The sequence below is a fragment of the Electrona antarctica genome (assembly GCF_951216825.1).
Source record: "Electrona antarctica genome assembly, chromosome: 4".
NCBI lineage: Eukaryota > Metazoa > Chordata > Actinopteri > Myctophiformes > Myctophidae > Electrona > Electrona antarctica.
In genome coordinates this window covers 48,629,384-48,773,562 of record NC_136809.1, presented here as the reverse complement: position 1 = coordinate 48,773,562, position 144,179 = coordinate 48,629,384, and the positions used below count along the sequence as shown (strand labels likewise).

The window sequence follows — 144,179 nt, the reverse complement described above, 5'->3', positions numbered from 1 at the left end:
CGTATTTAAAGCTATGCGAGGACAGAGACTGCTCTTCTGGGAATAGTTGCTATGCTCGTCACCATGAAATTAAATCTGCAGTAAGTGTTTCAATTCATCCCCATTTACATGATGTACTGTAGGCCTAGATGATGTAGAGCAGCACAACCTTTTATCTTTTTATCTAATTGATTTTAAAAGATTTTACATCAAACTGGACAGTTAGTATGTGGTTATTATGTAATTATCAGCCTATTTCCCAGAGAGAGAAATAAATATATAGAGAGAGAGTGGATGTCAGGCCATGTCACATCACATCAGGCCCCTCTCACAGCTTTGAATGGCTATCATAGCCCTGTCACAGGGCTGTTTCACTGAAACCGTTGGTCCGTTCAAACTGCTGTTCGTCACTCACTGCAGACCTCGGGTTCAGACTTGCCACGTTTGAGACCGAACGGTTAGTGTGCACAGGAAATGTGCCACTGATCAGCCCAGCGGTTTGCAAGATTTCACACAATCGGGCATCCCAATTTTGTGAATGGTCATTAATACAGTAGACTAAACACAGTAAGAGGTTAAACAGATAATCTATCCAGATGCCTGACTTTGACATTCACAAGCAGTCGATCCCTGACCCTGACCTGGCTACTGTGGTCATGGTCCATGAAAAGAGAAATCAAATGCAATCATACACAGATCTTTTCATTTGCAGGCCCCATGATATGAACACCCAAACTCCACATCAGAAATAATAATAGACACACAACGATAACAGACGGCTTCCGTTTCTCCCTCGACTGAGGAAGAAATCAAGAGAGGATTGTTTTAATCTCTCACACACCCCTCCTCCTCCTGGCCAACATTACCTCCACACACACCCTGCTCAATAAATGACACGTCAATAGGGGGAATTTGTGGATGATTGCGTGCGTGCGTGCGTGCGTGCGTGCGTGCGTGCGTGCGTGCGTGCGTGCGTGCGTGCTGGCATTGGGTGGTGGCTGCAGGGGCACCCTTCTTATCTCATTCCGTAAGAACACTGCACTCATCACATTCACTGTTAAAGCCAGACTGCCAGTCCTTCCCACCAGCTCTCAATCACTCCATCTGGTTCCCCAGCTCTCGGGTCCCGAGTCATTGTTCCATCTGGTTCCCCAGCTCTCGGGTCCCGAGTCATTGTTCCATTTTGTTCCCCAGCTCTCAGGTCCCGAGTCATTGTTCCATCTGGTTCCCCAGCTCTCAGGTCCCGAGTCATTGTTCCATCTGGTTCCCCAGCTCTCGGGTCCCTAGTCATTGTTCCATCTGGTTCCCCAGCTCTCGGGTCCCGAGTCATTGTTCCATCTGGTTCCCCAGCTCTCAGGTCCCTAGTCATTGTTCCATCTGGTTCCCCAGCTCTCGGGTCCCGAGTCATTGCTTGCACCACACACACCACAGTGGTAGAAAAAGTACTCACGTTTTTTTACTTAAGTAAACGTAACAATACTGTATTATAGAAATACTCTGATCCCTTTTGATCGTGAAATATACAATATTGTGAAATTGTACATTTCTGAGATGTATTTCTTACCTTTTGTAAGTGAACTGCTGTGTGTTGTATCGTTGGTGTGTTGCTGTGTATGATGTGTTTTTGGAAGCAACTTGAGACACTAAATTCACGCTTTTATTTCCTCTAGATTAGATTATTGCAATGCTTTATACTCTGGCATCGACCAGTCCTTGGTCAGACGACTGCAGTTGCAAAATGCTGCCGCACGCCTCATCACAGGCACAAAAAAGCGCGACCATATCTCTCCTATCTTGGCCTCACTCCACTGGCTACCTGTCAAATATAGGATTGATTTTGATCATTGCTTTTAAATCCCTCAATGGACTGGCCCCCTCTTACTTGGCAGAACTCCTTGAAGACCATAAGCCGGTCAGAGCCCTGAGGTCAGCGCACCTCTCACTATTATTGACCCAGAACAGCCCTACTTAAAACCAGGGGAGACCGTGCTTTGGCTGTGGCTGCCCCTTGGCTCTGGAATAGCCTTCCTCTTCACATCAGATCCGTCCAGTCCATTGAGACCTTTAAGTCTCTGCTTAAGACCCATTCTTTTCGACCTGGCTTTTAATCACAGCCTAGTTTAAATTCTAACCTTTATATTTTTATTTGAACCTTAGTGTCTTATTATATCCATACCAGCTTGATATTGATGTATTGATCTTATTTGATTGTATTGCTGATGCTATATGTTTTTTGACTTGTACAGAACTTTGGTCGATGACCGTTTTTAAATGTGCTTTATAAATAAAGTTTGATTTGATTTGATTTGATTTGGGTGTAATAATAAGAATAGCCATGCTATAGGCAAGTGCTAATGGGCATACATAATAAAGTAAAGTAAAAGTCCGGAATTTAAAATTTACTTGAGTAAAAAGTACAAAAGTATTGGCATCAGAATGTACTTAAAGCACCAAAAGTAGAAAGTATTCAATATGCAGAATGTCTGTGTATGCAAATCTTTTAGTAGCACTGCCCCTTTAAGGGTAGTGCATAAAAGGGGTGACCAGGTTTGAGGCCTCTGTTTGCCCAGAAGCCTGATTTGAGTGTTTGTTTGTTGGGGACCTGCATGGAGGCATGAGGTGTTTCACAGCCTACTGGGTAAGAACACCTCAAACAAATGATGCTTTGATAATTAATTTTGATTATATGGGGTAACCAGTGGCCCTAGTGCTTAAGGCGCATACTGTACCACATATAGGCTAAAATGCAGGTTTGATTCCCGAGCAACCTTTGCTGCTTCTCTCTCTCTCTCTCTCTCTCTCTCTCTCTCTCTCTCTCTCTCTCACTCTTGTGTTAGTGTGTCGAAGTGTCCTTGAACAAGAGTCTGAACCATAGACATATAAAGGTAGACGTCTCGTCCGGCTCTGAGGCGCGTGTGTCAAAATTGTTGGCACAATTTTCCTTGCGAAGCATAGCGGAATTGAGCATCACGTGCATACTGGAAGTCCCGGAAAAGACGCGCTGTGATTGGCCAGTAGTCATGCAGTTGAGTGACAGCGAGAGACATGGAGGAGTCGCATGAGTGACGTCTCTTGGGCAGCGACGCAGCGTGCCTTCAGTGCTTCCCTATATGGCACTTCCGCTTGACTTCCTGCCTTCAATGGAGACACGTCGCTCCAATGAACTGCAGCGGCCAATGAGGCATCTGTATTTTGATATCTATGGTCTGAACCCCTGTAATTACTCCCGATGTGCAGGTTGGGGCCTTGCATGGTTTCCTCCGCCGTCAGTGTGTGAATGGGTGATGTAATGCACACATCTATGTAAAGCGCTTTCGATGAAAGTACTAAATATATGCACCATTTACCAATACAACACTATACTGCATGAGGTTGTAGATCTGCTATTTGTGCTTGGCGACTCCGTCGTCCCCTTTTGGTGTTTTAAGCATCATGTTATACTTTTAGCTATTTTTGAAAAATCTTGAAAATGTGTTGCAAATCTTTGAATATATATTCTTTCAGAGCGAGCGTTTTTAACTCAATCTTTGCTTCTGGGACAACATATGGAACAACATATTTTCAGATGGGGGGTCGGCGGCCAATTACATATATTTTTGGGGGTCCTTAACATGAAAATGTTTGAGAATAACGACTGATAAACATGGGTTTTTCAGAAAACTGTCAGGATTTAGAAGGCATTTGTAGAATCTTTTCTCAGGTCTAAACGGGTTAAGGCCCAAATAAGGCCTATGAGTCTCGCTGCCATGATCATTCACGTTCATTTATCACCCAATATGGTTGATAAATGAATAAATACAGTAAGGACACACACACACACACACACACACACACACACACACACACACACACACACACACACACACACACACACACACACACACACACACACACACACACACACACACACACACACACAGTGCTAAAGTGGCCTCTGTAGCGAGGCTTCCTCCACTTCATGTAAACACTATTGTGTGGCGGGCGATAGGGATCATGGGGTCTAATTGAGGCAATATTCGCAGTGCGTTTGGTGGAGAAAGTGACAAACAATGCGGCGAGCTGCAGCCGGGACGGCCGTACAGTACGTGCTCTCCTCCTTCTCTCTTACAACAGATGTGCTCGGTTTATTTTTGCCTGGTTGTACTACTGGACAGACACACTGGCCACGCAGCTTCAAACGCCACACAACACGACGCAGAGTCATCATTTACGATGATGATGAAGCACAAGAGGATGAATGTGCACTGTCAGAGCCTACTTTTGATGTAAACCATTTAACCCAAGAACTGCAGGCCGAGGCTGCAAAATCCTTCTAATTAAGTTGTTCTCACACCTTTTAAAAGATTTTTTTAAAACACTAGAATTGTACGTGGCCCGTCAGCCACCGGCGTACTTGGGAACGATGCAACTTGGGAACCTAATAATACCCATTGTCAACTTGTCATAGCACCCGTTTTAACTATCTGTCTGTGTCCCTTTTGTGCCCATACTGTATATGGAGATATCTGTAGTATGCAATACCTGTCATAGCACCCATTTTTACTGTCTGTGTCCCACATGGAGATCTCTGTATCTGTCTGCCTGTTTGTGAAGAGTGCAAACTGACTGTGAAAAGTGGACTGGTATAAGTAATCAATTGGCAGGTGTGTGGTTGCCATGGCAATCAATTGGCTGAGGCAGAGGCTGGAAATTGCACAGGTGAGGGGATTTAGGCTGATTAGGCCCACTGGCAGAGCCTGACCAGAGCCTTTTGTGGTGGTTCTGGAGAACTGTGGGTCCGACCGACTTTGAAGTCGGTGGGGCGAACGGTTCTCGAGTTACGTGCATCACAACCGTACACACACGCATGCAGACACACACAGAGACGTGGCGCATTTATAGTAGGATGTTCAAGCAGTCAGATGTACACGATGTGAGGCGCTGTGAGCTCGTATATCTCGGTATATCGTTTTTTTGTAATGGCCAATGCAAAAATCTAAACTGTCTGACACAGATGCTTTCCCAGTTTTAAAGGGTTAGCTCAGATTTTTGGACTTAAAGCTGTAGGAAATACTTGTAATATAGTGGTTTCAATAATTGGTTCACTAAGTCCCATGGTGGGAGTTCTGGTCTGGTTGTGGTGATTATTCAGTAGTTCCGGTCATTTGGTAGGGGGCACTGGGGGCCACTCATTGAAAATAAATGTATCCACAAAACTAACTTCCATGCTGTACTGAGGAATTTTATGTGTAGATTGAAGGAGTCAAAGAATGTATTAATCATGGCCTTAACAGGGATCACACCGAGTGATACAAGGTTCTCCTCTTGCTTTTGGAATCACTGGAGGAAATGTTCATATGTTTTTTAATTGATATGGACTGGAGTGAAAATAGCCTGATAGGCTATCTCTATGTTTTATTGGGTTATTTTTGTGTGTCTTGTTTTGTATTTTGGACCTATAGTGTCTGCAAATAAAATGTATTATATTATATTAGCGTCATCTGTATAGTTGACCTATTTCTACCATGCAACTTTCGTTCAACTTTGGTCCCTCTGTCGCATGGAACTATAACACTATGTTTTTGTGCTGCTGCTGGCGTAGTGATACTGGACACAAGAAATGTGCAAGTTCCATAGTTCCAAGTCCAAAACTCTGAACTAAACCTTTAATGGTATTTAGCTGTAGTACAGTATATGTACTGTACCTCCTCCTTTCACCATCATATGCCTCGTCATCTCCACTCAGCAGGTGTTTGTAATCAAACTTCAGCGTCAAGGCGTGGAAATGTACTTGACGTTATTGAGCAAAAACAATTAAATGTACTTGACGTTATTGAGCAAAAACAATTAAATGTACTTGACGTTATTGAGCAAAACCAATTAAATGTACTTGACGTTATTGAGCAAAACCAATTAAATGTACTTGACGTTATTGAGCAAAAACAATTGTTTATTACCCGACATACCACTTGCTGAGTCACGAGAAAGTATCAAAGGCATTAAACTCATATAACTAGGACTTTAAACATGGCCTTTTGTGTAATTATTTGACATATTTGCTGGGTTGTTTAATTTTATCTTTAACAAGGAAACCCATGCAGGCTTAATTTTTGTTGATATTTGTACATCAGCGTTCATGGTGATTACAGTGCCCTGCTCCCCCGTAGTGCATTAAGCATGTTGACGGTCACACATCACTCATTTCCCAGGATGCACCTGGCCAGGGGTAAGCAGGCGGACGCAGGGGACAGCTGTTTCCTGTGCACACTTCCTGGTTTGGCACAGGAGTGGGTTGGGGGGGGGGGGCAGCGGGAAAGATTTGGGTAGGGGGGAGCTAGGATTAGAGAGCCTGGCGAGGCCTTCGGTCCCTATCCAAACAGGATATATCTGCCACGGCCGCAGGTGTGAGAGAACCAACGCTTGTAACACCCTCACATGCGTGCATTATGACACATGGCAACACACACACCAGTGAGGAGTGACTGAGGACCACTCTCAACCCGAGGCCTATATGTTAGGCATAATTATTAAAGGTGAAAAAGTTCCCAACATTTTCAAAAACATTTACAGATGTCAAAAATAGCAATTATCGATCAGCTATTTTTGCTATTATTTGTTATACAACCACATAATCTCCCTCTTTTCTGGATGTTGCCATGTTGAGTCCTCTGCAGAAAATGGCAGGAAGTGACAGACTAGACAAACTTTCCAATGAGATTCTTGTTGGAAAAATAATGTTGGAAAGATAATTCAAGAAGACTGATGATGAATGATGATGGTAATGTAGTGTTCGTAGACCTCTCCACCGTTTGCAAACATCTACACAGGTTTCCTGTCACATTTATGTGACATCTCTTGTAATTGGAATCTCATCGGCATCATGTGAGAGCTCTTTCTCCACTTTGTCTCGTATCTCGAGTTTGGGAGAGGATGGTAGGATGCATGGAGAGAGTGATAAAGAGAAGGAAGGAGAGGAAAGGGGTAATTTCATTGTGTCCTGTCTTAGAATAGACCTTAGAGTAAAGGAATAGACTCACTCCAGATGAGAGAGAGGGAGAGAATGGCTGGTGGGATAATCCGAGTATAATGGGCTCAATCGATAGTTTCCTTGATTGCATGCTGCACACATACGGTGCATCTGAACACGGCACAGCATCATGCTTTTGTTTTAATTGACGACTTCACTTTTCAACCTACAGTATCTTCATATAATTGGTCCTCACTAATGTCCATGATAAAATAGCACCATTCTTTCTACTCTTCTGTCTCAGCAGGGCTGTGGGCGGTCTTCCAGTGACATCATCATAATAGGCAGATTTGTTGTTTTAACCAAGATTTGTTTTAAATACATTTAGGTTTTTATCATCAGCTTGGATTCCCCATCGATGATGTCACTGGAAGATGACCCAAAAAAAAAATCACGCCCGTGTGAAGTGAGGGGCTCTCTTATCATCGTACATCATCATGACGTAAAATAGACACTATGACTTAAAATTGTCCATTAATTTTCAATGGGAATTTAATGTTTGTGTAGGACAAAGTTTGGGCACATACACCAAAAGCTGGACATAGGAGGGGCTATCACCCCTCAAAAATCGTGGTATTACTATTTTATCATGAACATTAGTGGGGACCAATTATATGAAGATAGGTTGAAAAGTGGTGAAGTCGTCCTTTAAGTATCTCTCTATTAACAGTAGGTAAGCTTGTACATTTCATGGACAAAACAAACAACCCTGACCACTATTTAGGTCCCCCAAGGGGCTGTATGTGGTCCACTCCTTCCCAGCTTTGTGTGTTTGTGTGTACACCATAGAGATGATTTGTTTGGCTGAGCACCCCATAGCGATGATTTGATTGGCTGAGAAATGTACAGTATGTTATTGAGGATAAAAAAGTGAGGACAGAAAATTGAGGACTCCAATTGTGATTGGCCGCTGAGATGTTAGGACGCCAATTGTGATTGGTCGGAATGTAATGATGATGTATGATGATAAGAGCGCCCCGCTCACTTCACACGGGTGTGATTTTTCAATCTACTCCAAGGACTATATCTTGCGCCACCCCTTAACCCTTATCCCTAAACTTTTTTGCCATTTTTTACTATTTTATAAAACCTTTTAAAATAGTTCAAATAGCTGATCTACAAGTTCACAACGTGTAGATGTAGATCGGCTAGTTGAACTATTATAAAAAAATGGCAAATACGTTTAGGGATAAGATAAGGGTGGCGCAAGATGGAGCCCCACATCTCTAGGGTTCATGTGGTTAACCACTAGGCTGCCGTTCTTGCGATGTAATTGTATGATGTTTGCCAAGTTGCATATTTAGAGCTTGTCTCATAGTCATAGACAGGTGGACTTTTCATTAGGGTCTTTTTATAATGTTGTTGCTTGGGCCAAGTCCTGTCTTTTAATGGTAATTATCCCAGCGGTCCATCAGTGGAGCCTGAACAGGGTTAAATCTACAGTATGAAAGGCCAAACAACTCAAACGCCTTGCCAAACCACACTGTGTAATTGGAGCCAGAGGCCAGCATTCTGTTACAATGCAGAGCTACCCTGATGACCTCATACTGACAACCTCCCTCATCCATAGACAACTTACACTCAACTTTATTTTCACAGGGCAGGTTTACAGGTGTAAAAAGTGGGTGAAAATGTTATATATTTGGTTCTTTTCTCTCTACGTCGTCCTCAGACGAGCCTTCCATCGGCGTTTCCAGTCATCTCGGTTCTCCATACATCTGGCCAGCTCCTTTGTGCTTTCCGCGCCAGTATCTTTCTTTAGTACGTCCACGTAGGTAGGTGTGGGACGTCCTCTCGATCGATGCCCGTGTGTCGGTTCCCACAGTACAAGCTTTTTGGCCGGGAGTTCTTGGTGTCGGTAGCAGTGGCCAGCTAGTCTCATCCTCCTTACTGCTATCTTCTCTGTTACACTTGGTAATGCCCCGTACAGACGCTTGTTGGTGATGTGCTTGTCCCTGTTGGTGTACCAGACGTAACATTCTGGTGTAGCACCCATCCAGGGATTTCTGTAGGGCTTGTGTTAGTGTCCAGTATTCACAGCCATAAAGGAGAACAGACTCCACGGTAGCAGAGAAGAAACTGATCTTGATATGTCGAGGGAGGTTGGATTTCCACACACTGGTCATGCCATTAAGAGATCGCCAGGCAAGTGCCTTCCTCACTTTAAGTGCCTTTTAATGCCTTTATTCATAGGTATACAGTAGACTGACAGGAAATGGGAAGGGGGGTTGACATGCCGCAAAGGTCGTCGGGAGTCGAACCCACAACACGCTGTCAGCCTATAAGTGCCCAGACGGCTATACCAACCGTCCAGGCCTATCTGTCTGTACAACATATAACATTCTTAACGGGCAGTGAATCTGCAGTCCTGGACTGCAAGGTCAAGTTTATACCACAGCTTGCACAAAATCAAATATGTTATTGACCAAATAACTCAATATTGATAATGTGACGATAATATACATTTTCTTCTACATCTTTAATGAAAGTTGAATAATTGTGGAAATAGCTATTTTAGAAGATTTTTGACCATTTTTTAAAGTACAAAATAAATATGAAAGCTGCACTATGTAACTTTCCTCTTCTACACTGGATTTGAACTCTGTTTCCTGTGAAAGTGCTGACATTTTTTACCATTGAGCTAATTAGATAGACTAGGAGCGGTGCTCGTTACTCGATGCAAGTTGTGCATGACCCATGCATGACCCACCCAGTTATTATGTGGGGTTCTTTGTCAGGCATGCCCAAATATGCAGATGTCAGAACATCATTTTGATGTCAGAACAGGCCAGCTCCATATATGGAGATCTAGGCGTGATCAGGTCGGTGTGATCAATTGTCCGGATCCCGGGCAGAGGCGTTTGTGCTGGTTCTGGACAACTGGATATCCGACGGATCCGACACCGGGCACTGTACTCCCTGTGGTGGTGTGGAATGCGTGTGTCAAATTGATAGAAATCGGTGGGGCGAGCGGTTTTCGTGGATTACAGCCGTGCGTACGTACCTCAATTGAATGAATTATATTGTATTAACATACAGTACCATACAGATTGCACAACATTACATTTTAGTCATTCAAAAAAAGGCTACATATACGATAGTACTGCTTACTGCAGTGTTGTTTTTGACAGCATATTTAGTTTAGTCATAGTCTTTGGACTGAAACTTCATTTAGTTTTAGTCATATTTTTGACAGAAATGCAATTTTGCGGGCCTTGATGCCATCGTAATGACTGATTTTACACTTGAAAATAGATGATCTACAAGCTCACACAAATAGCTGATCTACAAGCTCACACATTCAGCTCACAACACGTCGCGTTGTGAGCTGAATGTGTCAATATATTTAGTCTTAGTTTTAGTCATCATAGCTTAGTTTTCATTTAGTTTCCATTTAGTTTTCGTCAGTGAAAAAAGGTAGTCGACGAACATTTTTTGTCATAGTCGACGAAATCCACACTGGCTTACTGTATGTCATATCCCAGTTCTTTTGGTCCTCAGTCTTATTTTTTCCCCCCGCAGAATAATGGTATTAATAATGACAGTAGGCTATGTGTGGATGTTGTCTATGTTGATGGCTACAGGACCAGACCTAGTATGAACACATTTATTAAACAAAAGAACAGCTAAAGGTTATGGTCTTACATGGCTCACCTTCAACCCTCTCTGTCATCACCTGCCTTGAGTTATGTGCAAACGTTTAAAAGTTCATGGCAGCTTCTCAAAAACAATGCTGTCTCATCCATTTCCCCTTTTGGCAACATCAATACAAATATTTCCAAAAGAGATGAGCAATGCCAATAGATAACGCGTGCGTGCGTGTGTTTGTGTGTGTGTGTGGGGGGGGGGGCTCTCGCACACAGAGAAACTCTAGAGAGATGCCCTCTCTCAGCCAGCTGGTCCTGGAACTCTGCGCACAAACACAAACAGAGCCATCAGATAGAAAACTCACTGGACTAATCCAAATTATAAAACAGTAAACGGAAAGCTATCCGACGCATTGGAAAGAAGCAACCCAAAAGCAGAGTAACTTGGAATGATACCTGGCCCTAAACGGAGAATACACCTTGGTAGAGTGTGTGCGTGCGTGCGTGCGTGCGTGCGTGCGTGCGTGCGTGCGTGCGTGCGTGCGTGCGTGCGTGCGTGCGTGCGTGCGTGCGTGCGTTTACTGTGTGCATGCATGCATGCGCGTGTGTGTGTGGTAACCTCAGGGTCACGATGACACTGCGTGGAACAACAACATTATTTTCTCTTCCTCTCATGTTTCTCACCATCAGCACTGTCACACCATCCAAGTTCCACTCAGCGGTGGAAAGTAACTGAGTACATTTACTTAAAGTACTGTACTTAATTTCAATTTTGAGGTACTTTTACTTTAACCCATTTAGACATGAGGACGATTCTACAAATGTCTTCTAAATCCAGACAGTTTTCAGACATTGGTTCTCAAACATTTTCATGTCAAGGACCCCCAAAAATTATATGTAATTGGGGAATCCAAGCTAATAGAAACTGCAGGCTTTCTAGTCCTTAAAAGTTGCAATGTGAAAATGGAAACCATCATTTCACGATACAAATACAAATCTAAACATTTTTCTTAAAAAATATGCATATAACGATGATGTCACTGGTGGACAGGTTTCTGAACTGCCCACAGCCCTTCTATGAGACACAGACTGAGTAGGAAGAAAATGTGCCATTTTATCATGATTATTAGTGAGGACCTATTATATGAAGATAGGTTGAAAAGTGGTGAAGTGGTCCTTTAATGGAGCATTTCCAATTTTCAATACTTACTTCTACTCCACTACATCTCGGATCCAAATAAAACTTTAGTTACTTTGTATATTTTGAACATTATTACAAAACATACAGTAACCTTTAACCCTATATACATTTCTTCCATTTCAAAATGGCAGATCTACAAGCTTTGCGATTAGATGTGATGTGCATTGTGAGCTTGCAAAAGATTATTATACTATACATTTGAAAGTCCTACATTTTGATGTATTTTTACTCAAGTACATTTTGAATTCTCCAGACCTTTTCTGTATACATGTGCAGTATTGATACTTTTTACTGTAAGTAAAACTGTGAGTAGTTTTTCCACCACTGAGCGTGGCTGGCGGTGTTCTGGGCTCTGTACTGTTTGTCAACCCCCATCCTGTAATAATAGGAAACACCGCTTCACTTTTCCATTTTCTCCCCATACTCTACGCTCACATTTCACTGTAACTCCAAATAAATGCTTTCCTGTTTAAAAAGTAAACTCTTTCATTTTAGACTTTATGCTTTGCTTTTGTTATTTGACCCCAATTCTGAACATGTCGATGTCATAGGAGGGCAGTGGTTCCCAAACACGTTTGTGGGTCACAGTCGGACACATTTTGTTTGGGTCCCTTTATTTCTTGTTTACTACATTTTGTTTTTAATTATTATTGTTTCAAAATACGTTCCCACAAAAAAAACTAAATTCAATGATTTTATTTCAGTAATTTCATGAAGAAATCAAAGACAGATCTAAGAAATTCCATAAATTAGAAAACAGATGTTTAAGAAGCAGAGAAAATAGCTGATCTCACAACGCAGTGCGAGGCAACGCCTTGTGAGCTTGTAGATCTGCTATCTTCATATATATATATATATATAGAAAGCCGTTTGCAAGCAAGCAGATAAACAAGCTAGCTTGATCTTCTATTTTGACTGCATGACACCTATCATACTACTACCGGAAACCCCGTTGACCTCAGGATACATCACTGAGGATACGTCCCAGGTGCATCCATGCGACGTATGCTTTAGTTATAGTTCTTGTGTCAGAATCAGAATCATATCAGAAGACTTTATTTGCCATACATGTAAACATGTTTTGTTTCGGTAGTACAGTTACAGAATGCAGTGCAGTTCTTCTATTTATAGTGACTCATAGGAATAGACTATGTGACAACCAGGTATAGTCTGGTGACCACCAGAGAGACGGGTGACAGCCGGAAGGTAGACGGCACCCGGGTGAGCAGTATGGGTTGGTGCCCCAGCCTGTGTCCTCCGTGAGGAGGAAGCCCAACAAACCCTCGTGAGGCCTTTAGGAGGGCCATTCAAGCAGCACCACCTTCGCGCTCGGGTGGAGTCTGCGGAACCATTGCCCACCACTCCTGAATGAAGTGTCTGGTGCTGGGACTCTGGTGCAACGCACAGGTCCTGGGCCTGGTGAGAGCAGGAGTGGACCTGGTGAGACGGACCCGGACAGGAGTCAACCCACAGAGCCTAGTCCTTCCATGCGCCAGAAGCGTACCTCCCAGCCCTGGCAGAGTAGTTCTGGAGTAGTTCCAACGGATTGTGTGGCCCTGGTTTTGCCCTATAGTGGGACTGATTGAGGGTAGCTACTGGGACGTAAGTCGGGACCTGATCACCCCGGCTGGGTCACCTGAGTGAGGGGTATGATGTTGGTAGACCCGAAACCCCGTTGACCTCAGGATACATCACTGAGAATACGTCCCAGGTGCATCCATGCGATGTATTTTTGAGTGGTGTAAACCACTCCTACAACTGGCTTTTTTGTGCAGAAAAAATGAGCATGGTTGCTATGTTCACCCTGTTTTCTGACGTAATGAAATCACACCCGGGTGAACAGGGTGAACATAGCAACCATGCTCATTTTTTCTGCACAGAAAAAAAACCCTGTTCACCCGGGTGTGATTTCATTACGTCAGACATGATTTCATTACGTCATTCACACGGGTGTGATTTTTTAGCTACAACAACTGAACCAAGTATAAAATTAGGTCTAAAAGGAGCATTCAGTGATTTGGAAAAAACCCGGTCCACCCGGTAACAAGATGTGCACATGCACACGCTCTACAGTGGGGGAAGTACAACAGACCAACAGCACGTGCACCAATGCCCGCCCCACTCGATCATGATTGGAGGAAGGCCCCTCTCATCCTGATTGGATGAAGGCTTTGCCACCCAAAGCCCAAACCGAAACTAGGGTTGTTTGACCCCAGGGGCTCACTGGGGACAGGGAGGAACTCCTTATATGGTCAGCACACTTTATAGGTGGGAGGATTATCCAAAAAATAAGAAAAAATAAGTGATATTTGAATTAAGTGAAATCACTGAATATACCTTTAAGTAAGTGGATAGGCTACTGAATTTTACTTTAGGCTACTGTAGTCAAAGATTTGGTGGAGTTACAGATATTCTCTTGTCCTGTGTGTGTGGAATTATGTTATTCCCAACTCTCTCAAGCCATATAGCCTATAGCCCAGTGGTTCCCAAACCTTTTCATGTCAAGGACCCCAAATGGACACTAATTAGCCCACTGGTCCACATGATATGCCAGGGACCCCTATAAGAGAAGACTTTTACGGCTCTAGCAATGATTCTCAACCCGTTTCATTTTCAAGGACCCCCAGTTTGATATGCATTAGTCTACGGACCCCCATTTAATGGCATTTCTATCTCTGAGACCCCAGTTTATTATTGTAAAATTAATGTTAATTTAACTCTTGTACACTCTCTGAGTTACAGACCCATAAGGGTGCATTTGGTTCCTATTTAGCTGGGGACCGCCTGGAACTCCCTCAAGGACCCCTGGGGGTCCCCGGACCCCACTTTGGGAACCACTGCACTACACCACTTATAGATATTTAGGCGTATATTCTTCCCCATTGTTATTATTGCACAACTTCACATAGAATGTGAAGTTGTGCAATAATAACAATGGGGAAGAATAAAGACATACTGTGTGTAGCAGTTATTTCATTTTGACATTAGGCTATCTCACCACTAGGTGGAGACAAATGCTAAATTATACCGTTTTGTAACCAGACAAGCCTTGTGCTTGAGGCCTAAACTAACTGCAGTTTAAATGGATTATAATTCAATCTGTAGCATAAACTATCAATGGTGTAAAGTAACTGTATACGTACATTTACTTAAGTACTGTACTTAAGTACAATTTTGAGGTGTTTGTACTTGAGTATTTCCAATACTTTTACTTCTACTTACATCTCAGAGGCAAATATTGTAGGCTACTTTTACTCCACTACATGCATTGAAAACTTTAGTTTCTAGTTACTTTGCAGATTTTGATCATTAATTAAAAAAAACATATTAACCACTACGGCCCTACATACATTTCGGCCATTTGAAAACAGCCGATGTACAAGCTCACAATGCATCGCAATGTGACGTATTCTGAGCTTGTAGATCTGCTTTTTTCAAAAGATGTTGACATAAGCCTTTTTACATAATATTAGTACTAGTACTTTTGGTACATTTTGATCAATTGATGCCAATTAAAACCTTTTTACATTTGCTGCATTTTAAGTTGCGGACTTTACTTGTATTAAAATGTAGAGTAGTATTTCTACATTGAACATGACCATGTGACTAGACAAGCTTTTGGTGATCTGGTAACACTTTAAACCAAGAACAAATCTTCTCAAATCTTCTATTATCTATAGCGCTGTAACAGGATGGAACTCATTGCCGAATTGCATAACCCAGTGGTTCCCAAAGTGGGGTCCGGGGGACCCCCAGGGGTCCTTGAGGGAGTTCCAGGAATCGGGTCCCCAGCTAAATGATAGTTTGGACCTCATGGGTATGTACTGTAACTCTGAGAGTGTACAAATGGAACCAAACGGACCGGGTCCGTTTGGTTCCATTTGTACACTCTCAGAGTTAAATTAAAGGGATATTTCACTGGTTTGTTATTTACTGTTTATTTAATTTATTTTTAATAATTCTTTTAGATTTTGCGAGGAGGAGCTGCAGCTGAAGCTGCAGGGCAGCAGGAGGTTCTCTACCAAAATAATTATTAAAAATAAATTAAAACAGTAAATGACAAACCACGGCCCCCTCACGTATTAAAAGAACAATATCAGTCAACAGAAAATAGTTTTAAGTGTTAAGTTATAATGGGTTTGTATAGGAAGGGGGCGGGGCAGTTAAAATGAATATCAAATATCTAATTACTGAATCAAGCAACTTAAGAACTGCCCGGGGTGTTCACATAAGCCTGAGTAGACGTTAAAATGACCAAAAGTTTTTTTGAAAGTGAAATATCCCTTTAAGATTGATTTTACACAATATAAATTGGGGTCCCAGAGATAGAAAGGCCATTAAATGGGGGTCCGTAGACTAATGCATGTCAAACTGGGGGTCCTTGAAATTAAACGGGTCGAGAATCACTGCTAGAGCCATACAAATCTTCTCTTATGGGGGTCTCTGGCATATCTTTTCAAATGGGGGGTCCGCGGTCTAATTGGTGTCAATTTGGGGGGTCCTTGACATGAAGAAGTTTGGGAACCACTGGCATAACCAATTACAAACACAAATTTCACCTTAAGAAAAGGTTAAAAGAACACCTGATGCAAATAAGCCTGTACTAATCCCCAGAGGCACAACGTTTATTGTGTTCAAAGTGATTTTTGTTTAGGTTTAATTGCGACCTGTCAGTCAGTCACGCTAAAACCTGTCAGTCAGTCACACTAAAACCTGTCAGTCAGTCACGCTAAAACCTGTCAGTCAGTCACGCTAAAACCTGTCAGTCAGTCACGCTAAAACCTGTCAGTCAGTCACGCTAAAACCTGTCAGTCAGTCTCGCTAAAACCTGTCAGTCAGTCACGCTAAAACCTGTCAGTCAGTCACGCTAAAACCTGTCAGTCAGTCACGCTAAAACCTGTCAGTCAGTCACGCTAAAACCTCTCAGTCAGTCACGCTAAAACCTGTCAGTCAGTCAGTCACGCTAAAACCTGTCAGTCAGTCACGCTAAAACCTGTCAGTCAGTCACGCTAAAACCTGTCAGTCAGTCACGCTAAAACCTGTCAGTCAGTCACGCTAAAACCTGTCAGTCAGTCCGTCAGTCAAGCCTCGTGACACGCTCCATATATGGATGGCCAATACAGAATTAATTCAAGACACTGCCCCCGCTGCTACCCTCAGATCTCCATATATGGATGGCCAATACAGAATTCATTCCATATGTCGATCTCACCTCATCTGACCTCATCAAACTCTGTACACTCACGACACTGCCCCCGCTGCCACCCTTAGCTCTCCGTATATGGAGCTGACCTGTTCTGACATATTCCCCATATGTTGATCTGACCTCATCAAACCCTGTAGTGTACACCCAAGACACGCTCCATATATGGAGATCTGATTAATAATAGTTTAACTCCCGCTTCTCAACTGTGCCGTATTAAGAAGCTCTGTTGTTTCAGCGCGACCTCACGCCCTTTAGGGCCCTCAGCGCCCTCTTTCTGGTTGTACTACTTTTATTGAATTTTTATGTTCTATTACTATTTAGATTGTAGTGATTGTAAAGTTGATGTAATTCATGTTTTTGTTAACATGTTTGTCTGTGTAGAACCCCAGGAATAATAGCTTTTATCATGGCAAAAGCTAATGGGGATCCTAATAAACAGTAAACACACATCAGCAAGTTCCCTCCTATATATTCAAGTTATTCGATGAGGATTTTAGACAGAAATTCCTATGGGAACGCAGACACCTTATTTTCCAGCACTTATCACCCTATAAGGTGTGTGAGAAAGGTGTGTTTTACAACCAAGAACTATCTGGACCTTGAGCAAAAACAACACCTTTCGCGATGCCAAGTAGGATGACATTAAAAACCCACACAATAACAAGGGTATCAACAGAAATAACTTTGAACAGTTCCAGGTAACGCAGCTCTCTGTTGTTTGCGTAGCTGCGGTGGGATGAGGGGCCGTGCAAATAGCCTGTTTGCTCTTCCATGCTAGCTGGTTTAACCCATTTTGACCTGACAATTTTCTGAAAAAGTTATGTTTCTATGTCAGTCGTTCTTCGATTTTTCAAAAATAGCAGACCTACAAGCTCGTAGCGCGCCACTCGGTGGCGCGCTATGAGCTTGTAGATCTGCTATTTTTCAATAGCTAAAGCATAACATAATGCTAACACCAAAAGGGATTTCCGCCTAAAATGGGTTAAGTTAATGTCTCATTATTACACTTGGCTTGTAAGCAGTGGTGGAAAAAGTACTCATTCGGGAATCGTTACCTAAAGTAAAAAGTATCGATTCTGCAATGTAGAACTGCTCCGTTACAAGTAAAAGTCCGCTAATCAAAATTTTCATGTGCAGAATGTCCCATTTCAAGTTTTCAAAATGTATACAAATCTTTTGGAAAAATAGCATATCTACAAGCTCGCTGCATCGTGAACTTGTACACCGGCTGTTTTCAAATGGTCCAAATTTATTATAGGGCTGAAGTGGTTACTGTATGTTTTGTAATAATCCAAATCTACAAAGTAAAGTAACTAGTAACTATAACGTTACAAACAATTGTAGTGGAGTAAAAGTAGCCTACAATATTTGCCTCTGAGATGTATAGTGGAGTAGAATAAGTACAAAATACCTAAAGATTTTATTTAAATTGTACGTAAATGTACTTATACTTTCCACCAGTGGATGAGGGTGCATTTAGCGTGTTTGCTCATCCATGCTCACTGGTTTAACTTAACCCATTTAGACCTTTTAGGCCAATTCTAAAAAGAAAATGCTAAATCCTAACAGTTTTCTGAAAACAATATTTTTCTATGTCCAGTGGTGCTCAACTTTATTCATGTCAAGGACCGCCAGAATTATCTGTATTTGGCCGCGGACCCCCCATCTGAAAATATGTTGTTCCACTGACCCCCCCAGAAGCAAAGATTTGGGTTAAAAATGTTCGCTCTGAAAGAATATATATTCAAAGATTTGCGCCACATTTTCACGATTTTTCAAAAATGGCAGATCTACAAGCTCGTATGAGCTTGTAGATCTGCTATTTTTCAACAGCTAAAATACAACATAATGCTTATAACACCAAAAGGGGTCCCCGTCCAGAATAGGTTAATGTCTCATTATTACACTGGCTTTGTGAGAAAACAAACAGTGAGAAATATTAAAGATCAGGAGAAAGCCTTATGAAATGAGAAAGTCACGCATGCATGAACGCACGTTGCACGCACGCGTGCACACACACACACACACACACACACACACACACACACACACACACACACACACACACACGGAAAACAATAAAGAATATAATATGTCTATTTTATTGTGTTCCGCGGCGCAGGAACTCATAAACGGAGATCATTTTTTATCACCATGGGAGTGCAATTACAATCTAATACCGTGTTATGGGTGACATCTTTTTCCTGTTAAAGTTTATTAATTTGGCTTAAGCTTTCATCCAAGGTTTACAAGGCAAAGAACCTGAATCGCAGAGGTAGGGCCGGGTTGAGCATGCATGGTTCACCCACTGTTAGCTATGCAAACAGCTGCAAGCCACACACAGGCGCGCGCGCACACGCGCGTGCACAGACACACACTCACTCACACACGCACACGCACACGCACAGTAAGACAAAAACTTAAGTCAACAAAGTATAATTTAAATATTTTGGACGGATTTGAATGGCTAGATTTAGAGCCAGTAATTTAGTAGTATATAGGGTTCTGGCGGTTGCAGATAGTAGGTACACTGTATGCGTTACTGTGTGTGTGTGTGTGTGTGTGTGTGTGTGTGTGTGTGTGTGTGTGTGTGTGTGTGTGTGTGTGTGTGTGTGTGTGTGTGTGTGTGTGTGTGTGTGTGTGTGTGTGTGTGTGTGTGTGTGTGTGGTCAGGAAGGAATGCTAGCGGTGTCCTTGAATGGTGTTACTGTATCCTCCATCTTTCAAGGCAGCTCACTGTACTGTATAAGTGGATGAGGCGTACCGTATGCTGTGTGTGTCCTTGATAACTGCCATTTATTCTCTATGGCCAGATGGTCTATGTTGCATGTCAAAAAATATCCGATCTACAAGCTCATGCCGCGTCACATCGCGACACGCTGTGAGCTTGTAGATCAGCTATTTTTGCCTCGACTAATTTAACCATTATACAAAGAGCAGAAATATGATCTAGGAAATGATTTATCTTTGTTTTATTCTTCATGGAGCGGACGAAACTCCCTTGAGTAATGTCCAAAAAAAAGAAGAGAAATGTCTTTCAGGGTCTTTTCTGTCGGTCTCATGTGACAGTTGTAGGAAAACCTGCAAAAGCACCAAAAGGATGATTTGATTCCTGTTTCAAAGGTGGTCCGTTTCCCTTGTACTATTATCATTCATCATTCTAGTTTAAGAAATCAAAACCCAGCAAAAAGAAACAATCACAATGGCTCTTTGCCTCTGCAAAGCCATCCCATCATGTTCAGCCAAGGCTACAGCAATACATGGTTTCCCTCGCGTCATCCCCAACCACACCACACACCACACACCACCACCCCAGTGCAATGTGCATGCAGCGCTCACACACAGTATACTGGACGTGTTTTGACAGGTGGTCATCATTGGCTTATATAATGGCACCCCCAGAGAGTCTGATGAAATCCTTCAGGGAGTCCGGACCGGGGGGTGGGGGGGAGGGGGGGTTGAGGAGGGATAAGGGCTCGGAAGAAGCGAGCTGGAGAGGATGTGCGGCACACACTGCCGCACATTGTGTTATGTATACAACAGAGAGAGAGAGCGAGAGAGAGAGAGAGAGAGGTACTGAGGTAGAGAGCATAAGAATAAGACCAAAGTACCAGTTGTCACTGAGCAGTGCAACCAAAAGCCGTCTCTCTGTTTTATAAACCTCTTTATGCCTTACAACACATCTGGTAGGCAGATGTCTATCTCCACTCTATATACCCCCCCTCCTCTCTCTCTCTCTCTCTCGTCCTCTCTCTCTCTCTCCCTCTTTTTATTTCATTTTTTTCTTTGGGCAGACATGGCGTTAATCCCTCTCTCCTCCACCTGGTGTAGACCACCCACACTCAGAGTGCAGTGCAGCGGCGGCCCACCAGCAGCGAACAAGACCAAAGGAGGTCTCGTGCGTGCGTGCGTGCGTGCGTGCGTGCGTGCGTGTGTGCGTGCGTGGTGCGTGTGTGCGAGTGCGTGCGTGCGTGTGTGTGTGTGTGTGTAACAAATGTCACACTGGTAACCTGAACACATGGTTAGAATAAACACTAAAAACAGTGGTTACATTTGAAGAAAAGCAGTGATATGGAATAGACACATACGATATATTATATTATTCATTGTATACAAAATAACTGAAAGCTGGTAATTTAATTTCCAATTGTATTTCATAATGAAATGTTGTTTCATTATATTTAATATTGCAAGAATTAGTATATTCTTAAAATGTCCAACACTAACATTTAAAAATCACACCCGTGTGAAGTGAGGGGCGCTAATATATCAAAGTCTAACTCATGTTGATTAGGTGATGTAATGGTGATGTAAAACAAACGGTGCCAACACAAACATTTAGGTTCCCAAGTCGCACCGTTCCCAAGTAGGCCGGTGGCCGACTGCGGCGGGCACGTACAGGTCTAGTTGAACTAAAGATAAACATACAACCTGTGTATAGGAGAATATGTGAATGTAATCTATAACAGATCATGCTGTTGAGATGTCTATCATGATGAGTCCATGATAGATTTCGGTGTCCGGTTGGAGAACTAAGGTGGCAGCTTTAATTGTTTTGAGCTATACGTGCATGTCTTTCTTCGTAGCGGGTGGTTTTGTGAGTGTGTGTGTGTGTGTGAAATGAAATGAAATGATTACTATATTTACCCAGGGTATCTGGGCTAAGCTCAAGAACTTGTTTCCAGCCAGGCCCTGCTCATAGAACACATTTCATCGTAGTGGTTCAATGCCTTGTTCAAGGGCACTTCAGCGGTGGTAATTTTAACGTGTCGGACCGCTGATTCGAACTGGCGACCTTCCGGTAACAAGACCGCTCCGCAATCCGTTCGGCCACCGCTGTGTGTGTGTGTGTGTGTGTGTGTGTGTGTGTGTGTGTGTGTGTGTGTGTGTGTGTGTGTGTGTGTGTGTGTGTGTGTGTGTGTGTGTGTGTGTGTGTGTGTGTGTGTGTGTGTGTGTGTGTGTGTGTGTGTGTGTGTGAGAGAGAGAGACAGGGAGGCCATTATTATAAATAGAAATGCAGAGGATAAACACCACACACACACACACACACACACACACACACACACACACAAATATGTTGTGGGTGTCGAAGGCTGCATTGATACAATCATCAGTCATGTTTGAGCACATATCTTTGGTATTTAAAACAGGAGGTGAAGAAATGGATTCCATGTGATTTTGTTTTTCCACATTTGGGCAACATGAGAGATGTTCAATTATCTGATCGTATTAAATCTCTGCCAAAACTATTTAATTTGCATACGCGTAGGCCTAAATGTAGTCAGAGGCCATGTTCTTTGTTAAAGGAAGGCTTGAACCACTTGTTAAAGCCTTCCTCTAGTCTAGTCTGTCCTTCTCCATTCACTCTACCCCATAATAAATCATTACTTTGGCTATAATGTCAACATACTGTACATTCAGACTGTGTAGCAGTTCTGACAGTAAACAACCTAGAACTTGACAGAAATGATCTTTCCTCAAGATTACAAATGTACATTAGAATGATTAGATTTAAGTTACTGCCATTCGAGCGGTTTATCATCTCTCTTTCTCTCTCTCCCACACACACACACACACACACACACACACACACACACACACACACACACACACACACACACACACACACACACACACACACACACGATCGCGCGCACACCACTCCAAATACTAGCCTGAAATTAAACAGACTCACGTCGTTATCCACTCCCATTTACCCCCCACACTCAAAAAGCAGGAAAGGTTGTATTTGTATGATCGGAACTCTGCTACAAATCTGGCAACCATATGCCGGGACATATTCAGCTTTCATGTCTTTCAACTCGGGCAGTGTGTGTTGTTTCTTTTTTTGCCTTTATGAAAGACTCTCGACTATACTCCACAGTCCACACATGTGCGTCTCGCTATAGTTTTCTATTCTTATTGTATTTCCAAGTGAATCCTAGCATTGTGCGGTTGCTGACAGTGCTCGACTTAGTCGGGCCTTTGCTGTGTTTTTGAATGAAGGTCAGAGGGATTATGGTTCAAAAGGGCTCTCTTGAGCTTGTCCAGATGACTCTCTTGCGTCCATATTCAATCTCTATAGCATTGCAGGTTGTCAATTAGTATGGGCAAATGTACGTATCACAGTCTGACTCAGTGCACACTGAAATCATAAGTGTTCATTTAATTTGACTCGGAGAGGGTGTGAAAGTAGTGAACACTCAGGAGGATATCCGTGGATTCTTTTGTGGTTTCTGCGTGCATCTGACGTGAACCAATTCCCTTGCATATCACCACGCCAGTGGTGAAAAGTAACTAATTACATTTACTGAGGTACTGTCAGTGGCGTCTCTGCAGGGGGGAATTGCACCCCCCCCCCCCCCCCCCCCCCCCAGATTGGACTTTGTGCCCCTCCAGTCCAGATTGGCCAGTAGTACCCTATAGGCTACCATACCAATATTTTAATGTTTTACAGATGTTAAATCTATAAGTTCTTCATGATTATTATAAATATATATATACATGTTCAAATTAATTGAATAGTTAATAGAAATACAGGGTAATATATGCAGAAGACATTATAATGCTCAACATATTTGTTTGTTTGTTTGTTGGTGCTGCTGCTGCATAATTGTATAGCCTACTTGTAGCCTTTTTCAACGCATCACTGTGATAATAGGCGAGTATTTGTTATACAAATAGGGGCTTTTGAAAAATGTAAGTTCCCCCTTTGGAAAAGAGTATGCCCCCCTGCTGATTTGTGCCTGGAGACGACACTGAGCACTGTACTTTACTTCAGTATTTCCAATTTCCAATACTTAAAATGTACTTCTACTCCGCATCTCAGAGGCAAACATTGTACTTTTACTCCACTATAATTATTTTAAAACTTTGGTTACTATAGTTACTTTGTAGATTTTGAGTATTATTACAAAACAACATACATTAACGACAGTCGGCCCTATATAGCAGATCTAAAAGCTCACAATGTGTTGTGATGCGACGCATTGTGAGCTTGTAGATCTGCTATTTTCAAAAGATTCTTATACATTTTAGGCATTTTAAAACTTGTGAAAAGGTACATTCTGCATAATGAGTACTTTGTACTTTTGTACTTTTACAAGTCAAATTTTAATTCCGGACTTTTACGTGTAACAAAGTATTTCTATATTGCAGTACTGATGCAAGTGAAAAAATGAGAATACTTTTTCCACCATTCGTTTTATCTGATTTGCATCTGATGTGAACATTCCCTTGCATCTATATCTATAAATGTCTCTGTACGTCTAGCCTGAGCTAACGTATTAGGTTTCTGGTCTAGAGGGGCGGGTCGCGGCTGACATTTGCGCACGCCCTCATCATTTGAAGCGACGCCCACCCGGAAGGGTTGACTCCCACGTCTAGACCAGAGCGGCCAATAAGTTTCCCCAGGCTTTTATTTTTTGCACCGACGAAAATGTAAGCCTGGGTACCGAGGCTACTGTACGTCTGTCTGTACGTACGTGTGTACGTCTGTAATCCCGACTTCAAATTCGACACACGCGTTCCACACCCCCACAGCGAGTGCAATGCCCGGTGTCGAGTCGGTCGGACCCACAGTTGTCCAGAACCGCCACAAAAGACCTCTGCCCGGGCTCTGGACAGGGCCCCTTCCCATGCCTGTTCTCCATATTTGGGCATGCATGACACAGAACTCCATATAGGAATAAAGGGACACAGAGAGACAGATACAGACATCTACATGGGCATAAAATAGACACAGACAGATGGGTGGAACGGGTACTCTGACACGGGTACAATGGGTATTGCATAGCCGGGTGGGGCATGGATCTCCAACTTCCATCGTTACTGACTCAGTGCTCGCTAGTTGAAGAGGAAAAGATAGAAAGGTCAAAATGAAGACAGGAATGTCAGATATGAGTGTAAAACATTAAAGCTATACGTCATTTACGTGTGTGTGTGTGTCCGTGTGTGTGTGTGTGTGTGTGTGCGTGCCTGTTTATGAGAGTCAACTAGGGTGGTCTTTGGCTGCAAGCGTCCAGCCCGGCATGCAGGCTTGTCAACACAACACAACACCAGAAAACATCCCAGATATCTCAGCTCCTCCCGCCTTCGTCTCCATCTGCCAAAGCCTGTCCAGAACTGGCCCTACACAGTAATTTAACTCTGAAACTGTAAAAATGATGGACCGTGTGCGTGTGTGTGTGTGTGTGTGTGTGTGTGTGTGTGTGTGTGTGTGTGTGTGTGTGTGTGTGTGTGTGTGTGTGTGTGTGTGTGTGTGTGTGTGTGTGTGTGTGTGTGTGTGTGTGTGTGTGTGTGTGTGTGTGTGTGTGTGTGTGTGTGTGTGTGTGTGTGTACGCGACCGTGCGCGGGAGGGCTCAAGTACTCCTCTAGTTCTAGAATAACAAAGCTGCAATTGACACTGACCTTACCTCCCATTACTTCTCCTACTTCCACAGCGATATGGTCTGGCCCTGTATGGCTTTCTCTGACTGTGGTTTGCATGCGTTTAAATCACTTTCACCCTGGAGTCCCTATTTTGGGCATGTTGTCGTAGAAGACGAACATTTTTTCAACATGAAAAAATATGTCACCATTTTCAATGTTAGATATAGCTCACAATAATGAATAATGGCTATTTTCAAAAACATTTCAACAGGATTTAAGTTGTTAAAACTTGTGGTGCAAGTAAAGTTTTTAGCATTCTTTTCCAATCAGACATGTATCTTTTTCTTCAAAGTCATTCCTCCTGAATCTACGATTAATGCAGGAATCGAATGGAAAACTCAAATCTGTGGAACTTCTGGTAGACTTCATCTGGGCCAAACATTTTCAATAATTATGAATGGATCCCATTGATGATCCATCTTTCTTTCTTTCTCTTTTTATTTCTTTCTCAATCGGCCTGTCTGTCTGTCTGTCTGTCTGTCTGTCTGTCTGTCTGTCTGACTGACTGACTGACTGACTGACTCTCTCTCTCTCTCTCTCTCTCTCTCTCTGTCACTCGCTATGTGTCTCTCTCTCTCACATATCTGGCTTGAGTCTCCAGCACCTGTCAGCTCCAGTTTTTATGAGTGTTTGAGGCCGGGTTGGATATGGAGCAGCAGGAGGGACTGAGAGTTGTTTAAGAGGGAGGAGATGAGGTGGAGGGGAGGGCGGAGAGGAAAAGGAGATATTTGTGTTATTTATGGGCTGCAGGACGACGCGCGCTGCCTCGAACACTGCTTAAACACACTGAGAGCGCACACATCTCCTCCCACTCTCCCTCGCCGCCAGTCAATACGATTTAGACTGCTAACTGCCCCTACAAGCTGTTATTATAAAGCTAACACCTATCTGAGATAGGGTTTATGACAACTTCCATATTTGATGTTGTAAATGCAAATGCATTAAGAATTACCCCATTTTCTCTTCATGATAGTTTGTTATCTTATCTCATTAAAATCCCCCCAGACTTGTCAAGTGAAAGGTTGATCTCTTGGTTTATTGCGACGGTAGGTCACAGATTACTATGAAACCCTGAAAAACCTGTCAGTCCGTCAGTGACTCCATCACGCCACCATATGGCCGTCAGTCCGTCACGCCTCGTGACACGTCACGCCACCATATATGGTCGTCAGTCCGTCACGCCTCCTTCCACTTTGATGTCTCCCTTTTGACTGATCTATTTCAAACTCTAGACAGGCCCACCCCAAAGTTATTAGTGCAGCCGGCGAAAACTAGAGTTCTCAACAGGCCCGAAAAATAAGGCCCGACCCTACCTGGGCCCTCATCAAACCCTGTACACTCAAGACACTGCCCCCGCTGCCACTCTTAGATCTCCATATATTATATGGAGCTGACCTGTTCTGACATTCCATATGTTGATCTGACCTCATCAATCCCTGCACACTCAAAACACGCTCCGTATATGGCCAGACCTCATCAAACCCTGTACACTCAAGACACTGCCCCCACTGCCACCCTTAGATCTGGAGCTGACCTGTTCTGACATTCTATATGTTGATCTGACCTCATCAAACCCTGTACACTCAAGACACGCTCCATATATGGCCAATGGATCCAAGAAGTCCTGTTTATGTTAAAGTTGCAGAGAATTAGATATAATGTTCATGGCTCACAGGAGAAATTTGACAGAACCTGGTCTACGTTTATCTCATATGTTGAAGACTTTACATTCCCTTAAGGCAGGGGTTCCCAAACTGTGGTGCGTGAACACACTCTAGGGGTGCGTGAACACACTCTAGGGGGTGCGTGACAAAAGGGTAATGGCGGTTTTATGGTGATATTTAACACAAACGGCAAAATCCTGTAAAACACTGTTGTAAGGAGATGTATAGAGCTAGCCTGGCTAATAAGCCAGACTCAAATCACACTGTCGTGTGGTATTTGAGTCTGGAGATGCTGTGTATGGATTTTGTTTCCCGGGGGGCGGGTTCAAACATTTTCTCTTTGACGCAATTGGTCAGAGCTACTGTCAGTCAAAGGTCTCAAGCATTGAACGCCCATATTGCATACCGTGTCCCGATTGGCCACACCAGTTATCTGGTGTAGGAAATGGCCGTACAATTGAGCCTCTCCAGACCGTAATCCGCCGGCAGGCAATTTTTTTTTTTGCCAACGGCTGATTCGGTCTGGCTTATTAGCCAGGCTAGTATAGAGCAGCTGTGGGAGTGACATTCTGTGATTATTTGCCATAATCATATAAAACAAATGTAACATTTTTGGCCAAATACAACAAGACTGAGCGTTGGGGTGCATCAGCTAGGTCAGGAGGTAACAGGGGGTGCACGGCCAAAAAAGTTTGGGGACCGCTGCCTTAAGGGGCAGGTGAGGGAACCGTTGACCAGACCCTGTGCTCCGTCCCCCTGGAGTTGGGGACTGAAGTTGACGGGGCTGCACTGCACCTCCCTCCCGATGTTATTGATTGCTGGTTGCGGTTATTACCATTACTACTACTACTATTGATTAACTATATTAGATATATACTTTTTTTCCCTTTATTTTCTTTTTAGCCTTAGTTTTTGTGCCTTTAAAAAGAAATGTCATCTTATTTTTTTTATCCATTCTGTGTATACTTGATCTTTGTATCTGTTTGCTGTTTCTGGACGGGGGGAGGGGGGCGGGGTACACAAACTGAACTGTTTTGACTGAACTGCTTGTCTGAAGTAATCTGTAAAAAGGAATAAAAACAAAGTAAACATATATGGCCAGTACAAAATTCATTCCATATATTGATATGCCAAAGCGCCAGCGCTCGCCCAGCAGTCACCCCGGCGGATGTGTGCGTGCCTCAGGGTGCCTCGGGGCATCTTGTCTTACTAGTATCCATTACTGCTTTGGGATCACTGTGTAAGAATTGTTAACAGTTAATTAAAAATCACACCCGTGTGAACTGAGTGGTGCAAGGTCTTATATAGCCTGATCAGCTGTGGTCACTGACGTAATGTCTCATTCCGGCCAATCACAATGCACCATGCTCATTTTTTGGTACGAACAGACAGACAGACAGACACGTAAACTAACAAAGCCAGTTGTAGGAGTGGTTTACACCACTCAAAAATACCAAATCACAGAGTTTAATCCCATACTATATCATTCTTGGCTTAGTTGGAATTCCCCCTTCCATGATGCTTTCACATGTGTATGCACATGAAACGTGCATTTTAATAACCTATATGTTAGATTTTGCTAGTGTTGGGCTAACTTTTTGGTTGTTGTTTAAAAGCACCCTTGTAAGCTTATTGTTTTAAAGGTTAATAAACGTTAAGAACATACTTTTGCTCATCAATACTATGTCCATTAACTGATCACCTTAGCTGGATTTGGACCAGCTGAGGGCAGAGTCACCAACGCAGCTGTAACTTAATTGGCAGAAGAGATTGGATGTAAGAAAGGTAGACATTGGTCAGCGTTGGTGACTCTGTCCTCAACTGGTCTAGGCCAGGGTTTAAGTGGTTAAGAACAGGAGTCCTGAATGAGCAGAATGAACCAATGCGGTACACCTGCTAAAGCTTCTCCATTAGAAATGGTCATTTCGGGCAACATTCAGAAACACTCAAATGATATTGTTTCAGTAACCTGCTTCCAGGAAAAACAAGCACTGAAAGCTGTGTCCAGCTCTCAGTTGGCACATGAAACCTTTGGACGAACAGACAGAAAGACTGACTGACTGATGGATCCTGGGTAAGCATAGGCTACAATGTAAACGTGTAGGGCCGACTCATTACGTGTACTGTAATTCAAACTTTGTTGAGAGTAAAATTCCACACAAGTGTACTTTGGGAGTTTAAAAGAACCACTTTTCACGTGCTCTCAAGGGGGAAAACGATAACTCTATTCTATTCTGGTGATTCAATTATAATATAGTGCATACTGTATATTGTCAACGCAGTGCTTTAACTCTAAAAGGGTGAAAAGACAACTCAAAAGCAGCTTTTTTAAATTAACAGCCGTATGTCTTCAGCCAAAACCCACAAATTACCACCCTCCAGCAGCAGAGAATTAGGAACAATTTTGTGTTCGCTATAAAATAACTAAATAAATAAATACAAAATAAAGACCAGGGAGGAGAGGAGGCGAGGAAATACAGCTTACTCAGGGGACCACCAAAGCAGGCCTGCGTGCATGGGACTGGTGACATGCAGTTTGCATTAAGTGCTGGACAGACTTGCATTGGAGAGAGATTGAAAGAGTGCTCTTTATTACATGGCCTATTAGACTAAGTTATTGATTTTTTAGGAAGCTGTTGAAATTCTTCCTCACTGGTGTGCGAAAAGAAAAGAAAATAAGTGTTTTCTTCATGTTACTGAGTGTAAGACACTCAAAAAAAGTGTTTTCACCAAATCACATGGGCTCAAATGTTGGCAGAAATTGTTTGATCAAATTCACTCCTGCAAAAGCCAGCTTGATAACCATAGATCATATAACATTAATAAACCATATTCATATTGCTGCTCCAGTCACTTAGGGCTCCATGGTGTTATTGACCTGATCTCAACTTATCCGATGATGTCAGGGTGAAACTACTTATTTGCCGAAAGCAACAGCAGAGACTGTTTAAATACTCTGCCCCACAGAAATCGATGAGATTCACAATTGAAATTCTGTTCATCATTCCAGTGTATTGACAGTATTGTCCTTTCTTAACCCATTTTGACCTGGGAACGATTACAAATGTCTTCTAAATCATGACAGTTTTCTGAAAAACCCATGTTTCTATGTCAGTGGTTCTCAAACATTTTCATGTCAAGGAGCCCCAAGATTATATGTAATTGGCCGCCGACCCCCATCTGAAAATATGTTGTTCCAGGGACCCCCCAGAAGCAAAGATTTGAGTTAAAAACTTTGGCTCTGAAAGAATATATATTCAAAGATTTGCGCCACATTTTCACGATTTAAAAAAAATAGCAGACATACAAGCTATTCGCTATTTTGCAATAGCTAAAGTATAAATTAATGCTTAAAACACCAAAAGGGGTTCCCGCCCAAAATGTGTTAACAGTACAAGTATTATAAGTATATACTTCATCAAATGCCATGCACTTGTGTCTATTAATCCAGTGCCATGTCCTTACGGGACGTAACGTGCCTTCCACGCTTCCGGCGTACTTCCTCTCCCAGTGTAAATTCTTCCGTCCCTCCTTCATCACACATCGCTCCCACGAACTGCAGCGGCCAATGAGGCATCTACTTTTTTTAAATATCTATGCACAGGACATCCAATCTTCTGGATGTCTTCCTGTTGGGACTCCGCCTTCTCATACTCATTCAGAGGAAACAGAGAGACGGACAGAGAAGGAAATAGGATTCACCTCACCTCATGAGCTCACCTCACTGTATGAGCTCACCTCATACACTGTTGGAAAGATGGTCTTTCTAACATTCTCTGACTTCCTAGAAGAAAAATTGTAAGAGATTGTGGGACAGATACCAAGACTCCCAGGTGAAATCAATCAAATCAAAACTGGTTACAGAGTCAAATCCTCAAAATGGACCCAAATGGATCCATTGAGTCCATTTCTACACTTTTGTAGTTAAATTGACACAGAGGATTTCACGTGTACAGAATGAGAATGGTGGCCTAGCTAGTAGCTACTGTAGATGAAGGTGTGTAGGACATTTCTTTACTACCGGAGTCACCTGTCCCATGCAGTCCACACAGGAGCCTTGAAGAGGACAGGGAACAACTTCAGGCCACAACAATCCCAGGGGCTTACATTTCAATGAAACTATTCTGAAATCAACAATGATACATGGGTGTCCAGGTAGCATATAGAGGTAAAACACTCCAGGCAGTGATACCTCTTTGCGCTCCACAATTCTCAGTGTTCTCAGGTGGGAATAAGCCAGCAGGAGCTTGTGTTTTTCGCTGTGCTATATAGCGTATTAGCGACTGCTACAGATTTGTCGGGTGCCTGTTCAACGGGGGAGTGGAGCTGTGGTCGATAACATGAACCTCTGCATGACGTGTTACGTCAGAGTCAGGTGAAAACGAGCCGCTAGCAACTTCCATGTGTATCGGAGGAGACATGTGGTTGTCTACACCCTCCCAAGGCCAACAGTGGGGCGGTTGGCATGCAGCAACATGGGACCACAGCACATATGGGAATTGGCAATGACTAAATTGGGAGAAAATTAAAACAAAAAAAAAAGTAAGAAAGAAAAAGATTTAAAAAGAGAATGCTACATTCACACACCTTTTTCTCTGCCATGTTATGGGTCCAGGTGGTACTGGCTCATGGAAAAGATGCCAGGTACCAACCACAGCTTTTCCAGTACCAACGCCAGGGGAAAGTTGTATGGGAATGAAAAGAGGCTGATCGGAACCAAATGCCCCTGCCTTCATCAAAGAGTTTCCCTAAGCCTGTGTAATATACAAACCTCCTGGTGTTCGGTTCACCCTTGGTCCACTTTTCCAGATCTGCTTTTCTTTCCTCTCAAGGTCTGATTCCATCTTTCCTCCACTAAGTATTTCAGTTCTGTTGCTTGTTGACCTGGAAACTATGTGGTTTCTGAGTGAACGTGCGGTAAAGATGGACACACACATGCACGGCTGTGTGCTGTGCGCTGACACGCACTCATGCACAAACAACGCACGCATGCACCACACACACACACACACGCACGCACGCACGCACGCACGCACGCACGCACACATGCACGCGCACACACACACACACACACACACACACACACACACACACACACACACACACACACACACACACACACACACACACACACACACACACACACTCTCACTGGCTCATATAACACTTGCGTGTACACACACACAAACAAACAAACAAACAAAACTAAAGTTCAAAACAAAGTTCTTCTTCTAAGCAAACACTCACACACACAGACCCTCAATCTCCAAAGTGTTCAGTATAACAGACCGTAAGTCAATGACATTATGGCCATCTGGCTTTGTTGTCTTAAATGGCAGTTTGTTGCGAGGATAAACGCTGGCCGTAAAAAATAAACCTATTTCTGTCATTTTCTCCTCTTTGTTGTGGGCCCATTTCTGGCTCTGAGATAATTGGAATCATTCATCCTCTATATACTCACACCTCTCAAAGAGAACTGAGAATCTGTTTGAAACACACAATAAGAGAATAACTGGAGAGAATCGTCTCAAGGAAAAGTTATTTGTTCTAACATTTATTTCCTATCCTATCATCCAAATAACTTCTCCCGGCTTTCTTGTGCTCCCGTCTCCAGTCTTCCAAAGAGCTCTCATGGTATGATTATTATTGTTGTCTCTGAGTATACAGTCAGTCAGTCAGTCAGTCCCCCTTCCCCCCTCCTCTACCCTCAATCTTTCTCTCCTCTTTCTCTGGACACATGGCTAAAATATGAGCTCATGGTCCTTCTTGGGTGGCTGTGCCGTTATATGTCGCTGTTTTCTAACTACTTGAGGTCTAAGAAATGTGTGTGCGTGTGTGTGTGTGTGTGTGTGTGTGGGGGGGGGGTTCTCAAATAAAACACTGTCATATTTCCTGACACAGAGGCGATATGACATCTGAGATGCTGAACTTATATGCAGCTTTTCCATATTGTTCCCCCAAGCATGCAGTTTTATTGGGCCACAATGGTGATACGATATTTTCAGAAAAAGAGGCAAACAGGGCATTGTCTGTGTGCATGCGTTTTATAATTGAATGAAATTGAAACATGACAGCGTGCCAGGAAAAGCAAACGGCTTCCCACAGAGTTATAGGTGGAAATGTAACGTGTATTGTAGAAGGTCGTGCTTTGAGCCACAGCTCAATTAGATCAGCAGTGAGAGCCTAGCTTTGGTTCTATGGATTTTATATACACTATTTGGCCCGTGTTTTCATGTAGCCTATTCTGCAGTTCTTAAACTATGGGTTTCTGGTGGGTAACCACATAACACAATGTGCAACAAAATGTTTACGTGCCTGCATGGCCCCCCGGAGGTCTAAATGTATTCTGTTTTGAGCCGAAAAACGTCTAAGAATCCTTACTCTCTTCTATTTACATAATCCATATCGAAAGGATAAGGATTTGGCTCTTTGGCAGTATTACTAATCTTTTATTTACCTTCATTTCAGCTATTAAAGTGAAGGTAATTTATTTAACCCCCACACACACACAGACACACATGTGCGCGCACACACACACACACACACGCACACACACACACACACACACACACACACACACACACACACACACACACACACACACACACACACACACACACACACACACACACACACACACACACACACACACACAATCGTTTCTACAAATAAATACCACAAGCTAAAATCTGTGGAATTAGATTTTGGTGAGTCTGTTTTTTAATCCTTTATTGGATTGTATCGGTTTTACAGTGACATTTTGCCAACTAGATTCTCATAACCTCTTGAGTGAGATTTGAAAAATATTATTTTACCATATCGTTGCTGTCTGGAAGAAACCACCTAACTCCATTTTTGAGGTTTTGGATTATTTTTGTGCATAAATCAGTGCTATTGAACACCCTTTACGTCTGTGTGTGTTGGTTAAAATAATATTGAACTAATGGAAAGTATTAAAAAGTGCTTCGGCGAAAACCTCCTAACTCCATTGGATCCTCAAACTATCTGCCAAACCAGCTAACTTTTTTCTTTCTTTCTTTTTTCATAAATCAGTGCTATTGAACACCCTTTATGTCTGTATGTTGGTTAAAGAAATATTAAACCAATGAAAGTGCTTTGACAAAAAAAAACTCCTAACTCCACTTGAGTTGGATGTTTTGTCATTTTCTGAAAAGTTTACATTTTAGCGTAGGGTGGGTTTCTTCCAGACAGCTATATGAGATATGAGAAATAAAATTGCCCATAATGTATGACAATAGATGTCACGTATGGTACTGGGAGGGTTCAATTTTAACCACTTAAGCCTTGGCCTATATACTTTGTTGTATGACAAATAGCGAACATAGCCAATCTATAGCCAAGTTTATAGATGTGCTATTAAAAAATAAAATATTTTTTTAAAAAGGATCCAAAATAGGGACACCAGGTTGAAAGTAGTTCAACTACTATAGCCTACAGCGATGAGGGGCAGATATGATTTGCATTTTCCAAGCACACCTAGAAATTCAACTGGGCCAACTAACTCGTTGCGAATAAACCTCTTTGCACTTGCTCTAATGAAAAAAGAAATACAGCAGCAGGCCATGATGCACATTTAAGCTGCCATGGCAGTTTGATCGCCATTGTGCCATTGGCATAATAATGTCAGTGGCCAAAATCCAATTAGAATATGAATATAAAACTCAAGACACAACAAAACGAGCAGTCAAGAGTGGGATTACTATACAGTTTTACATGCACTAAAACCTTCATGGCCAGTTCACCAGATGCATTTGATAACTGCCATTGCAGTATTGCCATGGTCATGTGCAAGTTATTTAGAGTGCAATACACTGATGTTTTGCTGCTACAGTATATTAAAGCCTGTTTGGACTGAAGAATGCCTCCTTTGTAACATCTGTGGCTGCACAATGCACACACAGGGGGGGGGGGGGGGGTATAGCTGTAAGCTCTCTTGTGTTTACATCACCTCTCGATTCAGTAAAGTGATCAATCAAGCCTTGTCATCAATAAAGTCTTTTAACAGTTTTCCAGACTGCCCAGGTGCATGCTGCATTGTTTTGGCAATAACAAAGATGGTATACAACAACTGCATTTTAGCTTGCTCAAAATCGTATAGGCTACATACATACTAGACTAGACTATAATTGTCAGTTGATATTTTTGAAACATCTGTTGTCAAAATGCAATGTAATATATTTCCACATATTATTAAAACGTTCCTTGCATGGGCTAAATATTATTTTGGTCAAAATATTATAGGATATTTTTTTTAATAAAGTAGGCTATATATTTATTATTATTATTAGTCCACTCATTTATAGCATACTCCGGCCAAATAAGCAACTTTCTTAACCCTCTCTATATTGTCTATTGGTGAGTTTGAATTGGTGAGTTATAAATAATCGTTAAATTCAGTTTAGGCATAGACCTACGTGAAAAAATAACAGCTTTGTAGAAAAATAGTAGGCTGTTTGTTATACTATAAATGAAGTATGAACCATCGTTTAATAAATTGCATCAGGCACGTTAGACATATGAATTTATATGCAGCGCAACCTACAAGTTGATAAAATGCATATAAAAATAATGTTCAAAGCAAATTACTCCAACAAATAAACGACACTTTTTGCACACACCGAAGCCTATTAACCTTTGATCAACATGTTTAATCTGGGACTAATTGCCAATAGGCTGCAACAGTTTATTCGCTATAAGGCTCGCGCCGGAGAGAGGGCCCAGTTTGTAATAGTCTGAGGGGAGGCTGAGTGGATGCGGTGGCATCAGTCCATGAAGTGACACGGGGGAGAAGAAAGGGGAACTGGGGACGAAAGATGACACGGTGGTGCAGCGTGCCGTGTCAAAGTGATCAAAGATTAGAGCCCGAGTCGGTGGCGGCGCGGCAGGGCAAGTCTTTTGTCCCGCGCTCATCGTGGTCCTGGAGAGGAGAGACGAGAGCGTAGGTAAAATGCTGTTAACAGGTGGGATGCTAGGAGGAGTTGTTGAACCTAGTCCTAGATCGTGGTAAAAGTCTAAACAAGGCACCTGGAGGTACGCGCCTGTCCCGTGCGCTCCGTAGTAAGGAACCCCAGCCGCGTGCGTAATGCCGGTGTCCTTCATTATAGTTCCCAGGCGGAAATGTTGGCGCTTGAAGCGCTTCCTCCGCCGAAGAAAGCTCCCGTTTTCGAACATATCGGCCGACATGGGATCCAGGGTCCAGTAGTTCCCCTTCCCGGGGTTCCCCGGCTCCCGGGGCATCTTGACGAAGCAGTCGTTCAGGGACAAGTTGTGACGGATGGAGTTTTGCCACGCCGGAAACTTCTCCCGGTAATACGAAAAGCGCTGACTGATAAAATCGCATATCTCGCTGAGAGTGAGTCGCTTCTTGGGACTCTGGAGAATGGCCATGGTGATCAGGGCGATGTACGAGTACGGGGGCTTCACGGACGCTGCGCTCCTGCCCGGACCGGCACGGAACGACGTCCCCTCGGGCCGCTCGGGAGACTCGACCATTTGCTCCACCAAACTGGCACCGTCTTCTTTCAGCAGCGAATAATCCTCCTCATTGCGCGCATCTTTGTCGTCGTCTTCTTCTCCCTCCACGTCTATGTCGTTCTCGTCCATGAGTTTGTCGTCCAGGGTCATTTTGTCCTCAGGGCAGGGCGGCGTGCCGCTGGCTGGTGCCACCACCTGCACCAACAAACAGGCAAGACTAGTGACGAACGCGCGCAGCAGGTCCCCTGTCCGATTCTTCATTCACAAAAAAGGAAACTCATCTGTCTGCGTCTTTGACTTTTTAGCCTCCCCCTCCACTCCTCTCCTCCTCCTGCAAACATTGTTGCTAAATAAAAAACAATATAGGCCTACCCTGTGTGTCCAATGAAACTGAGAGGTAAAAGGATATGCTATACTCTAGTCTTTAAATTCAACATAGCAATACTTAACGATGCCCCCTCACGTCCAACTTCCAACCCACCCACTCATAGCTTCATGCTTGGCCATTGATAATATCTGGAGACTGGAACAAATCTTATGTTTATGAATGAAATACTTTGACTTCTACAGGGTCTTCCACAGATTAAAATCTATTGCCTAATTCTTAAACTGTTTTCCCCCATGCAGTCAACCGCAGTCAACCACACACACACACACACACACACACTGTATGTACAGTATACAACACATTATGGCCTATATACAGCCCTATACTTTTCACTTGTTTCCACTGTGGGCTATTGTAAGAGGTGTTCATTAATGGGACCTATACTTCCTCAGCTCACCATAAGCAGTGGGCTAGACTTCTTTGCCAAGTGGTCTGTGGGTGGCCACACACAGACTGATACAGGGCGACTATTATTTCAAAATGGATTACGTCGTCTTTCACTGATTTGAAACAGTCACATCGGGAAGATATGCCTCGTCTCATATACCATCATGCCAAATAATCTGGCAAGGCATGCATGGATATGATCATATAAAAGGGGGGGAAAGGCAAATGTACTGAAATATATGTTCCTACTGTATCTGATTTGGGTGAATTTACAGCATTACATTTAGCACCATATTAAAACACACACACACACACACACACACAAATCGCTAATCCTTTTCTTAATAAATATGTACCGGTAAGCAATACATTATGTTTCAAATAAGTTTTGGCAGAAAGAAATTGTTCTTCAAAATAATTTTAATTGAGACCAAAACATGTACTCTCTCCAACAAAATTATTTCCACAAAAACAGCTCAGAGCAATCATTTGTCTATAGCAAAAATGTAATGACTGGCGAAGAAAACAACAAACGAGAACAAGAAAAGAATGAAAACAATCACAATATGAATTAAATAGAAAATATATTATTACATCTTCCTAAACCAAATGTACAGTATTAGAGCAGAACACACATTAGCTACCCGTCAGGCTCAAACAGAGCAACAGGTCTTTGCAGTATAAATAATTACCCTTACGGGGGTACATTTTACTTTTACACAGGGTTTCACTGTGTGGTGAACAAGGCATTCAAATGGAGCCTTTACTAGTGAATAAGAGGTACAAGTTGGTACAATATCAAAAAAGGTATGTCTTCATGCCTACTGTGCAAGACAGAGTGAAGACTATAAATCAATATAAAACTACACAGCAATATATAAACAGTCAGGGAGTCATTATCCTCATGTGTACAAAAGTGCGAGATGGAATGGATTAAAGTACTCAAGAGTTCTCAGTAAAATATATTAAGTCATTTTAAATATTTTGTTGTCAGTAAGTTTGAAAACCTGTAGCAGGCTGAACGTGTACAGGGCCAAGCATGGCTGGACCAACATTTTTAATTTTGAACCAGTGTGTGAGTAAGTGTGCATAGAGTTCCATTTTGTGCAGTGTTAAACCACCACACCTTTAATTTACACCTTCACTACCAGGCTTTGTGTTTTCGCTGAACTGAAGTCAGTCTCACAGAGGCTCCACACTTGGGGCAGCACAAGCTGGTGTTGCCCTCCTTCCTAGGGATGTGCCAGCACCTGATGCAACGCACTCTGTACTTCTTGTACCTTAAAAGGAAAAGGACATGAGAATACTGCGTTAATTACATTTCTCTGCATGTTCAGGCTGAATGATATTACGCTTCTTCGATCTTTGTGCAATGAATGCGGTAACCCTAGCAGTACGAGTACATAATGGCTCAGTAAACATACAGCAACGTAATACTGTGAACTACGTCTTCCAAAACAAACCAGGCAATATTGGAGTAAACCATTGTGTAATTTGTGTTAAATACCACGGGCACAAATTATACAATTAAACAAAAATCTAAAGTCCCTTTGAAAATATTATTCATAATAACCAGAAAGCCAAAATCGTGTAGATTAGTACTCTTACAAGCTTGGTAAATGTATTGAACATTAATATAAGCCACCTTATTCCACACGCGTTACAGAGTGGGGTCCCATCCTCAGCATCCCTCCACATAGGGGTCTTCTCAGTGCAGCATGACGCACACACTTTGCTCTCTGATAGGGGGAGACAGTGGTAATTCATATTAAGTATTATGACAGTAATATTATAGGCATAACTCAGTTGCAACATCTTCATCGGGCGATGAAGGTCTTGTGACTGAAATGTTGTGTGTTTAAGTACAGTACAAGTGAAGATAATGATTCTGTTTATATTTGCACTCGCTTTAGTTTGCAAATGTTTATGAATTATTCATCATCATTTTTGCCATCCCCAGTTCCTGCTTACTGATGCATGTGTACCTAGCGATGACATCAGGGAACGACAGTTTTCTACCTCTGGCTGCTTTGAGGCAGGATTCCAGAGAAGAAGGGAAGATATAACCTCATTGTCAGCTCTGTAGCAGTGGCCGGCAAACTGTGTTCTTCTAGTGAAGAAACACGGGGAAGGTTGCCATATATTAGATTAGTTGATGGGTGACTCTTCCAAGAGAGATTTTGCGCTCTCATTAGAAGGCGGGTGTAAGTGCCATCCAACCGTTTCTCAAATTTCTTTGAAAGTGTCCATGTCTCGGAGCCATAGAGTAGAATCGGCTCAACGGTCGTCCTAAATATTTTTACTTTGAACATCTTACTAAGCGGGGATGACCAGATCTTATGCATGTCTTTGCAGGCTGACCAGGCCATACCCTTCCTAGTTTGAAAGTCCTTTTGGGAAGAAGATATATGATCCCAAATACTTGTAGTCATCAACGTTTCAGAGGAGTGTTGTTAAGTGTTTTTATAATGTGGTTATTGTTGAATTATTATTATGAATTATTAGTAGTACAATTATAGTACCGGCAAAGACTTGTCAAAGCCTCAAAGGACATTGTTTGATGCTGTTGTTAATATGCAGTAATATCAAGGTGATATGAATGTCATTGTATTTCAGTATTAAATACCTAGGCAGTTGCCTCTTTTGAGTATTACAACTCCAGAGAATGGAGAATAGTCTCTAGTTTACTTGTTGATTAATAAATGGACTTACTGTATTAGCTCTATAAAAATTCTGTTTTTGTATAACTGTCCAATCAATGTTTTTTGTTTCTCTTTTCTTTTCACTCCCTCTATTAAAAAAATACCTCAAGGGGACTGTTTGCTACCCATTATAGTCTTAGGATGTTTACACAGCAATCTCCCTAAATACCTCTTTTATTATCACTCATCAAATGTATTCCACCTGCCTGTAGTGAAGCTGTTTGAAAGCAAATTGTGCTGTGGTTGTGCCCCCTGGTGGTGGAAAAGGGGCTTTTTGCATGACATGCATTACTGACCTGAACCCTTTTATTTTTTTCTCCTGTTCACACCGAGCCATTTCTTCAACCAAAGGTAATAATTTTGAACATATTACGTTATTAAGCCCTGTATGCTATCCAGAAAACCCATCTCATACATCTATTTGTTCTCATAACCTGGTGAGTGACACCTTCCAAAGCAGCAGTATAACCTTTTTGGAATCCAAAAGCCATTACAACGTTACAATTTAGGCATTTAGCAGACGCTCTTAATCCAGAGCGACTTACTTGTTGGCCAAATGATTACTCATTTTAGAGGTCAGGACATTTCAATATCAGAGGAACTCAATTTAACCCCAACAAGTTAAGAAAGCCTGTAATATAATAACTGACTCCGCCAGATGGGGCAGCAGAGAGTACACTCCTCCTGCTCCCATCTGGGAACTCTCAGGCAGACTTGATCCCCGGCCACAAAACGGCCTGGCCAATCAGCAGCAGCTAGAAGCTAGAAGCTGCTGCTAGAAGCTGCTAGAAGCTGCTGCTGATTGGCCAGGCCATTTTGTGGCCGGCATCAAGTCTGCCTGAGAGTTCCCAGATGGGAGCAGGAGGGGGGAACCCAGTGTACTCTCTGCTGCCCCATCTGGCGGAGTCAGGTTAGTAATATAATGTGCCATGTGGAATAGCAATATCACTTTGGGAAAACTTAGTTGAGCAGTTAAGAGTGCCCTAACCATATCGCCATACTTACTAGAACTCTTGTTGGTCGCGTCACTCTCCTCGTCTGAGCTGCTGGTTCTAAGGGAACTCTGGGAAGACCGTGACCTCACTCTGGACCTCTTAAACAGCTCCTTACTGTAGGGATGGTACATGAAGACAACTATTGAGCACCAAATTAAGTAATTTTCCATTTTCAGTCTTCTACATATATATACGTATATATATATATATATATATATATATATTAAAAACTTCACAATCAGGCTGTTGCACTGTACAGTGGACAGAAACCCCCATAACCATTATGACAGTTATTTTACTTGTATGTCTTTTTTTCACCATTTTATGAAATTGTATTAATTTAAACATTAACATTTTACCCATTTTATAAAAAGAAAGAAAGATAATAATAATGTGCCACCATTTCTCAATGGATATAAGCCGTCTTTACCTGTACTTGGACTTTATGAGGAGCTGACACTGCTCCCTACTATCGTCCAGCTGTGTGTGCATGGTGAAGGTCACACCCTGAAAATCTGGGTCTTCAATATCAGGACTCCGGCTTGGGTGGGGCTGTTTTCTGGGAGCCTTGGTTCTCCATGTGCTCTGCTCAGGGAATGCATGGGAAGCATTTTGTCTGTGCTCTGGTTTCGTAGTCTCAATGCGCTGTTGAAGGGCTGGTGAGTTTGTTTCTTCAGTATAGCTTTGAAATGACAGCTGTGGAGCCAGTGTAGAATGAGAGGTTTCCATTGTCAGGCTTTGTCTGTGTTCTACTTTAGATGCTGCAATTTTACGATCTTGCACTTGTGTTTTTGCACTTGACTGAGTCTCATTGCTCATTATGAGAGACCGTGGAGAGGCAGAAAGCAAATTCAAGGATAAGGGTTGCGAGTCATTTTGGGCGTCAACGGTGAAAAGCAGGTTTGAATTGAAGTCGAGTGTTAATACTGGCTCGGATGTCAGGTATTCCATTGTACTTAGAGAAGGGTATACAACACTTGCATCTTCATCTGAGTTACAGGTCAGCTGTAGGTGCAGGGGGTCAAAGTTATCATCTGATGCAGAGATCTGTGTATGTGACAACACATCTCCAGTTGAAGTTGTTTTCAAAGTATCCTGTTGAGTAGAGCCTGTAGAGGTGACATTCTCCTCATTCCAAACAAATGTGGCGAGAGCACCATCATCAGCAACCACTGAGTCTTTGCATGCATCTGCTGTAATATTTTGCTCTTTTTGTGCATGAGTTGGTGATTGGATAACAACATCCATTTGGGAGTCATTTACAGACCACTTTTCTTGAAAGCCACTGAATCCTTCACCACAGCTTCCCCTAAACTCCCCCATCATGTCTTCTAAGGGCCTGACACAAGTTATGCTTTCTTCTCTTGTGGTGACTACAGAAGGGGGCTGAGGATCCCTCATTATGTGAGAAGTCACACTGCCACATCCCAGGCTCTGGTCTGTAGCATTTGTTGTTGCTGAGGTAGATGGAGGGGCTGCAAAATGACCTAAATCGAGGGCAGATGATGATGATGAACTTGAGTCTCCTTCTTTTACATCTCCAAAATGCAAAAGCCTCTCACACTGCAGGTTGATAAGGCTCATCACGTCCCAAGGGTTACTGCATTGAGGGCTGGACCCAGTCTTGTATTCAACACTATCCTCCGTGCATGCATTTTCGTCGTGGTTACAAGGCCACATATGTGACAAACTGTGCTGAGGAGAGTCAGAAGAGAGAGACATCTTCAGCACATCTTCATCCCCACTTTTAGCCATCAGGGCATCCTGGCTTGAATGTCCGTCTGGCCAAGTGGTGGATGGGCTTGAATCCTGGTAACCATACTGGGCAGGTTGTGTTTGCTTGGAGGCCTCTTGGAGAAAGTAGAAAATAGTGGATTGAGTGGTATGGTAGTCTGGTGGGTTGGAGAATTGCTTCATGCCTCCCTGGGTTTCCTTTCTGAAGGCAGCAACTGATGGTTCTGTCCCTGTGCTCATATTGACATAATGAGTCTGTCAGGGAAAAAGAAAAAAAACTCTAAAATTATTAGATTATGTTTCCTTGTATTTAAATCTATTGGAGATGGAATAATTGTAAATAATTTGATGGTATTCAAGTAAAATCATTACAAAGAGTATTTGTTATGCCTAGGCTAAAAATATATACAATATTGTGCTAACTGCATTTCATATTTTCCTGGTCGATATTAATAAATAAACAACCCCAAACTTATTTAGAAGCTTTTATTTGTCTATCAAAACCAGTGCCAAAAACACTGGTTTAATGGCAGCTCTGGTACATAGCGAGCCTAGCTAGTTTAATGGCATCAGCTACATTAGTTAATCTATACATTAATCATGTCAACTATTTGCTAAATGTTTAGAAAGGAATTAGCGTCTTAAGCTTTAAATAAATCAATAAAATTAGCCTCGCTTAAGACTTCAAATAGGCCTTACCTCTCAAATGTCACCGACATTGATTAGCCTACGTTTCCAAGCTGGAAACAAATGTAACAACCTTTCTTCTTTGATCTTGAATTTCGCGGGGAATAGGTCTCGAGCGCATACATAGACAGAGCGTCATAATTTCTTTAATTTAACCACTTAAATCCCGTTCTTTAAAGAAGCGGAAATATCTGACCTACAAGCTCACACTGCGCTGCACCGCTATGCATTGTGAGCTTATAGATCTGCTATTATTATTTTTCTATATTTGATTTTAGATTTTTTTAAACAAAAACAGGGACGCCAGGTTAGCTATAACCACGATCCGAGTATCCGATCATGTTTGATTGTTTGTAAAAAAGTTCTGATCGTTCAGAAACCGTCAGATCAATGGCCTCTGCTAGTGCTAAACAATGCTAACTACTGGCGATCACGTTCCTTCATATTATTACATAAAAATGGAGCCCCAGATGTTTAAACACACTAAACGTGCATTACGATCGTTGAAAAAGTAAAGTGGAAGGCTGCGATCGCTAGTAGGAATACAGACGCTTACCCTGGCTTGTTTCTCGATGATCGGTCTCGAAGTTCGATCGGTGTCAGATTGGTGTGCTGTCAGATGCTGTTGTTGGTTGTGTGGTGTTAATAAAAACCCGGGTGTCACAGGTTGACACTGATTGTCCCATCACTACATAAACACATTCAGTGACTCTGCTTCTGGTTCTTAAACTGAAACGTGGTGGTAGGCCCAATGTGGCAATGGTCATTATTTCAAGACATTTAGATCTACCGTTGAATACCAAACGACTCGCCCCTTTACCAACTACCGTTTACCAGGTAAATTCAATTAAAGTCAACTTTGCTAAGCACAGAAACGTATTTTACATTTAATAATGCAAAGCTAGTAATTGCTACCTTGACCCAACCCCATGGCACAACAGAATGTTCAACATATAGCTGGGAATTCACGACAGTTCTACACGATGACAGATGTCGACATGGAATTTATTTCACAAATCCAAAGATCCATTTCCACAGACAACTTCACAATATTCCTTTTGTGCGTTGGACACGGTAAGCTTAATGTGATGGTTAAAATCCTATTATAGAGTAACAAAACCAGCTAATGTTAGTTTACAATCAGGAATGTTCAAATCCAACACTAATCAGGATGAATTGAAAGCACACCTAATCAATTATTTAATCAAAGCTTTGAATGTGTCTTATAACAGGTGTGAAGTAGGCTAGGTGGTGTCAACATACCTGCTAGTAATATAGCCTAGGGTTGGAATTGAAATTCCCCTTTGATACTTGAGAGACAAGTGGCTCTGATTTAAGGTAAAACATAAAAAAGTGCTTATGGTAAAATGTCAAGACAAAATACATTGAACATGTGAGTGTGAAGTCAATGCTAGAGTAGACTTTGTTCTGTCTGAAATTGTTTTTTTTATACCGGTACTTGTGCGTAAATGACCGTTGCATGAGGTTTACCATGGAATGTTCTGTTAAAGACCAAGATGTACAACGTGTAACAATATCCTGTGCTGCTACCCCTTTTGGAGTTTAACAGGCAAGCTTGTTCGATTGTATGTTGTGAGGATATCTCAATTCTTGTCCGAGGACTTTTCATCACAGTAGAAACCAACTATTGCCCTTCTTCCAGGCGTTAACCAGTTTCAGAACTTTACGTTTGTTACAATACAACGCACTTCAGTGATGTATGATACTGTATGTCTGTCTGATCTGTTATCTGAAGTGCTGTTCTGTCATGTTGGAATTACTAACAGTTTCACTTGGGAATTGCTCTGGGTCTTCCCAGTAGAGACGTGTCTGCATCCTCGTATCTCCATCATGCAACTGGTGCCACAGGTATAGCTAACTCTGCAGCAACACCCTTGTGTTTCTTCCTCTCCACCAACTCCAGTTCTTTCCGCTCAGTGTGGTTTGGGAACATGGCCGTCAACATAAAAGTTTCTGGTGACCTTAGGGAGGGTTAGCTCCATTCCCTCCAGCTCTCGTGTAATAATAATTTGACATCCCAGCCTGGAGTTCTCCTGGAGCAACGGTGCCATATCCAGCATGTCGTCTTCCCTGGAGGAGAGAGCAAGGAAGATATTTATCAGTTGCAAAGATCGTGGCACAATCATTTGGTGATCAGTTATTTCCTGCCTACTCTCTGAAATATAGTTCCCGATTCGAGTGCAGAATATTTATAAATCATTTGCATTTCTAAAATCAGATGGGGAACATGCCAGGCAAAACAGTCTTATCAAAACTACAATAACTACAATATTTTAGGCTTACCTTTCGTCCGGTTCTGGCAATTTGTCTGAATGTGCTGCACTCACATATACATGGCATGTTGAGCAGGCTAACGATGCCTCACAAGCTCCTGGCATGGAAAGAGAAATTTCACATTAGTTTATATTTCAGAATCAGGACTTAAGTCAGACTTGCAGTTCAATAATAAAACCAAAATATAAACAATCCCTATATAAAATGGTACCTAACCATGCACCTAATTTATGAAAATAAAAAACGATCTGCTTTAACTTAAAATTCTATGCATATGAAAAAGAACATTACATGTTCTTTTTCACTTATAAGTAACACGAGTACAGTGTAAAACCAAACGGTTGTGAGGAGTTGCATCAGCATGGCGACCCGTTGGTGTGGTTTGGGTCATTGAATTTTGAACCAGTTGAAACTATGGTCGACGTGCAACAGAACATATCACACTACTGGGACGAACACTAAAATCTGTGTGTGTGTGTGTGTGTGTGTGTGTGTGTGTGTGTGTGTGTGTGTGTGTGTGTGTGTGTGTGTGTGTGTGTGTGTGTGTGTGTGTGTGTGTGTGTGTGTGTGTGTGTGTGTGTGTGTGTGTGTGTGTGTGTGTGTGTGTGTGTGTGTGTGTGTGTGTGTGTGTGTGTGTGTGTGTGTGTGTGTGTGTGTGTGTGTGCCATTATTCCTTCCAAGTCTTTTCGCTAAATTTGCTCCAAATTGTTCAAAATCATGCCTTGACTTATTTATTGACATTGAAGAGATGCATGTCAGTCAAGTCGCTCACCTTCCAATTCAATTTCATGCCTGTGAGCCAGGTACATCGCGTTGTCTCCTACTCTGGCTTTCACTGGGATCCTTTTCCCCGACCGGTCAATATAGACAACATTGACCCTAAACAACAGTCAACACATAATGTTAGCAGTAGCACCGACCACAACACAATATACTGCATAATGCAGGGGTTAATCTCGGCAGCATTCTAATTCGTTGTACTCTGCACTGTGTGTACTTAGTGCTCACCCAATAATTAATTGCTGTGATTTAGGGTCAGCTTTCGTCATCTAGTATCATATCCATTTGAATGTTCTGGCATAAAACATGTATTTAGGAAAATATCTCCACTATTCAACAAGATTCACATGGACCACATTCTCTGTACGTGACGGGATGCCATTCACAAACAGCAGCACTAATCGTATATAAACTTCAATGTTATCAATACATATTGACAAGTTTGTTGCAGTTGGTGCATTTGTGTGCCCCATATGTACAGTATGTACTCGTTGAAGTGCTTCTGTGAATGTCATTCCAAATCCCATTGAGTACAGAAAATGTGTTTTTTTAAAGGGGGGAAAGTGGAGATATATGGTTGGAGCTAAACACACATTTTCTATTATATAATTCAAATAGAGATGATACTAGATGACCAGAGCTGTGGGGGCGACTGTGGCTCAAGAGGTAGAGCAGGTCGTCCAATGATCCATGGGTCGGCGGTTCGAATCCCGGCTCCTCCTGGCTACATGTCGAAGTGTCCTTGGGCAAGACACTGAACCCCAAATTGCTCCCGATGTGCTGGTTGGTACCTTGCATGGCTTCCGCAGCAATCGGTGTATGAATGTGTGTGTGAATGGGTGAATGTAATGCACAATCTATGTAAAGCGCCTTGGATAAAGGCGCTATATAAATGCACCATTTACCATTTAGAGCTGACCCCAAGTAGCAATTAATTATTGGGTGAGTATACACGCTTCATAATGCAAACGTGTGTTATATATCAGTTCATAACGCTATTCATTCAGTATATTGTTTTTCAGCACACACACACACACACACAGCTTCTCATCATGACATTGACATATTTGTGAGACAAGGATTCAGCACAAGAACATCTTTGTTTCAGCCTAGAATATCTGTTCCTTTAAGGTTTAAGGGGGAAAAGCCTCCGGTAGCATTGCTATGTTTATATATCTTTTTACTAGAGGCATACTGTGTGAGCTGCCATAGTAGACACTAAAAGGTATGCAGAATGATTGTTTACATAAGTGACCATCTTAAAAACGACTGATGTAACCTTGCTCCGCCATCGGGGGGAAAATATCCTTATTCAACTTACACATTTTCTGGATCGTCCGCGTTGGAGCTTCCCTCCTCACTGTGGCGTAGAGCTTCAAAGACAAAATATTAAAACGTGACTGTTATTTCCAGCTTTCATGATCGTTTCAGTAAACAAACAAAACGCATTCAGGCTCCTGAGAAGGAGGCATGCGCAATGTTGCTTCAGACAGAGTTCAGATCACAATTAAGGTTTCAACAGAGAATGTCTGTCTTAAACGATGTATCTAAAGAAAATCCTCGCCTTCTACTGAATGTAAAAACTCAAAAACACACCAACTGGTATAAATACGCAAGGAGTCATCATTGAGTAAGCTAGTTACGTAGGCAGATAGCCAGCCCAGCCACTTACCTATCGAGGTCTGCAGATGCCGGATCATCATCAGGGTTTGGAAACGACCCTGGGACCATGTCCTCCTCGCTAAACCAGCAGCACCATTCATACAGCTATACAGTCTATACATGGGACAGCTAGAAGTGCTAGAGTCCGGTAGAACTCTGGCAGAGAGTCTCAAAGTCAGACCCATGCCCGACCGCACAGCAGCGGACGTCGCCATGACACTTGTTATGATCATGTGAGTGAACGGTAACCAATAGCACTTTGTACTTTGTGTATTTTTGTGTTCTACTGTTCTGGCAGGAGATGGCGCTGCTGCCTCGTGTTACACATTTATAGGTTGGTTGGAGCAGTGATTCTCAAACCGTTTAATTTCAAGGACCCCCAGTTTGACATGCATTAGTCTACCGACCCCCATTTAATGGCATTTCTATCTCTCGGACCCCCAATTTATATTGTAAAATCAATGTTAATTTAAGTCTGAGAGTGAACTGGTGGTCCATTTGGTTCCATTTGTACACTCAGAGTTACAGACCCATAAGGGTCCATTTGATTCCAAACTATCATTTAGCTGGGGACCCCCCTGGAACTCCCTCAAGGACCCCTGGGCGTCCCCGGACCCCACTTTGAGAACCACTGGGTTGGAGGATGGGTTTTCATAATTTTCGGATACATTGTTGATTAGTTCATGTAAAAACGTAAATCTAAAAATGGCGAATATTTTTGCTGCAATTCAATTCAATGTGCAAGGCTGAAAACCAAATACATTTTTACTTACAATAAATAAACTTTTATTTGTGGCCGATTCTTTCGGAAGTTCCCAAAGGGGCCGCATCCGGTGAAAGCCGGAATTACGGCTCAACGTAAACGGGAAGTAAATGAGGTGGTGGAATGGGAAAATGGCGTTCGGCCACAAACGGGATAGAAACACTTCTTTATTGAAAACTACGGACTAATATATTGCACACGCACCTCGAGGGCATCTCTAACATTTTGAGCATCAGGGTAAGCACCGTATATTTTGCATTCGTACATTTTCGGAGCTCTAACGGGGAAGCTGGTGCCGTTCTCCCCCCTCAGGGAAATTAAGACTCGATGAAAATGTAAAAATCCATAAAATACATCTACGAGGGTCAAAATCGTAGGCTGATTTTAATCATTTTAATACAATTGTTTTAAACTGTTAAAATATCGATGTGCCCCCCCCCCCCTCTCTCTCTCTTCTATTCAATTCAATTCAATTCAAAGGAGCTTTATTGGCATGAGAAAACATACGTTTACATTGCCAGAGCAAAAGTGGAACAAAACAATCAAGATAAAACAATGTAGCCTATGTACAAATAAATATTGAATATAAATAGGAATAAAATAAAGGTGTAAACAGCTGTGTTACATTAAAGGACCACTTCACCACTTTTCAACATCTCTTCCTATAATTGGTCCTAACTAATGTCCATGATAAAATACCAATTTTATTTCCTACTCAGTCTGTGTCTCATAGGAAGGCTGTGGGCAGTTCAGAAACCCGTCCACCAGTGACATCATCCATGGTGAATCCAAGCTAATAGAAACGGCAGGCTTTCTTTTCCTGAAAAGTTGCAATGCAAAAGTTGAAGCCATCGTTCTCACGATAATACAAATCTAAATATATTTTAAAACAAATCTTGTTTAAAAAAAAAAATATGCCTAATGATGATGTCACTGGTGGACGGGTGTCCGAACTGCCCAAAGCCCTCCTATGAGACACAGACTGAGTAGGAAAAAATGGTGGTGTTTTATCATGAACATTAGTGAGGACCAATTATATGAAGAGATGTTGAAAAGTGGTGAAGTGGTCCTTTAACACCATCTTGTGAAACTATAAAAAGATTGTGCATTTTCTGTCAGAGATATAGTTATACATCCATATAGGAGACGTTAGCTAAGCTTAGACTTTTGAAAGTTGACAGCAAGGCCTATTTCAATATTTTTGCATTCACTAATAGTCTCTCTCTCTCTCTCTCTCTCTCTCTCTCTCTCTCTCTCAGAAAATGTCTCATCCACACATGGGACATGCATGTTCACCCGCAGAGAGAGAGAAAACGAACAGATTTTCCTTTCCAACATGGACACTCCACTGGGATAGGGGAAAAAGAAAAACCCATCAAACACATCACCTGAGCTCTCACAAAGTACTAAACCCCTGCAGAGGACATGTGAGATGTAATTTATGGGGTCTGAGTGACTCTAAAATGACTGTTGATCTCATCCTGAGAGGTAAGTGGTACAGTGTATTTGTTTAAGTCCTTGGTGTCTCATAATGATTTGTGCTCTGGGCCCCAAGACAGCTTTAGAGTTGGGGTCAAAATGTATGGTATACTATAGCCACTCCAATATGGCTGGATTGACTTCCTCCCCTGTGGAAACCCATAAAATGTAAATGTATATATTTGGTCTGAGTCAAGGTCTTTGTACCTCCCTGCTATATTCATGGTTACACAGTGTATTTACTTACTTTTACTTTACTTATCCCCATTACGCCGGCTGGCGCATAGGACAGCAACAAAGTTCCTCCACTTGCATCTGTCTTTGGCCATCTTCTCTATGGACCCTCATCTCTGATTTTGTTGCTGAAGCTCCTTCTCGGTCCTCCTACACCATGTCATTTTAGGCCTCCCTTTCTTCCTCTCTCGCCCAAGAAACACCTGGCGCAGAGACCTGGAGGCAGACACCAAGACCATGAAGATGACCTGGAACCAGCTGGAGAGAACAGCTCAAGACAGAGATGACCTGGAACCAGCTGGAGAGAACAGCCCAAGACAGATGACCTGGAACCAGCTGGAGAGAACAGCCCAAGACAGAGATGACCTGGAACCAGCTGGAGAGAACAGTCCAAGACAGAGATGACCTGGAACCAGCTGGAGAGAACAGCCCAAGACAGAGATGACCTGGAACCAGCTGGAGAGAACAGCCCAAGACAGAGATGACGTGGAACCAGCTGGAGAGAACAGCCCAAGACAGAGATGACCTGGAACCAGCTGGAGAGAACAGCCCAAGACAGAGATGCCTGGAGATCGCTTGTTGACGGCCTATGCCCCAGAAGGGGTAGTAGGCGTAAGTAAGTAGTATAATTCTTCCTCATTCTGGTGTCCAGTGTAATGTGACTCTTGGGATCGCGTTGATGTCCATTCTGAGCACATGGCCAATCCAGGTCCATCTACGTTTATCGATTATACTGTGCATGTTGTCTTGTTGGGTGATGTTGAGGAGGTTATTGTTCGAGATGATCTTGGGCCAGAATATACGCAGGAGTTTGCGCATGCATGATGTACTTATTGTACTGTATGGAAAGTGGATAATTTATGGACGTAGTTTTCTGTGGTTTTCCAGCAGTCTGCACCGTATAGCAGTTTTGATAGTACGCAGCTTTGGTAGATCCGGAGTTTTGGTTCGGTGCTGTATTGATTTGATTTCCAGATTTGCTTACACAGTGTATAGCATGCCCTAAATTCACACACATACACTCGCACAGACAATTAAAGCGAAGGGGGGTGTGTGTGTGTGTGTGTGTGTGTGTGTGTGTGTGTGTGTGTGTGTGTGTGTGTGTGTGTGTGTGTGTGTGTGTGTGTGTGTGTGTGTGTGTGTGTGTGTGTGTGTGTGTGTGTGTGTGTGTGTGTGTGTGTGTGTGTGTGTGTGTGTGTGTGTGTGTGTGTGTGTGTGTGTGTGTGTGTGTGTGTGATCCCTATGTTTAGTAGTGCTCCCGAGTCATTGACCTGTCCCCTATTGCCGTTTTATAGTAACATCATTCAGACGTATTGTCACATTTAATATGCTTACTGGCTACTCATGTGTATGGCAGCAGTTTTATATGAGTTATTTATTTTTCTGTCAGTCTGTTGGACACATGTTATGTGGACACATGTTAGTAATGGAGCCCAGTGCCTATCTATCTATCTATCTATCTATCTATCTCAATCGATCAATCATATTATCGACCATTATCCTATATTATTGCCCCTGACCTTCATGAGAGTGTACCGACAACAGGGCAGGTTTGAACACAGCGTATCATATGATCGTGGTTGTGGGTGTCATTGCAGAATAGTAACAAGCAGCTTCATGACTACTTTCTCTCAGATGACTCATTCAAGCAGCTTTGGGTAAACTAATTATGAACAGGTTACAGAGTAACCCTATGCCCTTACATGCTCTAATTGTGTGGGAATTGTTGTCAAGATAAAAGAGCTGTGAGCTGGTCCATACTGAATACATTGATCATTGCTGACTCGTAGGGCTGGGCGATATGCCTTCAAATCAATATCACTCTTATTTCAAACGTTTTCCTCAAATAACGATTAATCATGAATGATTATTTAATAAGTCACACCTGGCTGCCATATCGTCACATGGCAGCCAAGTAAAGGCATGCATTGGAGGGCCCTTCAAAAAGAAAATAAACTCTCAATGGGTCACGATGTGACTTGTTGTGTGCTTGTAGATCGGCTACTTTCGCAATTTCTTCGGGATGCAATACAGGCGATATTAAAGAAAATCTATTTGAATTTTGCCAGGCATTGATATAAATGAAATAAATACAAATTATCAAAAGAAAAAACTGCTACATGAGCGAGATTAAGTCAGTTATTGGTTATATAATATATAACCAATAACTGACTTAATCTCGCTCATGTAGCAGGATTGGCCCCACTGACTGACTCGTCAATTGGATTGTTATGAGGAAGATATAGCGTCTTACATAAGCCTCTTTATGTTTATACAATTGCAGTATTGCATGTCAAACGTTGTAAAAACATATGTACTAACTATATGATGCTTATTGAGCCCAGGGGTTTGGTGAGCTGTTTGTGTTTAATAACCTTTTTAACACACAACACTTACAAACAGCCCGGCAACCAGTCGCACTGGTGTTTGTTTTGTTTTGATGTCTGCTTGGCTTGGCTTTGGCTTTGTGGTGAGCTACTGCTCTTGTCTAGGTAGTGATAGACAGTGTTAGCCCCTGACTGTTGACCTTTGACACTGGAGAGAGAAAGGTCACAGAAAGAGGCCACAGACAAGGTAGGTCACAGGGGTGCAACCAATCAGGAGTAAACAAATATACACACCAAGGAAGTGATAGGTCTAGTCCAATACAGTTTTCTTTGTTGTTTGTGAAAAGAAAACAAAAGAACTGAATGTGTGAATATACATTTTTCTAAAGTGAGGAATAACACATTGTAATACATTGAAGAAACTGATATTTAATTTAACAACTTATATTCGACCTATATATAACCTTCAAAAATCTCTGAAGATTGTTTTTGAAACCCAACCCTATAAGGAAACGCCCAAAATAAGGGGGTACCCCGGGGTAGTAGACCTGTCTACTGTCAACCCATTACATTTAGACACATTACAATACAGCCATCAAACATGCACGTTGAAATGCTGATCTCTCAATCGTATACATTTTTACCTGGGAACCGCTGACAATCTGGAAGAGTCATGATCCTGGGCCAACTCATGACAGCAGGATGATTGATAGGCCCCTTGAGGGGAGGGGATCTGCTTAAGGCCTCTCTGCTGTGTTGAAAAGTGAGGATGATGACGTGCTGGGGGAAAGACATTGTGTGTGTGACTGTGCGTGCGTGTCTGTGTGTGTTGCGTGCATGCGTGCGTGCGTGCACGCAAATATCAGTGTATTTGAGTATATGCTCGTGCAAATGAGTGCACGTATGCTTACAAGTGTAACATTGTATGCGAGATGAATGTAGGCCCTGACTGGTTTCTCTGCCGGGGCACTCACTGGGTGACTGCAGTTGACCCTCCGAATTCCCCACAGAGCCCCTGTGGAAGACTTGAATAGACATTCTCTCTGGGGAGAGAGCGTTCGCTACAATGGTAGACGCGCCTCTTTGAATCAGTAGGCCGCCGAGTGCAGCTTTTTCATTGCGGTCATATATTTTCTTCATGTTTCAACGTCAAGTGTTTCAATGAAAGATGTTTTTTACTAGCATATCTCTTCATAAACACGTGTTCATACAATTATTTCCTTTGATTCTTACAACACGTATTTAAAAAAAAAAAAGAAAAACTAAAGTATAAATGCAAACAGACGGGAAGTGCCTAAATTCCTCCCATCTATTGTAGCATACAGCCGAAAACTAACATTTTCCAAACTACCAGGAAAACACGAGCACGCACGCACACATGCACAGTCGCACACACATGCACGCACACACGCATGTGCGTGTACACACACAGTCACACACACACACACAGCTAAACCAACATATACAGGTTCTGGGCTACAGGCCTTCATCTGCCAACTTGGCTTTAAGTGAATGTTAATGCTTCACATAGCAACAAACTCCCTCACACCCGTCTCTGTTCTTGTGCGGTCCACTCTGTCTCCCTTTCCTGCATTTCTTTTTTTTCTCCTCTTTTTGAACGTCTATCTTCATGCCCAATTCACAAAGGATAATGGCCTCTTCCTTTCCAAGCCACAGCTATGTTTCTCTGCTTCAGTATCCAGACATGCAAGAGGAACAAAAGACCTATACTTCAATGGTAGGAACTTGCAGTAAAAGGGAATTATTGATGAAGGTGCCTCACTGTTCAAAATGTAGAGAAAGTTAACTTACGTCTCGTGCTTTCCTGTAGTTTGTAATGTACACCCAATTAGAATGTTGAGACAAACTGATAAAGAAACTCTCGATGAACGGAATATGTTCCATTTATGGTAACATGTCGAGTGTTGCTGACTTTTCAATTAATCACAGGGTTTTTATTTGCTTGATGGTCTCGAACCTTTATCTATCCATTTTTTAACTTGTATGACCTCAGCTTCCCTCACAGGGCTTAAAGATGAGGTCAGTGTTTACCGAGTCCAAGTTAATATATCCTTTCTTGCTTATACTGGCATAGGCTGCTCCACGCGTCTCTCACCTCTGTGTCCTTTAATTGAGAATCAGTTATTTTTGGCAAGTGGCTCTGCGGTCGTACAAGGAAGTATAAACTGGGCACCTTGCACAATTTATATTTCATCCTACGACCCAGCCGCGTTACTTGACGCCATTAGGCCCACACGCAGGCTGGTCAGCGGTCAGCGTGCCCTGCTATGACCACAACTTACAAAGGTTGTATAGGCCTATATGTCATAAGTATGATTTGGGTACCTGTGCCAATTTCATGGCTCTGTAGGAAGCTATCCGTGTATTAGGTCTCAGTCTCACTCTTTGTTTGTTGTGTGTTGTCTGGAGCTAATCCTGCATATAGTGATGGAGCGATAAATACCAAAGGTCTTGTACACGCATGCCGGGAGGGCCAAACTAAAGAAGTACCTCCACACATTCTTTCCCACTTATGTTTTATATTCTTTTGATGTTTAATTTTAATTTCATAATGGAGGTCATTGGCGCTTTGATCATCAGGCTGAAACCAATTGCCCGAATGGGGAATCATTACAGTCATAGAAAGGCCATAGACGACTGACGTCGTAGGCCTGCCACGTGAATCCCAGTGAGCCATAGTCGGCCGTGTGGCCCGTGTTATAACTGGTCTAAAAGTTTTTTTTGCTGTTTTTTTTAGTCTATACATAGACCTTCTATATTTGATCTGTTTTTTAAGCGTCTATAGACCGTCTATATATAGCTGTTGAAATGACGTTGTTAGCCTAGACGTTGAAAAAAACTTTAGACCAGTTTTAACATGGTTTTAGACGACCGTTTAGAAGCATTTTAGACGTCTTAATAGCCCGGAAAATGCTCAGTTGGGATCATTATTACACCGTGTCTGTCGTTAGTTACTTGAAAGTGACAAAGTAGGTACATTTTGGCTGGCAAGTTCCAGTTGGCTTTCTCCTCAGAAGAACCCATCCATCCCTCATGCACCTCATCAGCAAAACAAAACACAAAGACAACTTGTCTTAATGAATTGGACAGACAGACACGTCCTCGCCAAGAGATAGCCAGTCTAAACAATGTTATCAGCACTGCTGGCTTACAGACCAAAATTGCTCGAAGGAGCCTGAGACAGGAAACTTATCTCCCAGGGTGCATGGTTTGACTTTTATTATTTGATTGCATAAGTAGATTTGAGAAAACAGTGCATGTTCTCGATCATTTTAAACTCCTTTACATTCCACAGAATGTCTTGAGTCTTGGCTATACTTTTTTTTCGTTTACTTTTTTTTCTTTTACCATACCTTTGTCTGTAGCCTTCTTAGACAATATAATATAACTCAAGTCGTGAATCCACAAGGTTCAAGGTTTCTTTATTTTTGTCTCCCGAAGGAGAAATCTGTGAGTTAGCGCCCCAGCCTGTGTCCGCCGTGAGGAGGAAGCCCAAAAAACCCACGTGAGGGCCTTTAGGAGTAGCCTGGCTAATAAGCCAGACTCAAATCACACTGTCGTGCCGGCAGGCTTTTTCTTTTTGCCAATGGCTTATTCGGTCTGGCTTATTAGCCAGGCTACTTTAGGAGGGCCATTCAAGCCGCAAGTGGAGCATGCAGAATCCACCACTCTCGAATGAAGTGTCTGGTGCTGGGAATCTGGTGCAACGCACAGGTCCTGGCTGCACCTGGTGAGAGCAGGAGTGGATCTGGTGAGGCATAGGAGGTGCCCGGCCATGCAGGAGTCAACCCACAGTGCCTAGTCCCTCCACGCCCGCCCAGTACCGGCAGAGTAGTTCTGGAGCAGCGGATTGTGTGTCCCTGGTTTTTCCCTAATGGGACTGATCGAGGGTAGCTACTGGGACGTAAGGTCTTGATCACCCCGCCTGGGTCACCCGAGTGAAGAGTGATGACCCGAAACCCAGAGGACCTTGGGATACATCACTGAGGATACGTGCATCCATGCAATGTTTTTTAGTTCTTGTCATAATAATCTAAATCTACAAAGTAACTAGTAACTCAAGTCTTCAAATAATGAGTAGAAGTAAATGTATTGAAAATTGGAAATACTCAAGTAAAGTAAAAAAAAAAAACCCTCTAAAATAGGTATTTAAGTAAATGTACTTACTTGAAACCACTGCCATTATCGTACCCCAAGCACTGCAGAATTATTCTTGTTTATGTTTGTCTCCTAAACTAGTTTTGCCATCAGCCTAAATTGCACTGTATTGTGTGTGTGTGTGTGTGTGTGTGTGTGTGTGTGTGTGTGTGTGTGTGTGTGTGTGTGTGTGTGTGTGTGTGTGTGTGTGTGTGTGTGTGTGTGTGTGTGTGTGTGTGTGTGTGTGTGTGTGTGTGTGTGTGTGTGTGTGTGTGTGTGTGTGTGTGTGTGTGTGTGTGTGTGTGTGTGTGTGTGTGTGTGTGCGTGCGTGCGTGCGTGCGTGCGCGCGTACACTAAGTTGTGCGTTTGTCAAGGGTTGTGTGTAGCATGTTGTGTGGCTGTCATCCCCTATACCTGTACCTCCCCAAGTGGGCACAGTATTTGTCTGGAGCTCCTGGCTTTATCACTGCATAGCAGAGGTGATAACAGCTCAGGGCATGGTCTGCCTGTCTGGGATATGTCTATGATAGTGACACAAACACATCACAGCTGCACTAGTACAGACCCATTCAACACAGACTCGCTAGATCCTAATCTATGCTGTTACCGTACATTCTCAAAGAGGTTTTTTTCATTTATTTTTATTGTGTAAGCGTACAGCAAGGAAATCCTTCCCAGGGTTTTGTTTTTGTCAAATAAAATATATCTCTGCTGTCGGCCAAAAATAACAGCTAGATCCAAAATGTTCATTTCTCAGGAAATACAAAAATAATGTTTTTTTTCAGGAAATGAACAAAACTTAATATTTTTTAAAACAAAGCAATATTGCCTCATAAAAGTTGGCATTGTGACTTTATATTATATAGTCCGGTACCGTACGGTAGACTTGCATGAGAGGGGTTGGAGTTGGCTTCTTTAGCAGTCCGTTTGAGGGTCCAATGGAGTTAGCTGATTTTGTCAGACTCAGTCAGAGGCACCTTTTAATACTTTTCATTCGTTCAATATTTTGTTAACCAACACATAGATTATTCAATAGCACTGATTTATGGTGGAAAAAATGTAGTTACTTAGTTTCTGCTGGGCAGCGAAGATATATGGTTTATGACTATTATCCCTGACTAGCACTGAAAAATAATCCTTCACTCCTCTAAGAAAAGGAAAATGTTGATGCCTGTGTTGATACAGTAACTTATATAGTACCAAGTCTACTCTACAGGCTACAAGTGAAATGAGTCCCAGTCTGAATTCCTGCAGATAATCAATTTGAAGATGATACTGTATAATTATCTGACGGCCCTGAAAGCAATTCCTCAGTAAGTTGATTTAAAGAGCTTGTAGTAAACCTATAGGCCTACTGTGAGGCCTAGACTGAAAGAGGTCTCTGCTTAAACCTATTATAGATTGTTACCCTCTGCACATCAGATTTCATCTAAGCCCTCTCCGACACTATTGTATGTTCTTAAAGATCTATTTCAACTGAACCCATGCAAAAAGATTAATCTACGTAAGCTGGGAAAGCGTTACAAATGATTTAAGATTGAACCAACGGACTTAAACAAAGCCTTCATTCTGTGGTCTGGCATTTTTCTGCTCCTGCTGAGATTCCATTTACGTCTCTGGGGTTTTGGAGCAGACTGGAAGAGGATTATGACCGGATAGATTTACAAGGGGATGGATAAGAGACCCTACTAGCGAGCTAGAGCCTACTTGGGCCAATAAACAGATCCGAAAACTCATCTAATGCAAAATCGCCGTGAAACGGCATAACTATTTGAGCTGGTACTACAAACTACATGCGTGTGACAAAGAGCATGTGTTCATAGTATACCTACTGTATGCAAGCTATAACAAAGTATTCCTAAAAGAGGATTATTTGCTAAGCAAGTGAACAACTACAATGATAAATAGTACAATGATATGAATGTATCCATTGTGTAGAAATCGTAACTGTGCCAGGCGGGCATTCTTATCGTGGCATTCACTATCCTGCAGCCAAAGCTATTCTCTGGCATTTCCACAGCCTCTAGTCATTATGACTTTTGATATAGTATGACACAATTCCTTTTTAAGATTACGCTGTACCATTCCAAATGACCACAGTGTGCCCCTTCGTCCATGTGTGCCTTCACATGCATGCACAGTTGGCACACACATCTACACACATGCATTGCGTGCACACAGACACACGCACGCACACTAGGCCTGTCACAATCATGTCATAATCACCTAACGGCAATATGTTTTTGAATAATCGATATAATCGTCATAATCATTTCCATGTTAGAATTTGAAATGTCGGCCTGGGCCGTGGCTCAGCGGTCCAGGCACCTTGGCTGGTAATCCAGTCTGGCAGTGTGCCGCGGGGTCGACTCCCGATCCCGACGGCCTTTGCTGCATGTCTTCCCCCCATCTCTCTCCCCATTTCCTGTCAGCCTACTGTCTGTCCCTCCATAAAAAATATAAAATAAAGGCGAAAGCCACAAAAAAAACATTTAAAAGAATTTGAAATGTCAATATATTTTCAAAAACGTCCAAAATAGTGGAACAGATCTACAAGCTCATATTGGTGTCGCATTGTGACACGCTTTAATAATAAAGTAATTATTAAATATGTTTTTTGTCATATCTGCCATGTGCAACTTTTTTTACGAAGCCTAAAAGCCAGAAATGGCTGTAAAGGCCAGAAAGTAGATTTTTGTCCCTCGGTAGGCGTTCCTGCATAACTTCCGGGTATGATGATGATGATGTCACGCGAATACCCTCTCTATAATGTTTAATGGCAGAAACACAATTAAATAGTGCAATTATTTGACTGACAATCGTCAAGTACAATTTCATAATCGTGAGTGACAGCCCTAACACACACACATGCACGCACGCACGGTGCACACACACACACACACACACACACACACACAAACTGGCAAACAGTACAGGAGGATGTTGATAAAGAGGCGAGTATAGCGGTTGAACGGCCTGATGTGGTGGTTCCTGGAACAGCAGGATAGCCATGCAGCCCAGGCCCCTTTCTTCCCCTGGCTGCTGTATCTACCCGGGGCATATCACCCCGGCTGCTGTCACCCTGAGTTACTGCTGTGGGGCATATCACCCCGGCTGCTGTCACCCTGAGTTACTGCTGTGGGGTTTCCCGTTTTGATACACGCACCCACGCACCCACCCACGCACGCACGCACGGAGAGAGAGAGAGAGAGAAACTGCCTCGGACAAAAAAAGTAGACCTACGGCATAGATAAATACACATAGAGATAACAGGCATAACAATTGCCCAAAATAGCCGGAGACATTAGGCAAAACAATCCAATCTGCAAGCTCACAACATATCTCGACAAGACACATTGTGAGCATGTAAGAATCTATTTAGAGCAGTGGTTTTCAACCAGTGGTCCGGTCTTTAAAACCCATTTTAGACCTGAGGACGATTCTACAAATTCCTTCTAAATCCTGACAAATCTCTTTCTGAAAAACCCATGTTTCTATTTCAGTCATTCTCAAACATTTTCATGTCAAGGACACCCAAAATATATGTAATTGGCCGCCGACCCCATCTGAAAATATCCAGGGATGCCTGGAATATATATTCAAGGATTTGCGCCACATTTTCAAGATTTTTCAAAAATAGCAGATCTACAAGCTCATAACGAGCGTGTAGATCTGCTGTTATTCAATAGCTAAAGTACAACATAATGCACATACAACATTAAAACACCAAAAGGGGGTTGGTGCTCTTGAGAGCGTAAAATGAAACGGGTACATTTGGTTTCATTTCACACTCTCAAGAATTTAAGAATTGTTAAATATCTGCATTGCTTTTAATTTACAATTTGAGAATGTAGGAGAATTGGTATTTCGATCAACCTTCGCCCATTGTCGCTCCTATGGTACCACATCCATACAGCATGGACAAAATCTTGTTCCAACGATGACAAAAGAGTAGTATAGACCCCTGGGGGATCCAGCTCTGGTCAATGAAGTAAATGTGGTTAAAGTAGGTGTCGCACAGACAGCAAGGTAACTCTTCAGTTCCTGTCATAAAGGCACTAAACCCAAAACCAGACAGCACAGGAGGTGACGCGCTATGAACAGGTGTGTGTGTGTGTGTGTGTGTGTGTGTGTGTGTGTGTGTGTGTGTGTGTGTGTGTGTGTGTGTGTGTGTGTGTGTGTGTGTGTGTGTGTGTGTGTGTGTGTGTGTGTGTGTGTGTGTGTGTGTGTGTGTGTGTGTGTGTGTGTGTGTGTGTGTGTGTGTGTGTGTGTGTGTGTGTGTGTGTGTGTGTGTGTGTGTGTGTGTACCTGCTGAAGGGTGTGTGTGTTGTGCGCTGCTGCACGCGCGGAGCAAGTGTCCCAGACTGCAACCACTGTTTGTGTGTGTGTGTGTGTCATTGCAAGCCTGAGCCAGACAGGCAAAGTTGACAATGCAGGTTTAGTCATCATTCCAGGACACACACACACACGCGCGCAAACAAGTATTTACACATACTGTATAGACTGACTGTCAGAAATGTGTGTGGCTGGCACAGCTGCACAGATACCCACATGCACACATGATGTGGATCCTTTAATTATCCCAGCGAGCTGGCTTACCTCACCCCCATGCAGCCCCCTGGTCTGCACCTCCGCCCCCTGGTCTATAACACAGCACCTCGGGGCAGGTGACATCATGTCAGACACCAAAATATATGTTAACATACTGTACCCATAAAACCCACATACTATACATAGACACGCACACGCACACACACACACACACACACACACACACACACACACACACACGGTGGTATTACTATACTTGTGAGGACATTAAAGTCTTAGGAGTCGGGACAATTTTATAAATGCAATTATGACCATTATCTTTTGTCGTTTTTAAACCTAAAGCCCAGCTGAGCTATGGTTGCGCACCTGGACCATCAATCTGAGGGCTCGCAACAACCCATCAGAAAATTGTTCTCACAATTATCGTTTATTTCTCAAATTCTGCTATACTTCACAAGTACTGCACTAGTAGACAAGTAGGCTACACGCATACGCGCGCACACACACACACACACACACACACACACACACACACACACACACACACACACACACACACACACACACGTGTACAGCAAATCAGCAACACAGTAAACACAGACAAGCAAAGGAGTTGATACTCATGGGATAAAGAAGATCGACAGTAATGGCTGCATCCTTACTGGAAGTTTAGCCACAGAGAATGTCTGACAAATCTAGGGTTGAGCAATGTGCTCACGCCAAAAACATTAGCCTGTGTGGTTCTTAATTAAAACCCACAAGATGAGTCTTTTTATCTCTCACAGAAACAGAAGGGTGTGTGTGTTCCATGTAAGAGCGTGCGTGTGCACGTGTGTACGTGTGTGTTGTGGTGTGCTCCACATTCCACTGAAACAGAAGATATACAATTTAGACTAGTCTGATAGTAGCCCACCACCACAGTGTGGAAATTCCCTGTATGGAAAGAAACCATTACAGATGTCGCTTGAGGTGCATCCTCACCTTACATCACAGGGAAGCACTTTTCGCGGTGGGTTTCATTTTTGGGACAGCGCTCCCCTTCATCATGGCTCCCTCCCTGTCAATTAAAAATTGCCTGAGCTGAAGTTTTATGTTTATTCTTATTGACATTATTCTCTGTAATACCATTACAGCAAGCATGTCATCAAATACCAAATACATGTGTTTGTAATTTGTGTTTTGTATTGTATTGTATTGTATTGTATTGTATTGTATTGTATTGTATTGTATTGTATTGTATTGTATTCATCTTCAGGAACGAGATCACAACACTGGTATTCCATATCGGTATCGGCTAACACAGAAATTGTGGTATCTGGATCAGATCGGGAATGAAAAAAGTGTATCGGGACATCCCTAGTTGTTACTAGGACGTATTGGTTAATGGCTGGGAGAGTGCACGGCCAGACCACTGTCACTATATGACTCAGACATAACCATATATAGAGTTCATTATGACTCAGACATACCCGTATATAGAGTTCACCACTATTACTCAGACAGACAATGACGACATCATTGTTCTAGTTCAATTACATTTTATTTTGTCACCACCAGGGCTATTATGTTAAAGAAAGTGGATGTATAGACCATTAATATAAATAACGTTATGGAGTGAGTGACCTGTGGCTCAGGAGGTAGAGCAGGTTGTCCAATGTTCGAATCCTGGCTCCTCCTGTCCACATGTCAAAGTGTCCTTGACTCCTTGGGCAAGACACTGAACCCTACATTGCCTCCAATGAGTTGGTTGGTGCGAGCTTGCCCCCACTGGTGTGTGAATGTGGGAAGTGAGGACGCTGGCGTCAACTGTTTGCTGCTTCACCTCCAAATGTATGAATGAATGAACCATTGTAAAGCACTTTGAGCACTTGGAAAAGTGCTATAAAAATGCAATTCATTATTAATTCGTTATTATATACCTCTTCTGCACGTGTAATTCCCGCAGGGTGGGTTAACACCTCGTCACGATCCAGCTGGTTCCTGTTGCTGTTACCATTGCTTTGCTAAAAAATGCTGACCTACAAGCCCACAACGCATCGCAACGTGCCACGTTGTGAGCTTGTAGAGTGGTTCCCAAACCTTTCAAGTCGAGACCCAAAAGAAAGATTATAGGTCACGTTTGCCCAAAACCAAACTAGTGAAAATAGCTGATCTACAAGCTCACAACGGGGCGTGAAGCGCCCCGTTGTGAGCTTGTGGGTGCCGACCCACTGTTTGGGAAACGGTGATCTAACGTCTAAACCAACTGAAACTAGTTGTGTCACTGTTTACAGCATATATGTCAAACTCAAGGCCCGGGGGCCAAATCAGGCCCGTGAGTGAATTATCTTTGGCCCACGGAATGATATTTAATTAGTATTAGAACTGGCCGCCAATGTCCGCCAATGCACATATCACATACTATGAAATCAGTGCTTGGTGAGGATCATAGAACAGGAAACTGAGCTTAATAATAATGCATTTTCAGTTTTAAATGCATTTACTTTTTTGACCGCGGTGCCCATGTGTTGAAACACAGTCCGGCCCTCGACCTTGACCGATTTCTTTATTTTGGCCCACTGTGTATTTGAGTTTGACATCCCTGGTTTACAGTGAGCAGTTCCCAGCTCACTGGGTCGGTTCGTTCAGTGGCCAATTGAAGGCCACTTATACTGTAACGGCAGTGATGAAATGCCCAGCTGTGAGTGTGTTGAATAATTCCCTGTACAATGTTCCTAATGATCCCCATGAAACCGCAGAGTGAGTGGGAGGAGCTGCTGCGTGCTGACAGTAATTACACTCCCTTATGACGCCATACAGTATGACTATATCTCCTTCACTCTCCCCCATCCATTCCCATTTTAACCCCTTATGCTGCTGCGTGCTGACAGTAATTACACTCCCTTATGACGCCATACAGTATGACTATATCTCCTTCACTCTCCCCCATCCATTCCCATTTTAACCCGTGAGTTTCATGTTGCTGCTTCACTGTTGAAAGTCACTCAGAGAGGAGAGCGACTCAAATGAGATGAAATTCAATTTGATCCTGCCCTCAGAAAAATTCTCATTTAAAAAAGAATATTCTATATATTTTAAAACAACACGATTGTCCATTTCGTGTGCAGCCAAATGGAGGGAGGGCGAGCTCCAAAAGTGGTCTTTGGAACTCGCCCCTTATGGCCAACTGGGTCGTTTCATTCATAGCAAATGTACATTATAGTCAATAAATGAGAGCAAGGAGGATTGTGATAGACAATATTAGACATGCTGGATAGATATTGTTTGATGGAAAGGTGTTATAATACATAAAATAGATTAATGTTCAGAGAAGGTTTAACTAAATGTTGTATACCTTCAGTCCCATTTCAAAAGGTTTGATAGATAGTGTAAAAAAAGACACTGGCACATATTGAGATCAAGATTCAATCCAAATATTGGTCATGCCTTTAAAGACATACCAACATTTACCCACAAAAGGTCTAGCCTATACGAACCTCAGGGGTATAATTTGTGGGAACTCGGGTCTGTCTGCTCCACCTAATGGAAACTTCAAGTGTAACAACTTCTATAAAAGAACCATCAGGAATAATGATCCAAAGTCATCAATTGCCAGACATGTTAATATGTGGAAACATTATGCTGTGAGTCTGATGGGACGGGAAGTCTCCACCTAGATGAGGAGAGATACGTTGGATTGTTTTGACAACTTGAATCCTAGCATCCCTGTTCTGGGCATGTCATAAAATAGGCGAACATTGGGCGAAAATAGCTGATCTACAAGCTCACAATGCGACGTGTTGTGAGCTTTTAGATCACAGGGTGTGGGTGAGCACATTGGGCCCAATTCACTAAGCTGTTTACAACCATATTTTGGGTGTAAAGGAATTTTCCAAAACATCTCACGTTAGTAGTCTGATTCAGTATTCTTTTTTTGACGGTGAATTTTGCGAGAGAGCCGCTCTTTCTGAAGTCTGCTCGGATGCACACTTACATGGGACCAAAGCTTGCTGTATGTCATTAGAATGCCTTTTTCCAGAATACTAGCATGGGAAGTTTGGTCAATTCCTTTTACACCCAAAATATGAGTTACATATTACAGCTTAGTAAATCGGGCCCATTGGTTCTTAAACTGTAAATGGTCAATTTATATAGCGCCTTTTTCCAAGGCGCTTTTTACATAGATTGTGCATTACATTCACCCTGGTTCATGCACACATTCATACACCGATGGGGGTTGAAACCATGCAAGTTCAGAGTCTTGCTCACACTTCGTCACTAACTCTGGGGTAGCCCGGGTTCGAACTGGAAACCTTGGAGTTCCCATCCGGCCACTCTACCCCTGAGCCACCGCCGCCCCGTACTCAGTGGAAAGCCCCATGTAAGGGCCCAACGTCACTATAAACAAACTATCCTACAGCTATGTCATCTCTCTCTATCATCCCCTCCTCTCTCTCTCTCTCTCTCTCGCTCTCTCTCTCTCCCCCCCCCCCCCCTGGTGCTGTCGCCATGTCATTGTCTCACTTTAACACTCCCCTCTGCTGGTGTGATGTGATGTATGGACCGTGGCACGGTGCCCATCTCCCGTGGACCCATCTCGCAGTCTGCGCACGGAGCAGATACCATCTACGACTCCTGAAAACATCATCCGTCACAGTTATCAACAAAGGCCCATTCAGACCGCCTCCCACTGAAGTCTACAGGGGTCCATCTGGGTGTCCTGGCCTTTCCCTTAGACCCCTCTCGTGAAAGTGTGTGCGTCACAGTGCGTGCCTGTGTGTGTGTGTGTGTGTGTGTGTGTGTGTGCGTGCGTGTCCCTCCCTCCACTCTAGCCCCCACATATGTCATCCTCCCCCACAGCATGGCTGTTTTTTTATCTCTCCCCCCCCCGATTTGCATCAAAGCAATGCATATCTCTTTAACTGTCTCCAATGATGTTCAAACAGAGAGGGAAACCTGCACCCATAGGCCGGCAGTTCTGAAGTTGTTGCAGGCTCAGTGTCTCACTACAACTATGGCTATTTCCTACTGGGCTATTCTGTGTGCATGTATATGCATGTGTGCCCGCACACACACACACACACCATGCACATAGTTACGTGTGTGTGTGTGTGTGTGTGTGTGTGTGTGTGTGTGTGTGTGTGTGTGTGTGTGTGTGTGTGTGTGTGTGTGTGTGTGTGTGTGTGTGTGTGTGTGTGTGTGTGTGTGTGTGTGTGTGTGTGTGTGTGTGTGTGTGTGTGTGTGTGTGTGTGTGTGTGCACACATCTGTTTGCATTTGCGTTTCCATGAGTGTATACTGTACATGCAATTGTTGGCATGTGTGTGTGTGTGTGTGTGTGTGTGTATGAATTCAGTGGGTTTAAGTCTGTGTGAGGTAAATCACTCTGTTCCTGCAGAATGCTTGCTGGACCGCACCCTCTAACCACACTCTCCCCTGGTTGGCTCACGCTTCGGCCTTAGATATACTGTATGCTTCGTCGTACGACAGTGTCACAGGCCTAAAACAGCCGATCTACAAGCTCGCAACACGGCGCGGATGTGGCGTGTCGTGAGCCTGTAGGTCGTCTGCCTGTAGGTCGTCTGCCTGTAGGTCGTCTGCATGCGCATGCCGTCTGTCATCGGACAGCGAGGCAATGAGACATGAATCAGGTTTTCCACTGCAGGTCAGTCCGGCTGGACTCCATACACATCTTGGCTTCCCGTATTTTCTCTCAAAATCATTTTCTTTCATTGTTTCCTCGACAACATTCCAGCTCAAATGGCGAGGTTTTGCCCCCCCCCCCCCAAAAAAACCCTTTAAAACGCCCAATCGTGAGAAAGCGAAGAGTCGGAACATGACGAGAGAGAGAGAGGGAACGAGAGAGAAAAAGAGACAGCCGCATAAATGGAGGACCTAAGAGAAGGCCCTCTTAGCGAGCCTCAATCTCAGTGACGCCTGCACTCGCCAACCCCAAAACCCACAGAAAATGGGAATGGAGAAGAGAGAGGGAAAGGAGAAAGGGATAGAGAGGGATACAGGCGGAGGGGGGGGGGGGGGGAGCTTATGAAAACGACCATGGATGAAGGCAATATTTAATAAGGGGGAGCCGTGGGTTTCTGCGGTGGCTTGTAATGGCTCCAGTTGTCTAGGAGGAGAGCTGAACAACAGAGAGTTTGTTTATCCAGGGTAGTGGGACTATAGCTAGCGAGACGACCACCATTGCTAACGTCATCTATTCTCCTATGACAACTGGCTCGCGGGTCAGCTAGCTTCTCCCTTCCCCTCGTGGCAGCACTCGATTATCCACTGCAGAGATTCTGTGGATTCTGTAGAGCCGTAACATAGTTTATCCACCGAGATTTATATCCCAATTTTATTTTTGTGTGCTAAAGGAAGGATTTAGCACATTAGAAATGTAACTTAGTTTTAACCTTAAGTAGAGTAATTTACTCTGCACTAAGAATCTCTCTCCAATGCTTTTTGCCTTTCCTTCCTCTTTTTTTTATATTTATTTTTGCTTTTTCTTGCTTTCGCCTGCTCATGTATCAAATCTTCAATAGTGGATGATCAACTCTTCATTTTATCTTGTCCATTGACCATCTGACAGTGACCATCACATATTTATTGTGACTAAAAGTGACCCAACTCACAGTGCTGCTAATTTAAGCTAAAGATCATGGAACTGTTACTGTGTTGAATGCGGTCATAGTCCAAATGTATGAAGGAACGCATAATGCACTCCCGGCACACACTTCAAAGGCATTTATTTTTTTCCTTATAATTTTTATCCCACGATTTTGTAACCCATTTTTCAAAGGCATTTAGCATGAACACATTCAGCATGTTTAAGCTAGGAATGATCTCTGTTTTGAAGCTAAATCTACTGTGCAGCAGGTTTCGCTCTGTGCGCACTGGTTGAAAACTTATAAAGCCTCTTGTTTAGCAGGCAAGGCTTCTGTTGTTTACCGTTATGACTGTTTGTTTACTGCTTGCTGGCTGTGTCTGGTTGTCTTATGGTGTTTTCACTTTTCAGTCTGCTTACTGAAGGTCTGTGGATCAGCTGTGGCATGTTTCACTTGTCACAGAGAGAGAGAGAGAGAGGGAGAGAGAGAGAGGGGCTGTGAACTTAAGATCTGCCTTTTGAGAGAGTTGAGCTAGGGAGAAAGAGAGGAAATAAATGATAAAGGAATAGGTGAAATAATGATAGACCTCAGCCACAGTTTTTTTTTTTAACCATAGTGCCATACGGTGCAGAAAAGTGAACCACATCTACATTGTTAGGCGCAAACTGTAAGCCATATATACCAAAGCCTCCGTCATTAAAAACTCCCTTGACGCCATTTCTCCCAATTATCCACTACTTAAGCTATGATGTGGCGACATAATTAAGAGTCGTTCAAGCTAAGAGCCTTTTTGCTTTTAATTGAAAATCTGTTAAAAAAAAAGAGAGAAAAATAAATCAAGATTTATGGCTGAGTTGACTGCTTAAGGAGCAGTTAGTTTGGGAGAGATCAGCCACAAAAACCACTACCACAAGAGAACACAACCAACATTAACTACGCACAGATGAGGAGATGGTGCTCATAAAAGCCACATCGCCTGACATACTGTTTAGTTGTAGTATGAACTTCTAGATTGGCACAGCTTTCGTGATGACACAGCATTCTGGTGTTGTTCTACTGTTGTAAAAGTCAAGTTTGGCACAATAATAAGGAATGCAAGGGTCTTAAAGTGTTACGAAACCAAAAAGAAAGATGACTGGCTCTGTTATTCTGCCCTTTTCCCCATGGCGTGGTAGAGGAATTATGCCTTCCTGTCCGTCAGGTAACCGACACTGATACTGATACTTTGCCGGGGTTGTAGGTTAGTATAGGAGACCAAATACTGACTGGCGTATGAAATGGCTCCGGATGCTGAGGAACATTCCATTTCAAATATGAGTCATAGGAGAAAGGGTTTGAAAAAAAACACCATCTTGCTACAAAACTTGGAGGGGGAGAGAGAGAGAGAGGGAGAGAGAGGAGAGAGAGAGAGAGAGAGAGAGAGGGAGAGAGGGAGAGGTAGAGAGAGAGGGAGAGGGAGAGAGAGGGAGAGGGAGAGGGAGAGGGAGAGGGAGAGGGAGAGGGAGAGGGAGAGGGAGAGGGAGAGAGAGAGAGAGAGAACACAGCTGTCTTATTTATTTAGGTGGAGAAGTTCCAGTATTTGCTACTGTAGTTGCAATCAAGGAGAGGGACTTCTGTTTGTGTTTTTCTTTAGAGGCAATGGAAAGTTTTCTGCACAAACAAACATCATGATCATGTCACGCCAGGACACACAACTCAAAGTCCAGCGTGCAAAGGTTTGAAAGCATGATGGTCCTGCAGGGGGAACCTGCATGGGCATATACTGTATAAGCCAGGGGTTCTCAACCCGTGGGTCGCGACCCCTCGGGGTCGCGACCCCGAGGGGTTTTTAAAAAAAAAATTTATTTTCACGATTTTTCAAAAATAGCAGACCTACAAGTTCATAGCGCGCCACTCGGTGGCGCGCTATGAGCTTGTAGATCTGCTATTTTTCAATAGCTAAATTATAACAATGCTTAAAACACCAAAAGGGGTTCCCGCCCAAAATGGTTTAAGGTTATTGTAGCAGTCAATTTATATTGGGGGTCGGGAGGGGGCGGGACGGGGGTCCCGAGACATTGCCAAAGCATTTCTGGGGGTCCCCGGCCAAAAAGGTTGAGAACCCCTGATATAAGCTACCCTGACAGAAGAGTCCAACAGTGTTACAGTAGAAACAAATCTAAGCTGGATAGCAACTATCATGCATGAAGTAATCAAACAAAGCCCACATTTTCCCCATCCCTTCGCTTGAAATGCGACCTAATCACTTCTTCAGGATTGAACCGCTCGCGTTCTTCTCGGAAATGTAAACCGAGTGACAGAATCACTGAGGTGCTGCTATCGTCTGGACGGTTCGTAGAACCACCACATTGCTCATGATGATTACACGATAAGTGGCAGCCTGATAAAAAAAACATCCCAAGATGTATTGTTTTAACAACATTAGAAAGTCACTAGGGAGTACTAGGGACCATATTATCTTACTTCTCCTATGACAGAAAACACAGCACTTCATCTCCCCTGTAACGCTCTCCTGTGTGCCACGGTGAACATCTGGAGCCAGTCACTCCGTAAGCTGGCTTTTGAACGCGGGCTCCTAATGGTATATGGTAATGGAACATGTCAGTGGGTTATAAGACACAGCTCTCAGAGTTGCCATTAGTTCAATTAGATATTTGGACGTAGAATTCCACTGTGGTACCTCTTCACGCATTCTAGTTCAATTTGTCTAAATGGAGAGCGTAATGGAGTCCTTATTAAGAGTCATGGGAGTGAGTCACATTTAGGAAAACAAGTGCTTGTGCATATAAAAACAATCGCTCTGAAGCTGCGACTTGGGGATGTGGATAAAGGGTTTAGGGGTGGAGTTGGGTGCGGGGGGATATAACCAAGATTTAATATAAGCCCCCAGGAGGCACGACTGAAAGCCTATAAGGTCAAAGTTCAGCGTTGAACTTTGTCCCACACCGAAAACATTCTTGTTGTTCGCTTACAATGCGAACCAGTCCACTTTGTGTGTGTGTGTGTGTGTGTGTGTGTGTGTGTGTGTGTGTGTGTGTGTGTGTGTGTGTGTGTGTGTGTGTGTGTGTGTGTGTGTGTGTGTGTGTGTGTGTGTGTGTGTGTGTGTGTGTGTGTGTGTGTGTGTGTGTGTTTGTGTGTGCTAAATTTAAATTTATATTTTGTTGTAAAACTGCATTGCAGTTTACAATGAACCTTCCATATACTGTACCTGTCTGCCCATTAAAGCTGTTACAGTACAGTATGCACGCACGCACGCATGTATGCACGCACGCACCACACACACACACACACACACACACACACATTTGGGCCAAAGGTAACAGTGAAAGCCTGCTCACCCTAGTTAACATGGGAGTTATTTCCTGTGGAAACTTGTAGGGTCACCAAAGCCCACGTCTTTAAGCCAGTTAAGGGCCATTTAAACGTCACATCTGCAATTAGGGAGAAGTTGAACGTTCACCAAAATAAACAAAGGGTCACGATTGGATAAATATACAAACATGGAAGGGAGATGTAATCTTCCTCGTTGGTTCACTTTCGATGGCAGGACAAAAATGCATGGAAAGCCGCAGCCACACATACTCATCGTTATTCAAAACGTGTCTGTTTCATACCGTAGGAAAGAAATCAAACGTACATGTATAATCACTACACAGTGAAATAAAACGATAATTAATGTATTCATTTGTAACTCAGAGCAGGGTATATAAATGTAGCCAAAAGGACCCTTTGGAGTCCAGGGGGGTGAGCTGACGGTATAGGGTTATCCAGGATGCCGCCCCCTGGTAGTTTGACGATGCTATACAAAACCTGCCGATCGACGCCGATCGAGTATCACAGCTTGAAGCAATAGGTATAGCCGACCTTGGATGCATATCACTGGTGATGGTCCATTGTGTCAACCTGCTAAAGAAGCCTACTACTTATAGGTGTTCTGTCTGAACTTGCAGTCTGAAGCAGTCTAAAGAGTTGGCTGATGGATTCACAAAGTAATTACATTACAGAGGTTACATTTGCAAGGTAATTGCATAATTATGACGAAGTTATAATATAAAGTTTCCCCATTATGTAAGTAAATAGAATACATTTTGGTATACAGTATATTGTGGGTTAATAATAGGCAGGAATTGGAGAGGTTGTCTCAATTGGTTATTTCAAACTCTCGACAGCCCCATGCACTATACTGCTTTGGACCAAACGGTTACCTGAGTGGTAGCTGTTTGGTCTCACACGGCGGAAGTCCTGCGTTCAAACCCCCGGGGCTTAAATATGATGGTTTACACAACTTTAACACTCAGGAATATACAGCGTGTGAATTGACGTTATCATGTGGTGTAGATACCAAGGGTGAAGGAAGAGGCATGCACTGTATGTAATGGAACCGTTGCTTTGTGGAATCGAACCGAAGGAATGTGTTCAATTGCCTAGAGGGTTGTTTGGCTCCTTAGACTCAGATTTCCTCCCATCGTCAACCTGAACCTGTTGAAGGCAACGTTCCACCATCTGGAATGTACGGGTTGGCTATGTGTAGACTTTGTCAAATAAACTCAAGAGTGTGCTGGAAATCAAGGGACAAAGGAGGAGAAATAGTTTCCAGTGCAATGCAGTGATGGATTATGCAAGAATAGTGGAGACGGGAAGGAGAAGTATGTCGATGCGGACATGAAAGTTCAGGAGTGGGGCAGATCACATGGATGACAAGAAGAATGTTGTCCAAGGATGTTTGAAAGAAAGTTGAGGAGGGCTGGTTTGGGGCAGAAGAAAACTACTCGAAAGGAGTCCTCTGTCTGCACTAGTACTGTATATCTCCACCAGGATGGGTGGCCTACCCCAGGGAGGTTGCAGCCGACTAGGGCCAAGGAAGGAAGACGGTGACAGTGGAGTGGAGAGAGAGACAGGAAATGTGGAAAGAGAGAATAGGGAATGACATTCAGTAAATGGTCCGACCGGCCCGGGAACTGAACCATATGATCTCACTAATCAGAGCATATTGCTCCCATGTGTATAACTCTTGCGTCTTACGCCATGCGGTCCGTGTGGCTCCGGTGTGTTACTGACCCTGTATTCACAGAGAACAAACACAGAAACAACACGTTTCTGTGTTTGTTCTCTGTGAATAAGAGAGAGAGAGATAATCCACTCTTTTGTCCGTGCTGGCTGGGTACCTTTCCCTTGTTCGATGCGATACAGAAAAAGGCTCACTTTCACTTTCAACACCGAGCGAGAGAACCGCAAAAGCTGCTTGTAGGAAAGCCCCGCCGTGATTGGGCAGTAGTCGCACACCCACCACCCAGCTGGGTTGAAGACCCAGAGGTAAAGTCAGTGACGTATCACGGGCAGAATGCACAGGCGTGAACGGCACTTCTGCATACTCCGCATACGTCATGGTCTATGACTTGGCCACCTGAACTCCATCCATACACCCATCCATCTTCAACCGCTTATCCATAGTCGGGTCGTGGGGGCAATAACTCCACCAGAGTGCTCCAGACTTCCCTCTCCAGAGCAACATTGGTGACTTCCTTCTGGGGTACCCCGAGACGTTCCAAGGCCAGTGAGCCGATGTGTTTCCTCCAACTGCGCCTTGGTCTGCCCCGGGGTCTCCTCCCAGTGGGACGCCCGAGAGGCATCCTAACCAGATGCTCGACCCACCTAAGCTGGCTCCTTTCCAGGCGAAGAAGCAGCGACTCTACTCCAAGTCTCTCTCGCGTGACTGGACTTCTCACCCTATCCCTAAGGGAGATGCCAGCCACCCGTCGCTTGTATTCGCGACCTTTCGGTCATGACCCACACTTCATGACCATAGGTGAGAGTAGGAACTACTCTACCTACCTGAACTACCTGAACTGGCGCTCAAAATTGTGCTCTTTGTGGGCGTTGGAATACTCTCAAGTAGAAGTCCAGAATTCAAAATGTACTTGAGTAAAAGTACAAAGTTATTGGCATCAAAATGTATTTAAAGTACCAAAAGTAAAAGTACTCGTTATGCTGAATGTCTCCTTTAAAAATGTTAAATGTATTAAAATATCCTTTGAAAATAGCAGATCTACAAGCTCACAATGCGTCGCATCGCATGGCCGGTTAATGCATTCAGGGAGGGGTTGACACTTTGTTTTAATGAATAAAAACAGCACTATAACATGCAAGTAGCCTTACAAATGCATGGTAGGGAAACCTTTTCATGGCAAGGACCCATGTCTGAGGAAGGTCGAAAGACCGAAACGTTGCATAAAAGCTCTTGTACCAGCAAGTGACAGTGTGCGGGTCTCCTTCCCTCTCTACATGGCAAGGACCCGAAAATGTACACTTATTAGCCCACAGAGCCCCATTTGAAAAGATAAGATAATTTCAAGGACCCCCAGTTTGACATGCACCACAGAAATGATGGACAGCTGCACAGGTGCTCCCACATATATTTATAAGTCGCACAGATTAAATGTCAGGTGCATTTGCAAAATGGTCACAATTTTGAGCCCTGGCTTTGAGAAAATTCATGGCTTTGAACCTGGTGATGTTGTGAGCTTGTAAATTAGCTGTTTTCGCCGGAGCGTGCGCCGTAGTCACTTCACGCTCGGTGTGTGTGTGTGTGTGTGGTGGGGGGTGGGGAGAGGGACTTGGTAGAGAGATAGGAAGAGTCACAGAGCGCCCTGACCACGTTAAAGACAGTTATATCTCGTGTTGTGTTTATAGCGAACTAAAGACGGTTTGCATCTCCACTCAAAATGTGCACCTGCCCGGTCGGGTAACCAGGTAGCAAGCTTCACCTGCCCGATCATTTTATTTACCTGCCCCGGGCAGGTGGGCAGGTGATAGTGTCAGCATGTTTTTGTAATAATAATCGAAATCTACAAAGTAACTATAGTAGCTAACGTTTTCAAATGATTGTAGTGATTGTAGTTTTTTGTTAAACTGTGTTTGATGATTTGTCACACGACTTCATGTGTCAAATCAAGAAAAGCATGCTTCTGCAACAAACAGAAAGTTACTTATAGCCAAGCAGAATGGAATATGAAAACCCTGGAAGATATATGTTTATCACGTGATTCCAGTAATGTGTAGTAGTGAGCTGTGAGGTTTGGTAGAAATAAAAAGCCAAAAACCAAAATTAAAGAAATCCAGTTGTGAGAACGGAGTCAATGTGGCCTATATGGGGAGTTGCGTCATGATTCAAGGAACACATTTTCATTCTATAACCTCTCGCACGGTTCGAGAGTTATAGGCCAAAACATAATGCTGGCTTGATCAATGAGGCTGATTTGAAACATTTCTCTCTTGGCTCACTGGCAGTTTGCATGCAAGATTTGATGCAGATGGGTCCAAAAAGGACAGGCACAGACAAACGGACAAGGGGAAAAAATATAATCTCCACCTCCAAGCCTGTCGGCCTGGTGGAGATGATAACAGAAAGAGAAGTGGATTGTGAGAAAGAGACAGAGGGGGTCTGGGAGGTGGGGGGAGAGAGAAAGTGCAAGTGTTGGGGGGGGGGGGGGGGGGGGGTGAGAACGGAAGTGCAGATTGGTAAATAAACAGATCGAGCCCCCCTTAGCACATTCCCAGACACACACACACACACACACACACACACACACACACACGTGTGTGTATAATAACTGTACCTCAAAATGCTTTACCAGAACATACCGTACAATATTCAAAATTGAAAAACAACTTTTCCCTTTCTTTTTTTTTAAACTTTTTTTTTATAACTTTTCCCTTTCTTTGACAATTCTCTCTCCCTCTCTCTCTCTCTCCTCTCTCTCTCTCTCTCTTTCTCTCTCCCTCTCTCGTACAAAAACAAAACAACACAACACACATACTCACACATATATATCTCTCTCCAATATTAATGCTTCCTACTCGTAGCTCACTCGTCAGCTGGCATCCATACAGAATGTATGCACACATAGTCACACTGTATACGGCAGCTGGACATCCAAACCCGACAGCAGAATACGTTGATTTATAGTCAGAATTCATAATCCACCGGATGGAACGTTGCACATCATGCACCCCCCATAGGCAGTCACTGAAATGCACCATGTTAAAAGATGTACCGCAGCTGATGCACGACGCGCAGCGCTTCCCAGGGTCAGGCGCAGAGCAATCGCCTCAATCTCTGCGGCGGATCAAGATTTAATGTTTTCCACTCTAAACATTAGCACAGATGTGTGAGATCAGACCTTTTCTTCTCTAAACTGTCCCATACGGGGAGGGAAAGGAGTGGGATGGCAAGGAGGACGGAGAGCAGAGAAGGACAGACACCAGAGTATCACGGCGTTAGGAGTTATGGTGGATCTTTCCCTCGCCGTAGTCTAAACAACCTTTTAAAGAGTGTCATTTCTCTTCACGCGTTGGCATGTTCTTGGCATTTTATTGGATGAGGCACTGAGGCCTAGCACAGTTCCATGTTTTCATTAGGGCTATTTTTGCAGGAGACAAAGATGAGAATACATGTGGCTAGCACGTTGTCTTCTAACAAAAAAACACGCTTTCTGCTTTTTACCCCACGTCATACGGTGAAAATAGCCAATCTGAAACACATGGCATCACGTGTTGTGAACTTTTCAATGTGCAATATCGCCTAAGGTGTCTATACCAACCACATACATATCTCTAAATATTGAATCAAACAACCTAAAAAGTCTAGTAATACCCCTTCATTACATATAATAGGCCTATAAGCTCCTTTTTTTGAGAGTTTCCTATAACAACATGGCCAAAATGGGGACACCAGAGTTAATGCGATCAAATTGCCTCTGCTTTCACTCTTCTCTTTCTGCTCTTCTATATCTCACTTCTTCCTGTTATGCTCTCCTTCAAATCCCTCCTGGCAACTTTACTGAGCTGACCTAGAGGGGAGAGTGGAGAGGGGAAAGGTCCCACGTGACAACATGTCCCAGTGGGAATGTATGTCAGGGGCACATCAGGAAGCTAGTGAAACACATCAGCACAGTGGCTCCAAACATTTGTTGTGCTGGGTTTTCAGCTTAAACCCCACCGGCCACCGCACACATAAATATGCCAGTTTCCCTCACGTTCCACGTGTCAAACAAGCAGGCTGAGATCACAGGGTCCTTGGGTGTTATTGCGCTGTAAAACAGTTTGTAGCATCTAGCAAGGACACCATAGTTACTCTGCCTCAAACCCTTGACGTTTATATAGGGCAACCTTTTTAAGGAGCCCATCGGGAGCCATTTGGAACAAACATGGTGCCTAGTCGCTCGCTTAATTGTGTTTCCGTAAACAACGAGAGCCATCAGTCACAGGGACATGCTACCCAGCTTCCTCCTGAAAACAACCCAAACATAACAGGGGCTGAAACTGCCATTGACCCCTTTTAGACTGATTGAAACCGACAGAAATGCAGATCCTTCCAGTTAACTGAACGATTTACTGTACCCTCCTCAATGCCAGGCGTTTTGGTTATAGTGTAAGCAGCTAGAGGGTATAGGGAACCCCCAGAACAACGGCTCCATTTGCACCACTCCCTTGAGTCGACTCGTCTGATTGCAGCTGCAAACGGCTGCACGGCGGCTCCTTCATGGGATTAAAAACCCCCCAAAGTAAACTGAACCCATACATGGACGCAATCGAATGAAAGCCGCCTGATCTAAAAATCAAGACGAATTTGGCTGCAGTTCAGAAAATGCTTAAACTGACCGATTTTTCCATAAGAAAAACAAAAACAAACAAGGGTATTTTGTGACTCTGGGGACTCCTTTCTCTCCCCTTTGGCTGTCATCTGGGTCTATTTCTGATCTTCAGAAGCATGAAAAATGAGGAGGCAAACATTGCGTGGAGAGAATGTGTCTATATGGACGTTGGGAGATTTCATTATTCGACTGAGTTTCAGGGGTGCAGTACATAGTTTAGACAGTTTTTGGTTTAGACTAGTCATTGGTTAGACCAGTCATTAGTCCTACAACTACAACCTATCTCAAACCCTCACCCTAAACCTAACCTCCCACGGGGCAGCACACCTAAACCTAACCTTAACCCATGTCTAACCAATGACTAGTCTAAACTAAATGCACCCCGAGTTTCAGTCCTAAAGGTGGAAGGGAAAACCTTGTGGTGCACGCTGAACAGACTATTCACATTACATTTAAACTCCCTTCCATTTCCTTTAACGTTTCACCGTCGAGCAAATTAGCATTGCAGGAGGAGTGCAGCTGGTTTTTATCTGAGTATGGCATGGCTGTGGCTGATGTACCCGTGATATCCCATTCACTGAAAGAAAACCTGTGCCGGACTTACACTACAGCACACGGAAACAAGACCCAGCTGCTTGTGCAGGCCTGTGAGCTGACAGCTAATTGCTAGCAGTCAGCTTGGAAATGTGGTTTCTATGCATTATTGACATATAGACTTGGAACCCAGGAATCTTGGGAAGACATTATGAGTTTATGTATCCAAAGTTCTCCGCACCAAACTTAATGGGATCCAGAACTTGAATGACATCATCATCAGCCTAAATGCCACTTTAATGGACTTCCTACAAAAGCGCTCAGGATTTTAAAGAAATAATTCAACAGCATATATACAACCCTTTACACACACTAGTGCTGTGAAGATAACAGCATTGTGTCATTTATTGCTGCAGTTCCATGAAGTTGTATATTTACTTTATGATATCTTCAAATAGAATTTGAACTTATGCTAGGCAGCAGTATAAGATGTGAATTTACTGACACAGTGAGTAAAAGTATGCAATGATTCTTTGAAAACAAGAAAAACCCTCATCATTGAAACACATAAATACACAGTAAAGCGCTGAATGAGACGGCAGTTTTATGGTAAATACAATTCTGTTTGCTGTGATGTGTTACGCAAGACACAGTTTGCTTGCCTGATGAATCTTTATTGATACTTAAGCGTTGACTGCAGTTTTGCTTTGCGAAACGTTTCTCTCATTGTTGTGCCCCAAAAAATGTATAGTTCACATGGCGGCGCGCTCCACATGAAAGGGTTCCTCTCACACTTCCAGTACCATTGTGTTTTATAGGACTTAACAGGGAAACTTATTGGTGAACAAATCCGCTCATGCTTTGCCACAGGCCATTTGAGGCCAAACTTGATTTATGTAGGTTTTTGCTGGGCAAGAGATCAGAGCAGTTTCCTTTCATTACCTGTCATCTGGTTGAGCGGGGGTCCAAACGCACTCCGTCGTGACAGCAGCTGCCGATGCCCATGCTCAAAATGTGCTCCGTTGCTTCCATGACAGCATTGCGCTGACAAGAGCGCCAACAGGAAAGAGTCAGCCGTAATGCTGTCATCATATCGCTTGGTTGGACGTAAAGAGGATCAGGGATGCGAGAGGCTAATTGTTTAAATCAGCTAAATCATTGAGAAAAATCAGCAATTCTTTTTGAGGAGAGTGCTGTTCAAGAAAACACCCTGGAAGGAATAAAGGGGAACAAGGCTTCATTTCAAATCACTTCCAGTCACGCTAAGCCTGTTTAGTTTTGCTTGACTGGACTGGTGCGGTGCCCATTTTTTTGCCAAACTCCTTCAACTTGGAGTTAAAGAGAGAGAGAGAAGCTTGAGCGAGGAAGAGAACAAGAGGGAGTTTAATTGAAATGGAAAATGAGTTGGGCAACAGTATATAGGGACAGAATAGAGGAGGAAGGTGGCCCGAGATGTCGTTGTCTTTGCTTCACCTTATCAGCCTCTCGGTTGCACGTTTTACAAATTATCCCAGTATGCAGAGAGGGGCCAAACACTGGGAGATCATTATCCCAGTATGCAGAGAGGGGCCAAACACTGGGAGATCTGGCTTTCATTTACATTCTTACTGGTTTCTGCCTCTCCCTAGTATACTCTAGCTCTTTTTCTTTTTTCAAGAGAAGAGAGGGATGGAATTCCAAGAGGCCAGGAAGAAACGGAGAGGGAATCATTGGAGGAACACATGAAGCCCAGAGTGAGTGATGCCCGGGGATCAACGAGGCCGCTGTGCGGTTGGAACGGTGTCGTCCACCCTTCTCCTCTCATTACCACCTTGACCTTGTCTCTAGAGCAGGGGTTCTCAACCCGTGGGTCGCGACCCCTCGGGGGGTCGCCAAATTATTTTAGGGGGTCCCCAAATTATTATTATATGATTTTGTTTTTCACGATTTTTCAAAAATAGCAGACCTACAAGCTCGTAGCGCGCCACTCGGTGGCGCGCTATGAGCTTGTAGATCTGCTATTTTTCAATAGCTAAATTATAACAATGCTTAAAACACCAAAAGGGGTTCCCGCCCAAATGCATGCATGCGTGCGTGCGTGAGTGATCACATACGTATAGTTTGCACGTGTGTGTATCCGTTTTTACCACATTGTGGGGTCATGAAAAATAACGAATTCCAAAAGAGAGAGAGAGAGACATCCCCCATCACTTGTTGTGGCAGTTCAGTTCTGTGGGGTTATTGTTTTTTAGGGCAACAGGTGGTTTAAGTTTGAAGTTAACTAACATCATTATATGGTTGGTTTATGGGTAATAAAGTGCCAGTGGTCAAAGTATATGTTTGTACTGTATCTATATGAGACATGTTATTCTCATTTTCACAAACGCGAGCATGCACGCACGCACAACAGGCAAGCACGCACGCACGCACGCACACACACACACACACACACACACTCTCTCTCATGGGTGTTTTTTTCTTGTGGGGGTGGGTGGGTGGGTGAAAATGAGCACTTTATTGCGGCGTTCATCTTGTGGACTGAGTGAGAAGGTTGAGAGCTCTGGAGGGAGCGGGGCAGAGTGTGGTGTAGCGCCCTGTGGAGTTTTGTCATATGGTGTGTTAGAGTTCTGCGTGCGGAGCAGAGCAGAGGCGGGTGTCGGTGTCACAGCCAGGCCCCAAAACCCCCAGCTTGGATCTGGATCTCATTAGGCCTGCAGTCTGACAGAGCTGGACTGAATGCATCCAGATTGCATCCGCGGCGCGCTCACCCAACAAAGCTGCGAGACGCAGCCAATCCAAGGAGAAACAGACCACATCACCAAGAGCAGCCAATCCAGGGAGAAAAATATGACTGACGAAAACAAAATGGAAACTAAATGAAAACTAAGCTACGATGACTAAAACTAAGACTAAATAATAAATATACTGACAATTTCGTCGACAAATACAAACTAGACTAAAATGTTAGGAAGGGACTAGTGGACAAGCGATCCAGTATAAGTCATTTTACACTTGGTTGCATGCTGAAAATAGCAGATCTACAAGCTCACAACACGTCGCGCTGAGACGCGTTGTGAGCTTGTAAAAAACAGTTATTACGACGGCATCGAGGCCCGCCAAAATACATTTTAGTCTACTAAAATCGTATGATATTTAGTCGACTAAAACTAGACTAACACTAAGACATTCCAGGTGACTAAAACATGACTGAAACTAAATGAAAACTATTGAAGAGACCATGACTAAAACTAAAAATCTAATTTTTGCAGCCAAAAACAACACTGGACTGAATGCATCCAGATTGCATCCGCGTCGCTCAACCCAACAAAGCTGCGAGACGCAGCAGCCAATCCAAGGAGAAACAGACCACATCACCAAGAGCTCGCTGACCCCAACCATTCCTACAGCAGAGCAAAGCAAACCACTGCATGAAAACCAAAACGATTCAGATCTCTGTCGACGAACTGAAAACAGACCAGGCAGCACACTCTCACTCACATACACATACGTTCACACTATACACATAAACAGTGGTGGACGATAACGAAGGAATATATAGCTGAGTACTGTACTTACAGTAAGTACATTTGTTTGAGTAACTGTACTTTACTTGAGTTTTGTCGTTGTTATTTATACTTTCACTCCACTATGCTACTGTACATGTAGCTAGGCTAAGGTCCAAATTTCAATACAGTAATGCATTGAATACTCTTTTGAATGCCCTTTTGAATACTCAAGCATTTTTAAAAGCATGTACTTTTGAATACTTTGTATTGTTAAAAGCAAGTAGGCCTGCCCCAGTACTAACTCAAGTGCAAATTTGACTGAGAAACCTTCACTTGTAGTTGATATTGATATTTGGACTCAACTGGGGGTGGAGTACTTTGTCCACACATTGCATATAAACACTCACTCACACACACACACATACAGTACATGAGCATCGTCTTGTTTCCATCCAGGATGTCATCTATGATGCTGTTAACAGTGAAATTGTGCCAACAGGGGCCATTTATCCTCTGATAATGGAGCCTATTTGTGAGTTACTGCTTATGTATTTCTCTCTCACACCAATCGCAGGGCCAGAAGAGGACGAGCACATCCTCTGGCGTATAAGCCATCTATTTTTTTCCCCTCCTTAACTCGCATCACTCCCTCTGAAGCCGGCGCGATCTGCGAGCACTTCAAAAGAAACGGCTATCGTCATAAATCGTCCTCGAATGACCCCCGCGCTGCGACAAGTGGTCTGGAAAAATCCAAACAAACACTGCAACGCTGAGGAGCGGTCAGACCGTCGTAGGTCACGTACAGTGCAACTGTAAACCCAGTGAGCGATCGGATGCTGGAGAGTAAACATCACACTCCAGTGAGACTGTATACTGAAACACGGAAAGAGGTGGAGAAAAGGGAGACTCGTGCCTGATTTATTCTTGGTTGTTTCATTGTTTGCCGACAATAGACGATCTATTGGCTCAGTGGTTCTCAGCTCAGACACATGATGTGGGGACCTCCCTGGGGTAACCGGGTCCCCACATGAATTTTATTAATTCCTCAAAAAGGAAAAGACCATTACTGCATCAAAAGTAATCAACACAAACTATACTACAAAAACTGGTCAAACATTGGCCAAGTTGTCAAAGAATCTAAGAAAGAGGCAAACGTTGTGGTAAAAAGCCCATCTACAAGCGTACTTGTAGATGTTGTAGCTCTGCAAGTTTTGTATTCATCTGTGGAACAGAGTCAAACGAAATTGATCCCCAGATTCAAATATGATTATTGTGGGGGGGTCACGGCTCTGTGCTAATAATAACACGTGCGTACGTAGCTTGTGCGCGTGCGCATGTGTGTGTGCATGCGTGCATGTGTGTGTGCATGTGCGCCAGCAGGGTCAAGAGCCAAGCCTTTTAGCTCTGATAATGTCAGCTAAGCGTAGCTGTTGACATACTGACACACATCAGTGCTTTATAGACAGATGAAACATTCACAATAGCTGGAGCCGACAAAAAAAACATGCGCAGGCCTCAGGGCATTGCATTCAAATGTAATAAACAGGAATTCATAGCAAGCCGACAGATACAAGAAATACTCTTTGTATACGAGCATTTGGTTTTGCATATGAGACAGAGACTGTGTGTGTGTGTGTGTGTGTGTGTGCGTGTGTGTGTGTGTGCGTGCGTGTGCGTGTGCGTGTGTGTGTGTGTGTGTGTGTGTGTGTGTGTGTGTGTGTGTGTGTGTGTGTGTGATGCATGCCACCAATTGGGCAAGGAATGTTTTCTTATCACTTGACCTGGTCTGGCCAGTTGGCTCGTGAGACTTATCAGTGGATAGCGACTGTAGATTGTTTAGTGAGAGAGTGCAAGAGGAGTGATAGCATGTAGAAGGAACCCCTGATGTGTTTGAAGTGATGGGGAGTAGTAGTATGCCAGAGAAATACTACTCTAATGATGTTTTTCTTTTTTTACGCTTAACATGCCAGGTCAAAGTCTCACTAAAATCATAAGCACTTGGAGATGAATGAAACGCCCCATTGTAATGAAGGTCTTAGAGTTAAAAGTTAACGTTATTTTTTTACTGTGGTTTTATTGCGTTGGCAGGTCGGTCGTACATGGGGCAGGTTGATGGGGTTGGACGGAATTCACTCTCGGAAGGTAAAATAAAAAACCACCGCAGCAGCAGTGCAGCCGTTAGTTATAATGCTCTCCAGTCGGTTCTCATGCTGTAATGTAGGTGGTCCGTGTGTTCAAACTAATGTTTCAAACGGCAGAAGGTTTCCACTTTTGACAAATGTATAGTGTCGATTCCACCCTCTCTCCACTCTGTCTGCGAATATCAAGAACAGGGCTGGGCAACTTTGACAATGGAGAGGGCCACAATATGTCCACACTCACCCCAAATGGCCACATTGCATGGTAGTGTTGTAGCAAAAATAGCCGATCTACAAGCGAGCTTGTAGATCGGCTATTTTTGCTATCATTTGAATTGAAATCCTTGATTATTTTTTGCTATTTTTGAATTGGAATCCTGAAAAGCAAAAGCCTTTAATTATTGTTATGTTAACTCCATGAACTAAATACAAATACATTGGACGTAAACAAAATGGGGGAGGACACACAGCAATACCAGTATTTGACATTAACCTGAGGGCCACATTAAGTGAAGGTGGGGGCCGCCAGTTGCCCACCCCTGATCAAGAACATACAAATGTTAACACAGGAGTCCGAAGGTTCCGGCCAGCCACGAGGGGCCGTCGTGACCTCACTTCCTGTCAGTAACCAAACGCTAAGCAGCAGTGGTTCCAACTTTTTCATGTCAAGGACCCCCAAATTGACACTAATTACCCGGCGGACCCCCATTTGAAAACAATATGCCAGGGACCCCCATAAGAGAAGATCTTTTACGGCTCTAGCAGAGATTCTCAACCTGTTTTATTTCAAGGACTCCCAGTTTGACATGCGTTATTAGTCTACCGACCCCCATTTAATGGCATTCCTATCTCTGGGACCCCCAATTTATATTGTAAAATCGATGTTAATTTAACTCTGAGAGTGTACAAATGTGTTCCATTTGTACACTCAGAGTTACAGACCCATGAGGGTCCATTTGGTTCCAAACTATCATTTAGCTGGGGACCCCCTGGAACTCCCTCAAGGACCCCTGGGGGTCCCCCGGACCCCACTTTGGGAACCAGTGCTATTAGAGATGGGAGGCTGTCGGAGGCCAATGATAATACCCTATTGGGCGCATAATGGAGTCATCAAGGTCAGGGTTACATACATACATACCTGAGAGCTGCTGGCTCAGCTGAAAGTATAGTTCTGCATGCTGAAAGTAGAGCATGTGTGGCCAAAGATCTAGAGAAAAGAGGGAAACCTATCTGGCATGGACTTCAAGAAGTGCTGATGTATGGAACATGAACATGGCGTTGGGAAGGTGGTTTAATAATATTAAAAAACACAGAGAAATTCAGAAGGCGCAATGTAGAAAGACTGAAGCACTTAAACCGTATATACCTTACTTGTCTTGTACCCTATAAACCGTGCACTTCATTTGACCAGGGTCCCTCAAGGGGTCTATGCTCGGCCCCCTTTCCTTTTTTTTGTCCGTCTACACAAAATCTTGCCAAATGCCAAAATTAGCCAGTCCGCAAGCTCACCAGTCACCACGCGTCATGTGTGTTTTCACTGAATGTTGCCCAGTAGGGTTCATGTGCTTAAGGAAACCATGGAAAGAGACCGAAAGAAAAATATGAATGTCGGGGGGGGGGCAAAAATAGAGCCAACAGCTCTAAATTAAAGCAAAAAAAACATCTTGGATCCAAATATTGTAGCCTACTTCTACTCTCGTAGATTTTGATTATTATTACAAAAAACATACCGGACAGGCGGACACATTAAAACCACTTCAGCCCTATATACATTTCGGCTATAGCTTATTTTCAAAGGATTTGGGAGGGGACATTCTGCGTAATGAATACTTTTACTTTTAGTATTTTAAGTACATGTTGATGCCAATACCTTTGTACTTTTCCTCAAGTACATTTTGAATTCGGGACTTTTACTTTTACTTTTTTCCACCACTGTCCTTCCTCTTCTCTACCAAGTAGTGAGTGTTGTCTGTCTGTCTGTCTGTTAGATCACTCATCCCACCATAAGACCCCGGGGCTTTCCTCTTGCAGTCTTTGCTGTGAGGTTCATCTACATTCACCCTTAACAGGATATTAGCCTTTATGGCCTCCTGATACGGCTCCCCTTCTGCTCCCACTGTGGTATTTTTTTAGGCACACTAGTGGGGAACACAAAGAAAAACGCATGCCCTCTTATCTCCATATTGTAACTCTTTGTGTTTTTTCATAAATTAATGTCCTATACTTGATCATACAAAAGCATACAGTGTCCAACACAAAAGCATGAAAAGTAGGTGTCGAGCTTGTCGATCTGCTACTTTTGCTATTTTTTAACTTTAATCCTGAAAATGAACGCACGCACGCACGCACACACACACACACACACATGAACACATGAACACATGGACACATGAACACATCAAATCTTAGACTGTGACACCCAAACATAATAGAGATGGACTATTCTGTTGAATGTTCACCCACCAGTCTGAAGTTCTCTCTGTCTCTCTCTCTTTCTCTGTCTCTCTTTCTCACACAGTCACTGTCAGTCTCTCTCTCATATGCAAAACCAACAGACAGTGTGTTTATTTTATCTGTCGGCTTGCTATGAATTCCTGTTTACTACATTTGAATGCAATGCCTGAGGCCTGCGCATGTTTTATTTTTTTAATGTCGGCTCCAGCTATTGTGAATGTTTCATCTGTCTATAAAGCACTGATGTGTGTCAGTATGTCAACAGCTACGCTTAGCTGACATTATCAGAGCTAAATGGCTTGGCTCTTGACCCTGCTGGCGCGCACACACAGTCTCACACACACACACACACACACACACACACACACACGTGTGTGTGATTCTTGTGGGATGTTCAGGATTAGGTGCCTCTCCTCCTGACAACAAACAGAATGTGAGGCAGGTAGCTTCTATATTTGAATAGGTAAATGTCATGGCAGCTACCGGATCAAAGCAGGATTTTCAACTGTCAAAAAAACTGTCATCTGGAAAAAAATGACCTACAGCACTGTATTGTTGAACTGCCATTATCTCTAGTCCTCTGTATGTTCTCAAGTGATTTTGTGATCCTGAATGAGTATGGGTGAAGGTGTGTGTGTGTGTGTGTGTGTGTGTGTGTGTGTGTGTGTGTGTGTGTGTGTGTGTGTGTGTGTGTGTGTGTGTGTGTGTGTGTGTGTGTGTGTGTGTGTGTGTGTGTGTGTGTGTGTGTGTGTGTGTGTGTGTGTGTGTGTGTGTGTGTGTGTGTGTGTGTGTGTGTGTGTGTGTGCGCGCGCGCGCATGTGTGCACTGTGCACGACACGTGCAGCCCTACATTCCGGCCATTTGAAAATAGCCAATCTACAAGCTCACAATGCACATTTGAAAACTTGAAACGGGACACTCTGCACAATGCATACTTTTACTTTTGGTACTTTAAGTACATTTTTGATACCAATTCATTTGTACTTTTACTCAAGTACATTTTCAATTCCGGACTTCCACTTGTAACTACTTGTTAAGTATTATTGCATTACAGTATTGATACTTTTTAAAACATTTGAGTACTTTTTTCCACCACTGTTCATTACAGTATAGGAACATAGGATGTATAATCATTAGTCTTTGCTGTGTTCAGCCCAAGCTATGGCCTACTTGGTCGTGCGTCGACCGCATCTCGCTGCGATGAGTTACTTTCTCGGCAAGCACCACCATGCAGTGTCGAAATGAACCTTTACACTCCTGTCGTTTTTGTTTTGTCCTGCAGAGCTGCGGGGCTTATTGGCGCGGGATCAGCTGGTGCAAGTTGGAGCACGCCGTCTGCTACTGACAGGCTCTGGGAACCCCGTCAGTGCTACATAAACCATGTGAATCTCCCACGCACACACGTGCACACAGCCACACACACACACACACACACACACACACACACACACACACACACACACACACACACACACACACACGCACGAGTACTCTGCAAAATCATGTTCTGCAAAAAATGATGATTGTGAGATTGCTGTCCTGGATCAAATGTCTTTCATTGCACATTAAATAGTTTGGGAAATGTGTGAATTTTATGAGCGCCTGAAATGTAATGGCTGGCTGCAAAAACAACATAATACTTGCTCATCGTTCATAATTGCGAAATACTGTCGCAGATTTTATTTTGTGACGCCCTGGTTTCCCATTCCTGTTAACACTCATACTGTCTGTGTTTCCCAAAGGATGATGATCAAAACGTCTCTTTCGAAACAATAGGCTGAGTCCAGTTAATCATATATTGTTGTGACGTACGGTAATATTATGTAATTACTGTTGGGGGTAGAAATGAAGGGAAATGTGCCACTGCATGGTCCTCTGGGCCAGAGACTTGTCAAGATCACTGGCCCTACCATTGTAACTACTGGCCCAGGAACATTACTTTTGAATCGGCTCACAGAACTAACCAGACAATTTCACAAAATCATTACAAAACACCAGACCAGTTCCACAGGACAATAATGTCAATTTCGGTTTTAAGGCTAGGGTTAGGGCTTTTTTTTTAATGGCATTCATTTTACTGGCCCAAGTGGGCAAGTGGAAGGTGTGTTCTTCTGGCTGAAGTACCATGTACTTCCGGTCCAGCAGGCCTTTTATTATTATTCAAGTATTTTTATTGAAGTTTGAGACAGGACAAACATTAAAACAGATACATAACAATTACAAAACAGATACAGGACAAAACAACAACACCAGTAGTAAAATAAAAAAGTCTGAAATACAATGTAAAAAACCACAAATTGTACATTAATGAAATCAACTAACTGAAATAAAATACAAAAAAATACAAAAAGATAAATAAAAATGAAGGGGGGGGGGGGGGGGGGGGAGATGGCCAATGACTACGTAGAAAATACTACCGCAAAGTAGGTTAGAAATGGTTGCCAAACTCTGATATATTTCTGAGTGGAGCCCCTGATTGTATATTTAAGTTCTTCGAGTTTGAGATGTGACATAACATCCTCCACCCAAGCAGGCCATTTATAATGTATCCCTGACTGTGTCAGTACAGTAGACATCTGCTGCCATGGACTTGAAAACAGATTGGATACTTGCAAATGGATTACTTATCGTCTTCACACGTCAGTCTTAATAGGAAACGTGAGTAAATGTGTCACATTAAACAGCCCTAAGGCGGGGGTGGAGAAAACTTGCTTGCAGGCCAGATCTACCCTGCGGGGCCGCACGCTACACACACTTTAAATCATCTGTGTTCCTTTATCCATCTGTAACTCTTGAGAGGACCCATAATGAACATTCAGAGATTTGTACAGTGTGTTTAACAGCCATGTCGAAGGCTATGCAGATCACCCTCTACTGTCCTGGCTGCAGCATCAGAACAAGCAGAGGATGTTGTCGTGTCTTTCTACTCGTGTAGAGAGTTGTAAAGAACTCTTTTTATGTGAAGCTCGGGGGCATAGATGTACTGTGGGTGTGTACATGTGTGTATGTGTAGCACTATAGAAAGAAGGAGGGGAATTGGAATAAAGATGGAAGAGAGGGGGAGAGACAGAGAGAGTGAGGAAGGGGGGGGGGGGGGTAGGGGGGTAGGGGTCTAAGACCAACCCCCTATCTGCAGCATGTTTCAACTAAGGTCCTGCCTCAGCCTCTGCCTTGTCAGTTGGTTTCTGAGTCAAGGAGTGTGTGTGTGTGTGTCTGTCTGCGGATTCTCCTCACTGATGTCTAGGTGGATGAAAACAATAATATGCTCTTTTCAAGGTACGTCCATTAATTGTGATGATAATTAGTCCAATTTGTCTTGAATTGTAATTTGTAGCAGCTGTGTATGGTTATTGTCTTTTCATTGTGTTGTTGTTGTGTGTATTGTGACTGGTGAACCATTAGTAAGGCAATGGTTTGAATCTTTTACAGTTGCGTGACATTCGAACTTGAGAGTTTTGAATCACCTCATTTAAATACATCATTATAAATTATCACAAACCCATTGCAATTTGTCTTTTTAAAGCTAAATACAACTTTTGGTTCAGTGATGAAATCATGAAATATTGCACTTTAGAATACTATGACACTCAATCACACATCTCCCTAAATAACCTGTGAGCATTTTATTCATTAAGTAGTGATGGTGGAACTGCACCTTTGTCTGAGTACTTGGCACTCAGTTTGTATTCGCCTACTTGGACAACTTAATTTCCTAAATGTTTGGCAGCCGATTGAATGAGTTAAAGTTTCCAGACTATTTGTTAAATGCTAGCATATGACTTAAGGAAGCCAGCAAAATTCCTCCGCACGACAAGACTCTGAGGAGGAATGTGACCCTAATCACGTGCAATAGCTTTAACAAAACAATTGGATCTTAATCAATATAACCGCTTGTTATTTTTAAATGTCACTCATCCTGTCGAGAGAGTTTATAGATTGCATGAAAATAGATTGCAATGTTTGCAATGCTTGCAATGGGGCACATATGCAGACTGTGAGAGCAGAATGCTCATGCAGGAATAGTGCCTGCATGTGTGCCAAATTACACACACATGGTTGTCTAACAACCGTGCCTTATCATGACTGACAAATGTTTGCTTTGCAAACTGCTTTTTTTATGTATCCTTTTAAATCTGGTCAGTATTTGCTGTCTCTTTGATATTCTTACACTTAATATCACTCAGTGCTGCTGACATTTAATTTTAAACTTGATGCAGATTAATTGCACTTGCAACTGCAACTCATTCAATGTGACCATTAATTTCCTAAAAGGTAATTAAGTTACACAAACGACTCATTCACGCTGCATGAATCTATTAGCTTTGTGTGGCAATATGCCTCACCTTTAAAATGGCTCTGACGTGACATTTGATGACACTCAACATCAGTGGTCATGCATCCCTTCTATCCTTAAACTTAATGCTCTCTCTTCTTTATTTTCTCCAGGGTCTGAGTGCTCTGACCCGTTCAAACAGAGCTCAAGGGCACCCTCTTCTGGCAAGGAAGACATTTTAGTTTTTTCCTCTATCACAAGCTTCAACTAATCTCCCCATGTGTCGGAGCTAAGCCTGTTTTTTTACATACTTGAAGAGCCAAAACAATGTCACGTTCAATGACTTTATAGCTCCAGACTGCAAAGCACAAAGACAACAAAAAGCCACACCAAGCATGGAGGCCTCTCGTGCTGCCCACGTAGGGGCTCCCCCCACCACCACCATCCCTGCCCTCTCCCCAACACCCTCGTCTCCGGGGTACTTGCAGTTCTTCTGGGAGTACCAGGACAACGCTATCATCGTGGAACATTACAACCACACGGGCAAGATGCAGGGGGACCGCTACCGCGAGGGGCTCAAGCCGGAGGGAATTGTCTTCTTGGTCGTGTGTGTCCTCATAGTCCTGGAGAACGCTGTGGTCCTCCTGGCCATTTGGAGGAACAAGAAGTTCCACGTGCCCATGTATTACCTACTGGGAAACCTGACCCTGTCGGACCTGCTGGCGGGGATCACGTACATGGCCAACATCATCATGTCTGGACCTAAAACACTGAAACTGACACCGCTGCTCTGGTTTCTCAGAGAGGGAGGGGTGTTCATCACGCTGGCCGCTTCAGTCATCAGTCTGCTGGCCATCGCCATTGAGCGGCACGTCACCATGGTAACCATGAGGCCATACCACGGGGCGAAACGGGGCCGGATGTTGGCTCTGATTGGCGCAAGCTGGGCCCTGGCAGGGTTTCTGGGGGTCCTGCCCATCCTGGGGTGGAACTGCATTCACAGGCTGGACCAGTGCTCAATAGTGCTCCCACTTTATGCCAAGAGCTACATCCTCTTCTGCGTATCGGTTTTCAGCGCTGTGCTGCTGGCTATCGTGGTCCTCTATGTCAGAGTTTTCGGCATTGTGCGTGCCAACACGCAGCGCCAGAGGCTGGGCCTGTCGGGCAGCCTGCGCAAGGGCCTGGCCAGGAAGTCCGAGAAGTACATAGCCCTCCTCAAGACTGTCACCATTGTCCTGGGTGTCTTCATTGCTTGCTGGCTCCCTCTCTTCCTACTCCTCCTCCTGGATTTCTTCTGTCCTACTCGCAGTTGCCGCCTGCTCTACAAAGCTGATTACTTCTTGGGAGTAGCAATGGTCAACTCTCTGCTCAACCCCATCATCTACACTCTGACCAGTAAGGACATGAGGAGGGCCATTCTGCGCCTATTATGCCGACCGTGTCTGATGACCAAAGATGGCCAGGTGAAGAGAATGGGGGTGCCGTTCCTCGAGTGCAGTTTCAGTAAGACAGAGGTAGCCTCCCAGAAGTTAGAAGGAGGGGTGGAGACCACCATCTCCTCCGGGAACAACATCACAACGCCCTCCCCGATCAAGGCCCTCTACCCCAAATTCTTCAAGTCCTGAGCTCTCTATTCAAGGCAGAGAGGATAATCTGACGGGAGGACAAACCATGCTGACAATGCGTATCTGTACCAAGAAACCACTTGTGGTGCATTCTCTGATTTGGAGAATAGCCATCAGAAAAGCAGAAGGCCTATGATTTATAGCACCACCTGGTTATAGCCGGAGGTGTTAGGATCGTCAAGTTTAGACTAATGACTCGCCCCAGCAAGTCGGTGTTAATGATACCACATCAAAGGACTAAATCGTCATGGGAATGGTAATTGCCAAATATCAGGCCAAGTGGAGAGGACTCAAATGTGAACTAAGCAACATTTTTATATTTGTAGCTGTACAGAAGAATTATCCTACAACGGATTTGCACTGAAGTAATGTCATGATTGGCAAGGTAGCTTTGGACTGAACTTTACTGTGGTAGTGTGTTTAGTGTCATGTGACACAGAGGTTGATGGGTTTTTTTCCCCTGTTGATATTATATCTTTTCTTTTGCACCGTCGCAGCAACATATGGCCCAGACTCAGAAAGCCCAATTTGCATCTAATTGATGGAATGGCACTCTGACACTACACTCTGTGTTCTATAAACCCAAAGACTTTCAAGACTGAACATTCCAATCCAACCTAAGTCCGTTTTGGATGTTATGGCGAATTACCACGCCTCCTTTTGACACGGTTTACTCTGTTTCTTTAATAAAGTGCCAAGGACAAATGGACATAAAACTTAGACTATTGCATTTGTTGACATCGGGATTTCGCTGGCTCGAAGGCCCAATGTGTTATAAGTGTCATACCACTTACAATAATTTGTGTCTTGTACTTGTACACACATGCAAGGGATATCAAGAATGAAAGTTTGGAAGAGAGAGGCAGTCTATCTTTCTTAAAACAAACATGGGGTTTTACAGTATGCTTGACCTAGAAAACTGTGGCATGGATATGGATATGCGAGGGAGAGTTTTGAAATGACATGTGGTTTATCAAAATCACGTTAATCAAAAGAATGTGGAAAGGCAGTTTGCGGTTTGTGTCAGAATCTGTCCCCATAATAAATGTCACATGTTTTAAGTACAAATCAAATGTGAAATATTTTCAAACCTATATTTTGGTTGCAGTGCATTTCTGTCACTTCTTTGAGAAATTAAATTATAGCTGATTAATCATCATCCAGGAGCGTGGAATACAAGGACAAGAATATGCCTGCTCTCAATAAAGCTGCACCTTCAGGGCAAATTCATCAGCATACACTGCTATCATGAGTTCAAACAAGTCCCCTTATTAATTATATTTCACCAAGAAGTGAGAAATAATAACAGTGTAAAGCACTGAATGTATTGCTTTCAAACCAGTGAAATAAATTTGACGTCACTCTGTTAAAAAGTGGTCTTTGTACCAAACGTGATGAGTGAGTTTTTTTTCTAATACTTTGTACTTTTAAATGTATTAAAATGTTAATATTGTAAAATTTCATGACAACTGTATTGTAAATTATATGCATTTTATAATAAAACTTTCACATCTGACTTCATCAACGTAATGATGTGCTTTCTTGTAAGCTCTATTTATCATGTTATCGAAATGACAAATAGCACATCTACAAGCGCATTGCAATGTGACAGGTCATAAGCTTGTAGATTGGCTATTTTCTCTATTTTTCATGTGCTGTCAAGCAGAAACCTCTTTATCTCATACTTTTGTTATTTCAGTAAACAAATACCCTATTTCGTCAGTCTAATAGTGTCACACAAAAGTAGCAAAAATAGCAAGCTCATACAAATGAAACGAATGAAAAGTATTATTAACAAGAGCGTTACTGTGATCCAGTGGAACAAAGGCTATATTTTTCCATTTCTTCCTCCTGAATTGTTATAGTTTTGGACATCCTAGGATTCCACCCGACAGCGACGACATAGGTAGCCTACTATAGGGCTTCTTAAGTGGTTAACTGTGTTTCAGTTTGTGTAGAAAGAGGTAACTAAGTGTGTTAAACAGTTGTTGGAGGAATGCCACAGGAAGCCAACCCTCCTACTTCACATCTGTTAATAGCATTGGCCTAGATACTGGGGTTTTTCTATACACATTTTGCATTTCATTGCTGCTTCTGAATCACACAATGAGTCTTTTCTTCAAAGACGGAGCCTTTGACCTGTCTTCATATTTTGTCAACCTGCACGTGAGATTAGCCATCTCAACACTTTGACCTGCTGAAACTCCACACAGCTGGATTTAATGCTGTCCTTTGCTGGTATTTGTATATTTTCTGTGGACATGTTGAAAAGGAGCTGCTGTAAGCCACCGGGCTGTTTTTCAGGCACGCGGGTTTCCAAGTCAAGATATTAGTTTAATGTGGAAACAGGTTCTTGGAAAATAATCCTTTGTTATTTCAAACTTTTACTATTTACATACCATGCTAATCCAAATATAAAGATGGCATATGAATTGATCATGACCTTATAAATAAAACAATTAGGATGTCCAAACTAAATACACAAAGTATCCTAGCTACTAGACACACAATGGACCCAATAGTATAGCTTTGCAAATGTCTCACCGAGAATGGTTGCACACCAGAGAGAAACGTGTTCTTCATCATGCAAGAATTGACAATTGCTTCCACAACTGTCGAATGTCAAAGGATATATAGGATCAGATTGCTTCGGCTTAAAGCCATAGCTGCATTTAAACAAACAAAGCATAATGTAAGACTATGTGTTGATAGCATTCACAGGTGAGTGTCTACATGCACAACGCTGTACCCAACATACACTGTCTCTTTTCGGACAGGTCAAAGGGTCAGGGAATCCTTCCTGTCTCCTCCTATAGGCTTCCTTCCTGAGACTAAATCATCCAGCGAAACATGAAGGGATGAAAAGTCCTGCTTGTGAGCTGTCAAACGGACCAGCAGCACCCATGCCTGCTCTCAGTCTGCACCCATGATGCCCTTTGCAGACATCCCACCTTGTCTTGCTTTGTGCTGCTGCTGCTGCTGCTGCTTGCTAGATTAGATAGATTAGATTAGACTTTATTGTCCCAGAGGGAGATTTGTTTTCTCAGCCCGTTCAACACAGAAACAAACAAACGTATGTTTGTGTTGATCGGGCTCAGAAAACAAATCTCTCTCCACTACAGGACTGTAGTGTACAAAACACAGCAACATACACGGAATCTCCATAAATACATTCATACATCCTATAGCAGCACACATCAGCATTGTCAGTGAGGCAGTTTATTTAATTCTGCAATGGCAGAATGGACAAAATTCCTGCTAAAACAAGTTTTTTTCCCCCACCCATTTTAAAGTCCCATATTTCCGTCCAGAGATGGCAGTAATGGTAAGTGATGGGTATCATTTGCTATTGAGAGTGCAAGGGGGTGTGAAGTTCATGTTTAAGCGCTTTAAGCGCTTATATTGGGTGTGTGAACTAAGACCAGTGGAGTTTACAGACAAAGTTAAATACAGGCTACTAATTAAATCCTACATTATTTATGCAGGGTGAGGACTACAATACACAGTGACCACAGACCGAATTAATTCCCCCCCCCCCCCCCCCCCCCCCCCCCCTACTCCTCAACACTACAGCAACATATTGATTAGTATTGATAGGGTGAGGTGGGGACGGGCAGAGTGGAGCTTGTCTAGGAATGCCCGCTCGGTGTCCCTAACTGACTGTGCTGTTAAAGCTAACTTCATTCTTCCGGTAATCAAACAAAAACAGGAGGCAGGCAGCTTAATCTCTCTGCTCAGGTGAGCAATTCAATGTGAAGGGAAATAAATGACTTCCCAAAGATGTCACATGACATTAAGGCTTCGTACCTCACAAGTGAGCCATGACATCAATTTCAGTCAGCCATAAGAACTGACATTTTTTTGTTGTCTTTGGGAATTTGTCTAATCAATTATCAAGCCCCTTGGCTATGCCTATGCTGTTATATTATGAAGAAGACGTGACTCATTTGTCATCTCACAATTGCCTTATAGTGTCACCTTGTGGTTTAAAACTGTATGTGCATGAATGAATGAGTTTTATTTTCCCATGATCGAGGAGGGACCACTTTTTCACACGCACGCACGCACGCACACACACACACACACACACACACACACACACACACACACACACGCATAATTCCTGTTCTTTGTCTATATAGAAGTGTCTATTTGTACGTCTCTAAATGTTTTGATGAATTGAACATGGTGGACCCTGTTGTAAACAAGTGTAATGCTTAATTGGGTCGTCCACTCAGCCTTTGTATTGAGTTTGTGCTTGAAATGTACTGTAATTCTGCAAACTGTTAATACATTTTTCAATCAATCAATCAAACACACACACACACACACACACACACACACACACACACACACACACACACACACACACACAGAAGTTCAGAACCTGTCAGCAGCAAGGAGACTCTTGTATAGGCCTACTATAGTATAGGTAGGCATATTCATTTGTAGCCATGTAGCTTTACATGATAGGATTATAGGTAGGAGCAATATAGTCAAATGAACATTCATTTCAAAAACGGTATTGTTATAATGAGCTCTTTGGTACGGTCACCCCTTTTCCATCTCGCCCCACTACCTGTAAATAACAAACATAAATTCATGTTGGTGATTATGTAAAAGGTATTATATTCATTTATAATTGTTAAGTTCACTCTGTATATCCATGGGCATAATAGCATGAAATGAAATGAAATGAAATCTATATTTACCCAGGGTATCTGGGCTAAGCTCAAGAACTTGTTTCCAGCCAGGCCCTGCTCATAGAACACATTTCATCGTAGTGGTTGATGCCTTGTTCAAGGGCATTTCAGCGGTGGTAATTTTAACGTGTCGGACGGCTGGTTCGAACTGGGAACCTTCCGGTATCAAGACCGCGCCGCTATCCGTTCGGCCACCGCTGCCGCATCATGATGCCATTACAAAACATGGGCTACATATGGAAGAAATGTGTTTAATAAAACGAAATTAACTGCCTAAGTTAAGCAGTCACCGTCATGTTATTCTTCCTTGATTGTACAGAGTATAGAGATCGAATAATATACAATCAAATACATCTGTATACAAGATAGGCCTAATTTCTAATTTCAGGGAGGGAGGGAAATACTAAATTAACAGTTAATTTAACAGTTAATTACATTAACACTTCGTGGGGGCGAGTTGGTAAAGGGTGGTATTCGTGCTAGCTACTGTACGCTACACAGACAATATCCTGTATATTTGTTGCCTGCCTTTTTTATTTGATCAGTGTAACTTGTGTTACTGTTACTGAGATTGTGTTCTCTCCTTATATCTGTACATTATTAGAGTAAGGTGTAGCCTGCCTACTGCCTATCTCACGTTTGCATTGTTAGTCTAATCCTTTGGTAAATGTATCTAACTTTTAACAGATTCAATTGATTGATATACTACTATACAGCACACAAGGCACACTTTCCTCGATTCATAAAAGTCCTTCTCAATAAAAGCTTCCACGCCCTCCGCTCACATTCACTGCCGTGGGGCAAATCCCCGCCAGTGTTGCCATGTCCGTTTATTTGTAAGCGACCTTTTACCTTGTTTTTCTGTTGTATTGATTGATGGAGAATTACATGTAATCAAAGAAGGCAACTAAAGAACAAGATTCCTGTACAGGATCTCCTCACTGGTCAACAAAAACACCTTGAAGACCCAGGCCAGGAGCCCTCATACAAGGTTTCCTTGATTGCACCTCAAAGTCCCTTAAAACAAGGCTCCAGACTTCCCATACTTGGCCTCACTCCCAGAACCCACCTCACCCCTGCCCATTTTGATAGGCTGGAATGGCTTAAGCCAAATTCCAATACCCCAAATCTCGTCCACTTGCTCACTCACACTCGGTCACTCCAGCATGGTAGTGTTACGGTGAAATTAGTGACCTGCTGAAATATGTGACAATCGTGTAGATAATCAGTTTATTAGCAGAGTTCAAGTCCTAGCGGTATCGGTATTCAGGCCATGTATAAAGACCTCCATGTAAGTTGTGTGAAGTCCACAAGATGGTCACATATTTCGTCAGGTCACCAATTTCACCGTAACACCGCCATGCTGGAGTGACCGAGTGTGAGTGAGCAAGTGGCCGAGATTCTTGGTATTGGAATTTGGCTTTAGGGTTGACGACAGAGTACAACATCAATGGGTCTGGTCCACAAGATTCGAGACACTAACATACATGTACCTGTCTAAATACTTCCTTAATGTCTACGAAGTCCACAATCACAACACCAGAGGGAGTTCAACAAACCACGTGCAACCCAGATTCGGCTCACATACGGGATTAAATTAATTTCGCACTATGCCACTAAAATGTGGAACGTCCTACCAACAGCCATTAAGAAATGTGAATCCCTAGAGTCCTTCAAAAACGCTTTCAAAGAGCACCTACAGCCTTTTTTTTGATTGATTGAAATATTTATTAACAGTTTGCAGAATTACAGTACATTTCAAGCACAAACTCAATACAAAGACTGTTAACTGTGAGTGGACGACCTCACCCAATTAAGCATTACACTTGTTTACAAGAGGGTCCACCTTGTTCAATTCATCAAAACATTTAGAGACGTACAAATAGACACTTCTATATAGTCAAAGAACAGAACAGGAATTCATCATAAAGGAGGTAAAAAGGGAAAAGAAACATATACAGTGAGGGGAAAAAGGGGTGGGGGGGATTCAGATTTTACGGGGGCCAGTTTCGAATTGCAGCCGTCCGTAGGTGCCCTTTGAGAGCGGTTTTGAAGGAGTCAAGGGATTCACATGTCTTAATGACTGTTGGTAGGGCGTTCCACATTTTGGTGGCATAGGAGCGAAAATAATTTAGTCCCGAATCTGGGTTGTACATGGTTCGTTGCACTCCCTCTGGTGTTGTGGGTGTGGACTTCGTTAACATTAAGGAAGTATCTAGACAGGTACATGGGTATCTTGGTGGTGTATCGAATCTTGTGGACCAGACCCATTGCAAGATGCTGTACTCTGTCGTCGACCCTAAGCCATTCCAGCCTGTCAAAGTGGGCAGGGGTGAGGTGGGTTCGGGGGGTGAGGCCAAGTAGGAGCCTGACCAGTTTGTTTTGGGAAGTCTGGAGCCTAGTTTTAAGGGCCTTTGAGGTGCTGTGGTACCAGGAGGTGCATGCATAGTCAAAGAAACCTTGTACGAGGGCTCCTGTTATGGTCTTCAAGGTGTTTTTGTTGACCAGTGAGGAGATCCTGTAAAGGAATCTTGTTCTTTGGTTGACTTTTTTGATTACGTTGGTGGCCATTTTATCACCGGAAAGATTAGCCTCCAGGATGGAGCCTAGGTAGGTAATTTCATCTTTACGTGTGATAACATTGTCACCCACTCTAACCAAGAAGTAATTTGCCTTGCTGAGATTACTATTAGATCCAAAGAGAATGGATTCAGTTTTTCACAGGTGTAAAGATAGTTTGTTATCAGCGAGCCAGGTGCAGATTCTACCGAGATCAGAGCTGAGGGCCTTTTCAACTTGCAGTTTGTTCCTGTCCGAGATTAGCAGTGCTGAGTCATCTGCGAACAGGAACAAGTTGCAGTCACAAGCTGATGTCATGTCGTTTACATATATTAGGAACAGTAAAGCCCCTAGTATGCTTCCTTGTGGAACACCACAGCTCACTGGGAGGGGGGAACAGTGTTCCATTCACCTCCACAACGGACAACGTCTGCAATTCGAAACTGGCCCCTGTAAAAAAAAGTGTATATTATATTTATGTCTTCAAATCTTCTGATGAATTGAAAATGAGGACCCTGATGTAAACAGGTCTTAGGTGCTTTTCATGGTTTCATCCTCGTAGCAGTTTTTGTATTGACTTCTGCTTTCGTGAATAACATTTTCAATCAATCAATCAATCAACATTTTGTGCCAGGGACCCCCATACCAGATTTGTGAAAATGTGTAAGTTTTTTATTATTAAAAAAGAAAAAAAGATCACAGCGCGTTGTGAGCTTCTGAATCGGCTATTTTCAAACAGCTGATCATGAATATGAAAAATGTATAGTACTCATTTGTGGAGTGGGGCTTCTTTTGGGCTTGTTTTCATTCATAGACCTATTTCTGGCGCAAAATCTGGCAACACTGATCTGATCCCCGCCTCCTTTCTCTCTTTCCTTTGGGGTCGACTCTTATTTTGACAGCGGAGAGCAGCGGGCTCTACTCGCACAATGCTTAGTCATGGTGAGTTACAGCTTTGCTCCGCTCACACAGACAGACAGGCAGGCAGGCATACAGACAGACAGACAGGCATACAGACAGGCATACAGACAGACAGACGGAGAGAGAGAAAGAGAGACAGCCAGCCAGCCCGCGACCGTGGAGGAAAGGGTCTAATAACGAGACTATATGACGTGAGTTTTCTTGTTTTCTCTGTATTTAAGACGCCTCGGTTGATTGATTTTTTTGTATAGATTTCATTACATGCTAATCGCATTAACGCGCGGCGAGTATGTTTACCAACAAGAATATATTTAGATCCCGCTCTGGCAGCGTTTTTTTTTTTTTTACTCGAGGGTCGACTCACTCCAACCATTACGTTACTGTCTATTATGAGCCCGAGACTCGTGTCAAAACATTCTTCATTGATCTTCAGTATTGGTTTCCGATAATAACGCTGATTGCACGGCAATTAGGACTTTTTGATCGAGACACTTTGGCTTGTATTGATAATAATAATATTATCAGTGTGCATACTAGTAGCAGCAGCGCTTCAAGATTATTTTGAACAGCAAAAAGCGGTGACCCAGTTCTAGGGGAAACCCCAGCAAGCCTTTCTTTGTGTGATTGATTGACACTATAGTGTTTTTAGGTAGATAATGATTTCACTGAAATCGTTATTGTTTATCAAGTCTTTTGGGGGCTTTATGTAAGGATCATGGCTGCATGGCTCCACTTCAGTTCTGGGTCACGCTTTGGTACATGCAGTTAAATGTGAAGACATGTCCACGTTGGCGAAAGAGTTCGATATCGAGTCACAGCATGACTGCCATGACAGAAGGTTTTTTTTATCAAAATCTCCATGGAGCGTATTGTTGTTAGAATTTATTGCCCCTCTTAATTCTTAAATCACATACCGTCTCGTAATCTTGCTCCACTCTATTCCCAGGGGTACTATTGAATCGGATTAACGGTTTGTCTGCAGCCTTCAAATGTAAACCATATGTGATCTGTTTAATCATTAGAATTTAGAAGTGCATGAGAGTTTGACTCGTACCGTATTTATACTGTTGTGCAACTCATATATATGGTTTGTTTGGCTTAGACTGTTTATTTGAAAACGCTACGAGAGCTAATTGTAGATATTTATGTCACACGATAAAACCCATAAACAATTATGCTGCTTCTTTTAGTGGGAAATATTAACTGACATTTGGCACGGATAAACTGTCAACTTTAGCCCGGGGATTCTAAGGGCCTGTCTGTCTGCCAGAGACAGGGAGTCATTTACAGTTGTGTCCTGTGTCGTATCCTGCATCTCAAAGTTGAGCAACCTTCTTCTCCTGAAACTATTTTGTTTACTCACTCTCTCAGGCACATTGCAATGTGGCACAATAACACACACAGAGTTGACTTGATGAACAGATATTCTTGGGAATATTCTAGACATCAGTTACCTTTGGTTTCATTTCACTTTCACAACACTGATTTAAGAGCCAATTTGGCCCCTGGCAGTATAGGTCAATTGATATTCTATCAATATTGCGATATGAGAAAGTATACAGTAGATGTTGTCTCTTCCTGGTTTTACCTCTATTTTATACTTTATGAAATTATCTTACATTTCAAAAAATAAAATGGGCAGTCAAACTCACAACACATTGGATTGGGATGCCCTGTGAACCTGTTTATCAGCTACTTTGATTATTTATTTAGTTTTAAATATGCAAAACATGTATATTCATCACAATACAATATTATATCATCACAATATTGATATAGAGGTATTTGGTGTGCGTGCGTGTGTATATATAACCTGGCCTATGGTGCATTTATGTAGTGCCTTTATTCAATGTGATTTACATAGATTGTGCATCACTCACACACGCACGCGCGCGCACGCGCGCACACACACACACACACACACACACACACACACACACACACACACACACACACACACACACACACACACACACACACACACACACACACACACACACACACACACACACACACGCATGTTCATACACCGAAGGCAAGGACACTAAAGCCCAAACCACACCAATGCAACAAGTCACAAATCCTTGCAACGAAACGGTTTTAAGGACATGTCACACCAATCCACTCCTTGCAACTGCGGATAATGGTAACTGGTTGCATGCAACTACTCAAAACCGTTTGGTTGCAAGGAGTTGCAATTTGCATGGGCGAATCATTGGTGTGGTCTGGGGCTGGGCCTATAACTCTGGGGGAGCCCAGGATCGAACTACCGGTACCAACGTTTCAGTTCCTAACCGGCGGCCACTTTGCCCGTGGCCTATGTATGTTCATACTCTTATCGCCCCTTTGTAGGTAATGATTGCTTTATGTGCATAACTTAAGGTTGTTGTGTTATATAACTGAGAACATCTAGCTGCACCACCTTTACTGCTGAGTAACTCTTAACGGTCTCTGGTCAGTGAGCACAATACAGGCTGGTGATGCTGTTCTCTCTTGTCAGTCATTGTCATTGTCAAGAGAATTCATATTCTGAAAATAAGTGCTATATCTGAAAAAGTATCTTTTGGATGTCCAACAGGTCATTGTGTAAATTTGTTTGGTAACTTGTTCACCTCATATTTACACACACTTCTTTTTTTCTTTCTTTCGTTCTCCACATTTTGTGAGAATGCAAGAAAGAAATGTGTCTGGAAGTACTGTTTTCCAAGAACCCAATCCTGAACTCATTGTGTTTTATGTTTTTAGTTGCTCTCTGTAGAATTCTGAATTCGTTTTTCAGAGAACAATTGCAATATAATAGATTCATTTGTGATTGTACATTTTGGTATGGTAGAACAGTTTCCTGCATAATGTTTGCAACCAGTCTAAATAGTTATGCTAGTGCTTCAGACTAGAGCACACCTCTTCCCTCCTTTACGAGAGAAACTGGATTGGTCACAAGACGGGGCAAATAAAACACTCAGTCACGCTGGCCGGCGAAAATCAGGCCTAATTTAAGTCACTCCATCTTCCCCAGTACTGTGCGTCACTCCTCTGCTATCCCGTTCACACTCCCTACATTCCCTTATGTCACATCTCTGGAGACATTCAAGAAGGCTCCTAGTCCTAGGCTTGTCTACAAACAAATTCAATACTCGCGTGTACCCCTGCACAGCCTTGTATACTTAAAGGATTTAAAAGTGGGAAACCTATGCACGCTATGTTTGGCGGACCCAGCACAGGATCCTCGACTAGTGCTTTCATTGCTATGCTCCATAACAAACGGGCCTCGTAGATTGATCCGAGATGGCGGGTCTGTGTAAACAATAGTTTGTCAGGCTTCTCTCTTACATCAAGGACTCCGAGATTGAGACCGATAACACCAATTACTCTCCAAGCAATTCTATCAGATCCTTTTTACAATATGAAAACTCAACCCTTAACAACATTAATTAACCCTGGTGAAATCTTTTCACACTTTTTTTCCCGAAAACTTTCTCAAAATAGCCAAAGCACAAGTTTTAAGTGGTTGTGGCTGTTTTATACTATTAAGAGAAGTGGCTGCTAATCCACATGTGCAGTGCACTTGCACAAAATTCTTTGTCTGTCGAAACATTTGTATAAAAACACTTTAACACTATAAAAACAGACTTGACACGCGAAGAGTCTTATCAGAGGCACGTGATTAAATACTACAAGGATGTGTCATGATGCCCGGGACGGGAACACGCTCACAATGACTAGGATAAAAACTTTGACCCTAACTGTACTTTAGAAGGAAGTACACGCAGGGTGTGAAGTTACAGCAGTGCATGTTCACCATCACATAAGACTGTTGCTTAGTTACTTCAGCTGAGCTGAGTCACTTGCCTCCCATATAACTTATTTGCAGTGTGCAAGATTCCATCAACATTTTAGCACTCTGCAAATGTGTAAATGTATAAACCAGCCAATAACCTAATAAGAAAACATTGATGAAGCTACATTTGTGTCACTACAAATAAACCATAACGGAGCAGAATTCTGTATCTAAACACAAACTCTCTGTCTTTTTTCCCCCACAGCTGCCAGCTGAACCAACAGCTTCCCAGTAAACGCAGTGGTGCAAACGGATTCCTTAGCTGGCCAACCTCTACGAAGGCCCCTCCTGGGTAATCCAGTGAACAACACGCACACCCCCCCGTTCCTGTTAACTTCAAGCAGCACTGATGACATTTTTGGCAGTCTGACCCTCTTCTTTTTCTTACAGTTGACAAGCTTTCCACTGCCTAGTCTTTGCTATCTGTCCCTGGAGCTCTGGCAGAAGTCGAGCCGTACAAGGGGAAGCTTTAATTATTAGCTTCAATTTCGAGGGTGTGTGAATCACCTTTAGCTTTGATTTATCCCTCCTGGGAGTAGAAAATCAATATGCAAGCTTGATCTAACTGTCATTTCTCAGAGGTACCTTAAAATACGTTTTTTTTTGTGTGCGAGTGTGTAATGAGTGTAGTGTAGTTATTGAATTTAGCAATTCCTGCCATGCTGAGGTTGGCTAATCAGCAATTTTGGAAACGCATGGTGTAGATGTTTGAATAGACTCCTGTTTGCGCAGACTGTTCTGGGGAACGGTTGGACAGTGTCGACATCCCCCTCGGCAGTGAGAAAATACTTGTGTTGCCAACACAAACAGTTACACTGAAACGTTGGGCCAATGTTTCCCTTGATTCTTACTGGACCTCGTCTTGCCATAAAACGTTTCTCAGTCCACCCCTGCCTGAATCTGTAAATTATACTAGGAACAAAGTTTACCCGTGGACAGAACCAGAGGAACCCAGAATTTGGATGCTATTGATGCAATAAATCATTTTTTTTAACTGTCGGACTGCACGAATAGCCATGAGCGGCAGATAGCATACAAGTGTCTAGTTGTTCCCTACTCATCACTATGGCTGAAATCACGGATTAAACGCGTAAGAAGGACGCATATCCATGAACTGATCTCACTATTCTCTACAGCAACAAACACAGAACCAAGCCTACTCGGAGGAAAAATACCTCAAACCTTTCACAAAACCCTCACTACTTTGTTGAGGTTCAAATATTCATTCATTTTTACCCACGACCTCCAGTGGCGCGAGGATGGCCCGTAGCACAGCCCCCACTGTTCTTGAATAAAAGGGACGAGGAGGGAGGGGAGAGAGACGCGTCGGGAAATGACCGACTGCATGACAGAATGCAAGGCGTTGGTGACGCCGTCGACGCGCAACGGACACCGCGTCTTCAGCTACACACTGGAGAGCCACACGGCGGCCGCCTTCGCCATCATGAACGAGCTGCGGCTGGAGCGGCAGCTCTGCGACGTGACGCTCCGCGTGCGCTACAACGACCTGGAGGCGGTGGACTTCGTGGCCCACAAGGTGGTGCTGGCGTCGTCGTCGCCCGTCTTCAGGGCCATGTTCACCAACGGCCTGAAGGAGTGCGGCATGGAGGTGGTGCCCATCGAGGGGATTCACCCCAGGGTGAGTGAGAGTGTTTGTGAGACGATTGTTTTCCTGGAGTGCATCGTTTTGAATGGTGTCACTCACGTTTTTCACAGCCCCCTGTAGGTTGGCCTACCAGGGGTCTGTGCTGCCTACTCTAAAAGGCCTGCAGGTTGGGAAATTGGGGTGCCAATCAGTGCATTGGGAGCACCTGGCCAGTATTCCCAGTGTGCTCTATAAATGGCTGGGTGTTGGCCACACTCACCCTCTCTCTGTCTTCCTGACGGCAGCAACACTTTAGTTTAGCCTTTGGTTTGCTCCATTCAACATTATTTTAACAGTATTGCAGTGGCTCCCAAACCTTTCAGGTCGAGAGAGACCCAAAAGAGTCCAAATTAGTGAAAATAGCAATTGCTAAGCTAGTAAACCAGCAGAATCAATGAATTTATCCCCAGTCCATTGAGAGTCCATTACATATAGTTTTGAGAGTGTCAGGCTGCTACTGTAGGGAATTTATTTCATTACAATTAACAGTCATTTGATACAGGCTGTTAATTTCTTTTCGGCGAATGCCTGACTTTTGAAATTACATCACACAATTACAGTCAAGTCTATGGACTTTTAATGTTTGTTTAGGGCAGCGCTTAAACAAACATTGACGACGTGAGGCGTCCATGTGGCCAATATAAATACATCTCGTGACTGATTTCGTTTTATACAATAACACACTGCATTCATTGCATTCATTCAATTCAATAACACAGCTGCATTCACGATAATATTGTTTTATTATAATTCAAAACAAGCGATATTACTTGCCCCGGCCAGTTCACCCGCACAACCCCCAACCTGGCATGATAAAAGGAGATTGAATATCAGAATGACCTCATTATCAAGAGTTTGTGAATGGTACGGCATGTATTTTCCCTGGCTGGCACCCTGGGCGCCTGCCAAGCACATACACATGCACACGCAGCACAAGCGACGGCGGGTTTGCTCAAGAGTGCAGTATTATGACTTTGCAAGAGCCCTACATTCATAAACCACAGTAGACTATTCATAAAACCACAGTAGACTATTACACAGACACGACGGACAAAGATTTTAAATGTTAAGGAAGTGGTGTGTAATATATGTAATGTCACACATGCCGACGCGGTGTCGGAGAGCCATAGTGTACAGCACTGGTTCCCAAAGTGGGGTCCGGAGACCCCTAGGGGTCCTTGAGAGAGTTCCAGGGGGTCCCCAGCTAAATGATAATCGGGAACCAAATGGACCCTTATGGGTCTGTAACTCAGAGAGTGTACAAATGGAACCAAATGGACCCATTTGTAAACTCTCAGAGTTAAATTAACTTTGATTTTACAATATAGCTACAATGGGGTCCCAGAGATAGAAATGCCATTAAAATGTGGGACCGTAGCTTAATTCAGGTCAAACCTGGGGTCATTAAACTGGTTGAGAATCACTGCTAGTGCCGTGGCGTATATTTTCTAATTGGGGTCCGCGGGCTAATGAGTGTCAATTTGGGGGTCCTTTACATGAAAAAGTTTGAGAACCACTGCTGTACAGTATGTTAATTTAAAGAGTGAGTTTGTGATTACAACACAGCTGCTACTGATAACCTTGGCTCTCTCTCTCTCTCTCTCTCTCTACAGACACAACTCAGCTTTAGACAACTAAACCTCTAGCCCAGTGGTTCCCAAACCTTTCAGGTTGTGATCAAAAAGAGAGATTAGACGTTTCCCCCGGGACCTAAAACTAGTGAAAACGGCAGATCTACAAGCACACAATGCGTCGCTTCGCACCTTCGCGAGCTCGTAGATCTGCTATTTGCTGCTAATACTTTTACTTCTACTTCACTACATCTCAGAGACAAATATTGCACTTTTACTCCACTACAATTATTTGAAAACTTTATTTACTGTTATATTTGGATTATTATTATTATAAAACCATTAATTAAACACTTGAGAGTCATATCTACATTTTGGCAATTTGAAAATATCAGATCAACAATCACAATCTGCTATTTTCTAAATTTTTATACATTTGAAAACATGAAATGGCATATATTCTGCATAATGAGTACTTTTACTTTTGGTACTTTGAGTACATTTCGATGCCAATACTTTTGTACTCGAGTACATTCTAATTTCCGGACTTTTACTTATAACGGAGTAGTTCTACAATTGCAGTATTGACACTTTTTACTTAAGTAAAACACTTTTTCCACCCACTGCATTTAGGTCATGGACAGACTGATAGAGTTTGCCTACACGGCGAGCATCTCCGTGGGGGAGAAGTGCGTGATCCACGTGATGAACGGGGCGGTGATGTACCAGATCGACAGCGTGGTGCGGGCGTGCTGTGACTTCCTGGTGACGCAGCTGGATCCCAGCAATGCCATCGGCATCGCCAACTTCGCCGAGCAGATCAGCTGCACGGAGCTCCACCAGAAGGCCCGCGAATACATCTACATGAACTTCAGCCAGGTACGCTATCTATATCCACTGTTTCCTGTTAGACATACTGTACGTCCTACAGTCATGAGTCCGACACCCTACCCAAAACCCTAACCACAGGCACACACGGCACGCCATGGATGATTTTATTTAAAGGGATTGTGACATATAAAAAAAAGTTTTTGTATTATTTTTTTGTTCATGTTTTCTGAGCTCAATTGCACCCAAAAAAACCTGAACTTTTAACATTCAGTAGATTTTTGGTGGTCTGGGGTTTTCTGGCTCAAACTAGTGCTCTCAGATTTTCCTGTGGAGTGTGATGTAAGAGCCAGCAAATCCCATATATTTGCTGGCTTTTGCCTGTTTTCATTGCAGCTCAAAAGGATTCACAGACACAGAGAAAATCCCAGACCACAGAAAATCCACCCGAATGTTCAAAGTTCAGGTTGTTTGGGTGTAATTGAGGTCATAAAACCTAAAAGAGAAAACGAAAAATAAATGAAAATGAATGTCATGAAACCTTTAACCCGCCACGGGTTAGTTTCAACATGTCGGGAGCCACGGGTGATCTTTAACCCGCAGCGCGGCAGGGCATGTCGGGAGCCCAAACAGTGGAACGGGACCCATTTGTGGGTCGCGGACACATTGTTATGGGTCCCCTTAGTTTTTGTTTCCTACACATTTGGTTTTTAATTATTCTTTTCAAAACATAAACAAAAAAAGAAACATTCCTAAAAAGCTAAACTTTTCATTAATTAATAACAAAATACAAAGTTTTTTTTCCCAGTAATGTAAAGTAAGAAATGAAAGAAAAATCCAATAAATTTCATAAATTATACATTATACAAATATTTAAGAAGTAGTGGAAATAGCCAGTCTACGTTGTGAGCTTGTACAGTAGATCTGCTATTTTCACTAGTTTGGGTCCCCGGGCGAATATCTAATTTCTGTTTTGGGTCACGGGCTGAAAGGTTTGGGGACCACTGATCTATACTGTGTTCTTTAAGCAGAGATACCGATGCTATGTCCAGTGGAACTTCCATGATCCTTAACTGCATTTGTGATGTTCAATTAAGTAAGGAAGAATGTTATACAGCCGGCCATTATTGGATAATAAACCCAGAAAGGGTGATGCAGGACCAGCGCTAAGCAGAGGCACTGCTTTGCCATGTCCATTGTCCAATAATGACCACCTCACTGTGACTGTGCATTATGCCGCTTGGCTGCGGCTACTTGTGAACAAAATTAACATTTGCCATGGAATATTGATGATTTGAACATTATTTGAATGATTCACATTAAGCTTCCGCTTCTATAGCAATGTAAAAGGAGTCTGTTATTGAGAACTGTGATCATCTGCCATCAGGAAATAACAGACGGAATAGTTTGACTCGGAGATCAGAAACGAGTATTGAACAATGCTGAGCAATTTAGGCAATATCAAAGGATCAGATCTCATGATCTAATGAAACTTAGTCCGTTGCACTGTGTTGTCTTGTGTATAGTGTAGGAATTGTGCATAATGTTTCAGAGAAACAATGTGTGCACGGGAAATGAAGAGCTGTCCTCTCTGTCTGATGTTAACCCATTTTGGGTGGGAACCCCTTTTGGTGTTAGCATTATGTTATGCTTTAGCTATTGAAAAATAGCAGATCTACAAGCTCATAGCGCGCCACCGAGTGGCGCGCTACGAGCTTGTAGGTCTGCTATTTTTGAAAAAAACGAAGAACGACTGACATAGAAACATAGCTTTTTCAGAAAACTGTCAGGATGTAGAAGACATTTTTAGAATCTGATCTCAGGTCAAAATGGGTTAATTATTGTTACCAAGGCTGCAACGCACACCCGTTCCCTGCGAGGTGCCACCCAAGGAAGTGAACAAGAATAAAAGAGTTGCCACACACGTGTAGCTGCCGATACCAAATAATGTATTGTGGACACAGAGACTTAAAAACGCACAAACGACATTTCAGACAGACTAAACTGCATTCTTCGGGGTGAAGAAGGCAAATTCTTACATTTTAATTTTTTAAATGATTGGCTTAATTTAATTAGTTTGGTTTGCCTTTACTGCCAGAGTTGGGTTGTAATTGACCATTTCCGTACTGTTTTGTTGACCTGCCCTAGTCAGTGTGTCTCCAACAACAGGCTGCTTTCACCCCAATTGAGGACCATTATATAATTTATTTTAGTCACAAGGTTATAGTTTGAACAGGGATAATATGGCTCGTCTAATCTAAAACTGATATGGGTGGTTAACCCAATATATCTTTATTTCGGTGCAAAGTTAGTCGCACATTATAAAGCTTAATTCATCTGCCAGTTCATAACTGGGCCGCCGGCGTCTTTGACTGAACACTTTGAGTCAGATTCATGCCAGGTCACTTGTGTCTGCAGGGGAAATGTGTCGTGAGTAAATACAGTTCCATTGTGGTTTCTGTAGGCCGACTTTTCCGCTTCAAACCTTTGCAAACAATTGCCCTGTGCCTCTGTGTGGTCAGGTCATAGACAAATATGAGCGCAGTGAGTCACAGAGTGAGTAAAATGTGGGTTTACCTGTGCTCCAAGTCTGCATAACTTCAGGGGTTGTCAGGAACTGTGGCAAAGGATAAGAGTGACTGTGTACGTTTTAAATATAGCTTCATTGATTCAATTCAGTTTTATTTGTTCAGCCTTGATCACTTCTCAAAGGGCTTTACAGGCTTTTATTTAATTGAAATAAATGTCTCAAACATTTAGCATTTAGCCTCCCAAACAAATGTATGTTTATAATTGTGAATAGTATCCTATGATACTGGCTGAAAGGAATTGCGGAAAGTATATTAATATTACAACATTTAATTAAACACCAGGGTTAAACCACCAGCTAACTTTCCAGCTTTGTCATCTGTGCTTCTCTGTACTGTATGTGCAATGTTGATACCTGACAAAAGTAGTTCCCTCAAGACATTTTCATGATTCTATTGAGAATCTGTATTAGTGATGGGAGATTAATCACATTGGTATCGGCCGACTTTAGTTGTTTTTAGATTAATCGGCATCGGTTCGATTAATCAATCAGACCGATTAATTAATCTGTCCGATTAATCGGTCTGTCTTTACAGATAAACAAGCCCAAAGTAACAGCTTGAACAGATCTACAAGCTCACAATATTAAATATAAAAGGTATTAAAGTTAAATCTGACTTGCCTAAGCCTGCAGTGTAGATACCCTGTTACATGTATTTTTCAGAATGGACAAGATTATTTAAAAAAAAATCAATACAGAATGAGATCATATCGGTTATCGGCCATAACAGCAATTAATTATATCGGATATCGATATCGGCCAAAATGTCTCATCGGCACATCCCTAATCTGTATGTGTGTATAAAGTTTTCCCTTTCTCCTTCCTTCAGCTGGCAACACAGGAGGAGTTCTTCAACTTGTCCCACTGCCAGCTGGTGACCCTCATCAGCCGCGATGAGCTCAACGTACGCTGCGAGTCCGAGGTCTTCCAGGCATGCGTGGCCTGGGTGCGCTCGGACCGGGAGAACCGGAGGCCTTACGTCCAGGCCTTGCTTCAGGCCGTTCGCTGCCATTCCCTCACCCCCAACTTCCTGCAGGCTCAGCTCCAGTCTCTGGACTGGGACCCCCAATGCAAGGACTACCTGGCGCAGATCTTCCAGGACCTCACCCTCCACAAGCCCACCAAGCTCAACTCCTGCCGAACGCCCAAGGTGCCGCAGCTCATCTACACGGCGGGCGGCTACTTCCGCCAGTCCCTCAGCTACCTGGAGGCCTACAACCCCTGCACGGGAGCCTGGCTGAGGCTGTCCGACCTGCAGGTGCCCCGGAGTGGCCTGGCCGCCTGCGTGATCAGTGGGCTCTTCTATGCAGTCGGCGGAAGGAACAATGCGCCCGACGGTAACATGGACTCCAACACGTTGGACTGCTACAATCCTATGAACAACTGCTGGTTGCCGTGTGCGCCCATGAGCGTGCCAAGGAACCGTATTGGCGTCGGCGTCATCGACGGGATGATCTATGCCGTGGGAGGGTCGCACGGGTGTATTCATCACAATAGCGTGGAGCGGTAAGTGAATTGCTATTTGAGGGGTGCGCTAGCCCCGCCAACATCCGGCTTTTGGAAATGACGTCATATGGCAGCCGAATCTATGGACTTTCCATGAAAAAAAAAGTGTGAAGTGAGGGACACTCTTATCATCATACATCATTTAATTCTGGCCAATCACAATTTGCATCCTCACTTTAGTCTTCAATGTTTGTGTTTACACACTTTTGTCTTCAAACAACACCCCACGTGACGTCATGTGGCAGCCAAGTCTATGGACTTTCTAATGTTTGTTTAGAGCACTTTAAACAAACAGAGTACGATGTTTGTTAAAAGTGAGGCGCCCCTCATTTCACACGATTAGATTTTTGTGTGCTGCACACTGGGTTCTGTTAAGCCGAAACTCGTACCTACTGTAAGTAGGAACGAACCGAATGCCTTGAGCATGCGTTCGTTCGTGTACTTACCCTGTGACCGTACATTTAAATGGTTTCGCCTTTATTTATTTTATATTTAATAGAGGGACATACAGTAGACAGGAAATGGGGAGAGAGGGTGACAATGACATGCAGTAAAGGCCGTCGGGATCGGGAGTCGAACCCGCGGCACACTGCCAGACTTGGACTACCAGCCAGGGTGCCTGAACCGCTGAGCCACGGCCCAGGACTCCCCTGTGACACTTATTTATAAGTGTCTACAGTCTGTGCGTGTGCACTGTGCAGCACTGTGCACCACATGGGCTGATCTGTCATTTGCATATTTACTCTACATTAAGTACCAGTATGTTTCAGGCCTAGACCTAGATTGCTGAAAAGCACTTTAGTGGCGTTGATTTTTTTAATTCATTTATTAAGATAATAATAATAATAACTGGAATTTATGTAGTGCTTTTCTGAGTGCTCAAAGACACTTCATAGATACTTTTGGCTGTTTTAAAAAAAAATATTCTTATTCACGTAGTTAAGGGAGTCGAATTTGACAGGAAAGCAAGTAAAATGTAGAATAGTTTTCATGCAACACGCCCAGTCATTTCCATGATTGGCATTCTTAATGGCTGAGGCACCACGGTGCCTTGGCCTACACTACACAGTGTATTTTGTGGATATTAAAGGAGTAATGAGACTGGGTAGCTTAATTCTTGTTGTTTTTATTGTAGTTTTTTCTTTTTTCTTTTTAGTATTGGTTCACTGAGTGCTGAACTGCCCCAGGACATGACATACCCAATGAACATTGTAGATTCAGTGTTCTGTGCTGTACACTGTGTACACTTCAGCATTTTAGTCACCGCATTGTAATTTCCTTTTCCTTTCAAGGAAAACATTCATTTAATATATACTTATTTATGTCTGCAAATATATTTGCTGTAAATAAATGGAGCCGAATTACTAGAAAGGAAAAGGCAGAGTCACAAATAACTCTCGGCTCCAACAGTCTACAAACAACAATGAGCAAATTACAGAAAGCGTTATTTATTTATTTCGCTTTTAACGCCGGCTTCTCCCCAATTCTCCGCCCATACCCTATTGTCCTGAATATTTTTTTCCAATGTAAATATCCTAAAAAAACAGGGTCGTATTATAGTCAGGGACTAGAAGACTATTTGACATTCAATGTTCTTTTTCCACAAATGAGTCTTGAAAAAATGGGGGTCGTCTTATAATCGGAGTCGTCGTATATTCGGCACAATACGGTATTTGAGTTAACTGCTGTTGTATGATCCTACTGGCTCACCTGCCAGTGAGTATCCCCAAGTGACTGGGAGGACGTAGAGCCTCTGCCCAACATTCCCTAGTGCTGACAAGTGCTGCCACAGCCCTTAGGAGGACAAATATCACCCCTCTCCCTGGCCTACGTCCCCCAGACATGGGGCTTTCGTAACCTGGGAGGCATACCATTTTCGGGTTTACAATCCAGTCGGGCGTGGATGGTAACTCTTTTTTTTTATTTACCGGTATGTTTTTCCTCTCAGTTTTGTTTATTCAGGATTTCAAGGAATACATTAAATAAAATAATGACATATGTGACACCCATACAGGACATAACAAAAGAAAATAATGTGCCTAATCTGCCTATATATGCAATATAATCACTGTTTTTACAAGAGAAAAGGTACTCACAAACAATATGTAGATTAGTGTGCTAGTATCAAATATAGTATAGTCCTACCCCAGCAAGGAGGTGACACTGACAGTTATAAACCGGATACCCAGAATCAAGGTATAAAACAAAAACAAGATAAACACACAGATAGACAAAACGACACACAACGTGGCTTGGTCACCCCTCAAAGCAGGACATATAATGATTAATGAACATAACAATGCACCCACACATAGTTCCTCATAGTAAATATACTAAAACAACCCAGCTGCGTTGGAGATCACATCTTAATATGCTCAAGTTCAGACTTAAACTCAATCAATCTGGAACAGCATGGAACTAAGTTGTTTACCAGTGCGAGGAAGGGACCTCAGGTTACTTTCCCCAAACTTGGATACCGCCTCTCAAGTTGTATCTACTTTTTCCCCCTCATTTTAAGTGGAAGGTAACATCTCCTCATGTCATGTTGTAGTCAGGTTTGTAGTCATCAGGCCGGAACAACCAAACCGGAATCGGTATTACCCAAAATGTTTGTGAGACTTCTCACACAATGTGGTGATTTGATTTTACACATGGGGAGGGGAGGCAACAGGCTCACGGATATACTTTTATAAGTTCACAGCGACGGGCGGTAATGGCTTGTCCTAGAGAGCCTACCCATAAGGGTACATTTTTACACTTTCAGAGTTATATTTTTAGTTGCGAAGTGAAGGTACAGTAGGAGAGAGAATAGCCCGGCGCACACTGCCACTTGCTTGAGGAAGGTCTCACGACTGAAACAACGGCTTGGAAATTAAGGAACGGGGTGTGCGGAAGTCTCCTTCTTTAGTGTGAAGTGGAAAACAATTGTGAATCCTGTTTAAAGATGGGAGTTTTTAAAAGTTTTGAATTTCCATTGCTCCACCTCAGGTATGACCCAGACAGAGACCAGTGGAATCTGGTAGCCGCGATGCTGACGCGCCGCATCGGCGTGGGGGTGGCCGTCATCTCTCGGCTCCTCTACGCTGTGGGGGGGTTCGACGGGACCCACCGCCTGAGCTCGTCTGAGTGCTACAACCCTGAGAAGGACGAGTGGAAGAGCATGGCTGCCATGAACACGGTCCGCTCTGGTGCAGGTGAGGAACCATCAGAAATGCAGTAGGGGTGCAACAGTTAAACTAATCAAACCCATTGATTTTAATAAGATAATTGATTTATTTTTTTCCCCTATTGTACACAAATCTACAAAAAAAGAATAAAGCCATCTACAAGATCACAATGTGTTGAACACGTTCTGAGCTTGTAAATCGGCTATTTTCTGGATTTCTTTTGCGACAAAAGAAATATGAGAAAAATAAAGGGAAGCTCCGCACACTCAGATCTGCGCACAATCAATGTATTAAGCTTTCGGTCTACTGACCTTCTTCAGGCATCAGTAGACCGAAAGCTTAATAAATACATTGATTGTGTGCAGATCTGAGTGTGCGGAGCTTCACTTTATTTTCCTCATGCTCCCTTTGTGGCTCCAGCACCTCACTTAAGTTTTTTTCAGCGGATGAGCGGTGGTACTTTTTACATTTTTGCGACAAAAGAAATACAAAGTATAAAATGGGGCTTAAAGTAGTTAATCAGACTAATTGATTTAAATAATTTAAAAAAATTTGCTTTTTTATTAATCTAAAAAAAGTAATCAACAGCACAATCGCTAAGAAAATAATATTTGCAGCCCTAATCAGAAATTATCTCAAAAGCCTCAATTACCCACAAAAGGCTTTGAACGTTAACATATTTTGCTATTGTACAACGTACGCTCATGGGTTGCGAAATTTATGCCAGTCATGATTGGCCGTGTCAAGTAAAGGTTTGTGGCTTCCATTTATCGATTTATTATTTTTTTTCTGGAGAAAACAAAAAAGGTACGATTGTAACTCTGAACGGGAGATGCACTAAGTCATTATCACGCATAGAGAACATGGAAAACGCTTTAAGTGACCCATTCATCCACTTTACTTTTCCATTCATCTCTTTTACTGTCGGGATGAAGAAAAAAAGTGTTTTATTAATTTAATCATCCATAGATTTATCTTTCCTAGTAGACACTTTAACAGCCATAGAAGTGACAAACCTCTCGTGAAATGAAATAAAGTGCCCCTCGTCTTTTTAAATATTAACATCGCTGATAGGCTAACATAGCTGTAGTCTTAAGTCTATTCACTGTTTATAAGATGAGAATTAACGGTCGAGTAAAGTGAACCTTGACCACTCCTCTGCATCTAGTGGTGTAAAGGTTTACTTATAAGTACTGTACTTAAGTACTGGTACAATTTTGAGGTACTTAAAAAAAGTACTGGTACAATTGTGAGGTACTTGAGTAAAAGCACTAAAGAATTTGCATCAAAATGTACTTCAGTACCCAAAGTAGAAAGTACTCATTATGCAGAAGGTCCCGTTTCTCAAATTTTCAAATTTATCAAATGTCTAAGAACCTTTTGAAAATAGCAGATCTGGGTGCATGCATGTCTAGGCTTTTACTTGTAAAACACCCACCAGTTCATCATTAAGTATACCTGGCTGGTTTCCATCTTAGCACAACCCACCTGAACTGAAGCCGCGGCCACTACTGATTTTAGTGTGTATTTCGATGGGGCCTTTTGACTCAAAGGCTTTCAGCTTTCAGGAAGAAACTACAAAAAGGGAAGACACATATTATAACCACCCCCGGGGTTATGTTGACTGTCCTAGAAATACAAAACAGAAAAGGTACAAAACTATGGCACCCTCATCTTTAAGTAAAAACAGTACTTTGTCCACCCATTCCTCTGCATCTAGGAGTGTGTGCGCTGGGGAATCGCATCTATGTGATGGGAGGCTATGACGGAACCAACCAGCTGAACACAGTGGAGCGCTATGATGTGGAGACCGATACCTGGAGCTTTGCTGCCTCCATGAGGCACAGACGCAGTGCTCTGGGAGTCACCACGCACCATGGCCGGATCTACGTGCTGGGTGCGTATCTGGGGAATTATGTGTCATGCTTTCCTAACTGCAAATAGCATGTTTATTCCTTACATACCTTAGACCTTCATTAAAATAGAAACTGACCACCCGCCCTTGGCACACACTGTAAGACAGCAACACCCAAACCAACTGTTTGCTCATGTGAATGATCTAACATAGTGTACTCTTATTTACACAGTGCACAACTCTATGAGTTTGACAGCACCTCAAAACTGCCTATTCTCTGTGGTGTCCAGCGATGCTTGAAATAATTCAAATATGTTAACCCAATCTGCCCCACCTGTTAAACAGAAACGCAGTGTAGTTGCCAGAGATAGGGGGACAATTGAAAGAATAAATAACCATGGGCGCATCCATGTGCACATTGCGTGCACGTCAGAAAAACGTTTTATTTTAAATCTAAAAGGATTCTCCAGATCTTTAGTAAACACAAAATAAAAGTTCAGATGAGTCACCAATTTCATTCAATCAGGAGAGAGTACCCACATTTTATAGCGTTCCAGTTTGTTTGTTTCATTTCTTCACTTCCATTTCACTTGTTTGTCCTGTATGACGTTCCTCTACTGATCAGATGAAATCGGTATTCCGAGCCAAAGAGATGGGGAGACCCATTGCTGAACAAACTCTTTAATGATTATGATCAGAATATGCAGCTATTTAACAACAACAACAAAAAGAATCACTACACTACAGCATCTTTAATTAATTGACACATTCTGTATTCACGCATTATACAAAAAAAATAAATCCAATGCATGGAAAACAAACACAGTATTCTCATCCCCAATGAGAAAGTAAATAAACCCACAGTAATATAAAATACCTGTTGTGCATAGCATACTGTAGTTAAACCGTAACAAACGCCACCAAAGATATACCATAAGGACACCGGTTACACAACTAAACGTCTGTTCCGTGTAAACAGGGGGCTACGATGGCAACAATTTCCTGGATAGCGTGGAATGTTATGATTCAGAGGCGGACACGTGGTCGGAGGTGACTCGCATGACATCGGGGCGAAGCGGAGTAGGTGTGGCTGTCACCATGGAACCGTGCCAGAAGGATCCGTCTGAGAAGTCTGAGAGGGAGTGTGGCAGCGGTGCGTCATCGCCAGGGTATCACTCGGCCAGCTCCGGTTTCAACTCTCACCAAGTCCAACGACACAACGGACCTTTCAGTAAGGACACCTGAGACTGCCCCGCACTCTGAGCACTCTCTGCAGTCTTCCGTGAGAAAATGGCTCCTCCCAGGAGGCCATCCGTGTCGTGTAGAAACACCCGTGTGGGCTGCCTGCCTCCTATCTTTTTTCCCCCAACAAGTCAGTTGATTTGAGTTGGGGGGGCTTAAGATAACAACTAAGAGCTATCTATTTTTTTAAATTAAAATTCTGGACTTTGATTCATTTGTAGTTTGTGAATTGTTTTCCATAATGTTAGACGGGACTTTGATCAAAATCGTCTGCGCGTTTAGTGTCTTGCATTTTCCTGATCGGACCAACAACATCTCTGCTTTTGACCAATGGGAGAGAAGGGCTGAATTCTAGAAATTGCTATTTATTGGACTAGACGTGGGCTGCTCATGGAATAGCCGTGGGCTTTTTTTTCTATTCAGTTTGTGCAGGAAAAAACAAATCCAACAGGGCTGAAAACAAATTTGAAAATACATTCTGTTTAAGTAAGGAAATGGGATACAGCAAAAACTAGCATTTGTCAGTTTAAGGGAGTGAAGTGCAAAGTGCCATTATCATACCTGTGAGCTTGATTATAATCATCATCAATATATTCACTGAAGGTGCTTGATGTGGAATAGAACTAACCTGTGGCACAGCGATTTCATGTTTATTCATAAGCCAAGAGGCCCAGGCATCCACAAGATGAAGCTTAACACTTTACCTAAGCCAATGATGTCCCCAGACATCATGTAAGGGTTTGTATTGATTAAGATTGATCTCGCTCTTCACCACCGTATCAATGGCTCTCGGTTGCTAGGCGATCGATAAAACAGAAAAATGAACCAGGAAGTGAAAAGGTCGGCCTCTATCCTCCTCAATGTAAACAGATTTTTTAAAATGCATTTAAAATCTATGTTTGGGGTGAATTTAAATAAGCTTCCGGGGCACGTTACACAGCTGTTGTGTACTTCCGGTTCACGGCCCGGGACCATTTGGCCTTCAAAAAAAAAGAGCATACACTGAACAGACCGTGGCAGTGGCGAAGAATTCATTCATTTATATATGGCAGTCAATGCGTTTAAAAGCGTAATTGTATGCCTTCTCCCATAGAGTCACTTGCAGTGTAATTAGATCTGACACTTTTGGGTATGTTTAGCAAACGTCGTGCCGAGCATGCCGCCTCCTGTAAGTCCCATCGGGGGCCATTTTATATTTGTATGAAGTGCCAAGAGAGTGCAGGGACAGGTTTTAAGTGTGGTTTGTGGAAGGGAATACTGTAGCATTTAGACTAAGTGTATTCAAGACGATGTGTTGCTGAATGTGTTTAAAAAAAGTTAAAACGGAAACAAAACACTACTTATTGAATAATTGAAACATCCCCTTTAAGTTTTCACTTGACATTGATTGGGTTTTCTGCGCCAAACTTCACAAACAGAGGTGATTTGCACGTGTTCATGTGTTAGTATTCAGATATTGGAATAAATAAAAAATAAATCTGCTTAAAGAAATGTATTTGTAACAGCGATTTAAGCTACAACGTTTTTTAAGTGAAATTTTGTACATTGATATTCTAAGAAGTCTTGTACAGAATTTAAAAGCTCAGTTTTTTATTTATTTGTTCTGGTCCTTTTTTTCTTTTACACCTAAAACTGACACAGTTTATACTGAAACCGACTGGTGTTGTGTCTCTTGCTAACTAGCATGTGTTGTAACTACTAGGAATGCTTGTTGAATGCTAATTTTGAACGTTTGTAAAAATTTGCCTCATTTTGAAAGGGACATTTTCCTGTCGGTCAATAGATGCAACGAAATCCTAGGATATTTAAGGTCTGCTTTGTACATTTTTCAGCAAACAATACTCTGTACAAAACACATTGTAAAATAAAGAATATATGTTTATTTTATCACGGGTGTAATGTGATTCAGCCAAACATGCAGTTTTTTTTAACTTGTTTTAAATATGTAAAAAAGAAATACAAGGTCTGTGAGCACAATTCTGTAAAATACCTCCTTATTTTTCCCTCTAGATGGCGCCAGTGATCAAAGTTTCTAAAGCACAAGTTCCAGTCGAGGTCGAAATTCCATAAACCAGAATGAGAATCGTGTAGTGTTACTGTCTTTGATGCGTTTGTCATGTAAAACGGTGGTCACTTTGGTGAGGTCCTTTGTAAAAACGCACAGCCAGCCATTCTGAGAAGCATGTTAATAATATAATGGGCCACGACTATGAAACATCTCAGTTCCTCTCCGAATCTGACAACTAGATGTGATATGTGATGGTGGTAATCTGAAAGAACATTATGTAGGTCAGATTTACACTATGTTGACACAATCCCAAATGATACGTGGCCCTCGAGAACTAACCCACCAGAAATAATAATTGACATACCTCAGATTTATTTAGGCTCACTAGGTCTAGCCTATTGTAGTAGGCCTACCCAAAGACAAAGTTGTTTTACATGGGGGGGACCTTTACAGCAGTGGTTCCCAAACTTTTGCATGTCAAGGAAGGACCCCCAAATTGACACTAATTAGCCCGCGGACCCCATTTGAAAAGATATGCCAAGGACCCCCATGAGAGAAGGCTCTAGCAGTGATTCTCAACCAAGGACCCTCAGGTTGACATGCAAGTCTGCGGACCCCCATAATGGCATTTTTATCTCGGATCCCCAATTTATATTGTAAAATCAATGTTAATTTAACTCTGAGAATGTACAAATGTCCATTTGGTTCCATTTGTACACTCTCAGAGTACAGACCCATAGCCTAAGGGTCCATTTGGTTCCTAACTGTCATTTAGCTGGGGACCCCGTGGAACTCCCTCAAGGACCCCTGGGGGTCCCCGGACCCCACTTTGGGAACCACTGCTTTACATGTATAAAATAAGTTGGACTATCTTAAGTAGCAGACTAAACTTCTGCCCTTGTTGCCACTCTCCGGCGGATTTGGTCAGTGACTAAAAAAGTCGTGTGATGTGAATGTGATGTCATGTCAGAGACCGTAGAAACTTGTGTTTAGAAGAGGAGGCTCGATGTCTCACCTTGCAATCAGCTGTGGTTTATGACTACGAGTCTACATGCAGACGTAACGTACTGTTGTGTTTGTAGCTACTGTCTGTAGCTAGGAGTGAACCTGTATTGTATTCGTATTTGAAGTCGCCAAACAGGACGGGCAGGACAGGACACTGTATTGTCACCAAAACGATGGAACACCCATTACGCGACCCGAGCTCTCGCGTTACCAGAATGAACCCCACCTGACACCTGTGGATTTTTTGCTTTAAGGCGCAGGTAAGTCAACGAAAAGTTTTTTTTTCTTCTGTAAAAGTAAATTACTCTGAGTAATAGCTATGTTTGATAGACGTATATGTAGCACAATTTACGCGCAATAAAGCACTGATGTCAGATTGTAATGAGGAAGTGTGAAGTTAGAACGATAGATTGTCTGATGATGAAACGCCAGTCATTTCAAATATAGACGAAGGAATGTTCATCTATTATTTTGGCTATTTTATTTTAGTTATGTCAAGTTCATTATTAGCGTGTGCAATTATAGGATAGATCTAGTTCGTCGTTATTTATTTGTAGGTATAGACAGTCTCTTTTCCATTTTCCTCCCTGTGGGATATGATCAAGCTTTCGTGTTTGAGATCAGATTCCCTCAGTATGAAAGCCATTTTTGGCTTCCTTATTGCTGTCAAACTAGTTTATCCACTTTGTAGGTCTGTAGCCTACAGAGCGAGGCAGTACATTTTGCTGGGCCATAGACTACTATTTACAGCACATTGTACACTATTTTATTTTGTATCACCTAATTATATCTAGCTGTAGATATAACTTTTCGTTATTTTGATCGAATGATAACCTGATAACTTTGAAAAGATTTAAGATGACTATAGGCTGATCTTTTCACCCAAACTGTTCCCTATAGCAACACAATTCCACTGTCAAGAATAATATCTAATCCAAAGGGTAGATGCAGTACCAGTAGATGATAGATTGTAGCAGAGTGACCATGCTACAAGATTAAGGGCTGCAGTGTAGGCTAGCTAGACCACATGAGTCATGACAACTGACAAGACATGCCTTAAGTAAATAAAAACACAAAACTCCACCTCCTTTTGTCATCTCTGATTCATTGAAAATGGATGACCCCAATGTAAACAAGTCCTGTATTGAACTGTGCTTTCCTAGAACTGTGCTTATTCTACAAATTCTGCAAATCAATCAAGTCACCTTAATTGAACATTTTCAATTAGGTGACTTGATTGATTTGCATAAAAAATGGCCTGTATGCTCCCTTTGCAGCATCTATAGGCTAGTAGGCAGATGCAATAGCCTACTTTGTTTTCACCGCATCACAGCATGCTTTTTTTGACCCCCTTCTCCCCAATTTACATTTGACATTTGTGTGTTTTCCAGGGGCGGTTTTATATTGGCTAAACCTGTTTAGTTTCAGGGGTGGGTGGTGAGGATGGTTGTAGTTCACTTGGTTGCACTTTGGTTATAGTTGCACTTTAGATTTAAATGTTTTTAACTTTTTTTACTGTGTGGACTGAGTTTTTAGAGTTTTTTTTAATCATGTGCAATTACCCAGTTCGGGACATACAAACAAACTTGACCGGGGTCACTTTTGAGTGGGTGGGCAAGACACACGTTTGGGTACCCCCCCCCCCCTCTTATTGATTATTATAAGTGTTTATTTAATCAAATTACTATTTGATTATCGTTATAGGCCTATAATCGATTAAACCGATTAATTTGATAAACTGTTGCACCCCCAATATTGTATTACTCAAGGTCATTACTTTTCCATCACATCTTTATTACAGTGTCCAGGATGATGATCCCAGTGGGCGAGTTTCGTAATTTTGCTACAGACCAGAATCCACAGTTCCGGGTTCTAAAACCATGGTGGGACGTGTTCTCTGAGTATCTATGCATGGCCATGCTTATGATTGGAGTGTTTGGATGTACCTTGCAGGTGAGACACAGAATACCCTCTTCTTTGTGAGCATAACCTTGTAGCCTCGATGTGACATTTGTATCACTATAATATCTGCCAGTGGTTCTCAACATTTTCTGGATCAGGGACCACTTGAAACTCAAGTTGTGGGACCACCAGTGGGCCTACGCATCTGACCTCTTTAACACGGCCGTGTCAAGTGATCAGATGTCTATTTTAAGGATCAATCAAGTGATTGTGTTCCAGCAAGTTCTTATTTATTGGCATCACTTTCAAATCTTAGTGTTTTGCCAAACATTTGGGGGCACACTTGCAATAACCCTTGTGGCCGACTCACAGGTTGAGAACCAGTCGAACAACATGTGGATAGGGTAACACTTGTTCACAAAGGCCCTTAATTCTGCCAGAGACCTCAAGCTTTTTAAATGACAACATTGTGGCAACAGCTGTGTTGTTTCTCTACTCCCTGACCTCCAAGTTAGCCAGAAGCACAATCTGTAACTGACCTCTCTCTCCTGGCCTAGTTTCTGTGTATTCAGATCACTAACCTTTCAGCTTAATAATTTCTCTCACAACCCAATTAACCTACTGTTTTCAGATAAGCTGAACCTAAAATATAACAGAAACTAAACAAAGCAAACATATACACATTGAAATTCCACTTGGCTTTTTTTTTGTCTTTTCCAAACAGGTCTGGTTGGTTGCACTTAAACTATAAATATATGCTGACGGGTGTCCACCAGGGGTTTATTCTTGTTTCCCTCCTTTTCTTCCTCTACACTAAATCTCTTCGCCAAAAATAGCCAATCTACAACATTTATGAGAGTGCTACAGTCAGAGCGGGGAAATTAAAGATGTGACAGCGGTGGCATAAAGGTTAGAGCAGCATATTAGTGGGAGGAAGGTTGCCGTTTCAATTCCCCCAACCAACAGGAACAATTTGGGTGAGGAAGTGACTCAGACCCCTTAACCACCGGTTGGTTCCCAATGGGAACCAGTTCTGTTCTTTTTGGTTCTTAGTCCATGAGCCAGAGCTCCAAAATTGGAACGTTAATTATGAATTGAGTGTGCAAAACCATACCTATATTAGATTGTTATCACCATGAAACTTCCCCAGTTGATTACTTACACGAAGACAATGATTTATTGTATCACAAATTTTACATTTTTAAATATGCAAATGATGCATTATATAGGAAAAATATAAAGCTATACTACTGTGGAAGGGTTATCATATATTCATTTACTTATATTGATCCTATAAACAATTTAATATAGGTATAGTTTTGCCCACTCAATTCATAATTAACGTTCCAATTTTGGAGCTATGGCTCATTGACTAATAACCAAAAATAAATGAACCGGTTCCCATTGGGAACCAAACTGGTGGAAAAGGAGTCTGAGTGAGCAACACTCGCCCCTCCCTCGATACCTGCTGTTGTGACCTTGAGCATAGCATTTAACCGCGACTGCTGGACAGGTGTGTGTAACTTTGTGAGTGAAGCAGGACTTTGCTGATAAGAGCATTCGTGCTCAGAAAACCTGCCTTAATTTAATCCGAATATATTTGATTATGTGCCAAATCTCAACAAGTTGTCTCAAGACACTTTACATATAGAGCAGTGACCTGACATTGTTCCAGAGATTATTCATTGAAAACAAAACAATTGCCTGTCCAAACGTAAGCCACCATGACTGATACTATAGCTACTGATATGAACTTTAGTACAAACATGGGCAATTCTACTACTCTGCCCCCATAATGTGGAATGCCCTGACATCATGATTAAACGATGTGAGCCACTGGCTTCTTTCAAAACTGGCCTGAAAAAGCAACTGTCAGCAAACTCCGTACAAGTGGCGATACATTGTAGATGAAATCCCTTTCAAATGAGGGGACATACACTGCTGCAGTTTCTACTACCTTTTCCCCTCCTTTAAATATAGCTATTTGTATTTTTTGATAACATGTATTAGTGTGTTAATATTTTATGCTCTGACTGTTGATTAATTGAATACATAGAGTAGGACCATAGTCCTGGGAACAAGTCTGCAGGATTATTTACTGTTTTACTGTATACTGTACTGTTTAAATTTTTGAATAAAAGGAAGTCAATCAATCAAAACTATAACCATCCCAAAAAAGCTATCCACAAATTCACTGCAGCAAAGACACCAAAATATTCAAACAGATTACTTTAGCTAATCTGAAAGAGACTTTAAGTGCTGTTCCATAATTTATTACATAATTATTTTGACCAATACTTTCACAATGACTTCAGAAACTATTCAAGCAAGCACCTGTACTTTCACATCAAGTACTTGACATCAGCTTTTCTTCAGCTGATATACAATTAATTGTACCATCGATGCATACCCTATCCCCTCCATTTTCCCTCAACACCAAGTTCTATATCTTGCGCCACCCTTAACCCTTATCCCGAACTATTTTAAAAAACCTTTTAAAATAGTTCAAATAGATGATCTACAAGCTCAGAATGTGTAGATGTAGATCAGCTAGTTAAACTACTTTAAAATGTTTTTCAAAATAGTAAAAAATGGCAAATAAGTTTAGGGATAAGGGTGGCGCAAGATAGGGGCCCAAATCTCTACCCCGGAAGTAGCCGATCTACAATTTCATAATGTGAGGCGTTGTCAGCTTGTAGATTGGCTATTTTCACGTAATGTGTTCTTAGTATGAGATGTACCGGAATTGGGACACAGTAAGGTTCATGTGGCTAATTCAACTCAACTGATACCATTTCCACAGCTCACCCAGGACAAGATCGCCTGCCTGCCCAGCCACTTCACCAGTCCTACTCCCGAGGCCATCGACTGCAGCTACATCCGCGGGTACGGCGAGAACGAGTCATGGGAACACAGTCACTCACTGGTCAAACCTGTGAGCCCCATCATCCGGGAAGTGGTCGGCCGCAAGAACAACCTGGACATTCACCAGTATGTGTTTGTCAACCACTACTGCTACGAGAGGGCCGTGCATTGGTACGGGAAGTACTTTCCATATCTGGTGGTCATTCACACCATGATCTTCATGGTGGCCAGCAGTTTCTGGTTCAAGTTCCCCGGGACGTCTTCTAAAATTGAGCTCTTCGTCACAATCCTGGGAAAGTGCTTCGACTCGCCGTGGACGACCAGGGCTCTGAGTGAGGTTTCCGAGGAGAGAGGCGAGGAAAAGATGGTTATTTGGAGGAAGAACACCATGTCAAAATCTGTCCAGGACGGCCCGGCCACGGAGGAGGAAACTGTAGGGCTGTTACGAGCCTCCTCTGTCAAGTCCAACGCGGACAAGAAGAATCCCGAGCTTACGCCTGCCACCTCAGTCCTGGATAAGAAAGAGGGAGAGCAGGCTAAGGCTCTGTTTGAGAAAGTGAAGAAGTTCAGAACTCACGTGGAGGAGGCAGACCTCCTCTATGTCATGTATGTGCTGCAGACCTGCCTCAAGGTGTTCAAGTTCCTTTTGATCACCATCTACAGCGCAGCACTAGTTCCTAACATTGAGATTGTCGTGCGCTGTTTAGTTCCTCCCGAGCTGACCGGTTTCGATATCTTTTGCTGTAATCACAACAAGGCACATCTTTTCTCTAAGTTAGCCTACTGCTACATATGCTTTGTGGGAGTGTATGGTCTTCTGTGCATCTACACTCTCTATTGGCTGTTCCATCGGCCTTTGAAGGAGTACTCCTTTGAGCAGGTGAGGCTGGAAACGGGTATTAATGACATACCAGACGTGAAGAACGACTTTGCCTTCCTGCTTCACCTCAGTGACCAGTATGATGCTCTCTATTCCAAGCGATTTGCCGTCTTCCTCTCCGAGGTCAGTGAGAGCCGTCTCTGTCAGGTGAACCTCAACCATGACTGGACCGCCAAGAAGCTCCGCACCCGCCTGACCAAGAACGCCAGTGATCGCTTGGAACTCCACCTGTTCATGTTGCCGGGTCTCCCCGACACGGTGTTTGAGGTTCCCGAGGTCCAGTCGCTCAAACTGGAGCTCCTCTCTAATGTCACTATCTCAGGTAATGTGGCACAACTCTCTGCCCTTCAGGAGCTTGCGCTGATTCACTGCCCTGCCAAGCTCCAGCTAGCCGCCATGACCCACCTCAAGGAAAGCCTGAAAGTTCTACGTATAGCATTCGAGAGCTTAGAACAGGTTCCCGTGTGGATGTACACCTTGCAGGGCCTAGAGGAGCTCTATTTGACGGGTCCTCTGACTAATGAGGTATCCCGAAGTGCCACCCTGGACTCCCTCAGAGACCTCAAAGCTCTCCGAATCCTCGCTCTCCGCAGCAACCTCACCAAGATTCCGCCCAGTGTAGGCGATGTCGCCTCACAGCTGGAACGGCTGTGTATCTATAATGAAGGCGGTAAGCTCCAAGCTTTCAGCACCCTGAAGAAACTGACGAACCTGGCTGCGCTGGAGCTGGTCGCCTGCGAGCTGGAGCGCATCCCCAGCGCCGTCTTCAGCCTGTCTAATCTCCAGGAGCTGGACCTAAAGGAAAACAAGCTGACCACCGTGGAGGAGATCCTGAGCCTACAGCACTGCCAGCGCCTGGTGACACTCCGGCTGTGGCACAACAGCATCAGCTACATTCCCGAGCACATCAGCAAGTTGCACTCCCTCGAGACGCTGGACATCAGCTGGAACAAGCTCCGGAAGCTTCCCTCCAGGCTGTTCTACTGCACCAAGCTGAGGCACCTCGACGTCTCGCACAACCAGCTCACCGCCCTGCCCGCCGAGGTGGGCATCCTGCAGAGCCTGCAGTTCTTCTCTGCGGCGTTCAACTCCTTGGACACACTGCCGGAGGAGTTGTTTTCCTGTAAACGGCTCAAGACGCTAGCCGTCGGAAACAACCGCTTTTCTTCCCTGAGCGCCAGGGTGGCGAACCTGGCCCAGTTGGTTCGCCTGGAGATCAAAGGGAACCGTTTGGAGTCGTTACCTATGGAAATAGGCGACTGTCCCCTGCTGAAACGTAACGGGGTGATAGTAGAGGACAGCCTGGTTGATCTGCTACCATCCGATGTGCGAAACAGAATGACTGACAGTTGAGTTAGAAGAGCCGAGGGTTGCTGTTGACATGTTCAGTAAGTAGTGAAATGTATGATGTTGTTAGACAAAGACAAGCTGCACATACGACATAGAGGGCCCTAGAGAGAGTTAGTCTGTGCCTTTTAGATGGATATATCTCATTCTAAGCAGAATAAAGGGCAGCAATAATTTAATTGAAGAGCATTAAAGAGTAATAACGTTTTTTTCTTGAGGAATTCCGGATCAATTAGGATGTGTGGAGGAGGCAAATTGAGTTTGAGAAACGTTGTATTTCTAAGTAATACGCTTATTACATGAGAAGTACTGTACATTAAACACATGATGGTCGATGGTCAAGTAGTTCTGTGGAGAAAGCAAGGATGCAGACATACACTACTACACAATCATACTGTATCTGATACTGATACTGTGTGTCATAGCCAAGCTGTACTCAAAACAATACATTCCAGGCCTGCATGACAGAACATTATCATAAAGTCAAGGGTGAACAACATCGATCCTCAAGTAAATGTTCCATCACCACACAGTCTAGTTAGTACACATGATAACCAGACGGTTTTGGCCTTGCCTACTAATATAAGAAATTATTCCACAAAAGGCCATTTTAGATTAAATGTTTTTATTTAATTTTTTCATCAACAAAGAGGTCATCAGAAAATGTGACATAAAACCCATGTACAGCAATGAATTGCCTACTTCTATATATGTGTTTTAATATACAGTATTTACTACACGTGTATATAAATGTCTGTTTACAAACACTACTGTATCAGTTGATAGGGGTAGGCTACATCTGTTTCCATTGAAGCACTACTGTTTAAAGGTGGGATGTGGTAACAGCAAAGCGGACGAGCCTGAAATTTGCAAGGAAAAGCCAGTGACGTTGGCTTCAGGCTCATCTCTATGGACACGAGGTTTGTCGCTTGCCAAAAAGAACAGATCGACTACAAGCTTAACACGAGGATTGTCTTACACCGGCTCCACGGGCCTGTTTTCATGCAGATCTGCGTAGGTTTTCATGGTCCTTTTGTAGGTTTGCATACATACAGGACAAAAAAAGGGATGAGTAACTATCTTGTATCCTGTTCGACAGGTTTACACTCCATAAAAGGCTGTTGTTTCCTAATGGCTCATGTTTCTGCCTTTCAGTGATGGGGCAAACGTAGGGAAAGAAAGCTTCTAAATAGCTGTGATTTGGGTTCATTCATCACATGGCCGATTTCAGCGGAGATGCAACATTTATTCTTGCCAGGGATAATGAGATAATGCTGCTTAAACCAACACAGAACGATATGTACTACCAAATATAGTGAAAACCATTAAATCTATGCTAAATATATTTTTTTATCCCAGTTTCTACTGCCGTTCAGTGCTTTATAAATATTGCAGAAAGGTTCCATAGTACATTGTTTTTGCTTCCCCTTTTGGCTACCTCATCAGCATGATTCACCATGTACAGTAAACCAAGCAAGAGTAACAACATCACAGAAACCACTGTCAAGGGAACTGTCTCTGTACTGTCTGACTGTAGCTGAAAGCGATGTAATGGTCATTTGAACACATATAGTTCACTACTTGCATAAGATGACTAACATTAGTGTTGCTAATCGCCTACAGTGCCTTATGAAACCGTATATTAAAACGACACAATATTGAAAATAAAATTATTTGAATAGTCCCAGCTGTCAAATTTGCAGTCAGTTCTTCACCCTTAAGCCCCAGTGAGTGCTTGGTATATGTTGAAATGTTTACACTTGCTAATTACCCTGTACAATGCAATCTCTCTTATTCAATCTGTCTTTGTTCACAATAACACAAGAACGTTGTGTGCTGTAGACTGGTGTTTTGGCTTTTGCTAGATAGTCATGTCCTGGCTTGTGTCTCTACAACGGGGGTTCCTGTCAGCCCATTCTGGGACATACCTCAGTAATACCCAAGCACACACACCGACCTGCCCATACTGCCGCTGCCGCACACCTTCAAGGCCAATGGGAAAAGAGAGAGCATACTGTTTGCATGAGAGAGAGAGAGAGAGAGAGAGAGAGAGAGCAATCAAATGGAAATTTCCAAAGTTGCATAGCAGGAATTATAATGTCCACTTTATGGGGTCTGGCAATCATTTCCCTTTGTATCTGAGAAGATGGTCAAAGTGTCATTTAGCAATCTTTGTAGCAAATTATGATTTTCTTCAGTGTTCTTGACAGATTGTTTTTTTCTGTACTGCAGCCAGAAGAATCCGCATTTGGTACTTTGGTAATGGAACTCTTTGCGGTAACAAGCTCATAAATAAAAGAGCTTGTAGATTAGAATAGTGTAGCTACTATTTCCACAGAATGTTTGGCTTGATAATGGCTTTATGTTAATCAAGCCCTGTCATTAAAGACAGGCAGTGATATATTTGGGTTGTGGAAGTGTGCCTTCTTATATTTATAATGCTACAATTTCTGTGAAATACTAGGCCAGGGTGTCATGCTTGTGGCGTGTGCCATCACAATGTCATAATGCAATATTTACCCTTGTTTGACCCAAAATGAGAACATGAAGCATACTGTTTTTTGCTCTCTCTCGTGCCACTTGTATTCCAACAGTATGTTGATCAAATTGCAGGGACGTTTACACGTAACGTCATCACCCTCACCACAGAGTATGACTCATCAATGACTTCAACACAACAATGTACAGCATGCTGTACAGAAGTATAGAACTAAAAAATAATCGCATGGATGCACCTGGGACGTATCCTCAGTGATGTATCCCAAGGTCATCAGGGTTTCGGGTCTCTCGAACATCATACCCCTCACTCGGGTGACCCAGCCGGGGTAATCAAGTCCCGACTTACGTCCCAGCTATAGTGGCTACCCTTGATCAGTCCCATTAGGGCAAGACCAAGGCCACACAATCCGTTGCTCCGGAACTAGGAGGAGCAGCAATCTGGCGCGTGGAGGCCTCACCGAGGGTTTTTTGGGCTTCCTCCTCACAGAAGATACAGGCTGGAGCACCAACCCAAACTGCCATCTACAGTTGTTGTCACCCGTCTCTCCGGTGGTCACCAGACTATACCTAGTTGTCACATATAGTCTATTCCTATGAGTCACTATAAAATGTAATATCTTATACTGAACAGCCTTTATCATCCTTTAAATACCATTTGAGCTAAGCTATATATAAATATGTATTTTAAATGGAGGACTATATTTGCATACATACAAATCAAAGCATTTCCTCATTGTTGTTCTCTAAACAACTCGCCTAATTACAGACACAACAGATGTTGCTTACTAGTGATTTCAGGTGAGACGAGGGCATGAGATAATTCATCAGCATGTAATATTCCCTAACAGTGGAACTCCAACTCTCCCACCAAAGACTATAATTACTCCTTAGCTCCTTCGACTGGCATCTTCATACATTTCAGTTAACTTTGTAATATGAGCACTCACACTTGGGTCAGGTACTGTTTTTGGCTGGACTGAAAGGACAGCAGACAGCTCTACACCTATACCTATAGGGCTGTCAGGTTTTCAAATTTGAAGGGATATTTCACATTCAAAAAATACCTTTGGTAATTTCATCGTATGCTATAGTATAAAAAAAGCACACACTGCAACAGGCTACACTAAAGCAAAATCTCAGGAAAGGACAAATCTGTTCCAGAAGAACACCCGTTTACCCAACCCTGGACAGATATATTTTACTACTCACTATAGTACCAATGCACATAAAATTAAGGACATTATAAAGAAGAACTGGATCATTATACAGTGTGACCCGGACCTCAAAACTGCATTTCCTCACCCCCCTTCTTTCTCTTTTAGGCGTGCCCCCACCCTAAAAGACAAGCTGGTCAGGAGCTACCTGCCACCCACTCCTCCCAACCAGTCTGCTTGGCTACAGCGTCCAGAGAGCAATTTCAAGGGTGGTAACTGCAACCACTGCTCCAACGTAATAAAGACAAAGAGTTTTGTGGATGTCTTCAGTCAGAAAACCTTTCAGATTAGAGGCTTCGCCAACTGCAACACTACTTTTGTTGTCTATAGATTAGAATGTAATGAAATGAAATGATTACTATATTTACCCAGGGTATCTGGGCTAAGCTCAAGAACTTGTTTCCAGCCAGGCCCTGCTCATAGAACATTTCATCGTAGTGGTTCAATGCCTTGTTCAAGGGCACTTCAGCGGTGGTAATTTAAACGTGTCGGACCGCTGATTCGAACTGGCGACTTTCCGGTATCAAGACCGCTCCGCAATCCGTTCGGCCACTGTGGCAGTATATAGGACGAACTAAGCGCAGACTAAAATATAGACTAGCAGAACACAAGTATGCAATACGGACTGAAAACCCTGATTATCCCATGGCGGTACATTACAAAGAGGCTCATCATGCCAACCCAAGCTCTTTAAAAATCATTGCTATATAAATCATCCCTAAAAAGGCGGTGATAGATTAAAGCAGTTGCTGCAGAGAGAAACGTTCTGGATTGTCACCCTGAAAGCCACAAATTTCCCAGGTCTCAATGACGAAATAGATTTTTGGGGGGGATTCTGTCTTTTTATTTTCTTACAAAACTCCCAGTCGTTTTTATACACATGTATTTGAAACTGTATGGACTTAACTGTTATGATGTAGAATGTGCGGACATTGATGCTCTGACATTTATTGTGATGGTCGCTATATAATGACGTCTTGCTGCATGTCATAACTATGGGACCCTGAGGAAGGCTGATTGCCGAAACGCGTTGGTCCTCCCTTTTTTGTGTAATGATCTTTGCCATGCCTTAACTTAGTTACAATAAAGGTTTTTTTCACCTCACTGGAACAGAGTGCCTTGGATCCTCTTCTTTATTTTCATGATTTAACCTCGCCAACGAGCACCTGTATTCAGTTCAACAAACAAAGGACCATGGCAGCGCTCCCATCCTCTATTCAACATATACTATAGTATGTCTTCCGAAACCATGAACTATAGTCTGTCGTTTTTTCGTGTTTTTCATCATTGAAAGCCTGTGAAAGAGCCTGACTTGAAGCCTCAGAAAGATACAGGCTGTGTCGTCTCCTAAACGCAAACTCACCACAGCTCCTCAAGACTCAATAACACCTACTGTAGTGAGGGAATCTATTTTCTTTCAATGAAAAAGTCATCCCCCACAAGGAAAAGGCTCTTTTTTTCTTGTACTGTATTCATGATGTTTCTGAGTTATTTAACTTAAACGCTTATAGTGCTTTCAATTTGAGAAATTTATAATGGCAGATAGTGGCACGTCAAAAATTCATTCACCTAGAAACTCCATTCACACTTTTTATAATTCAGCTTTCTGTGGAGACACATGCTGGAACTTTTTACTTTGAAATGTTTTGTAGTTTCTGAGTTATTTAAGTTAAACGCCCAATGCATTCCCAATGGCAATAGCACAAACTTTGGCATGCTACTAGTCCTACATACTTACACCTAGAATCCCCATTCAAACCTATTTAGGTTCATCTTACGGTGGACATGTTTGCCTGAAAAGGAATCTTTGAAATGTTTCATCGTTTTAGAAATATAGTGCTTTTAAATTTGAGAAATTCAGAATGGGGGTCAATGGCAGATTTTGGCAAGTAAAGATTTGAGTGGGGTTTGAACCCACAATCTCCAGATCATGCAGCCAGTGTGCTAAGTCTACTTGCTACCTGCCACAACACAGTCTGCTGTTCCATTTGAGTACAACATTGATACAAAAATAAAATACAAAAAATAAAATAACAGGAGATTTGTCTATTGTTTCTTTTGCTGTTGTTTATCTTTAGACGTTCGAATGTTTATGAACCACAATGGTAACAAGTCTCTGGCTCTTCTGTCATTATCTATTCGGCCTTTTAAGAACAGCATGCACAGTGGCTCACTGGGTACAGAGCCTGCATGGGAATCAGGAGGCTGCAGGTTCAAGTCCTGCCTCTGTCATAGTGTCCCGAAATCATGAAAATATGACAAAATATATTATGCTCTCCCAAACCATGGACTATAGTATGTCGTTTTTTCATGATTTTCATCTTTTTTTCAAATCCTCCAAAATCATGAAAAACGACATGCTATAGTATGCCGTCCGAAGCCATGAACTATAGTATGTCGTTTTTTCATGATTTTCATCTTTTTTTCAAATAGTCCAAAATCACGAAAAACGACATGTTATAGTATGCCGTCCGAAAAAAAATTATAACTTTGGCATGCTACTAGTCCTACATACTTACACCTAGAATCCCCATTCAAACCTATTTAGGTTCATCTTACGGTGGACATGTTTGCCTGAAAAGGAATCTTAGAAATGTTTCATAGTTTTAGAAATATAGTGCTTTCAATTTGAGAAATTTATAATAAAAGATAGTGGCACGTCAAAAATTCATTCACCTAGAAACTCCATTCACACTTTTTATAATTCAGCTTTCTGTGGAGACACATGCTGGAACTTTTTACTTTGAAATGTTTTGTAGTTTCTGAGTTATTTAAGTTAAACGCCCAATGCATTCCCAATGGCAATAGCACAAACTTTGGCATGCTACTAGTCCTACATACTTACACCTAGAAACCCCATTCAAGCCTACTTAGGTTCATCTTACGGTGGACATGTTTGCCTGCAAAGGAATCTTTGAAATGTTTCATAGTTTTAGAAATATAGTGCTTTCAAATTTGAGAGTTTTACAATGGGGCTCAATGGCAGATATTGGCACGTCAAAAAAGCACTTTCACCTAGAAACTCCATTCACACTTTTTATAATTAAGCTTACTGTGGAGACACATGCTGGAACTTTTTACTTTGAAATGTTTTGTAGTTTCTGAGTTATTTAACTTTAACGCCCAATGCATTCTCAATGGCAATAGCACAAACTTTGGCATGCTACTAGTCCTACATACTTACACCTAGAAACCCCATTCAAGCCTACTTAGGTTCATCTTACGGTGGACATGTTTGCCTGAAAAGGAATCTTAGAAATGTTTCATAGTTTTAGAAATATAGTGCTTTCAAATTTGAGAGTTTTACAATGGGGCTCAATGGCAGATATTGGCACGTCAAAAAAGCACTTTCACCTAGAAACTCCATTCACACTTTTTATAATTCCGCTTACTGTGGAGACACATGCTGGAACTTTTTACTTTGAAATGTTTTGTAGTTTCTGAGTTATTTAACTTTAACGCCCAATGCATTCTCAATGGCAATAGCACAAACTTTGGCATGCTACTAGTCCTACATACTTACACCTAGAAACCCCATTCAAGCCTATTTAGGTTCATCTTACGGTGGACATGAAAAGGAATCTTTGAAATGTTTCATAGTTTTAGAAATATAGTGCTTTCAATTTGAGAAATGTATAATGGCAGATAGTGGCACGTCAAAAATTCATTCACCTAGAAACTCCATTCACACTTTTTATAATTCAGCTTTCTGTGGAGACACATGATGGAACTTTTTACTTTGAAATGTTTTGTAGTTTCTGAGTTATTTAAGTTAAACGCCCAATGCATTCCCAATGGCAATAGCACAAACTTTGGCATGCTACTAGTCCTACATACTTACACCTAGAAACCCCATTCAAGCCTACTTAGGTTCATCTTACGGTGGACATGTTTGCCTGCAAAGGAATCTTTGAAATGTTTCATAGTTTTAGAAATATAGTGCTTTCAAATTTGAGAGTTTTACAATGGGGCTCAATGGCAGATATTGGCACGTCAAAAAAGCACTTTCACCTAGAAACTCCATTCACACTTTTTATAATTCAGCTTACTGTGGAGACACATGCTGGAACTTTTTACTTTGAAATGTTTTGTAGTTTCTGAGTTATTTAACTTTAACGCCCAATGCATTCTCAATGGCAATAGCACAAACTTTGGCATGCTACTAGTCCTACATACTTACACCTAGAAACCCCATTCAAGCCTACTTAGGTTCATCTTACGGTGGACATGTTTGCCTGAAAAGGAATCTTAGAAATGTTTCATAGTTTTAGAAATATAGTGCTTTCAAATTTGAGAGTTTTACAATGGGGCTCAATGGCAGATATTGGCACGTCAAAAAAGCACTTTCACCTAGAAACTCCATTCACACTTTTTATAATTCCGCTTACTGTGGAGACACATGCTGGAACTTTTTACTTTGAAATGTTTTGTAGTTTCTGAGTTATTTAACTTTAACGCCCAATGCATTCTCAATGGCAATAGCACAAACTTTGGCATGCTACTAGTCCTACATACTTACACCTAGAAACCCCATTCAAGCCTATTTAGGTTCATCTTACGGTGGACATGAAAAGGAATCTTTGAAATGTTTCATAGTTTTAGAAATATAGTGCTTTCAATTTGAGAAATGTATAATGGCAGATAGTGGCACGTCAAAAATTCATTCACCTAGAAACTCCATTCACACTTTTTATAATTCAGCTTTCTGTGGAGACACATGATGGAACTTTTTACTTTTAAATGTTTTGTAGTTTCTGAGTTATTTAAGTTAAACGCCCAATGCATTCTCAATGGCAATAGCACAAACTTTGGCATGCTACTAGTCCTACATACTTACACCTAGAAACCCCATTCAAGCCTACTTAGGTTCATCTTACGGTGGACATGTTTGCCTGAAAAGGAATCTTTGAAATGTTTCATAGTTTTAGAAATATAGTGCTTTCAAATTTGAGAGTTTTACAATGGGGCTCAATGGCAGATATTGGCACGTCAAAAAAGCACTTTCACCTAGAAACTCCATTCACACTTTTTATAATTCAGCTTACTGTGGAGACACATGCTGGAACTTTTTACTTTGAAATGTGTTGTAGTTTCTGAGTTATTTAAGTTAAACGCCCAATGCATTCCCAATGGCAATAGCACAAACTTTGGCATGCTACTAGTCCTACATACTTACACCTAGAAACCCCATTCAAGCCTACTTAGGTTCATCTTACGGTGGACATGTTTGCCTGAAAAGGAATCTTTGAAATGTTTCATAGTTTTAGAAATATAGTGCTTTCAAATTTGAGAGTTTTACAATGGGGCTCAATGGCAGATATTGGCACGTCAAAAAAGCACTTTCACCTAGAAACTCCATTCACACTTTTTATAATTCAGCTTACTGTGGAGACACATGCTGGAACTTTTTACTTTGAAATGTTTTGTAGTTTCTGAGTTATTTAACTTTAACGCCCAATGCATTCTCAATGGCAATAGCACAAACTTTGGCATGCTACTAGTCCTACATACTTACACCTAGAAACCCCATTCAAGCCTACTTAGGTTCATCACATGTTTGCCTGAAAAGGAATCTTTGAAATGTTTCATAGTTTTAGAAATATAGTGCTTTCAAATTTGAGAATTTTACAATGGGGCTCAATGGCAGATATTGGCACGTTAAAAAAGCACTTTCACCTAGAAACTCCATTCACACTTTTTATAATTCAGCTTACTGTGGAGACACATGCTGGAACTTTTTACTTTGAAATGTGTTGTAGTTTCTGAGTTATTTAAGTTAAACGCCCAATGCATTCCCAATGGCAATAGCACAAACTTTGTCATGCTACTAGTCCTACATACTTACACCTAGAAACCCCATTCAAGCCTACTTAGGTTCATCTTACGGTGGACATGTTTGCCTGAAAAGGAATCTTTGAAATGTTTCATAGTTTTAGAAATATAGTGCTTTCAAATTTGAGAGTTTTACAATGGGGCTCAATGGCAGATATTGGCACGTCAAAAAAGCACTTTCACCTAGAAACTCCATTCACACTTTTTATAATTCAGCTTACTGTGGAGACACATGCTGGAACTTTTTACTTTGAAATGTTTTGTAGTTTCTGAGTTATTTAACTTTAACGCCCAATGCATTCTCAATGGCAATAGCACAAACTTTGGCATGCTACTAGTCCTACATACTTACACCTAGAAACCCCATTCAAGCCTACTTAGGTTCATCTTACGGTGGACATGTTTGCCTGAAAAGGAATCTTAGAAATGTTTCATAGTTTTAGAAATATAGTGCTTTCAAATTTGAGAGTTTTACAATGGGGCTCAATGGCAGATATTGGCACGTCAAAAAAGCACTTTCACCTAGAAACTCCATTCACACTTTTTATAATTCAGCTTACTGTGGAGACACATGCTGGAACTTTTTACTTTGAAATGTTTTGTAGTTTCTGAGTTATTTAAGTTAAACGCCCAATGCATTCCCAATGGCAATAGCACAAACTTTGGCATGCTACTAGTCCTACATACTTACACCTAGAAACCCCATTCAAACCTATTTAGGTTAATCTTACGGTGGACATGTTTGCCTGAAAAGGAATCTTTGAAATGTTTCATCGTTTTAGAAATATAGTGCTTTTAAATTTGAGAAATGCAGAATGGGGGTCAATGGCAGATTTTGGCAAGTAAAGATTTGAGTGGGGTTTGAACCCACAATCTCCAGATCATGCAGCCAGTGTGCTAAGTCACTGATCTACTTTCTACCTGCCACCACACAGTCTACTGTTCCCTTTGAGTACAACATTGATACAAAAATAAAATACAAAAAATAAAATAACAGGAGATTTGTCTATTGTTTCTTTTGCTGTTGTTTATCTCTAGACGTTCGAATGTTTATGAACCACAATGGTAACAAGTCTCTGGCTCTTCTGTCATTAACTATTCGGCCTTTTAAGAACAGCATGCACAGTGGCTCACTTGGTACAGAGCCTGCCTGGGAATCAGGAGGCTGCAGGTTCAAGTCCTGGCTCTGACATAGTGTCCTGAAATCATGAAAATATGACAAAATATATTATGCCGTCCCAAACCATGGACTATAGTATGTCGTTTTTTCATGATTTTCATCTTTTTTTCAAATCCTCCAAAATCATGAAAAACGACATGCTATAGTATGCCGTCCGAAGCCATGAACTATAGTATGTCGTTTTTTCATGATTTTCATCTTTTTTTCAAATAGTCCAAAATCACGAAAAACGACATGTTATAGTATGCCGTCCGAAAGAAAATATAACTTTGGCATGCTACTAGTCCTACATACTTACACCTAGAATCCCCATTCAAACCTATTTAGGTTCATCTTACGGTGGACATGTTTGCCTGAAAAGGAATCTTTGAAATGTTTCATAGTTTTAGAAATATAGTGCTTTCAATTTGAGAAATGTATAATGGCAGATAGTGGCACGTCAAAAATTCATTCACCTAGAAACTCCATTCACACTTTTTATAATTCAGCTTTCTGTGGAGACACATGATGGAACTTTTTACTTTGAAATGTTTTGTAGTTTCTGAGTTATTTAAGTTAAACGCCCAATGCATTCCCAATGGCAATAGCACAAACTTTGGCATGCTACTAGTCCTACATACTTACACCTAGAAACCCCATTCAAGCCTACTTAGGTTCATCTTACGGTGGACATGTTTGCCTGAAAAGGAATCTTTGAAATGTTTCATAGTTTTAGAAATATAGTGCTTTCAAATTTGAGAGTTTTACAATGGGGCTCAATGGCAGATATTGGCACGTCAAAAAAGCACTTTCACCTAGAAACTCCATTCACACTTTTTATAATTCAGCTTTCTGTGGAGACACATGATGGAACTTTTTACTTTGAAATGTTTTGTAGTTTCTGAGTTATTTAAGTTAAACGCCCAATGCATTCCCAATGGCAATAGCACAAACTTTGGCATGCTACTAGTCCTACATACTTACACCTAGAAACCCCATTCAAGCCTACTTAGGTTCATCTTACGGTGGACATGTTTGCCTGAAAAGGAATCTTTGAAATGTTTCATAGTTTTAGAAATATAGTGCTTTCAAATTTGAGAGTTTTACAATGGGGCTCAATGGCAGATATTGGCACGTCAAAAAAGCACTTTCACCTAGAAACTCCATTCACACTTTTTATAATTCAGCTTACTGTGGAGACACATGCTGGAACTTTTTACTTTGAAATGTTTTGTAGTTTCTGAGTTATTTAACTTTAACGCCCAATGCATTCTCAATGGCAATAGCACAAACTTTGGCATGCTACTAGTCCTACATACTTACACCTAGAAACCCCATTCAAGCCTACTTAGGTTCATCTTACGGTGGACATGTTTGCCTGAAAAGGAATCTTAGAAATGTTTCATAGTTTTAGAAATATAGTGCTTTCAAATTTGAGAGTTTTACAATGGGGCTCAATGGCAGATATTGGCACGTCAAAAAAGCACTTTCACCTAGAAACTCCATTCACACTTTTTATAATTCCGCTTACTGTGGAGACACATGCTGGAACTTTTTACTTTGAAATGTTTTGTAGTTTCTGAGTTATTTAACTTTAACGCCCAATGCATTCTCAATGGCAATAGCACAAACTTTGGCATGCTACTAGTCCTACATACTTACACCTAGAAACCCCATTCAAGCCTATTTAGGTTCATCTTACGGTGGACATGAAAAGGAATCTTTGAAATGTTTCATAGTTTTAGAAATATAGTGCTTTCAATTTGAGAAATGTATAATGGCAGATAGTGGCACGTCAAAAATTCATTCACCTAGAAACTCCATTCACACTTTTTATAATTCAGCTTTCTGTGGAGACACATGATGGAACTTTTTACTTTTAAATGTTTTGTAGTTTCTGAGTTATTTAAGTTAAACGCCCAATGCATTCTCAATGGCAATAGCACAAACTTTGGCATGCTACTAGTCCTACATACTTACACCTAGAAACCCCATTAAAGCTTACTTAGGTTCATCTTACGGTGGACATGTTTGCCTGAAAAGGAATCTTAGAAATGTTTCATAGTTTTAGAAATATAGTGCTTTCAAATTTGAGAGTTTTACAATGGGGCTCAATGGCAGATATTGGCACGTCAAAAAAGCACTTTCACCTAGAAACTCCATTCACACTTTTTATAATTCAGCTTTCTGTGGAGACACATGCTGGAACTTTTTACTTTGAAATGTTTTGTAGTTTCTGAGTTATTTAAGTTAAACGCCCAATGCATTCCCAATGGCAATAGCACAAACTTTGGCATGCTACTAGTCCTACATACTTACACCTAGAAACCCCATTCAAACCTATTTAGGTTCATCTTACGGTGGACATGTTTGCCTGAAAAGGAATCTTTGAAATGTTTCATCGTTTTAGAAATATAGTGCTTTTAAATTTGAGAAATTCAGAATGGGGGTCAATGGCAGATTTTGGCAAGTAAAGATTTGAGTGGGGTTTGAACCCACAATGGCCAGATCATGCAGCCAGTGTGCTAAGTCACTGATCTACTTTCTACCTGCCACAACACAGTCTGCTGTTCCCTTTGAGTACAACATTGATACAAAAATAAAATACAAAAAATAAAATAACAGGAGATTTGTCTATTGTTTCTTTTGCTGTTGTTTATCTCTAGACGTTCGAATGTTTATGAACCACAATGGTAACAAGTCTCTGGCTCTTCTGTCATTATCTATTCGGCCTTTTAAGAACAGCATGCACAGTGGCTCACTGGGTACAGAGCCTGCCTGGGAATCAGGAGGCTGCAGTTTCAAGTCCTGGCTCTGACATAGTGTCCCGAAATCATGAAAATATGACAAAATATATTATGCCGTCCCAAACCATGGACTATATAGTATGTCGTTTTTTCTTGATTTTCATATTTTTTTCAAATCCTCCAAAATCATGAAAAACGACATGCTATAGTATGCCGTCCGAAAAAAAAATATAACTTTGGCATGCTACTAGTCCTACATACTTACACCTAGAATCCCCATTCAAACCTATTTAGGTTCATCTTACGGTGGACATGTTTGCCTGAAAAGGAATCTTTGAAATGTTTCATAGTTTTAGAAATATAGTGCTTTCAATTTAAGAAATTTATAATGGCAGATAGTGGCACGTCAAAAATTCATTCACCTAGAAACTCCATTCACACTTTTTATAATTCAGCTTTCTGTGGAGACACATGCTGGAACTTTTTACTTTGACATGTTTTGTAGTTTCTGAGTTATTTAGAAATAGCCTATAGTGCTGTCAAATTTGAGAAATGTATAATGGGGGTCAAGATTTTGGCACGTAAAAAAAAATCACTTTCACTTAGAAACTCCATTCACACTTTTTATTATTCATTTACATATACATGCATAATTGCATATACCACCTTGATGAGATTTAGCCTTTCAGACCCAAAACTAAGAATATTTTGTTGTCATTGGATAAGATGTCCACAATTCCATGCTGTATTGATGTGGTGACCGTATAGGAGAGAAAACAGACAATTAAAATAACAATTCTTCTACATTCTCAAATTGTGAAGACTTCTTCTAAACCAAATCTGTCCATTTGGTTTCATATTACACACTCAAGACTCAAGAGTTAAAGATCTAATAAGGGTCCATTTGGTTACCAACTCTCCATCATTTAGCTGGGGACCACCTGGGATCCCCTCAAGGACCACTGTTGGTCCCCGGACCACTGGTTGAAAGCCACTGTAGACTATGATAATGGCTGTATTTCATATACCCTTACACTTACAACACGATTTTGATTTTTTTATATTATTGTTAAACACATAATTATGAATGAGGACATGTTCTATGATGTAGGCATTTATCTGCATGCAACACAATTTCTAAATATATAGTTTTAGGTTTGTTCACATGGCATACGAGATACGAGCAAACAAAATGACCTGTGCAATGGTCATTTTGTTTGGTACAAGCTTCTCTGATACAATGGTACCATAGAAGCTTGTACCAAACAAAATGACCATTGCACAGGTCATTTTGTATGTGCATCCTGACCAACAAGCCTTAATCAAACAGAGACCTCATTCAGCACTTTCTGCATTTAAACTCCAGGTATCTATAACCTGAATTTCCCTTGCGCAAAAAGCCTACATTCCATCGTACAGTCATTATAAACGCCCTTGCGGAATCACCTTGGGGAAGCAACCAAGCTTCAAAAAAAAATTTAACACAAAGAATGCTGTTTTGCTACTATGCCTTGGCAGAAGTTTTGGGAGATGTCAATGCATTCAGCATCATATATATATGCGCTATATGTCTTTCATACCTATTTATCAATTTACTTGAGGTTCTAATCTAAGCAACGCCTCCTACAGAAATGGATTAGTAATGTGTTTTAGCAGGGACACTTGAAAACTATACCCAAGCCTACCCACACCAAAGTTTTGAATTGAGCAGTGACCTCTTCTGGATATAACTTTCAGTCATCACACATGCTGCATTGCATTTAGGAAACCTTTTCTTTTATTTATCCATGCTCACAGGTTTAGCTTAGAAATTAGTTTGTAACCAATATTAATGTTGCAGTTT

General features: G+C 42.4%; 6 protein-coding genes across 9 annotated transcripts; 3 read left to right on the top strand and 3 right to left on the bottom strand.

The window, feature by feature from the left end:
* Window positions 1–35,691: 35,691 nt before the first annotated feature.
* LOC306921572 (forkhead box protein D1-like) lies at window positions 35,692–36,814 on the bottom strand. Its single transcript, XM_079498754.1, has one exon. The coding sequence runs from the start codon at window positions 36,715–36,717 to the stop codon at window positions 35,752–35,754; it is 966 nt and encodes a 321-aa protein (XP_079354880.1). The 5' UTR covers window positions 36,718–36,814; the 3' UTR covers window positions 35,692–35,751.
* Window positions 36,815–37,703: 889 nt separating this feature from the next.
* On the bottom strand, window positions 37,704–44,769 carry zglp1 (zinc finger GATA like protein 1). Its single transcript, XM_079499939.1, has 5 exons — window positions 44,017–44,769; window positions 41,470–43,028; window positions 41,050–41,153; window positions 38,988–39,081; window positions 37,704–38,622 (listed from the first exon to the last, which is right to left on the bottom strand). The coding sequence occupies exons 2-5, from the start codon at window positions 43,011–43,013 to the stop codon at window positions 38,487–38,489; spliced, it is 1,878 nt and encodes a 625-aa protein (XP_079356065.1). The 5' UTR covers window positions 43,014–43,028; window positions 44,017–44,769; the 3' UTR covers window positions 37,704–38,486.
* Window positions 44,770–44,916: 147 nt separating this feature from the next.
* Window positions 44,917–48,412, bottom strand: fdx2 (ferredoxin 2; the record flags this gene model as incomplete). The annotated part of the gene is made up of 5 exons (XM_079499940.1): window positions 44,917–45,551; window positions 45,765–45,852; window positions 46,528–46,634; window positions 47,857–47,908; window positions 48,208–48,412. The coding sequence occupies 5 exons, from the start codon at window positions 48,410–48,412 to the stop codon at window positions 45,395–45,397; spliced, it is 609 nt and encodes a 202-aa protein (XP_079356066.1). The 3' UTR covers window positions 44,917–45,394.
* A 2,826-nt stretch (window positions 48,413–51,238) lies between these two features.
* Window positions 51,239–93,974, top strand: s1pr5b (sphingosine-1-phosphate receptor 5b). Of its 2 annotated transcripts, none has more exons than XM_079498750.1 (2): window positions 51,239–51,289; window positions 91,002–93,974. In XM_079498750.1, exon 2 carries the CDS (start codon window positions 91,224–91,226, stop codon window positions 92,451–92,453), a length of 1,230 nt encoding a protein of 409 aa, XP_079354876.1. In that variant the 5' UTR covers window positions 51,239–51,289; window positions 91,002–91,223; the 3' UTR covers window positions 92,454–93,974. The 2 variants fall into 2 exon arrangements, with proteins under 2 accessions (XP_079354876.1, XP_079354875.1); XM_079498749.1 differs by lacking the exon at window positions 51,239–51,289 and adding an exon at window positions 89,753–89,831.
* Window positions 93,975–100,637: 6,663 nt separating this feature from the next.
* On the top strand, window positions 100,638–120,765 carry keap1b (kelch-like ECH-associated protein 1b). Its single transcript, XM_079499055.1, has 7 exons — window positions 100,638–100,827; window positions 104,680–106,113; window positions 108,324–108,569; window positions 111,938–112,614; window positions 115,603–115,808; window positions 117,502–117,678; window positions 118,616–120,765. Exons 2-7 carry the CDS (start codon window positions 105,808–105,810, stop codon window positions 118,879–118,881), a joined length of 1,878 nt encoding a protein of 625 aa, XP_079355181.1. The 5' UTR covers window positions 100,638–100,827; window positions 104,680–105,807; the 3' UTR covers window positions 118,882–120,765.
* A 1,076-nt stretch (window positions 120,766–121,841) lies between these two features.
* LOC306921474 (volume-regulated anion channel subunit LRRC8E) lies at window positions 121,842–130,568 on the top strand. Of its 3 annotated transcripts, XR_013789777.1 has the most exons (4): window positions 121,842–122,151; window positions 123,693–123,844; window positions 126,597–129,124; window positions 129,193–130,568. XR_013789777.1 is itself a non-coding variant. In XM_079498611.1 (3 exons), exons 2-3 carry the CDS (start codon window positions 123,701–123,703, stop codon window positions 128,889–128,891), a joined length of 2,439 nt encoding a protein of 812 aa, XP_079354737.1. In that variant the 5' UTR covers window positions 121,842–122,151; window positions 123,693–123,700; the 3' UTR covers window positions 128,892–130,568. The 3 variants fall into 3 exon arrangements, 2 of the variants coding, with proteins under 2 accessions (XP_079354737.1, XP_079354738.1); XM_079498611.1 differs by having other exon boundaries at window positions 126,597–130,568; XM_079498612.1 differs by having other exon boundaries at window positions 122,134–122,155; window positions 123,700–123,844; window positions 126,597–130,568.
* Window positions 130,569–144,179: the final 13,611 nt, after the last annotated feature.

Coding starts and splice junctions, on each gene's coding strand:
- LOC306921572 (XM_079498754.1), bottom strand. CDS start 36,717: ATGACCCTGGACGACAAACTCATGGACGAGAACGACATAGACGTGGAG.
- keap1b (XM_079499055.1), top strand. CDS start 105,808: ATGACCGACTGCATGACAGAATGCAAGGCGTTGGTGACGCCGTCGACG. Junction 106,114..108,323: donor TCGAGGGGATTCACCCCAGG/GTGAGTGAGAGT, acceptor CACTGCATTTAG/GTCATGGACAGACTGATAGA. Junction 112,615..115,602: donor CATCACAATAGCGTGGAGCG/GTAAGTGAATTG, acceptor GCTCCACCTCAG/GTATGACCCAGACAGAGACC.
- LOC306921474 (XM_079498611.1), top strand. CDS start 123,701: ATGATGATCCCAGTGGGCGAGTTTCGTAATTTTGCTACAGACCAGAAT. Junction 123,845..126,596: donor TGTTTGGATGTACCTTGCAG/GTGAGACACAGA, acceptor CCATTTCCACAG/CTCACCCAGGACAAGATCGC.
- zglp1 (XM_079499939.1), bottom strand. CDS start 43,013: ATGAGCACAGGGACAGAACCATCAGTTGCTGCCTTCAGAAAGGAAACC. Junction 39,082..41,049: donor CGCGACCAACAAGAGTTCTA/GTAAGTATGGCG, acceptor TCCCCCTATCAG/AGAGCAAAGTGTGTGCGTCA. Junction 38,623..38,987: donor TGTAACGCGTGTGGAATAAG/GTGGCTTATATT, acceptor TTTCCTTTTAAG/GTACAAGAAGTACAGAGTGC.
- s1pr5b (XM_079498750.1), top strand. CDS start 91,224: ATGGAGGCCTCTCGTGCTGCCCACGTAGGGGCTCCCCCCACCACCACC.